We start from the raw sequence: 144,179 nt of genomic DNA, 5'->3' as shown, positions 1-144,179 counted from the left end.
TGGGTAGAGTGAAACGGGGAGGGAAGCGAGCCAACCCAATGGTGTGAGTCTAGTTGGTCGCCACCGTGGGCAATGGGTGCTTGCTGCCATTGGCACTACCCATGGAACCATTTACTGGGTTGGCCAAAAAGTTCACTTGAGTTTTTTGTAACATCCTTCAGCAAAACTCGAATGAACTTTTTTGGCTAACCCCAAAGAAAGAGCCCCAGATCTAACCACCCAAGGGATGAAAAAGAGGGGAATTTTGTTATCCTGCCTCTAGGCACAGACACTTTTAAGACACAGGTGGGAGTCCTGTAGGTCCCACAGGCATCTCACATAGAGGCACCAGAGAAGCCCCACAGCATTAGGTGAAAGACGCTCAAAGCACCTCGTGCTTCACGGTGACCCTGTAAAGGCTGGAGCAGTAGGTAGGCGGAGATGACGGGAGCTGTCTGAAGCAGGTGCATTGTTTCGGCCCCAGGATGGTGAGGGCGCAGGTCAGAGTACTGAAAGCTGATGAAAGGGAGAGATGTCATGTTGCCCTACCCTTCATCGGTAGATCTCACTGTCCTTTTAAAAAGAGCAACAATTCCAGCCTCATAAGAAAGCAAGGTTTCACTCATGGGCTTCAGTAGAATATGCTACTTAAGGAAGCCACTAAAAAGTGTAGAAAGGGGAAAAGACTACCAATTTCCCTTTTAAAAAAACCCTACTAACAAAAAAAAGCTGGACCCATTTGGGTGTCATGGCCCCTCAGTGTCATTACTTAGTCTACAGTAAATTGTAAGTCACTAGTTAATGCATCTCACTTATTTTTCCAATAGTATTCTGTGATACTTGCCATTACACAGAAAAAGCAGCTAAAATAGTTATGTCTGGCACTGACCTCTACTCTGCCTATTGTAAATTAAATGTCTTTGGCTTATACCCACAGTCAGATAAATGTTCCTACCAGATAATGGTCTCTGGGCACTGAATTTCTTCCTTTAGAGAGTTTCTCACACTGAAACATTCCATTTTCCATGCTCCTTCCCCCCTGCTGGTTTTCACAGTTTAGTATTTTTGACATTGTCCTTAAGTTAATAGCAGCAGGCAGTAATGTCATAATTAATAGAGTCAAAACTTTACTGCAGGTTCCAAAACAACGAGATTTGACATGAAAATGAGGATAAAGAAATGTCTTGGTGGGATTTTTCTGTTAATCATTGCACCCTCTTATATTTTTCTAAGCACAAGGATCCATTTAGCTCATGTCACCTCTTTTAAATAATTACAACTTCAGTTATTCTGATTGAAAAAAATTTCCATGCTGAGTACATGAGACAGAAAATTACAAGCAAGCTGTGCTTCTATAATATATTGCTAATGCAGTCATTTTTTTAAACCTGTGCTAATATGGAGATCTTTTAAGTTCAGCTTAATACACTTATTCACACAATGCCTATTAATGACCTGTTATAGGCATTCCCTACTAAGGGCAGGGATTCAAATGTGAGGAAGTCTCTACCTAAAGGCATTCACAGTCTAGTAGGGGAGACCAAAAATAAACAGTGATGCTCCCTGTGGAAAATACTGTAAGATGGAGCACGCATAATGTGTTGGTGGGTCAGAGAGAACCCTAACTTTCTCTGGGTGTATGTGGTGTTGTGATAGGATGGGAGAATATGGGGACGAAGGCTTTGAAGAGGAAGCTGCTTTTGCATTGAATGTTGATGGCTGGGTGAAAAATAATTGGAAGAACAAAGGGGGAAGGGCAAATGGAAAGGTGTGGCTCAGTTGCTTATTTGAAGAGCTGCAAGACAGAGAATCAAGCTGGACTGTAAAGTGCAACTGAAGAAGCATCAAGAGAGAAAAACTGATCGTAAAGGAGTCTGATGAGCTTCAGTTCTACACTTTATTCAGATATTGTGAAGGCATCCTGGGGATTTAAGCCTTAAGAGTGACTTGAACACATTTTAATTTTAGGAAGAAACCTTTAATGTGGAACATGGATGTATTGGCTGGTGCAATACCCTGGCTAGAGGCAGTGAGTGCCAGAGGAAAGCAGGGTGATGGAGTGGAAAAAACAGTGTACTTGAGAAACATCCAGGGTATAAGAATTTCTGGTTCCATAACCAACAGAGGAAGAACATTGCGAGGACAGGTGAGGGTCTGGGTTGACTGTGTTTACTCTTCTTTCTTTGCACAGTGGCACTATTGCTCCTTGTTACAACTGCTGCCTGTTGTCCTGCCAATAATTCTCTCCACAAAAGTGACAGGGTAGAAGTGGTGTCTCATCTGAATGTACTGATTACAGGCTTATCTTCTGGCATTTGACCTTTGATGTAGAAGATGAGCTATTTTTAAATATCTGGGGGAGAATCGTGTTTGCCTTCAAATTTTAAAATAACTAGAATTGATACAACTCTGCAATTCACAAAGCAGTTTTCTATTTGTCATGTCACTTAAGACTCATGTCAGGGCTCTGGTGGGTAAAAGCAAGGGCTATGACCATTCCCATATCACCAATGGGCAACGGTGAGTGAGGGAGGTTAAGTGACTTGCCCAAATCCACATAGCTTCTGAGGAACTGACCCAGGAATTCCATAATATCTTTCTCCATAACTTTATAGTACCCTACATTAGCTGAGTCTTTTGGTTTTTAGTTTGGAATCTCACGTATTGCTTTCTGTTTTCATTTGAATACTTTTTTATCCAACTTGATTATAATTCTCCTAAGGCTAGGAATTAGGTATTAGACTTCTTCCTTCCACACATACTAAGTAGATAATCGTGATTTCTTTTAAAACTAAAAAGATCTAGGAATTTGAGGCAACATTTAAAGGCATTACTTAATTACTTATACTAAGGGAAAGGAGTGTGGTTCAAAGAGTGCATATCAATCAATACTCTAGAGCTGATGAAGATCCCAGAAAGGTAGTATAAGTTGCTAGTTGAAACCATGGGCTTTTTGCCATGCAGATCTACACTCTAGTTAGCTTCAGTATTTATGACCAACTTATTTAACATCTATAGGCCTTGATTTCTCCATCTCAAAGACGGAAAGTGATTAACACCATACAGATTTGTTTCAAGAGAGCATGAGTGATCTCTCAGTCCAAAGTCTGGTACATAGTAAATCTCTCACTAATAATCATTAGTATGTTAGTAACCCAGATGTCAACTCAAGCCACCATCCCATTTCCTCCCCAGAATTTCTGTGCCAACCTTGGACTGTATTTGTGACTCTGAGTTCTTACTCTGCAGAGCTCTCAGTCTCATTGAAATCTTATCTCCACTTCTTCAATTCACAGAACCTTCAATTCACAATACCTTAGAGGTGAAACTAAGGCTGTTTTCCCTTGAATTCCAACCACACCCTCTCCCTTAAAAAATCAATGCATTTTTATGTACAGCAAATTATTACTAATGATTCCAAGGAATGGCAAGAAAGTTACACCACAGATTTCTAAGACAGACAACTTAAAACACAATGCTAGGCTTTCTTTCTTGTTTCACTAACTCTAGCTTCCTACCAGGTTGTTCAGTTGTGTCTCTGCCTCCCTCCTTGGCTGCCACAAACAACTGGAAACAACAATAACCCTGGTTCTTCCTACAGTTGATGGGATGGGAGTGAGCTCTGCAGCTCTCCCGAACTCCAACTCAGTACCAAGCCCCTCATGAATGGCCAAAGACTATGAATGATGGGTCCCTGCTCCAGGTCTCATTCTCCTCTCCCATCCTCCAAAGTTTCCTCCCATCCTCCCTTCTCCTCTGCCATCCTCCCTCCTATATGGGGAGAAAGGATCCACATAGAGATTTTTAGACATTGGGTTCTCCACTGAAATGAATTATGTTACTTCTTCCTTATAAGAGAGAACAACAGGCCACAGTCAGTTTTAGTTTCAGATACAGAGGTTTTTCTCTTAATATTAATAACATTATTCTTGTACATTCTGGTGATGGATGCAACCTGCTTAATAAGAGATTAAAAGATGACAGAGAACAGATTGGGCTTTTTTAAGATACCTCTTCATTTGATCAAGACCTTCACTCCCATCAGGGCTTGCCATCTGCACTGACTATAACATTGCACAACTCCTCAGGTGATAACTTAAAAAGGAGTTGGATTTGCATGAGATGCAAGAAACTGCCTGCAAAGCAATGCCATAATTTTGACTCAGATAAACCACCTCTTAAATAGCTAATTTTTCTTCAGTCTTTGGAATAACAAGGTGTCTTACAATTACATAGTATCTGTAAATTATTGCAATGTTTTCAAGTTACTTCTATTTGAAATAAAGGATGTCTTGTTATTCTGGGATAAGGAACTAATGTGTTTGTCTTTGTGCCAATGAAAATGAAGCAGTCTCAAATTCATGCAGGTCTAGAGATATGGTTCTTAAAAGGGTGAATTCCCGAATTCACAATAAATAAAAAGTTCAGTTAAAAATCTATCTGAAGTATGCCTTTCATTCCATACGAACTCTTTCTGGAATTTTTCCAGTAACTCAGCTCATTCAGTATCTTGTGACTGGAAGATTTTAATACAAGCTGTTTAAGAGAAACTGTTACTTTCCAATACATGAAGCCAACTCCCTAACTAAACTGTTTTTTTCTGACAAGCAGTCAGAAATGTTGATATGAACCCAACCAAGTTATATGATTCTACATCTGAGCTTTATAATTGCCACTTTGATGAAAGATAACAGATAGTTCCACTCAACAATCTTGCTTTGTTAGCTCTAATCAGTCATAATTTTGAGTTGGTAATATACATAATGTCTCTGGTTTCAATTTCATTCCTCTTTCAATTTACATTTGAAGATTAAACATGTGTGAATTCACAAATCTCTTCCGTTTAGAAACAGAATGAGTTTTTGGAATGATTAGACATGAGAGTAAAACCTTAATTCTCAAACTTAACTGGTATATTAAGAAAAAATATTAACTTCAAAATAAATTAATGTTGATTCAGAATTCTTTATTTTGATTTCTGAATATTGATTTCTTTCCCTGCAATACTTGCTATTAATCGACTAAAATTTCAACACAAATTTGTTGTACAACCTAGGCAACTTGGTTTGCCTGCCTAGAATGCTTTCCCTCATCTTCTTAGACAAAGCCCACATTCTCCTTTAGAAGCTACCCTTCCACACTCTCTCTCAGTCTAGGTGACTGAGGTCGGTGAAGGCCGGTGCCAAAGAGAGTATACAGGAGACTTGCCCAATCAGAGCACTGTATCTTCCAAGGATGGGCGGAGCCAAGAGATGGAGAAAGAGCCATAATTAAGTGAGCCTGGATCCAGCTGGGCCAGATTTCGGTCCAACTGGTAGCCCCCGATTAAGTCAGCTTGATTTAGGTTTCCTATTATAAACAATAGACAAAGTCTTCACTATAACAAATAGCCTCAGAATGTATTTGGCAACAGTTCAAGAAAGATTGCCTAGGTTTCCCATGTGACGCAGTGGTAAAGAATCTGCCAGAAAGTGCAGGAGACACAGGTTCAATCCCTAACTCGGAAGGATATCCTGGAGGAGGAAATGGCAACTTGCTCCAGTACTCTTGCCTAGAAAATTCCATGGACAGAGGAGACTGGTGGGATACAGTCCATAAAGTCACAAAGAATTGGACTCAAGTGAGCAATTGAGTGCGTGTGCACGCACGTGTGCGCACGTGCACACACACACACACACACACACACACACACACACACACGAGAAAGATGTCCCTTTAGTTTACCCCTATTTTGCCAATCAGTAAATTCTGAAGCTAGATGTAAGTCGCTTATAGCAGTAATTTCAAATGTAACATAAAAAAGCACATTCAAGGATTTATTGTTTCTGCTTCTGGAATAGTGGGCAGTTTTTACTCACATGTTGCCCTCAGAAAATCTTATACATAAATGAAAGTTCCTATTACCAACACTATTTCTGAAACTTGGGTTTGCATTTCATTTATTTTTTTGTGACTTCGCTTGCTGTTTCTAAACTTTCTATGAATTGCTTCACCATCTCAGGAGAGAGAGAGAGAAACTGGACAGTATTAAATGGGTCTCTTTAGTGGGAGAGTAATGCTTTCAAGAAACCTTCTCCTTCTTCCTGCACCACAATTTACATTTCTATTTTTTCTGTTCTTTTTATCTAAGAATTTACTTTCATCTAAGAACTTCTTTGATTACTAAGACATACCAATTAAGCTGCTATTATGACTCGAATGGCTTAATATAAAAATGTATTATTTTACATAGCAAGAAGCCTAAGTGGAAATGAGTTCATGGCTAGTTAATTCAACAGCCAATTGGTGGCTTCCTTTCTTTCTTTTTATTTTGCCAGCTTCAGTAAAGTGTTCCTCATTCAGCAAGATGGCTATGGCAATGAGGGGCATAATTGCACAGATGATAAAGCCTAGGGAAAGCGGAGCTGTTTCTTCTCTTGTGTCTCTTTTCATCAAAAATGAAATCAGATCTCATTGGCTGGAAGAGTCTCATAAGTCATGCTTAAACCAATTTCTGACAAAGGAAATGGAGATACACTATTGACTTACTCCACTCTCTTGAATTTGAGGATGGGATAAGCTACCCCTACCTAAAAGGATGGTCATGTGAATGCAAAGGAATATCTGAGGATGGCAATTGGGAAGTAACCAAAGAGTTCTGCCCTGGATTGTTATCATGAATGCACATCCTTGACAACAGCACAGAGCCAGCCCTAGACAGACCCTAGTCTTAGTTTAATGCTCTGCTGTCATGAAATTCTTAATGCATTTTGAACAAAGGGCTCTGAAAATTATGTAGCATCCGTGGCAAATTAAGTAACTATGCTAGCAGCTAGGTAGAGTGTCTTCTTCATATTTTTCTTTTCCTTCTCTCCTTGAGGGAATGTGTAATAAAACGTCCCTGTGAAGAGGTAAAACAAAAAGAAGATGGGAGTCAGTAGCTACGAATGTAAGGAGAAAGCCCTCAGTAGAGATGGGAGCCATCAGAAAGAGTAAAGAAGGGACAGCGACTTCCCTGGTGGCTCAGTGGCAAAGAAGCTGCTGCCGGTGCAGGAGACGTGGGTTCCATCCCTGACTCAGGAGACTCTCACATGCCTCAGAGAAACTAAGCCCATGTGCCACACTGCTGAGCCTGTGTGCCAGGATCCAGAAGCTGCAACCACTGAGCCTGTGCTCTAGGATCCAGGAGCTACAACTACTGAGCCCGCATGCCGCTGAAGCCTGTGCACCTAGAGCCCATGCTCCATAAGACAAGCCACCACAATGAGAAGCTTGTGCACTGGGCAACTAGAGAGCAGCCGCGGCTTGGTGTAACTAGAGAGGTCATGCAGCAGTGAAGACCCAGCACAGCCAAAAATAAATAAATGAAATTTTATATATATGGGGACAGAAGATGAAAAGTAGAAAACAAGGAAAAGACAAGAAAGAAATACACCCTGGGGATGTACCAGGACAGGTCAACACAGCTCGTTCTCAGGGGGCTTAATACCAAGGAAGGGTGTCTTCTGCAGGAATTGGTCAAGGCAAGTGCTGTGATTAACTTTATAGCTTTTTAATGATCCTTATATTTGTTTACAGTTATTTTTGTTTGTTTATTTTAAATTGCCCTGTTAACGCTTGCTTTCTTTTTCATGCTGTTTCTTTTTGCTTTTTTTCCTTCCTGTCTCTCATTTTTTTCTTTTTTTTTTTTTTGTTAGAGGGCTGCTTCCCTCACATCAGTTATACTCTCCTCTTTTCAAGAAGAGTTTCTGCTGTTAGGTAAAGAGGGGCCTACCTCACCTACATGTGCAAAGGCCTGGTGAGAACGTGGGACTTGAGCAGAACCCTAATAAAACCCTAGCTCAGTTCAGTTCAGTTCAGTCGCTCAGTCATGTCTGACTCTGTGACCCCATGAATCACAGCACACCAGGCCTCACTGTCCATCACCAACTCCCAGAGTCTACCCAAACCCATGTCCATCGAGTTGGTGATGCCATCCAGCCATCTTATCCTCTGTCGCCCCCTCCGCCTCCTCCTCCTGCCCCCAATCCTTCCCAGCATTATGGTCTTTTCCAATGAGTCAACTCTTTGCACGAGGTGGCCAAAGTATTGGAGTTTCAGCTTCAGCATCAGTCCTTCCAATGAACACCCAGGAATGATCTCCTTTAGGATGGGCTGGTTGGATCTCCTTGGAGTCCAAGCGACTCTCAAGAGTCTTCTGCAATACAACAGTTCAAAAGCATCAATTTTTCGGCACTCAGCTTTATTCACAGTCCAACTCTCACATCCATACATGACCACTGGAAAAACTATAGCCTTGACTAGACTAACCTTTGTTGGCAAAGTAATGTCTCTGCTTTTTAATATGCTGTATAAGTTGGTCATAACTTTCCTTCCAAGGAGTAAGCATCTTTTAATTTCATGGCTGCAATTACCATCTGCAGTGATTTTGGAGCCCCCCAAAAATAAAGTCTGACACTGCTTCCACTGTTTTCCCATCTATTTCCCATGAAGTGATGGGACCAGATGCCAGGATCTTTGTTTTCTGAATGTTGAGCTTTAAGCCAACTTTTTCACTCTCCTCTTTCACTTTCATCAAGAGGCTTTTTAGTTCTTCTTCACTTTCTGCCATAAGGGTGGTGTTATCTGCATATCCGAGGTTATTGATATTTCTCCTGGCAATCTTGATTCCAGCTTGTGCTTCTTCCAGCCCAATGTTTCTCATGATGTACTCTGCATATAAGTGAAATAAGCAGGGTGACAATATACAGCCTTGATGTACTCCTTTTCCTATTTGGAACCAGTCTGTTCCATGTCCAGATCTAACTGTTGCTTCCTGACCTGCATATAGGTTTCTCAAGAGGTGGGTCAGGTAGTCTGGTATTCCCATCTCTTGAAGAATTATCCACAGTTTATTGTAATCCACATAGTCAAAGACTTTGGCATAGTCAATAAAGCAGAAATGGATGTTTTTCCGGAACTCTCTTGCTTTTTCGATGATCCAGCGGATGTTGGCAATTTGAATTCTGGTTCCTCTGCCTTTTCTAAAACCAGCTTGAACATCTGGAAGTTCACGGTTCACATATTGCTGAAGCCTGCCTTGGAGAATTTTTAGCATTACTTTACTATCATGTGAGATGAGTGCAATTGTGCGGTAGTTTGAGCATTCTTTGGGATTGCCTTTCTTTGGGATTAGAATGAAAACAGACATTTTCCAGTCCTGTGGCCACTGCTGAGTTTTCCAAATTTGCTGGCATATTGAGTGCAGCACTTTCACAGCATCATCTTTCAGGATTTGAAATAGCTCAACTGGAATTCCATCACCCCCACTAGCTTTGTTCATAGTGATGCGCTCTAAGGTCCATTTGACTTCACATTCCAGGATGTCTGGCTCTAGATGAGTGATCACACCATTGTGATTATCTAGGTTGTGAAGATCTTTTTTGTACAGTTCTTCTGTGTATTCTTGCCACCTCTTCTTAATATCTTCTGCTTCTGTTAGGTTCATACTATTTCTGTCCTTTATCAAACCATCTTTGCATGAAATGTTCCCTTGGTATCTATAATTTTCTTGAAGAGATCTCTAGTCTTTCCCATTCTGTTGTTATGCTCTATTTCTTTGCATTGATCACTGAGGAAGGCTTTCTTATCTCTCCTGGCTATTCTTTGGAACTCTGCATTCAAATGGGAATATCTTTCCTTTTCTCCTTTGCTTTTCGCTTCTCTTCTTTTCACAGCTATTTGTAAGTCTTCCTCGGACACCCATTCTGCCTTTTTGCATTTCTTTTCCATGGGGATGGTCTTGATCCCTGTCTCCTGGGCAATGTCACGAACCTCCATCCATAGTTCATCAGGCTCTCTGTCTATCAGATCTAGTCCCTTAAATCTATTTCTCACTTCCACTGTATAGTCATAAGGGATTTGATTTAGGTCATACCTGACTGGTCTAGTGGTTTTCCCTTCTTTCTTCAATTTAAGTCTGAATTTGGCAATAAGCAGTTCATGATCTGAGTCACAGTCAGCTCCTGGTCTTGTTTTTGCTGACTGTATAGAGCTTCTCCATCTTTGACTGCAAAGAATATAATCAATCTGATTTCAGTGTTGACCGTCTTGTGATGTCCATGTGTAGAGTCTTCTCTTGTGTTGGTGGAAGAGGATGCTTACTATGACCAGTGCCTTCTCTTGGCAAAACTCTATTAGCCTTTGCCCTGCTTCATTCATACTCCAAGGCCAAATTTGCCTGTTACTCCAGGTGTTTCTTGACTTGCTACTTTTGCATTCCAGTCCCCTATAATGAAAAGGACGTTTTTTGGGGGGTGTTAGTTCTAAAAGGTGTTGTAGGTCTTCACAGAACCATTCAACTTCAGCTTCTTCAGCATTACTGGTTGGGGCATAGGCTTGGATTACTGTGATATCAAATGGTTTGCCTTGGAAACGAACAGATATCATTCTGTCATTTTTGAGATTGCATCCAAGTACTGCATTTCGGACTCTTTTGTTGACCATGATAGCTACTCCATTTCTTCTAAGTGATTCCTGCCCACAGTAGTAGATATAATGGTCATCTGAGTTAAATTCACCCTTTCCAGTCCATTTTAGTTCACTGATTCCTAGAATGTCGACATTCACTCTTGCCATCTCCTGTTTGACCACTTCCAATTTGCCTAGATTCATGGACCTAACATTCCAGGTTCCTATGCAATATTGCTCTTTACAGCATCGAACCTTGCTTCTATCACCAGTCACATCCACAGCTGGATGTTGTTTTTGCTTTGCCTCCATCCCTTCATTCTTTCTGGAGTTATTTCTCCACTGATCTCCAGTAGCATACTGGGCACCTACCGACCTGGGGAGTTTCTCTTTCAGTATCCTATCATTTTGCCTTTTCATACTATTCATGGGGTTCTCAAGGCAAGAGTACTGAAGTGGTTTGCCATTCCCTTCTCCAGTGGACCACATTCTGCCAGAACTCTCCACCATGACCCGTCCGTCTTGGGTGGCCCCACACGGCATGGCTTAGTTTCACTGAGTTAGACAAGACTGTGGTCCTGTGATCAGATTGGCTAGTTTTCTGTGATTATGGTTTCAGTGTGCCTGCCCTTTGATGCCCTCTCGCAACACCTACCGTCTTACTTGGGTTTCTCTTACCTTGGAGGAGGAGTATCTCCTCACAGCTGCCTCTCCTGACCTCGGGCGTGGAGTATTTCCTCTTGGCCGCCACCCCTGACCTCAGATGTGGGGTAGCTCCTCTCGGCCACTCCTGAGCCATCGCAGCCTGGCGCTCTCGGTCGCTGCCCCTGACCTTGGGCGAGGGGTAGCTCCTCACGGCCACGCTTCTGCATGGTCCCTCGCAGCCGGCACACTTCAGCGTGGTCCAATAAAACTCTAAGGCCTAATAAAAGACCTAATACAGGAACGCAGCACATGTATCCATGCAGCTGTTGTTGTGGTTGACCTCCACTCTCAGTCCCACTCTTGGAAGCAGGCCATGGTGTAAACCTGGCCTATAGGTAAAGTCCAGTCCCCTGGACTCAGAGGTTATTTCAGGAATGGACACTTTATTTCGCCACTGCATTAAACAAAATGTAGCTCTAGGATATCTGCTGGAACAATCAGGGAAGAGCTGTTCACTATTTGCTGGAGTTCATGGACTGATAGGATGTAAGTTTACAGCTGCTGGTGACCACTTTTTCTCATGAATTGGTTAGAAACTGGGAGTGAAGTTATTAGCGTAGAGATAAGTAGCACTAAGAAGTGGAAGGAGACAGATTTCTAATGACAGTATTTGAGCATTTCTGTTCAGATGAACTTGAACTCTCACCAAGACTTTCAGTTAGGAGGACCAACAAATTCTCTTTTTGGTTTAAATCAGTTAGGCTTAATCCACTCCTTTTTAATCTAAAGAGATCTGACTGATACATATTGCTTATGTATATACTTGGCTAATGTAAGTGGTTAAGTATTTTCATCCATTTTTAAGGAACAGATGTGTTTTGAAGGAAATTTCATTTGCTATTTTTCCAATTGTTTAATATCTACTTAGAAAAATAAGGGACAGTAAGTGTGACCTGCCTTTGCACACCTACCCTCTGACTGGCCAGGTCCAATGAGGCCTGGTGGATTCAGCCAATCAGCACGGAGCAGGATTTGAGTTTCACTTCTCCAGCACTCTGGCAGAGCAACAAGGCCTTCCACTTGTCAAATCCAGTGAAACCCTTTCAGAATTTAATCATACTAGATTTCTCTGGACCTTCTGATATTGTCAACAATCCTTCCTTCCTAAAGCATTCTTCTCCTTTGGCACTTTTCCCCCTTAGGCCTCTAAGGCACACCTTTTTTGCTTATCTTTCTTTTTCTTACTCCAGCCATTCTTTCCTTTTCATACTCCTCTTCTCATTTCACTGCTCTTCAGGAGTCATCTTATCCATTTCCATGGCTTTGACCTACAACCTACATGCTAATGATGTTCAAACCTTTATCTCTGTCCTGAATTCCAGTCCTTTGTATCTAATGCCTATACTGAAAAACTCTTATCTAGGTATTCATGGATAGCTCCAGGATGTTAAAGACAGAACTCATCCCCTTTACTCCTTAATTTCACTCCACTTCCTACGCAGTCAAGCTACCCTTCATCCTGCATTCCCTGTTTTAGTAAAGGCACCACAATTTATCATGAGTGCAAAACAGGAAACTGAGTCTCACTAAAATCTATGTTCGATCAACTCAACCCCCAAATAACTCTCCATCTCTTCTCCCATGCTTGTTGTTTCTGTTTAGTCTCTAAGTTGTATCTGATTCTTTGCAACCCCATGGGCTGCAGTCCACCAGGCTCCTCTGTCCACGGGATTTCCCAGGCAAGAATACTAGAGTGGGTTAACATTTTCTCCTCCAGGGGATCTTCCTGACCCAGGGATTGAACTTGTGTCTCCTGTATTAGCATGTTGATTCTTTACCACTGCGCCACCTGGGAACACAACATTAGGCTCTCAGTTTTCTTGCCGTAAGTACTGTAATTACTTTGCAGTGGGATTCTCTGTCTCTAGTCACTTGTCCTTCTAATTCTTCACCTGCTGACTCTCAGTGTTATCTTAATAAAACAAAATTTTTATCACATTATTTTCTTCCTGCGGGCCATTTGGTGATACTTTGTCACCCACAAGAAAAAAAAAATATTTTAATAGGAAAGTTCAGCATCATCTTTCTGCCATTTCTTAATAATTTTCTCACTTAGACACAGTTAGTCTTAGAGATTATTTTTCTCTAGTTCTCTTCCTTTACTCAAGACTTTAAGACTACATACCCTAAAAGAAATTAATTTGAGTTTGATTTCCAAATATTGCCACTTCACTTCCTTTCTGTAGATTACTGCAAGCTTCCCTTTGTACATCATTATATGTTATGGCATGCGGAATACAAAGATACCCCACAGATATTTCTAGTATGACCCTGTATCACAACAGTGCTGGTCAGGCAATGCTTAGCATGTAACTTATTTAATACAAGTAATAAAATATAACTATCTTCAGAATTTGGCCCTTCCTACCTATAGAACTTCATCTCCTTTTACTCCTCCCCTTCTCTCTATGCTTTTCTTTTTTTTTTTTCTTTTTATTTATTTATTTTTCCATTTATTTTTATTAGTTGGAGGCTAATTACTTTACAATATTGTAGTGGTTTTTGTCATACATTGACATGAATCAGTCATGGATTTACATGTATTCCCCATCCCGATCCCCCTCCCACCTTCCTCTCCACCCGATTCTTCTGGGTCTTCCCAGTGCACCTCAGAAAAAGAGACGCTGATGTACAGAACAGACTTTTGGACTCGGTGGGAGAAGGCAAGGGTGGGATGTTTCGAGAGAACAGCTCTCTATGCTTTTCAAAAAAAAAAAAAAAATTCACCTGGTTGCTTGTTTTTTTAAGATTTATTTATTTACTGTTGGCTTTGGTGGGTCTTCATTGCTGCACACAGACTTTAATTGTGATTGGGGGAGGGAGTGGGGTGGGCCCTCTTCCTTGCAGTGCACAGGCTTCTATTTGCAGTGGCTTCTCTTGTTGCAGAACACAGGTTGTAGGCATATGGGCTTCAGTAGTTGCAGCTCCTGGGGCTCAGGGATTGTGACTCATGGCCTCCAGAGCACTGGCTCAGGAAGTTGTGCCACTCAGAACTTAGTTCCTCCGTGGCATATGGGAATTTCCCAGACCAGGAATCAAATCCGTCACTTCTGCATTAGGAGGCATATTCTCAACCACTAGACCACCAGGGAAGCCCCCACCTGTTTTTTTTTTTTTTAATGTAAAGACCCTTTAGTATAATTGATTGTGATTTAATTTACAAAAATCTAGTATGTTCATAACTTTTCGGGGAATATTTGCATAAAGTTGAATATACTACACAAATGTGTGTTAACTTTTAGATATTTCTTTGCAAAGGACTATATGTTCTGCAAGCAGCAAGAATATAGAAGCTGTGTGTTTAAAATTAGCCCACTATCAGTCAGTTCAGTCGCTCAGTCATGTCTGACTCTGCGTCACCATGGACTGCAGCACGCCAGGCTTCCTTGTCCATCACGAACTCCTCAAACTCATGTCAATCGAGTTGGTGATGCCATCCAACCATCTCATCCTCTGTCATCCCCTTCTCCTCCTGCCTTCAGTCTTTCCCAGCATCAGGGTCTTTCCCAATGAGTCAGTTCTTCGCATCAGGTGGCCAAACTATTGGAGTTTCAGCTTCAGCATCGCTCCTTCCAATGAACACCCAAGACTGATCTCCTTTAGGATGGACTGGCTGGATCTCCTTGGAGTCCAAGTGACTCTCAAGAGTCTTCCCCAAAACCACACTTCAAAAGCATCAATTCTTTGGCACTCAGCTTTCTTTATAGTCTAGCATTCACATCCATACATGACTACTGGAAAAACCATAGCTTTGATTAGACAGACCATTGTTGTCAAAGTAATGTCTCTGTTTTTTAATATGCTGTTGAGGTTGGTCATAACTTTTCTTCCAAGGAGCAAGTGTCTTTTAATGTCATGGTTGCAGTCACCATCTGCAGTGATTTTGGAGCCCCCCAAAATAAAGTCTGCCACTGTTTCCATTGTTTCCCCACCTATTTGCCATGAAGTGATGGGACCAGATGCCATGATCTTACTTTTCTGAATGTTGAGCTTTAAGCCAACTTTTTCACTCTCCTCTTTCACTTTCATCAAGAGGGTCTTTAGGTAGCCCACTATACTAAAAAAAAAAAAAAGGAGGTCCCCGCGCTGCCCGGGCCTGGCGCCCTGAGGGGAAGAGCGGCCCGGCCCGAGGGCGCTGGGGTGGAGAACTTGACTCCAGTCCCTTCGCTCGCCATGACGGATGGGATCCTAGGGAAGGCAGCCACAGTGGAGATCCCCATCCATGGGAACGGTGAAGCTGGGCAGCTTCCTGAGGATGATGACCTGGAGCAGGTGACCTCCAGCAGGTGATGGTGTCAGGACCCAACCTCAATGAAACCAGCATTGTGTCTGGTGGCTATGGGGGCTCTGGTGATGGACTCATCCCCACAGGGTCTGGCCGCCATCCATCTCACAATGCTACTCCTGCTGGCCCTGGAGATGAGGTGGCTCGGGGCATCGCTGGAGAGAAGTTCGACATCGTCAAGAAATGGGGCATCAATACATATAAGTGCACAAAGCAGCTGTTATCAGAGCGATTTGGCCGAGGCTCCCGGACTGTGGACCTGGAGCTGGAGCTGCAGATCGAGCTGCTGCGTGAGATGAAGCGCAAGTATGAGAGAGTCCTGCAGCTGGGCCGAGCACTGACAGCCCACCTCTACAGCCTGCTGCAGACACAGCATGCACTGGGGGACGCCTTTGCTGACCTCAGCCAGAAGTCCCCAGAGCTCCAGGAGGAATTTGGCTACAATGCAGAGACGCAGAAGCTGCTGTGCAAGAACGGAGAGACATTGCTAGGGGCTGTGAACTTCTTTGTCTCTAGCATCAACACATTGGTAACCAAGACCATGGAAGACACTCTCATGACTGTCAAACAGTATGAGGCTGCCAGGCTGGAATATGATGCCTACCGGACAGACTTAGAGGAGCTGAGCCTAGGCCCCCGGGATGCAGGGACGCGTGGTCGACTCGAGAGTGCCCAGGCCACTTTCCAGGCCCATCGGGACAAATATGAGAAGCTGCGGGGAGATGTGGCCATCAAGCTCAAGTTCCTGGAAGAAAACAAGATCAAGGTGATGCACAAGCAGCTGCTGCTCTTCCACAACGCCGTGTCCGCCTACTTTGCTGGGAACCAGAAACAACTGGAACAGACCCTGCAGCAGTTCAACATCAAGCTGCGGCCTCCAGGCGCTGAGAAGCCCTCCTGGCTAGAGGAGCAGTGAGCCACTCCAGCCCAACCTGGCTATCAAGAAGGACATCGGGAGGGGTAGTCCCAGGGTGGGGGAGATTTGGACATGGGACATCCCTTGCCACCTGCACTCTGGCTTGGGTTCCCTTTCCCTGGCTGGGGCCTGACAGGGGGCCTGCAGGCCCAGCAGCTGCAGCCCTGTCCTTTATCTTCCTGGCCACTGGGCTTCATTCCCAGATCTTTTCCTTTCACTCCACAGCCAAAGCCTATGACAAAACCACTCCCTGGCCAATGGCATCACTCCTCAGGCCTATCCCCAGTTTCTGGGGTGTGCCCCCTGACCAATGGCAGAGCCTCAAAAGGCCCTGTCAGCCAATGGCAGCTCTTCTTGGGCTCCCCTGGGCCAATGATGTTGCCTCCAGTACCCTTTGTCCCTCCTCAATGCGTGCGCATTGCAGAGAAGGGGACTGGGACCAAAAGGGTGGGGATATGGGGAGCCCCATTTTTGGCCGTGCATCTGAATGGGTCTCCCCTCACCTGCCCACCCAGTTTAATTGTGCTTAGAGCCCTGGAAGATTGGGACCTAGCACTAGGAATAAACCTTTCATAAAAGCAAAAAAAAAAAAAAAAAAAAAAATTAGAGCCAATAAAGCTGCCCAGTGGAAAACAACTAAAGAGAGCTTGAGAAGGATTCCATGATGGATGGAATTTCCTGAAGGATGGGATTTCCTGGGCTCTCTTTGCAGAGGAAATCTTGCCATGGATAGTGGAACAGAGACATCTGTATCCAAGTCAGAGAGTAAGGAGCATTTCTTAAGACAAGCCCAATATCACATCTAATATGATCCACATCCTCTGAGACACTGAATGAGGAGAAGACAGAGATGATAGGGAAGTTTTCACCCATTGAACTATAATTCAAGTGGCGTCTCCACCCACAGAGAGGCACTCACACAATCAGACATATTTACAGTTCATTCCATTCCATTCACTGGCACAGAATAGCATGCATAATGCAGTGTTTTTTATCAAAAGTTTCTCATGTAAGAAATTAATGCTGAACACCCCTCAATTCCTGTGAATGGAGTAATGGCTCCATGGAATAAGAAATCACTAGAATTGTAACAAATGGTGAAAGACTGATACATTCTACAAATGAGAACACATGTAAGTTTTAAAAGATACTTGAACTAAGGGATTGTGGTTTTTAAAATTTGAAGAGAAGCATCGTTTGTCCAAACACATACGGAATGTACTGATTTTCCAAGTGATTTTTGGCAATTAAATTGTAAAACCTAGTCTAATTATTCTTTCACTTTTCTTGGATTAAGGTGGGCTTTTAATTTTCTATTTTTTAAAAAGAATGTACTATAGAATAGACTTTGTTTTTTCATATAAAATGGCCTGTTTTTCATTTGTGGGTTATCAGGATTGAATCAAAGCTACTGTTTTAGTGAAAAACTTGAATATATTCATTAATTCATTTTATTTTTTATTTATTTATTTTTTAATTTTATTTTATTAGTTGGAGGCCAATTACTTCACAACATTTCAGTGGGTTTTGACATACATTGACACGAATCGGCCTCATTAATTCATTTTAAATGATATGGCTCAATTTATAGTGCTAAATAGTAAAATACAGAGCTTATATTTTATTGAAAGAAAAAATAACAACAGTAAAAAATAAACAAGGCAATCTTTGAGAGTGGTAAGTGCCCTAAAGGAAATAAATAGGATGATATGAAAATACACAATAATAGCAGCTAACATTTATCGAATTCTTATTATGTGCCTGAATACTACAGTGTTCACATGTAATCCTGTAATACAGGTACTATTTTCCCTATTGTACAGATGAGAAAACTGAAGTTCATGTAGGTTAAATGATTTATCCAAAGTCATACAGATACAAAGTAATAGAATGAGGATTTGAAGTGAAGCAGATTCCTATGTAATGATGGGCTACGATATTTGAATCAACTGTCCTGCTGAAAATAACCAAAATACCTCAAAGAACCTCATCTTAAAATCATTAAAGAGATAAGACAGTTTTTAAAGAGACCAAAATTGAAGGAAAATGAGAGCTCTGGAAGGTAATGGGTACAGAAGGGAAGTGGGCACTGAAACTGTTTTTGACTTGAAGGCATTTCCCCATCTGGGTAAATCAGAAGCTTTGTTTTGATGGCCTTGTTGGACAAGAGAGATGACTCAGTGGAGAATCTAGTGGAAGACCCTCCTTTCAATAAACTGAGAACCCTCCTTCAAAGGGCTATACATTCAGGATAGACATGAATCAGAAGGGAGACAGCCCAGAAGAAAACTTAAAGCCTCTAATTTAATTGCTATCTCAAGACTTAAACTTATAGCTTGGGACGGCAATGTCCCCCAGAAGCCTAGCAAAAACAGAAAAAAAATTATCTCTGGAGTTAAGTACCTTCATCTGTGGGCCTCAAATTATTTTCACAAATAATTTTCAAATATAGAATTCTATACCCAGAGAAAATCAGGAATATAAGGAAACTAGATTTGCAACCCCAAAAGACTTCAGTGGCAGACAGTAAAAGAACTCTGCTGACTTTGTTCAAACAAATACAACATAAGCTTGAAGACATTAGAAAATAGAAAACTATAAAATGGTTGATTTGTAAAGGAGGAATTTAAGAAAGATAATGATTGTTGCTGTTTTAGTCGCCAAGTCGTATCCTACTTTTTGTGACCTCATGGACTGTAGCCCACTAGGTTCCACTGTCCATGGGATTTCCCAGGTAAGAATACTAAATGGTTTGCCATTTCCTTCTCCAGGGCATCTTCCTGACCCAAGGATTTAACCCACACCTCCTGCACTGGCAGGCAGATTTTTTATCACTGAACCACCAGGGAAGCCCGTGGATAAATGATAAAGACAACAATTAAAAAGCTATTGTAATAGTTGCACAAGGAAAATTATTTAAGAACTTCTAAGTATATTAAATTACTTTGCCAACAAAGGTCCATTTAGTCAAGGCTATGGTTTTTTCAGTGGTCATGTATGCATGTGAGAGTTGGACTGTGAAGAAAGCTGAGCGCCGAAAAATTGATGCTTTTGAACTGTGGTGTTGGAGAAGACTCTTGAGAGTTCCTTGGACTGCAAGGATATCCAACCAGTCCATCCTAAAGGTGATCAGTCCTGGGTGTTCATTGGAAGGAGTGATGCTGAAGCTGAAACTCCAATACTTTGGCCACCTCATGCGAAGAGTTGTCTCATTGGAAAAGACCCTGATGCGGGGAGGAGCTGGGGGCAGGAGGAGAAGGGGACGACAGAGGATGAAATGGCTGGATGGCATCACCGACTCGATGGACATGAGTCTGAGTAAACTCCGGGAGTTGGTGATGGACAGGGAGGCCTAGCATGCTGTGGTTCATGGGGTCACAAAGAGTCGGACACGACTGAGCGACTGAACTGAACTGAATGAATAAATAGGTATCAATTATAGAAATGATTAGCCACACCTTAACACTATATTCAAAGTGTAGATAAAGTTATAAAAATGTCTAACAAATCTGTGGATAATGTGCAATTAGGATCAAAGGAAACTATATTAGGTGATAAATTAGTACCAAAGAAGACCTCAACTTCTTGGCGTGAACAAATAAACTGAAATTAAGCAGGGTAAACATAACATAGTAATGATCGGACTTAGTACAGCTCCTATAAGATAAAAACAAAGATTTTCTTGGACAGTGAGTCCAACATGAATGAACAATTTCAACAGTGGGCTCATTAATTACTCTAAATGATAGTGCCCCATTCCTTTGTACTACATAAACCAAACCTTAACGTTCAGGTCATTTATGGGCACCTTGCTAAGACAAAGGGGACAAAAACGATGAAATAGGGCAAAAAAACCACATCATGTTAGGAATTTTGGAAAAACTGGGAATAATTTAAGGTTTATCATGTTTTTAAAAATGGATATAACACCTAGGTAAGATTCAGGACCTGTGAATAAAATATTCAACTTATTAAAGTGAACAGTTTCCTAAAAATGATAATTTCCTTAAGATGGAATGAACTACTTTTTATAGTAGTAACTTTCATGTCACCTGTGCCATTTAAACATAAGTTAGACATACACTTGGCAGAGAGTCACATTAGAATGTAAGGTTGGACTGTGTGCATATACACACTACTATATATAGAAGAGATAACTAAAAAGAACCTACTGTATGGCACAGGGAACTCTCCTCAATGCTCTGCAATGAGTTACATAGGAATAGAATCTAAAAATAAAACTGACTCGACTGCTGTACATCAGAAACTAACACAACACCTTAAATCAACTATACTCCAGTTACAACTGATTTTTTAAAAAGGTTGGACTGTGTGATTTTTAAAAAAGTTCTTCCCAACCTGAGGATTTATTATTTGATGTGTATTAGTTATCCATTACCGACTAACAAATGACTACAAGTATAGTAGCTTAAAACAATACACATTTATTATTTCAGTTTCTGTAAGTCAGGAATCTAGGGATGGTTCAGCTGAGTTCTCTGTTGCAATTAAGCTCTGACCAGGGCCGAGGTCTCAAGTGAAGATTTGAATGGGGAAGGATCTGGTTGTTTCAGTTCTTCAAAGGGTATTGTACTGAGGGCCATAGGTCGCCATAGATCACTCTCATTTTCTTAGCATGTGGGCCTCTCCAATATGGGAACTTGTGTTATCAGTATGTAAGCAGTTTGTTAGCAAGATAGGACTGACTACCTTAACTGTGACTTACTGTGTAACTGATGTGACATTCCAGCATTTTGCCCTATTCTCTTGATAGAAACAAGTCACAGGTCCTTCTCCATTCAAGATGAAGGGATTACAAGAAGGCAGGACCACCAGGAAGTGGGACTCTCTGGAGGCCAGGTCAGAAACTACCCTTGTCACACTATGAATCAATAAAAGAGGTGTGTTTAGAGTCTTGAGGAGATAGGGAAAATTGGGAGGAATCAGAGAGTTGGTTATCTAGTAAAGAGTAAAAGGGATTGAGAAAGGGATGTAAAAATTCAGCCAGAATTTAGCAATCTATGATACAATGTTCTTTAGGACAAAGTCTGTTATGTTAGAAACTTTGCTCTGGCAGAAGAGTTATAACTAATACCAAAATCTAACAAATGTATCACAAGAAAAAGAAAACTACACTTCATTTATAAACATGTGAAGTCTTAATACTAGCAAAGAGATTAATCAGTATAACAACAACAACAAAAATCTATAACTTAATCAAGTATAGTTCTTTCCAGGCAGGCAAAGAAAGTTCAATATTAGAAAATCTATTAAGATCATCAATCCTATGGTTCAAAGAAGAAGAACTCCAATTCATGATCATCTTCACATATGCAAAAAGGAGGGGATAGCATTTAGTAACATGGAATATTTACTCCTGAATAAAAAGTCTTGATAAAATCAGAAATAAAAATATGCTTCTTAAATAAATGATATAAAGTGTTAGAAGAAAACTAGCTAGTATGGTGGACTGGTCGCCTGACAGTCCCCATTAACAGCCTTCAAGAATTCACACCTTTTGAAAGTAACTTTGCCTCTCCCTGCATCAAGAGGTAAAGTCTGCTTCCCACGTCTTAAATTTAAGTTGGTCTTATTACTTGCTTAGGCTAACAGAATAGGGCAGAAGTGAATTTGTGTCAGTGTTAAGCCTGGTCCCCAAGAACCCTTGCTTCTTTCTACTTTCTCTCTTGGACATCTGATTCCATCCTGAGCACTAACTCTGGCTAGCCTTCTGCAGAATGAGAAATCACATAGGGGAGAGTCAAGAGGTGCCAGTCAAGCCTTGGAAGCACAGTTACCTCACCATCAAATGGTTGCATGCAGACACATAAAGGAGCCCAGGTGATACCAGCCTAAATTACCAATTTGACTTGCAATATCATGAACTAAATAAATGGTTGTTTGAAATCATTGTTCTGAGGTTTGTTTGACAATAGCAGCTGATACAGCTAGCAAGTCCATGAAAATCGTGAACTGTATTTTCTTGGTTTTGGAAATGTTAACATTTGGCTACTTCATCGCTCCATTCAAAAGAATGGAAGGAGGAAGGCAAGGAGGAAAGGATGGAGAGAGAAGAAAGGGGTTCAAGTTACATCCAAGTCACTTAATGTTAAGTTTCTGAATGGTGACAAAAGGAAACATAATGGAGTGATGAATCTGTAAGAATAAGAGCTTTCATTATTGATTTTTCGATCAGACTTAGGATAGTGATACTTGGCTCATTGTCTCAAGATGAAATTATTTCTAAGAATGCCTTAATGCATTTAAAGGAAAATTGCCTTGGATGAGAATTTTAGCTGGGTTATGTCTTTTTCCCTTACAGCTTGAAATGCAGATTCATGATAATTACTCAGACTTCTTATTCACTTTTTTGTTTTTGCCAAGATGATTACTGTAAGCTACAACACTTTAAATCACAGTGAAGACATAGAATTTCCAAAGGCAGAATATTACCTTCATGTTTTGGTTCAAAATCCATCTGCTTTTCAACATGTTCTTTTGGCATTTGAGCACTTTCCCTCTTGTTGTGCAATTAAAATAGAATCCTTATATTTCTATTTTCTTTTGGAAAATATTCAGCAAACGATAGAATTGGAAGGGTTGTTTGGGGGATACTATCTCCTTGCTACTTAATGCTTTTCATTTTTATTGCTGTTGTTGTGTAGTTTCTAAGTTGTGTCTGATTCTTTTGTGACCCCATGGACTGTAGCCCGCCAGGCTTCTCTGCCCATGGGATTCTCCAGGCAAGAATATTGGAGTGAGTGGACCCTCTTCCAGAGGATCTTCCTGACCCAGGGATTGAACTCATATCTCTTGCATCTGCATGTGGGTTTTTTACCACTGAGCCACCAGGGAAGCCCTTTCCTTTTTATTACATGTTACTAATTGCTCCACATTAAACACTACTACTTTTCCTTTCTGATGCTCTGCAGGATTGACTACAAAGTAAAATATAACTCAGATATTCAAGATTATCTTTTGAGGATAGCTAGTCATTCAATTATATGCTACAAAAATTAGATCTCTAGACTACACAAAGCAAGGTAAATCTGAGAGACTAAATAGTCTATTAAACATCCAAAGTCCTGATTTAGCGAACACTGTGAGCTCTAGACTCTTCTTGAGGAAGAAACAATGGGCCTTGGGGATTTTTCCTAAGTCCCCATGATGTCCTTGAATCTAACATTATAAAAGGATATGAGTAACTTCAAGTCTGTTTAGAATCTCTAGAACTGAAATTTCCCTCTAAACTTAATCCCAACTCTTAAGTCAAATCCTATAAATGAGTAAACCAAATAGTTTTCAGGACTAAACACCCTTCTCTCTTTATTTTCTTCTCTGAAGGTCTATTATTTGACTGGAAAAGGTCTGTCCTGGCATGAAAGCTTTAGAACTGCATCACTGCTTAGTATTCCTTGTACCTCAGGCCTTCTCTTTTTGCTGCAGTCTTTTCTGCTATTTATCTCAGAGATATTTACCAAGCATCTGGTATGACCATGACATTATGCCCTATGATAAAGAGGCTGCTGTCTTCCCTCAGGGAGAGAGATATTGAAGTCATTCTTTGAAAAACATTCCTTTAAAAGGTATTGTTACCTCCATCATCATCAAGAAAGCTTTTTGGCATCCTTCTCTAGAAAAAAAAAAAAGCATTCATAATTCCTTCTCTTTAATAATAAAGACAAATTAAGCTTTGTTATCAAGTTTCAAGCTCAGTTTTCCTGCTTAGAAAATGCATGCACTCTAGCCAATATACTAGATTCTGAAAACTATGAAAAATACATCCTTAATTGCTTGGCAATCAGAGGTTGAGCTCTGGCAGGTTCAGACAGTGAGTCAGGAGGACAGTGAAGGTGCAAAGGGCTCTAAACACACTTCTCTTTCCATTACCGTCACTGGAATGCACAATTATGCTTGGTCAAAAGCAGTACAACTGTTAACCACATGGGACAGAAAAGTCTGTTTTGGGCAAATTCTTTTCACATGTAGCACTTCATTACTGTTTTTTGTTTGTTTCATTTTGTCACAGATTGCCTGTAAACTGGGAATAATTTCCCTAGCAAAACGGTTATGGGGAAAATGTAACATGGTGTGAAAAACTTATCAACTTCTGGGGCCAGGTTTTGTGAAAAGACCCAGTTCTTCTTAATGATGCAATACTCACAGCCAATCAGATACTGACTCCTGTCAGGCTCACCTCTGTAAATCCTCCCATTTCTCTGCGTCTACAGTCCAGTTCAGTTGCTCAGTCGTGTCTGACTCTTTGAGACCCCATAAACCGAAGCACGCCAGGCCTCCCTGTCCATCACCAACTCCTGAAGTTTACTCAAACCCGTGTCCATTGAGTCGGTGATGCCATCCAACCATCTCATCCTCTGTTGTCCCCTTCTCCTCCTGCCCTCAATCGTTCCTAGCATCAGGGTCTTTTCAAATGAGTCAGCTCTTCACATCAGGTGACCAAAGTATTGAAGTTTTCAGCTTAAAGGTCTGTCGACATCTGTCTACAACCACGGCCCTAATTCACTTCCTTTCCTCTCTTCTTTTGCTTTTGGTTCTAATTGGGTCTCCCCAGTTCCTGTCTTTCTCTTTCCTGTCCATTCTGATTTTAATAATCTTGAGACACACTTCAGTATTGTGTTTAATACTGACATATTTAAAATTCTTTCCTTGTTCTCCATTACCTACCGGGTAAGATTCACATTTCCTCCGAGGCATGCACAACACTCCTCCTTCTTGACACCACTTCTCTTGCCCACTCTCCTCAGCCCTCCCCACTCTCACAGGTACTCTGGCAGAATCAAGTTCATCTCCTCACTCTGTCCTGTACCTACTCTTCTCTTCCCTTCTGCTTTTGCACTTTCAGTTCCCTTTAACTGAAACAGCATCCTTGTCACTTCTAGTGTAAATGCTCTCTCTCCTTCTCGGGTCAAATCTGATGCTGCCTTATTCACAACATCTCCCTAATATCTCCATGTAAATGGGACCAATCTAACCCACTTCCCCAGCCTGAGTGGAAGAACTAGTTCTCATTTCAGCTTAAGTCACTCTGAGGCTCTATTTTACAGAATATCCTTCCTATGGGAGAGCTGCCCCTCCATGGCATCTCCAGCACCCCAGGCGCGCTTTCTCAGGTCCCGTGGGCAGTAGCCATTCCTCTCATCTCCAGGGGTTGTTGCTGTTGTTCAGACACGCAGTCGTGTCCAACTCTGTGCAATTCCATGGACTGCAGCACGCCAGGCATCCCCGTCCTTCTGAGGAGTTCATTTTCAACGTCATATCTTTTTGCCTTTTCACACTGTTCATGGGGTTCTCAAGGCAAGAATGCTGAAGTGGCTTGCTATCCCCTTCTTCAGTAGACCGTCTCCAGGGGAGGGGGCCAGAAAAGCAGAAAATATTTTTATAAGCCAAGAGGCCCTTTCCTTTCTCTCATTATCACACTACACTGTTGGGAAAACACCAAGAGGGTGGTGTCACACCTGTGCCACACTTCATGTCCATTATTTGAGAATCTTTGTCTTCTCGGACACATACTACCATCCTCTGAAGAAATTCCCTTGGAGGCTTCCCTGGTGGTCCAGTGGTTAAGACTCCACGCTTCCACTGCAGTGGGTGTGGGTTCGATCCCTGGTCAGAGAACTAAGATCCTGCATGCCTCACAGGTGGAGTGGGGCCCCCCTCTCAAAAAAAGAAACAAAGAAATATCCTTGGACCACCTAGGATTACACGACTGTTATTCCTCTGCCATCGTTTCCTCCACAGGAGGGACAGAAGGAAAAGCCTCTCTACCTTCAGGCACACACAGCTGCATCTTTCTCCGACCACTCAGAACGTTGCTGGACTTTGGTTACTTGACTCCTCAAGTCTACACCATTGTAGCCCCGGAGCCTTTGCCCAAGGTAACATGGGCAGTGCCAGAATAGCTTGTTGCTGAGGGGTTTCCTTCTCAGTCTCACACTCTAGCTAGAGCCTCCGTCCCATGCAAAGCAGGCAGCCTCCTCTTGCTTCCTGACTTGTGTCTCATTACCACGAACAAAGCTTCACATCACTCTCCATTCAGGTAAATGTGCCCTCAGTAAGCATCCAAGCCTTTAGGAGATATATTGGTTAAAGTGCCCTTAAAGTATCAAAAAACCCCAAAATGAATAAACAAGAAAAACCTCTAACTGGATTAAGCTATAATGAGATTTGCTGATTGACAGCTCTGCAAACTTGAGGTGGGATAGGGTGAAGGATGACTTAATCCTGTAGATAGCCCTGTTTCCTAGTGATTCTTGGTACTGTCTTTCTCTTCCTACTGACTTCCTCCTCAAGCCTGGTGATGGGTATCCTTAGAAGTCTGAGTCTCACACCTACACACAACATCCAGAAAGAGTTTCTGGGTCACTTCTGCAAATGTTACTGGAGAAGTGAGCAAAAAGTTTCCCAGGAGCCCCAGAAAACAGACAAGGAGGGACAAGATAACCAGTCAGGCTCACCCCCTCCATATGCATATTGGTTGTATGGGACACAGGAACATAAGTGGGTTCTGTTAGGAATGACAGTAAAGAATGCTGAGCAGGCATCCTCTAGAGAGAAATTTCATGCATGCCTCTTAATAGCTGTCTTATTTCTGAACTGGTGATACAGAAAACATCTCACATTGATTAAAATCTTAGATACTGAAATATTGCTTATTTCTTTTTAAAAAAGCTTTTAGAATCTTACAAACATAATATTGAGAGAAAGCAGACAGACACAAAAGAAGATATGTACTGTATGATTCCATTTATATAAAGTTCAGGCAACATTCTTTTGTGTTAGAAATCAGAGGGGCAAAGACTGGAAGGGGGTATGAAGAGGAATTCGAGGGATAATGTTCTGTTTCTTGATTTCTGCTAGTTACACAGCATGACTTTAATTTGTGAAAATCCATCCAGCTGTGAATATATGATTTATGTGCTTTCTGAGATGCCTGTTTTACTTCAATTAAAAAGGTAAACATTTAAAAACGAAATTAGAGCATGAAGTGCTATGCAAGTATTACAGATACTGAGGCAAACAAAGCCTACTCGATTCAAGGGCTTCATAGCTGAGTGGAGGATTCATGAGTCCGTGTGTGTGTGTTAGTCCCCCAGTCGTGTCTGACTCTTTGTGAGCCCACCAGGCTCTGCGGTCCATGGAACTCTCCAGGCAAGAATACTGGAGTGGGTTGCTATTTTCTTCTCCAGGGTCATAAGTCCATAGCCCATCATTATACGGTGTTAGGACAGTTTCTATGATATGAGGCATCAAATCCAAGGTTGGGAAAGGCTTTCCAAAAAAGGATGATATGTCAGCCGAAACAAACACAGTGTGTTTGTGGGTATGAATTTGCCTGGTGAGGGATGAAGGGTTACTGTGAATGCAGAGATAACAGACCACTTGAGACTAAGTCAGCATGACCGGATCTGGGCATTTAAGGGAAGAGCACACGTAAATGCTGGAGAGGTCAATGGAAGCCTTTTTGGTTATGTTAAGGAGGTGGCCTTATCCTGAGGGCAAAGGAGCGTCATAGAAGGGAACTGCCCCGATCTGTCATCAGCCAAGAGCACACTCAGCACCCGTCGTGAAGGGAATCCTACTTCTGTGTCTAAGAGACTGGAAGTAACCTCCATGAAGAAACTGACAGGCCTTACAGCTCGGCTGAAAGGAACAGGCGGGAAGCTAAATGGTCTGCAAGTCAGATGATCTAAATTCCTACCCCAGTTTTCTTACAGCCTGATCTGTACCTTTAATCAAGGAGGAACAGGGAAGGGAAAGAGCACTGACTGACTAGATCCACTAATTAGGCTTAAAAACGGAACTTCTCCAGGCAGAAAGAAACACAAGCAAGTTCATTTCTCGAGAGTAGAGGAGCACAGACAAAGGCATTGAGGCATTAGGTGTGGTCAGGCCAAGCGACCAGTGTGGTGAGGGAGGGATGCTGAATGAGTGACAAGGAGCAGGGTGGGAAATGCAAAGGTGACTCTGCCGAGTTCGGTCCTGGCACCATGGCAGACTCAGTTCAGTTCAGTTCAGTTGCTCAGTCATGTCTGACTCTTTGTGACCCCGTGAACCACAGCATGCCAGGCCTCCCTGTCCATCACCAACTCCCAGAGTTTACCCAAACTCATGTCTATTGAGTCGACAATGCCATCCAACCATCTCATCCTCTGTCGTTCCCTTCTCCTTCTGCCTTCAATCTTTCCCAGCATCAGGGTCTTTTCAAATGAGTCAGCTCTTCACATCAGGTGGCCAAAGTATTGGAGTTTCAGCTTCAACATCAGTCCTTCCAATGAACACACAGGACTGATCTCCTCTAGGAAGGACAGGTTGGATCTTCTTGCAGTCCAAGGGACTCTCAAGAGACCTCTCTAGCACCACAGTTCAAAAGCACCAATTCTTTGGCACTCAGCTTTCTTCACAGTCCACCTCTCACACCCATACATGACCACTGGAAAAACCATAGCCTTGACTAGATGGACCTTTGTTGACAAAGTAACGTCTCTGCTTTTTAATATGATGTCTAGGTTGGTCATAACCTTCCTTTCAAGAAGTAAGCGTCTTTTAATTTCATGGCTGCAATCACCATCTGCAGTGATTTTGGAACCCAAAAAACCAAAGTCTGACACTGTTTCCACTGTTTCCCCATCTATTTGCCAGGAAGTGACTGGACCGGATGCCATGATCTTAGTTTTCTGAATGTTGAGCTTTAAGCCAACTTTTTCACTCTCCTCTTTCACTTTCATCAAGAGGTAGTCCTTAGTTCTTCTTCACTTTCTGCCATAAGGGTGGTGTCATCTGCATATCTGAGGTTATTGATATTTCTCCTAGCAATCTTGATTCCAGTTTGTGCTTCTTCCAGCCCAGCGTTTCTCATGATGGACTCTGCATGAGTTAAATAAGCAGGCTGACAATATACAGTCTTGACGTACTCCTTTTCCTATTTGGAACCAGTCTGTCGTTCCATGTCCAGTTCTAACTGTTGCTTCCTGACCTCCATATGGGTTTCTTAAGAGGTAGATCAGGTGGTCTGGTATTCCCATCTCTTTCAGAATTTTCCACAGTTTATTGTGATCCATGTAGTCAAAGGCTTTGGCATAGTCAATAAAGCAGAAATAGATGTTTTTCTGGAACTCTCATGCTTTTTCGATGATCCAGCGGATGTTGGCAATTTGATCTCTGGTTCCTCTGCCTTTTCTAAAACAGCTTGAACATCTGGAAGTTCACGGTTCACGTATTGCTTCAAACCTGGCTTGAAGAATTTTGAGTGTTACTTTACTAGCGTGTGAGATGAGTGCAATTGTGCGGTAGTTTGAGCATTCTTTAGGATTGCCTTTCTTAGGGATTGGAATGAAAACTGACCTTTTCCTGTCCTGTGGCCACTGCTGAGTTTTCCAAATTTACTGATGTATTGAATGCAACACTTTCACAGCATCATCTTTTAGGATTTGAAATAGCTCAACTGGAATTCCATCACCTCCACTAGCTTTGATCGTAGTGATGCTTTCTAAGGCGCACTTGACTTCACATTCCAGGATATTTGGGCTCTAGGTGAGTGATCACACCATCATGGTTATCAGTGTTATGAAGATCTTTTTTGTACAGTTCTTCTGTGTATTCTTGCCACCTCTTCTTAACATCTTCTGCTTCTGTTAGGTCCATACCATTTCTGTCCTTTATTAAGCCCACCTTTGCATGAAATGTTCCCTTGGTATCTCTAATTTTCTTGAAGAGATCTCTAGTCTTTCCCATTCTATTGTTTTCCTCTATTTCTGGAGGAAATACATTTCTGGAGAAAGGAATGGCAAATCATGGCAGACTAGATACTCTGAATGACTCTCTACTATCACACTGCCAATTCCTTAATACATTTTCAGAAGCATACTTTTAAGAGAAATGCTCAACTCATAAGAAATCAAGACAAATAACTTAGGGCCAACTTATCCAAGTAACTGGGAGGGTGATGAAGGGAAGTGCAGGTTTTTAAGGGAGTTGGCTGACTGAGTGACCTCCAGGATGTCACTGGCCCCTTTATATCACATTCTCTTCATGTGCAAAACGAGGGTGCTGAGCAAGCTCTAGTGTTTCCCCCGTAGGGAGTAGGGAGGCGGGGTGCTTTTCCTCCCAAGCCCTTCAATTCTCACTATTGTGTTTACTGCTCTGACCTCTGTGAGGCAGAGTGGACCTTGGAAGGGTCATAGTCTCCTGTTTCTATTCTTTTTGTCCTCTGGAGATTTAAAGCCTAATAAATTATTCAGAACTTCAAAATTTTCAGGTAAAATGTAACATTAAAATATTTAGCTTGGCCAAAAGCAGCAGAAAAAAAGCAATTCTCATTTCCTTTTTTAAAAATCCTACATTTACTTCATATAAAGTTAATAATGCAAACAGTGGGTTGGGAGGGAGGGTAATAAATGGCTTACTCAGAAGAAATTCTATCTCTTTTCCATCAGTACGGAATCAACTATGTAAATCAACTATACTGCTTATCCATCAGTATAAGCAGAATTTCTAGCTTCAGGTATATAAAAATACTCAGTGAATATTATCTTAGGAAAATGATAATGCAGTCACTTAAATGAGCAATTTGTGTGTTTTAACAGGCTTATAGTTGTGCAAGAGTGAGTGCAATGTTCAGAAGTCATCCTTTAGAAATGACTTCTATTTCAGAGAAGCAATGTTCTAGTATTTTGGGGAAGTAGTTATGCAAAAAATTTTACACAAAATACATTACTTGAAAAAAAAGCATTCATTTGGTTATGGTTATTTAAATTCAAATAAATTAATTTTAGGTTTTTAAGAAGCTGTTGAAAAGTTCTCTTTCAAGAAGGAGGCGACTGTTGTTTTTCTCTGGGCTACTATATTTGCTTTGTTCCCAGACAACAGGATTTATAAACTTTTCTATTTGTTAAATCAGTGAGAAAAGCCTCAGTCACTCTTCAGTGGTAGCTATGGAAATCTAACTTCAAACGTGTATGTAAATCATTGTAAGAAAATAAGATGGAAAGAAAGAAGGAGAAATCCATAATGAGGAGGAAAAAAATAAATTTTCACTAGGTAAATATAACTCACAAGTGCTATTGGGAACTATTTATCCCTGCATTTTTCTCACTTACCAGGCATGAAGAAATATCATTAAGACCCTGCTATCATTTTTATTGTATCACTTTTTAAGTTTATCCTATGCTTAAGCCCCCTCTGGGGAAAAATACACACCCTCATGCAGGATTTTGAAAATCACTCTGGAAGGGATTCTGTGAAAATATATATATACATATATAAAATGCAACAGAAAAATGTGACTCAATAGTTACTTGTCTAACTTACCCCATAGGTAACATTTAGGGAAATTTAAACCAATATTTTCCATTATTATAGGTAATAATGCTGATTTTCTTTTGGTACTAAGTAATATATTTCCTTACAGTGGAATTAGCTTATCTGAATGACAATAATTCATTCCCAATCTTTCCCACTGGAAGAGTTAACAAACATGGTTAAATACTGAGGGAGAAAAACAACCAAGGTTAGGGTCCTTATTGGAAATACATTGAGTCCCTCAGTTCAACTCACTTTATTTTCCCACTTCCTGACTAACATGCAGCATCGTGTTTTGGCACTAGCACATTTCTACACACTTCTCACGAACTAGCCTTTGATTAAATGATGAGTTAACTTACTGTACCCTCCCTTCTATAGCCCATAAAATAAATCAAGAGCTCCAGAGTAAATATATATGACTTTTCACAGATATAGAAATCAAATTAATGGTTATCAGGGTATACTGATTCACTTTGCTCTATACCTGAAACTAACACAACATTGTAAATCAACTATACTCTAATAATAATTTTAAAAATTTTTTAATAAACTAAAATTACAACCTGACCTCATCTGATAAAAAATGACTATTTTCCTCATCATCTTCTAATACATTCAGACAATAGAGAAGGCAGAAAGTTTTAAATGCTATATCCAAATTGAAATCTCAGATTAAAAGGTAGAGATTGAAATGACAACTCTACCTTGTAAAGTTCTCACATGTCACTGAGTGACTTGCAGTCAAAGAACTAGGAGGTTTCAGAATTGTGCTTTGCTAAACATCCCTGGAATTGAATTCAAGAAGAGGATTATTCACAAATGATGAGGTCATCAGTGAAGCACAACTGGGTTTATATACAAATAGGAAAGAGAATTGGTTAGATTCATGATGTATCAGATTAAACACAGAGATGTTAAGCAGAGACGTGATTCTTTCTATAGCAATAACTGTCAATATAATTAATCAACTGTGCTTATTCTCCTTCTACTCCTGGCATGACTTGTTATTTAAACCATATTGATTTTTTAACATTAAAAATTTTTATATCCAATCCTTCTAAAACATAGCTGGGAACTCCTCGATAGCCAGAAAAATTATCTTTAAAAAATATCTTCCCATAACGTCTGGCACTAGGTTCGGTATTCAATAAGTACTGGTTTGGATAAGGCTGAGCACCGAAGAATTGATGCTTTTGAACTGTGGTGTTGGAGAAGGCTCCCCTCTGAAATGCAAGGAGATCAAACCAACCAATCATAAAGGAAATCAATCCTGAATATTCATTAGAAGGACTGATGGTGAAGCTGAAACTCTAATACTTTGGCCACCTGATGTGAAGAGCTGACTCATTAGAAAATACCCTGATGCTGGGAAAGATTGAAGGCAAGAGAAGGGGACAACAGAGGATGAGATGGTTGGATGCCATGACCGACTCGATGGGACATGAGTTTGAGCAAACTCTAGGAGATAGTGAAGGACAGGCAAGGCTGGCATGCTGCAGTCCATGAGGTCACAAAGAGCTGGACAGGACTGAGTGACTGAACAACAACAAGGAAATTGAACAAAAATTGATTTTAATTTGAGCAATTCAATTAACTGTTTTTTTCTACTTAGAAATAACACATGGTCATTGGAGAAATTGTGAAAAACACAGAAAAGCTAAAGGAAAATTAAAGAGTCATCACAAATCCTAAACACCCTGTCAATTTTACAAATAAAACCACCAGTTATTTATTTTACCAGCAAAATGAGTTTGGAAATGACAGAGGAATTATAATTCATGACATGCAAACTATGGCAAACTGTAGGCCAGTTCAGACAACAAAGGTGAGGAATGTTTAATTTTATAAGCAAAAGAAAAAAAAGGTGGGGGCAGAGTTGGGAGAGGCTGCTTTGAACTGAAAGTCCATTGGTGGAAATTCAATGGTGGACAGTTCAGGTGGTAACGGTTGCCCATTGGCTGAGTAGTTGCAGTTCTCATTGGCTGGGCTGTTGCTGTGCAAGGAAAAAAAATCCTCCTTTTTCCTGCTAGGGTAGTAAAATAAGCTTCTTCCTGCCCAGGAATGTAGAGTGAGCTCTGAGAGGAGCCTGAGAGCTCCTCGTTCAGGGTTTCCCAACTGCATTTTAAATGCGATTTCACTCTTGATCTTCACAGTCTTTTCCCTACTCCTCTTCTACCCTTAGAAATAACTGAAAATTCTTAGTCTTTTTGCTACGTTGGTTTGTAAGAGAAAAAACTGTATAAAGCGACACATAAAGTTCAATGCCCAACAGTTTTTACTTAATAGTATAGAACTTTTTCCCATCAATAAACATTCTTTTATAATATGACTTTTGTGCCAATATAGTATTCCATTTCATGGGAGTACCTCAATTACTTTGCCAAAATCTTATGGTCTCTCATTTTTCTATTATAAATTATTCTACTGTGATTATCCATGTTCATATCATATCAAATACACACAGCAATTAATAATTAATCAAGTGATTGATTGATAAGGTCTGTAAGGCAGGACATTTAATTTAAAGGAGACAAAGAATGGAATTAAGAAATTAAATGGATTTGTATAATCATGTATTACAGACATTACATTTTCATATAGAAAAATTACCAACCTCTTGAGTTTTGAAGTGTGGCTAAGAAATAAAATATACTAAGATTTTTCAAGAAAAAAAGTATGCCTTGATAAAGTGACTAATTTCTATTTTTAGAGTATAATGTGACTATAGATAATCAAAGCCTTAAATCATTTAACAGTGGAGCAAACAAAAGGCCCTGCATTTATTTTCTGCACAATTTTCTGTATCTTAGTGAGTTACTAAAAAGGAAATATGAGAAGAATTCTAGCTAATTCATGAAAGTTTGAAAACAAATGGATTCTATATAAATTATATAAATGCTGAATGAATTGATAGATGATCATTGCTCAATTTCAGTCTTGTGTCACATGTAAAAACCTATATTGCTTTTTTTAAAGTCTGAAATTCTAGATTATAGTTACATACTTATTTAATTCTCAGTATAATGAGATCATCTATCACAGGCCAACATCAGATTTCTAAAAAATAACTATCATCAATACAGGTGGATGAAAAAAACTCAAAAATATCTCAGAATATGCTATTTAAAGGAATCAGTGCATGGACTATTTGTTTTTACTTCTTTTCATCGGTTAGCCCTGCTGATAGCTGGTGATCTTTTTTTAACCCAAAAATTTCAATAGGAGATAAAACATCAAATTATTTACAAAAAAGGCTTTAAGGGAAAGTATTATTACTAAGATTATCAGTCTTTTATCCAATTTGATCCCTTGCACTTGAAGTCTCTTTATACCTTAAATAAGGACCAATAAGTAAAAGAATAATAAAAGAAAGTATCAAGAGGAAAAGAAACAAAATGGAATTAAGCAATGGGATGAAGATATTCACAAAGAATCTAGGACTAAATAATTCACACTATTCTCAGAATTAAAATTGTAAATCTAGCCTCATAACTACAACCGTTTATTGCTTAATAAGGACATAAAGGCCATCAAAGTTCTGAGAGGAATATGTTTAGATAAAATACATTTACAAAGTGTCTAGACCCACATCATCACTGTCACTCCCATCCCCACCACCATTTTTATCAATTTACATCATTACTTATAACAAAGGAATGTTCTGGTCAAAAATGATTTCCCAGGCATTTATTGAGCAATAGGTTGCTAGAACTCAAGAATGAATAAATATAGTCCTCAAGAGTAACACCTGGAAGGGAGAACGATTTGTAAAAACAGCAGGTTTTGCTGTTGTTCTTTATTTGCTAAGCTGTGCCCAACTCTTTTGCAATCCCAAGAACTGTGGCCCGCCAGGATACTCTTTCCATAGGATTTCCCAGACAAGAATACTGGAGTGCGTGCCATTTCCTTCTCCAGGGGATCTTCCCAACTCAAGGAATGAACCTGCTTCTGTGTTGCAGGTAAATTCTTAACCACTGAACCTTCTAGGTCGCTCATAAATAATGCATATTTAAATTTTATTTATTTATTTTGGTTGTGCTGGGTCTTCGTTGCTGCATGTGGGCTTTCTCTAGTTGCAGTGAGTGGGGGCTACACTCTAGTGATGCACAGGCTCCTCATCGCAGAGACTTGTCTTGTTGCTGAGCAGTGCTCTTGGGCACATGGGCTTCAGTTGTTGCAGCTGCCAGACTCCAGAGCACAGGCTCGATAGATAGTTGTGGCCAACTGGCCCAGCTGTTCACGGCATGTAAGGATCCTCCAAGACCAGGGTTTGAACTCGTGCCTCCTATGCTGGCAGGTGGGTTGTTAACCACTGAGTCACCAGGGAAGTCCCAATAATGCATATTTAAATGTCTATTTTTCATCACCTTATAGACTTAATCCATACAGTTACTCTTCCCCAACATAAGACATAACTCTTCACATATTTCTACTTGCCTCCATCCCCCACTGTCTTCCACACTGTGATGGTCAGATGGCCAAAGAGCCCATTTGATATCCACGGTCTTGATTTAATGTGATTCAATAATTTGGTGAAGGGTGTGTGAGAGACAAGGTTAGAAGTAGAAATGAGCAGAGCTGGTGAGAGAGAAGGGGTGACCTGGAATATGGAGTTTCTTGTGGTGAGCGGCATGAACACTTAGACAAAGGCAGCATGGAGACAGTCCTGGTAGACTCAAGGCAGATAGTGGGGTCATAGGAAGGCTGTGTATGTGAGCAGCAGGCAAAGAAGATCTGCAGTATATTCAGGGCTCATTTATGACCTCAAGAGTTAGAGATAAGGAACCAGAGAAACCCTATTTCCAAGCCTTCTTGACACCTACTGACGAGGCTGTGTGACCTGGGAGATGTGTCTTACTCAATGTGTACTAGACTCACCTTTGACCCCTGCTTGTCAGGACTGCAAATGGGAATTTAATAACTGACTACAGACTCTTTATAGGGGAATTCCACAGTACCTAAGTAAACAAAAAGTGAATATATACTTTGATTCAAAAATTTTAGGAATTTTCCTGCAAAATATTGTCATGTAGCAGTCGACTTAGAAGCAAATTAAATAATCAATGGTAAGTTTAGGACATAATTGAGAAGGAATAGTCCAAGTAGCCATAAGTGTGGGTAGACCCTATCTTAGGGTCTTCCCTGGTGGTTCAGTGGCTAGGACTCCACGCTCAAAATGCAGGGAGCCCAGGTTCGATCCCTGGTCAGGGGAACTAGATTCGACATAGTGTAACCAAGACCCAGAGAAGCACACACACACACAAAATAGATATAAAAAATATAATCCATAGTTAAATTTGTTGTTGTTCAGTCACTCAGTCATGTCTGACTCTTTGTGACCTCATGGATTGCAGCATGCCAGGTTTCCCTGTCTTTCACCATCTCCTGGAGTTTGCTCAAACTCATGTCCATTGAGTTGGTGTTGCCATCCAACCATCTCATCCTCTGTTGCCCCCTTCTCCTCCTGCCCTATGTCTTTCCCAGCATCAGTATATAGTAAATTCATATCATAATATAGGATAGATAGTTAAGCAAAGTTAAAAGCTGCAGAACAGTAAGCATAGTATAACTTCCTTTATGTAATTTTAAAAAATCATAAAAACCGATACCTGTCTAACATACACAGCAAGCACTTTGAAGAGTATACTTCATGCAGGGCACCGTTCTAGGTGCTTTACGTATTAATTCAATCAGCTATGAATTATCATTATTACTATTCTGTAGATAAGGAAACTGAGATACAGACAGTGTATGTAATTTGCACAAGAACCCCAAAATGTTATGGGGTAGAGCCTGAATTTTCTCCTAAATAGCCAGGCTCTATGGTCTGTGTTTTTAAGTACACTAAATTGCCTATCGGGTATATAAATATATAGAAAAAAATTTGAAAAAATATGTCCTTGTCAACCATAGTTATTTCTGAAAAGGTGAAAACTTCTAACAATTAGAATATATTCACTTGTGTAATTTTTTTTACTCTGAAAGGGTGAAAACTTCTAACAATTAGAATATATTCACTTGTGTAATTTTTTTTACTCTCTCAAAAAGAAGTCCCTGTATGGTTCCACCAGGGTTGTGTACAAGTCTGCACCAGATTTTGTGCAAAGTACAGTGGTGGCATTATTTAAAAGGGTAAGCATATGGTTATTAACTTGCCTTGAGGAACAAAACTTCAAGGAGGAGGGGACTTTTGAGTTCTGAAAACTGAAGAGTTTGCCAGGCAGACATTCAAGGAGGGACATATAATTGGTACTAATTAACCTTTCTGAATGGATGTAATCTAGGCAGAGGGGACACATACACAAAGTCTCAAAGTGAGGAGAGTAGAAAATAAGGCCAGAAAGATAGGCAAGGGCCAGATCATCGAGTCTTAAGTGTTAAGTAAAGGACATTATCTGGATTCAATGAGGAGACTTTGAAGGGTTTTAAGTGGTGGACATCTCACTATTCTTTGCTTGAGGGTTTAATTTAAGCTCATCATTCTATTGAGGTTCACCCCACATTAAATACTCCACATTACAAGCTTTTATTATTCCTCCTGAAATCAGCTCATTTGTGGATATTGGGTTTTTCCTGAATTACCTCCAAAGGTGTCTTTGTTGATGTTCTAATGTTTTTTGGCTACACTATGCATAATATATCTAGCCAAGGATAAGCTGATTATCTTTAAATAAGGTGTTATTGATGGCATAGGCCCATCAATGCATTTTTGGTAAGAATCCACCTATGATTCACTAAGCTGGCTTTACATAAAAATTGAAGCCATTTACGGTCTGGGAGCCTGCCATGTTCTTTTGGATGTGTGAGAAGCCTCTCTCTCCTTTGGGATTTCAGAATTTGAAGCTGCTAGCTAAACAGTTGAGCAGAGAAGAGAGTCCACATGAAATAAACAAAACATCCCAAAGAAATGCCTTCTTTTTGTGGTTCAGTAGCTGAGACTAATGTCTAACGTTTATGAGGAACACTTTAGCGTGCAGGAATTGTTACAGATAACAGCTCTTTTGTTATTGTACCTGGACTCTGCAGCAAGTGGCACCTTCACAGGATTGCCAACAAAGCTCCCTTTCCAGGAGAAATCAAATTTAAGCCAAGCTTCAAAGCTTTCATTTTCAATTATATTTTCAATTGATTTTCACTTTCAATTATATTTCTCCTGATCTATGGTCAAACTGAAATCTAGTGTATGCAAAAACTATAATTTGTCTTCTCTTTGGTTTACAATAATGTAGATCCTTACAGAGATCGATCCCTGAATTTGGAAGATCCCCTTGAGTAGGAAATGGCAAACCACTCCAGTATTCTTCCCTGGAAAATTCCATGGACCAAGGAGCCTGGTGGGCTACAGTCCAGGGCATTGCAAAGAGTCAGACACGTCTGAGCGACTAAGCGCACACACACACAGATCCTATAACTGCTCACCATACCCACCTCCAATTCACAATCCTAAGATTCTGATTGGGCTGTATCCAACGCTTACATTTTAAAAGCCCAAACTTCCGATGGAGACTCAGTTGTCCGCATTTGATTTGTACATGTCCAGTTGGACTTCTCTAGTCCTTGCAGGTGGTATCCCAGCAACCCTCATAGGCATCACTTAAAACTCACCCTTTGCACACTTATTCTATTGCAAAGAGATTCAACAACCTTCCTTATAAGGGCAGTTACTCACAGATTTGACTCATTGCGTGCACATGTGCTAAGTTGCTTCCGTCATGTCCGACTCTTTGAGACCCCATGGACTATAGCCCACAAGGCTTCTCTGTCTATGGGATTCTCCAGGCAAGATACTGGAGTGGGTTGCCATTTCCTTCTCCAGGGGATCTTCCTGACTCAGGGATCGAACCCACCTCTCTTATAAGTCTCCTGCATTGGTAGCTGGGTTCTTTACCTCTAGCACCACCTGGGAAACCCTTGATTCATTGATTAAGACATAAACCACATAACCTATCGCATGGAAGGAATGGAAACACAGATGTAGAGAATGGACTTGTGGACATAGAGGGGGAAGGTATGGGTGGGACAAATTGAGAGAGTAGCATTGACATATATACACTATTATGTGTAAAATAGACACACAGTGGGAAGTTGCTATATAACACAGGAAGCCCAGCCTGGTGACCTGTGACAATCTAGAGGGGTGGGATAGGGAGTTGGCAGGGACGCTCATAAGGGAGGGGATATATATATGAAGCCATGATTGATTCACACTGTTGTATAGCAGAAACCAACACAATATTGTAAAGCAATTATCTTCCAATTAAAAATATATTAATTTTTTTAAATGATGTATGCTACACAATTTTCCCCAGCATCTTAAACTCTAAGAAAGGATTTATTGCACTAAAAAAACAAAAAACAAAAAAATCTATTGCTCTACAGAGGTACGTGGATAAAACTACTGACATTATAAAGATATTAATATATATGTTCAAACATTTAGCCAGGACAGCACAGAGGGATTCAAGTATTATAAGGTGATCAGACTAGATGTTCTTTCAGATATATTTCAAATCCATAGTTCATGATTTTTAACACAGTATAATATCCTCCATTTCCTCTATCCCTAAAGTACTTAAAGACATTCTGTTGTTATAATATTATATCAGAGGTATTAATAATTTAGCTATATGTTTTATGTTGCTATGTGACTATCTTGTAATTTTAATTTTTAATCAAAATTTGCATTAAAATGAGTCCACTGAGCATCCCATGAATGTGGATATTTCACATATTTTCAAGATAAATTATTCCAGGTGAATATAAAGAGAAAGAAGTAGAAAACTTTGTAAGTCTTCTCTTCTATTTCTTTTTTTTTTTTTTTTTTTTTATTCTTTTAACTCTTTGCCTGGGCTTCCCAGGTGGCATTGGTGGTAAAGAACCCACTTGCCAATTCAGAAGACCTAAGGGACACGGGTTCAATCCCTGGGTTGGGAAGAGCCTCTGGAGTAGGGCAACCCACTCCAGTTTTCTTGCTTGGAGAATCCCATGGACAGAGGAGACTGGCAGGCCACAGTCCATGGGGCCTCAAAGAGTCGAACATGCCTGAAGCGATCTGGCACACACGCAGGCATGCAATCTTTGCCTAAGTTGAGTTACAAGATAAAGGAGTTACATCTGAAGATGAGGGACAGCTAAATGGGGTAGAGGAGTAAGGGTCTGGCTTAAAGCAAAGGGGAAACATGTCCTTTACACATGCAGAATGTTTAAGAGAGGCCCACTTCCCCTTCCTAAATCCATACCTAGTTAGACCTGAGTAAGTGTCCAAAAGTCAAGTCTCTTCTCACCCCCTGGAGGTAAGTAGATACTTATGCTTTTCAACCAAAGGAAGCAAACTGGTAACAAGGACACTGACAACTTTATCCTAATTCTGTTGCTGAACAATTCAGACCTTAGAATGGGATTGCATTTGCAGCCTGAAAGTGATGTGCATGTAGCACAGAATAAATTAGACATGAAAAAGTATATGACTAAGAAAAGGAAAGAGAATTGCACTTTACTTTTAATCACCATTTTTACTGTATTCTAAGGATCCACCCTGCAAAGAATAATATGAATAAGAAATGACTACTTAGCTCATTTCACTAATGGTGAAAATACTATGATTGGAAAACTTGAACTACCCTATTTTCTCAACCTCCCTATCTGACAGGTGACTTAGACACATTTCTGCCAGTTTCCCATTTGTAAGTGATCAGGACTTTTTTCTTCCCTCAAGGAAGGACAAATATAACTTTGAGGAACATGTCTTTAAATAGGCTTTGAAAGGGGGTGAGCAGGAATCATAAGGATTAGGATGAGGCAGAGTTGTTCTTGCCCATGCCAAATATAGAGGCTGGACAGATTTGATTTCTGCATGTACATGCAGACAGAGGTCAAGGAAGTGAAAGCTAAGTATTCACCTTCACCTCTCCTCAAGTCTCAAACACAACAGCTCTCTAAGCCTTGAGTAGCAGTGTTGGCTGAGTGTTAGGTCACTCCTCAGACTGTCAACACAAAACTATAAGCATTCATCAAGTCTGTATCTTACTAAGTAGAGGGTATTGCTTTCCTTCAGTACTGATTTCACATAAAAAATCATCAGCAAACACTGAAAAATTAATTAATAAGTTAATGCATTTATTCCCATGGGAAAGTTATTCTGACCTCTTTCAGAACCTAATTTACTCTTGGAGATTACTGCTCTGGGGAGGACTGTGGATTTTTTTTTATCTGTAAAATATAATAATTGTCAAGAACTCTGAGCTATTACACTATTTGCAAGCTAACAATTTAGTCAATCACAGTTTCATAGATGCTAGCAGAAGGCACAAAACTCCTGGACCAGAAACAAAGGACAGTTTTTTACTCACAGCAATAACAGTAGCTGGAGCACCAGAATTCGTGCCAGTTTCCAGAGTGTTAACTTCCACAAAGTGACAGGAAGGGGACCAGATGATTCCTGGACATGCAGTGGGTTGCATCACTTGAGAGGAACTCCACACCTGGGCAACCAAATCTTTTATACTAATCAGTAAGCCTGTTTGCCCTTTACCCAGTGAGAGCATCATCTTTATTATACTGGACAGTAGACAAACCTACTCTTTGTCCAGAGAGGGACACTATCTCTGCCTTCCAAAGCTGCTGGCCTTTTACAAACACACTTGCAAAGATATTCCAGAACAAAGGCAGACTCTGTCTCTGCTTGCAAGATGTATAGAAATAGGAGGCATTCATGGAGAATTGTCTTCCAACAATAACACATTTCTGTCCCTATTTTCTCAAGATTGGGGCTATACATAAAGTCTAGGAGGCTTCCCAGGTGGATCAGTGGTAAAGAACCTGCCTGCCAAAGCAGGAGATGCAGGTTCGATCCCTGGGTTGGGAAGATCCCCTGGAGAAGGAAATGGCAGCCTACTCCAATACTCTTGCCTGGAGAAGACCATGGACAGAGGAGTCTGGCAGGATACAGTCCATAGGATCACAAAGTCAGACATGACTTAGCAACTAAACCACCACCACCACCATAAAGTCTTGAGCTGTGCCTCTTAGTCCATTTTCGACTCCTTCCTCAAACTGCTCCCTAGTGACCTCAAATGGTAAAGAATCTGCCTGCAATGCAGGAGACCTGGGTTCAATTCCTGGGTCAGGAGATCCCCTGGAGAAGGGAATGGAAACCCACTCCAGTACTCTTGCCTGGAAAATTCCATGGACAGAGGAACCTGGCAGGCTAACAGTCCATAGGATCACAGAGAGTTGGACACAATCGAGTGACTAACACTTTGACTTCCGTCAAACGTCACCCTTTCTTGAGGGTGTAATGGGAAGATTCTGATGAAAAGGCTTTAGGGGGGCAAATGTAAAATGTCTGGGAATGGTAACTTTAGTAACAGGGAAGATAAAAGTCAGAAACCCTGTAGGAAACTTCCCCCTCCACCAGCTTGCTCCTTGGCAGTTTCTCACCCCTTCCCATCCCTCTAAAAAAGCATATTCCTTTCACTTCACTTTAATACACAGCTAATAGTTCCACTAAATGGATATTCATTGCAATTTTTGAAAAACTTAAATCTCTTGGAGGATTAAAGACTCTCAGATGTTCACACACATTAGCATGAATTTGTATAAGAAACTTTCCATTTAACATCTAGCTGAGATTGGTTGCCCTGAAGCAAGAATAATTTTGACTGGCAGGGGATAGAAGGGCAATTGTAAATCTGGGAGCACTTTTGAGGTATAGCAGGCCAGAGAGATAACATTGTGGGATAATTCAAACCATATAAAACCACTGAGCCCATAGGAGCCAGAGAAGGCAGGCACCATAAAGTTGGAAAATAGGTGAGAGAAGAAAAGACGACGAGGATACCAAAGAGGAATTTTGCCCATTCCCAGTTTTTATTTGAAGTTGGCACTGTGTCCAAAGCAGAGGCCATTCTCTCCCTTCTCCTCCTCACACCTGGATTTTCATTCCATAAATATTTTCTGAATATCTGCTGCCGCAATTGTCACTCTGCTACTATTACTAGTTACCACTTCTTGAACACTTGCTGTTTCCACATTTATGATTACACGGTGTGACAGTGTCAGATAAGACACTGTCTCTGCCTTCAGTAGAGCTCAGCAGTGGGGGAGACAGACAAGTAAGTCAATAGATATGCAATTTAGTAAATGCTATTTATGAAGTACAATTACACAATTTAGTAAATGCTTTTATATAGAGAGGCACTGAAATCAGATGTGGCAGCTCCTTGCCTTAGGATCCAGACTTCAGACTTCTATCCAATAGTGAACTAATAGTAGATAATTCTCACACAATATCTTTTGTGTAAGTTTTTCATGCAATTAACATGAGAACCTTTACAGCATCCCTATAAAATGAGTACTATGATTATATCTTCATTTTACAGAGGAAGAAACTGAAGCTCAGAGAGGTTAGGGAGTTTTCCTAAAGTCACAGAGTAGCAGACATAGGATTGGACTCCAGGCCTCTCTGGCCCAGAGTATATGTTCTTAGATACTTCCCTATACTGTCACTGAAACCAGTTTAAGTTAAGTAAGCATTTGTGAGCTGCTTAAAATACATAACCTTCACTTAAACCTTATATCTATGATAAAGTAAATTTAGAGTTCCAAACTTGTGACCCATGAACAAATTTTCAAAAAGATGTTTTAAGGTAGGAAACTACCTGAGACCTCCTAGGCTACAAGCATTAGTGAAACGCTGTTAAGAGAACACTGCTGATTCTGTGTAAGTCATGAGAGTACCAATCTCCACGTCATACGTTCAGTGATGCTCTTTTTTCAGGTTCAATGATCCTTATATGTAGCATTCCCATATTACAAGTTTATGCTGCTAAGAACAATTAATGACTTACATTTCCTGTAAAAAGCAAAGAATCAAGAGCCTGAAAAGACAAGCCACAGATGGGGAAAAAATACAGTAGTTCCCCCTTATCCTTGAGGGATATGGATGTCTGAAATCGCAAATAGCACCCAACCCTAGGTCTTCTCTTATACATGCATACTTATAGTAAAGTTTAATTTATAAATGAGGCACAGTAAGAGATTACCAACAATAACTAATAAAATAGAACGATTATAACAATATTCTGTGATAAAAGTTATGGAAATGTGGAGCTTATTGTACAATAAGCTCTCTCAAAATAGCTTATTGTACAAATGCAATGCTATTTCCATCCTAAGAGCTTATGCATTGTAGCCATAACCTTTGCAGTTTGAAATGTGACAGCAAAACTAGATTTCTTTTTCCTTCCTCAGAATTTTAGGAAGAGAAGATTCAGTCTTACCGTATGTCTTAGCAAATGTGGCATATGATTCTTTTTCTCATGTCGGAAACTTTCAGTTTTTCACCTCCAAGAAGCACTTTACGGCTTCTCTTTGGCATATTCGAATAGCCAGAGCCACTACTCTTGTATTTTGAGGTGTTTATCAAGTAAAATAAGGATTACTTGAGCTCAAGCACTGTGAGACCACAACAGTGGATCTGATAACTGAGATAGCTATTAATAGACTAACCGAATCAGCGGGATGAAGGAACAGACCATGTCCTGAGTGGGGTCGTGCAAGACTTCATCACGCCACTCAGAAAAGCCTGCGATTTAAAACTTTGCTTTCTGAAATTTTCCATTTAATATTTTCAAATCATGGAAAGTGAAACTGCAAATAGAAAGCTACTCATTTGCAAAAGACATATCTAATAACAGACTGTTATCCATAATATACAAAGAACTCTTAAAATTCAATGATAAGAAAACAAACAATGAGACTAAAAATGGGTCAAAGATCTTAACAGACACCTCACTAAAGAAGATATACAGATGGCAAATAAGCACGTGAAAAGATGTTGCATACTGTACCTCATCAGGGAAATTCAAATGAAAACAACAATGGGCTACCACTACTTACCTATTAGAATGGCCAAAATCCAGGAATTGACAACACCAAACACTGGCAGGGATGTGGAGCAACAGGAACTTTCATTCACTGCTGGTGAAAATGCAAAATGATGTGGTCATTTTGAAAGACAGTTTGGAGGCTTCTTACAAAACTAAACATACTTTTACCATTTTCAGTAATTGCACTGCTTGATATTTACCCAAAGGAGTTGAAAACTTATGTCTATACACAAACCTGCACACACTTGTTTATAGCAGCTTTGTTCATCAATGCCAAAATTCTGAAGCAACCAAGATGCCTTTCAACAGGTGAATGGATAAAGAAACTGTAGTGCATTCAGATAATGAAATATTACTCAGTGCTAAAAAGAAATGAACTTTCAAACCATGAAAGGACATCGTAGAATTTTAATCTAAGTGAAAAAAAAGCCAATCTGAAATGGCTACATACATATACAAAGGTATAATTCCAACTATACAATATTCTGGAAAAGGCAAAACTTACAGAGACAATAAAACAATCAGTGGTTGTTAAGGGTTAGGTGCAAGGGTGGGATGAATATGTAAAGCACAGAGGATTTTTAGGGCAATGAAAGTACTCTGTGTGATGGATATATCAATATGTCATCGTAAATTTGTCCAAGTCTATAGAAAGTACAATACAATACAAAAAGTAAGCTGTAATGCAAACTATGGACTCTGGGTGATAAAAATGTGTGACTGTAGGTTTATCAGTTGTAGCAAATGTAATACTCTGGTGATGAATGTTAATATTGGGGGAGGCTGGGCAAGTGTCAAGGCTTCCCTGGTGGCCCAGATGGTAAAGAATCTGCCTGCAATGCAGGGGTCCTGGGTTCAATCCCTGGGTCAGGAAGATCCCCTGGAGGAGGAAATGGTTACCCACTCCAGTACTCTTGCCTGGAAAATTCCATGGACAGAGGAGACTGGTGGGCTACAGTCCATGGGGTTGCAGAGTCAGACACAACTAAGCAACTAACACAGAAAGATGCCAGTGTCAGGGTGGGAGGTATAAGATAACTTTTTGTACTTTGCATTCCTTCTTGCGGTGAATCTAAAACTTCTCTAAAAAATAAAAAGTCTATTTTTCTTTAAAGCAAAGTCCACTTAGAACGTCTATTCTTAAGGAGGGAAAAAATGTGCACTGTTTGGAATATTATAACTATGTCCACGCTCTTCCTCCCTTGAGAAAATTGCTAAGTCTAACCTTAATCCCAAGATACAATAATTACCGCTCAACAGTGCCTTCTTATTAGGTCTGTTACAGACAATCCTGGAAGAAGACTGGGGGAGAGAGAGGAGACAGAGGACCGAGAACAAAGCCTTCCACCGAGTGTGAAACAGATTTTATAGAAGGTATAGCATTTCTTAGCTTCTTCTCTGCCTTCGTGACCATCTCTACTTGAAAATAACCTGCCTCAACAGTTGATTTCCTGAATATTGAATACTGATTTTGTTATTGCTGTTTTCCAAAGGAGTAATGGATTTTGAATGTACGTTAGGTAAACACTGATTTCATGAGTATACAGACAGTCAACAACTTATATACAGTGGGAGATCCTCTTTTACAGAAGAAGAGAATGAAAAAGACAAAGCTGGTTTATGCCAAGGAGGTCCATATTTTTTCTCTTCTGAGAACCTACCTTCTTTTAGATTTCCCTTCCCCTGGGTTTTCATTAATCTCATGAATGTACTTCTTAAGAATAAAAATGTCGGCAGACTCTGGATGGAACAATTCCCTCAGCCCAGGAGAGATGATTTGTCTTATGTGCTGACTTGTGTCCCCGTCCCTCATTTATATGTTGAAATCCTAACTACTATACCTCAGAGTGTGACTATAATTGATTACAAGTTTTTCAAGAGGTAACTAAGCTAAAAATAAGTCATTACAATGGGCCCTAATTCAGTCTGACTTGTGTCCTTTTAAGAAGAGGAGATCAGGACACCGATAAAGTAAGTCCAAGTGAAGACTCGGGGAGAAGACAACCAAGGAGAGAGGTCTCGGAAGAAACCAACGCTGTCAACAACTTGATCTCAGACTTCCAGGTTACAGAACTGTCAGAAAACACATTTCTGTTGTTTAAGCCACTCTGACAGTCTGTGACACTTTCTTATGGCAGCCCTGGCAAACGAATACCATACATAAGAGTAACCTTTGTGACTCCAGCACTCGCACAGTGCTTTGATCCAGAGCCTCTTAAAAGCAGTTCAGACACTTGCTAACATAATTATAAAGAACCCACAGACTTCCTGAATTCATTCAACAAACATTTATTGAGCTTGTTCTGTGCATCAGGTACTGAGCTAAATGCAAGGAAAAAACAGGAACACTCAAGAAGCTCAAGGGTAAATAAGACCCCAAACCATCCTCCAGAATTCACAGTCTTAAAAGTAGCCAGGCATATAAGGAGTTAATTTCAATGTGCGGTCACTGTTGGTAAGATTGTAGTATGCACAGCGTGCCACAGGCGAGGACCAAGGGCTATGGGAACTTCACGGGGAGGCAGGAGGGGTATCAAATAGGATGCCATACCTGGTCTAAGTCTTTAGTAAAAAGTAAAAGTGTGCTAAGGAGATGAGGGCAGAGAGACATGTCAATGACAGGAGTACCACAGACAAAGGTAGGAAATAGGAAAGTGTCTAGAATGTCAGGTGATGAATGAGAAGGTCAGGATAATTGGAGTTAGGATGATATGAGGGAGGCTGGGAGGAGGGACTGAAAGATTAGGGTCAGACCACAAAGAGTTGGGTATGCCAAATTTGGATTTTAACCTGAAAGCAGTGGGAAGCCACCAGAGATTTTTACAGTGAAAAGTCATGATCAGACTTGCTCTGAGCATGATCTCTCTGGTAGCCTGGAGAATGAAATGGTTTGGGGAAAAGGTGGGCTGCAGAAAGACTGGATGGCAGGGAGGATGATAAAGCCTTAACTGAAGCAGTGGTCTGGGGGTGCAGAAAGCAATCCTGCTTTAGAAATACTGCAGGAGTCTGGAAACTTGCTCTATGAGGATTTTAACACTTCGACTTCAATGTGTGCTAGTATGGGAAAGGTGTTTCCAACTGTAAGATACTAGATAGTATTTATTTTTTCTGTACCAGATGTATAAATAAATATAAATATCATTGCTTCCTTAAACATACAGACATTATCATCTTAATAAAACACACAATATATTATTTACTTTTTAAGACTATAATTCAAAAGAGCTAAATTTCCTTGTGTTTTGTTTAAATTTGAGGATAATCGCTCTTTAAAAACATATAGTGTAACTGGATACAGGTAAAAATGAGTATCTTATTTCATCATAGCATATCTGGTACATTTGTGATTCTTCTAAGTTGAACTTGCTGGAAAGTGTTTATTTGAGGCACTAGAAAGCTTTGGAAAATACACTTGCCTAGCTCTGAGTTTTCTATTACCTATTTTGAGTAGTTTTCTCAGTCTCACTAGGGCTCAGTTTTCTTATTTCTAAAATAATACTCTTCTATATTATTCTAATAATATTAATTCTATATAATAATAATTTAATAATGTTAAAAGTATATAATTCTAATAATATTCTAAAGTAATATTTATTTCTAAAGAGACAAATTTCTTGATCCTTAAAATTCTTTCTGTCTAAAATCCCACGAGGCTTTTTCTCCCAGAAGAAATACTGCTCTTGAATCTTTAAAGGCAATTTTTACGTTTTAAAAAGGATACTTTAAATTTTGCCAGAAAATAGTTCTTGTAAAGTATATAAATCTTGTTAGATGTTTTGAAATTCATTAAAAAAAAATCTACCTGAAGCATTCTGCACGATTAAAACATTACCATTCTTGGCACTCAGGGGAATGTACTTAAACCTCAGTAGGTTCAACTAAGTTTTAGAGTGAGTAACACAACGAACAAGTGTGCCTCTTGAAAGAAATATAAAGCTGAATATGGTAAATACAACTGCAGGAAAATTAACAAGCCAGACGATTTCCTTTTCCCCTTCCTTGGGAAACCTGTATCTCTAAAGGGAAAAGGGCTCTTCTGGAAGAGAAAGGAGAAATTGGGGAGGGAAGTTTCTCTGATTTCTTTATGCCCTGGCTGCTGATCTGTCTGCTTTCCTCTCCAGCTCTCGCTGTCTGATAAGGAATTGATTCTTCCCCTCCTCTCCCTCCCTCCCTCCCTCCCTCTCTCTTCCTTCGCCCTCAGTCACGGTACTGTCCTAGCAAGTGATGCTGTCGGAGACAGGAGCCGCGCAAGGAGGAGCCGCCGCCGCCGCCGCCGCGGGGCGGGAGAGCGTTCCCCAGCACCCGCGCCCCGCTCGGCCCGGAGCTCCCTCCTCGCGGCCACCGGCGCGGCCGCTGCCCCCGCGGTTTGAAGGTGGACGCTGGCGACCCGGCTTTGGCTCCCGCCTCTAACTGCTCGGTCTCCGGCTGCGCGGGTCTCTCTTCCTGCCTCCCCGCCCGGGGCCGCCCGGGGCCCGCTGGAGGTGGGGAAAGGGCGCCGCGGGGAGAACGCGCCTCGCCGGCGGTGGAGACCGAGGCCGGCGGCCGGCATCCCCGCGCTCGGACCGCGGCCGGCGCGATGTCCAGCAAGGTCAGGAAGTGCAAGGAGCAAGCGAGGGTGACCTTCCCCGCGCCGGAGGAGGAGGAGGAGCAGGAGGGCGAGGACGAAGGCGCGGAGCCGCAGCGCCGCCGGCGGGGCTGGAGGGGCGTCAACGGGGGGCTCGAGCCGCGCTCGGCGCCCCCGCAGCGGGGACCGCGCGCCTACTGCCCGCCGCCCTTCTCCCCGGGGCCCGACATGTGAGTATCCGGCTGGCCCGCGGCCCGCGCCTCGGGCGGGGGGCGGGCAGGCGCGCCCCTGGCCGCCCCGCGCTGTGCCCCGGACCCCCAAAGTCCACCCTCCGCGGCAGTCCTATTCGGGGCAACTCGGGTGGGCGGTAGACCTAGGCCGGGGTCTCGCGCCTCTCGGTCCTGCTCTGTGGAGGGACTCCGGGGACGCCCGAAGGCGTGGCCGGGGTCTCCGTCCCGGCTGGAGCGCACGGACCAGCCCCGCGGACAGAAACAGCGGGCGCCAGACACGCTGCCCAGGAAGCAGACGCCCGCTCTCCTACAACCGGGGATGCGCGCACCGCCGCCGGTGGTCTGGGCGCCTCGCGGAAAGGGTTCCCCGGGGTCCTCGAACTGCCCCCGGGAGGTCAGAGAAGGGGACGGTGTGCCTAGGCCCCGGCGTTCAGCGTGGAGACACCCCGGGAACCGGAGTCCCTTCCGACGCTCCCGGCCGTCGGGAGTGGGGAGAAGGGAGCGGACGGTGTGTGGGTGGAAGGTCTGTCTGCCCGGGCGCGGCTTTTCCCTTCCGTCCATTCACAGCTGGGGCTAACCTGGAGCGGAAGCCCAGCGGGTCTCCCCAGGGAGAGTGAGCGCGGGCCACCGCGGGAACCGCCGTAGAGCTACTTGGTTGGCGTTCCCAGGCGGCTCAGGTTCAGTAGCTGTTCCTTTTATAAAGGAAGGTAGAGGTCCGCGCTTTAATGAGTGAGTAAGAACAACTTTTCTTCATTTCCAAATCTTGGAAACAACCTCTCTGAGACGCAGAGAGGATGAAGAAGAAAGTGGTTCGTTTTATAGGGTGCATACTCTCTTTTGTCACGTACCTTGGACGTGTCGCGGGGTTACCGTCTTTTTAGGAAGAACGCACAGATAGGTAGAGACCTCGGGGCCGGTCTTTGCGGGCGGCGCTAACCGCTTGGGCCGGGGAAGGGGTTCTCCCGGGAAGGGACGGAGGTTCCGCAGCGCCCCCTGCTGCCCGCGAGCTGCACACAGCTAGGGTGTGAAGCCTCTGCAGCGACCTCGACCCGGCAGGATAGTGCAAGGCTGAGCTGGTCTGGGTCCGCTCCTAACTCGGCTGGACCGGCCTAAGTAAAAAGAGAACTCAGTGGCTGGGAAAGGTTTCTGATTTTAAATGAGCGACGCATCCCAACGTGGCTCAGTTATTGCTGAAGATTACCTGGAGTGGAAATGGCCCAGGGAATGGACGGAAGGTAGGTCCTTTGAGATTAAAACCCCGGTCAGCTCGCTTCCTCGCCTCCCTTACGGTTTTAAGACATTGTCCATATTCCCTTTTGCCAGTTTGGTTTTTAGAACCCAACTCAATTTCTTGATTCTTAAATTTTTTTTTTCTTTTGTCTTAAATCCACACTAAATGGGACACCAGAGAGCGCTTATATGAGAAAGTAGGGCGAAGCAGAGATTACACTCTTTGCTTTTTGAAGCTTGAGGTCAATCACACAAAGCGCTGGGACAAATTCTAATGTAGACTTGCTGTCTAACTGGTAATGGAATATCTTTCCTGGCTGTCTGCTGACTTTACATAACTCAACAGGTAAATGTTGTCGTATATTTACTTTGTAAAGCGGCTGAAAAGACTGTCATGTGAAGGAGATACGCATTAATAAACGTTCTTTCTGAAGGCAGAGCCGCAAGCTCTTCATGTTTTTTCCAGGCCTGTCACTTGGTAATAGCAGAGACTAACTTGATATTTGTAGCAGAGATTAGCTGTTTATTCCAACTTTGAATGGAATATGGCCACAGTTTAATAACTCAGAGAGTGAACACAGCCCCAGGATGAAATTGGAGAAGGATACCCAGTCTATCAAAGCCCCAGGGTCATTTTCAGTAGGCAGAATAGAACAGCCGAATTTAACAGTCTGAGGGATGCTGAGGGTAGAATCCCTCTTTTACCTAAAAGATTCCTTGACATAACACTTTTGCTCATTTCACTGCTCCATGCTCCAGTATTTCATTTGGGAATTTTAAATAGACCGACTCAGGGGGAATAATGTCATCTGCTGTATCACTAGCAAGAGGTTTTTTTTTTTTTTTTTAATTACCCTTTGATAAAATTCTTTGATGTAGCCATTGATTCAAGCCAAGACTTCCCTTTTCCCAATTGTTTGCAAACCTAGGAACAAGTAGTATACCGTTTGCATGATTAATTCAGCCTCAAAGCTTTTAAAAATATTTAATGAACTCCAAAGCATTTGAAGTCAGTTCTTGTGAGTTTTAATCTGAAGACATTCCTTAAACATTTACATGTGCAAAGTTCAGACTAGGTACAGCAAGCCACAAAGATGAGTACGGCAACTTTACTGCACTCAAGGAGTTTCAAATCTCGTAAGGGAGAGGTGGAAATGAAGCTGGGCGTAAATAATTATGCTATTAGAGTAGAATGAGTGCATAAATACATACATACGAGGAGAGAGCTCTGCAGAGTCAAGTGCCAAGAGGAAATGGATAACGTAAGATTGTGGAGAAATCAAGAAAACCTTTTATGAGCCTGAAAAGGTAAATAAGATCGGAGGCAGAAAGAGAATGGGCAGTTAATTCAAGCACCCCACCTCACTTCGTCCCCTATTCCAAAGTGCCTGGCATATCCAGGGAATGTTAAGGGAATATTAAGTTTTATTGGAATGTAGATTATGTGTAAGAGAGCAGTGAGATTTAGCTGGATGTATTAGTTTGGGGCATTAATGTATAGGATCTTCTATATCAAGGAGAGGCAATAGGGAGTCATTGATTTTTTCAGAGCAGCAAAGGTTTGATCCAAGTCATTCTGAGAAGGGGATGGATTGAAGTGGCAATTGGCAGAATATGAGTAAATAACTTAGAAAAATACTGTGGCTTTCCAGGCTGAGATTAGGATCTGTGATAGTGTAGGACTGGTGGGATGGAATAGGGAGAAATAGGAAGGGGGGATACACAGAAAGAATCTATGGGAATTTGCCTATCCATGAGGGGTTTAAAGAGAAAGCAGGGTCAGAGGTGATTTCGTGATTTTGATGTAGATGACTAAGATCATGGTGTCCTTGTTGAAAAAAAAGAAACTAAATCATCTGACTTTTCAGATAATTTTCAAATACATGTCAAACAGGGAGAAAGGAATGTAAGTTAAAAGCTTGAGAGAATTTGAGAGTCTGCTGTCTGATGGGAATTGTTTTTAAGTTGTGTAAATTCATGATATTACACAAGGAAGGAGTGTGAAGAGAGAAACAAAGGAAGCCTGAGTTAGTTTTCTGAGGGAAATTTCTTTGTTTAGAGGGGCAAAAAGAAAGAGTAGCAAGCAAAAGACACAGAAAAAGATGAAGCAGCAGGTAAAGGTTAGAGGCTGCCTAGAGAGAAGAATTTCAAGAAAAGGGAAGAATAGTAAGGCTAAGTCCCTTTGTGGTCCACCTGAAACTATCACAGCAATTGTTAATCAGCTATATGCCAACAGAAAATAAAAAGTTTAAAAATAAAATGAAAAGGGAAAAATTGACCCGCAGTTGGCAAACACTTGGTAAATCAAGAGAGGAACTTGGTGGGAATTACCTAGTGGCCCAGCGGTTAGGATTTACTGTCAAGGGCCCGTGTTCGGTACCTGGTTGGGGAACAAGCTGAATAGCTTGGCCAAAAAAAAAAAAAAAAGAAAGAGAGAGAGAGAAACTTTCTGAGTCTACTTTTAGTCTACTCATCCCTTACACTGTAGCGTACATGCACAAAACCATTAGATTTCTCAGCAGTGTTATCTTGAAGAGAGAAGGCTTCTGCAAGAGAGGATTCTGGGGAATTCCCTGGTAGTCCAGTGGTTAGGACTCAGTGCTTTAGCTGCTGTGGCCCTAGTTAAATTCCTGGTCTGAGAACTAAGATCTTACAAGCAGCTAGGCCAAAAAAAAAAAAAAAAAAAAAAAAAGCAATGAACATACTTTAAAAAAAAAAGAAGAAGAAAAGATTCTGTTTAGTTTTTCTTGGAAGACATGCTGTCAAGAATTTGTCATAATAAAAGCTGTAATTTGTATTTATGTAATACCTCATGCTGTTATTTATATGAATTAACTTGAATCACACCTCTTTAAAGCAGGTTTTATCATTTGGTAAATGAGGAAACTGATACATAGTGAAGTCAAGTCAGTTTCTAAAGATTAATTAGTAAATCAATAACAGAGCTTCTGTATTCTATAGAATATTAGTAACTATAGTCCCCATACTCTACTTAAGATCTCTAGGCTTATTCATCCTACATAACTGAAACTTTGTACACTTTGACCAACATCTCCCCAGTTTTCCCACCTTCCAGACCTTGGTAACCATGGTTTTACTCTCTGCTTCTATGTATTTGACTTTTTAAGATTCCACATATAAGTGAAATCACGCAGTTTTGTTTTTTTTTTCCCCTGTGCCTGGCTTATTTCACTTAGCCTAATGTCTTCCAGATTCATCCATGTCACAAATTGCAGTATCTCCTTTGTTGAGGTGAAATAATACTGCATTGCATACGTATATACCACAGTTTCTTTTTCCATTCATAGTTTATGACACTCTGTGTCTGTATTTTGGCTGTTTGCTAAGAGGGTAGATTTCAGGGTTTCTCATTAATACACACCCCAAAGATAACTGTGTGAGGAGCTAGATATGTTAATTACCTTGCCTGTAGTAATCACTTCTCTATTGTACAGTTGACGCTTGAATAACACAGAGGTTAAGAGCACCAACACGCCCCACAGTCTAAAATCCACATATAACTTTTGACTCCCCCTGAAACTTACTGTAGTCTACTCTTGACCAGAGCCTTGCAGATAACAAAGACATTGTTTATGTGTACAAAATACACATATTTTATATGTTTTTTTATTATACAGTTGTATTCTTCAATAGGTGCTGCAGTGGTAAAGAATCTGCCTGACAATGCAGGAGATGCGAGTTCGATCCCTGGGTCAGGAAGGTCCCCTGGAGAAGGAAATGGCTAACCCACTCTAGATTTCTTGCCTGACAAATTCCATGGACAGAGGAGTCTGGAGGGCTTCAGTCCACGGGGTCACCAAAGTTGGACATAAGTGAGTCACTGAGCACACACAGGCACTCATTCTTCAGGAGAATGAGTTAGAGCAAGAAGATGTTATCAAGAAAGAGCCTATTATGCCGAGTGAAATAAATCAGAGAGAGACTAATATTGTATGTTAATGCTCATATATGGAATCTGTTCATAGAAAGATGGTACCGATAAACCTCCTTGCAGGGCAGCAATGGAGACACAGACATGGAGAACAGACTTGTGGACACAGGCGGGGAAGGACGGGTGGGGCGAATCGAGAGGGTAGCATTGAAACATATACGTTACCATGTGGAAAATTAGATAGTCAGTGGAAATGTACTGTTTGATCCAGGGAGCTCAAATCTGATGCTTTGTGGCAGCCTAGAGAGTTGAGATGGGGTTGGAGGTGGGAGGGGGGTTCAAGAGGAAGAGGACATATGTATATCTATGGCTGATTCATGTTGTTATGTGGCAGAAACAAATGCAAAATTATAAAGCAATTATACTTAATTAAAAATAAGTTAATTTTTTAAAAAAATCATAAGAAAAATTTACATTTACAGTATTGCACTATATGTATTCACACCATGCTTATGTTGTCTGTTTGCAAAATTAACCATCTATCAGTACCTACAAGTGTTGTCTTATACAAAATACTGTAGATGTTCTATGTATTACTAACACTGGATATCAAAAATGAAAAAATAATGTGAAAAAAATTCATGTTTATTTGCAGGTATAATGATTCCTGCATTGATAACAAAGAAGCAGCAATGTGATTGCTTTTAGGGTAGCCTGATATAATTGATACGGCTGCTTCACAGTAGCTCAGCCTATTGGCTAAAGAATGAACCATTGCAAACTTTTTATGGCATACAATATTACTGTGACATCTTCATGATACAGTATTGGAAACATGATTTGTTTTTTTATTTTTTTTTATTTGTTTTTTTTAAAACCACTTAACTGTGATGATAGGCTGCTGCAGTTTCTCCAACTGGAAGAGACGAAAGGAGAGAGACAGGAGCATACTATATGATAATGTAATTCTTTGAAAGCAGAGTTATAAAGCAGTAACAAAACTAACATTATTTTTATTAAATATATTTAAAGTATATAATTATTTAAGCATATGATAATTAAATGTCACTCACCTTATGCCTACTTAAGGGATAGACTAGTATTTACATACATCGTATGCGTTCATGACATACCTAACTTTTTCTTAGTGTTTTCAGTATTTCCAAGCTACAGAGTTCAGAAGTTTTTTTTTTTTTCCAAATTGTCACAAATCTCCAAATCGTTTTCCAATATACTTAAAAAAAAATATGTGTACAAATGGACCTGCACAGTTCAAACCTCTGTTGTTCAAGGGTCCACTGTGTATGTATATCAAATCCTATTATTATACTCCATAAATATATGCAATTTTTATTTTGAAAATTATATAAAATAAAGCTGCAGAGTGATTAGAAGATTTAAAAAATGCCAGAGTGTCTGATGCTCAGCTTTGATAGGAGATCTGAAGATGATCACACAATGCCTGTAGCTCAGATTATCTACTTGAATGTTAGTTTCTGTGGTGCTGGCCCGTGACACTCTTTCAACCTCGGCTTAGCTTGGTTGTCACTGGAGAATCTCCAGAGGAATTCCAGAGGAATTTGGACTTTAAGGACCAAAGTCAGACTAGCATTGTTAAGGAAGAGGCAGGTTTCTTTTTAGTTATAATTGTCAAGAATAGCACAGCACGGCATTAGATTTGTTCAGTCGCTCAGTCATGTCCGACTCTTGTGACCCCATGGGCTGCAGCACGCCAGGCTTCCCTGTCCTTCATCATCTCCTGGAGCTTGCTCAGACTCATGTCCATTGAGTCAGTGATGCCATCCAACCATCTCAGATTCTCCGTGGTCCCCATCTCCTGCCTTTAATCTTTCCCAGCATCAGCGTCTTTTCCGGGGAGTTGGCTCTTTGCATCAGATAGCCCAAGTACTGGAGCTTCAGCTTCAAGCATCAGTCCATCCAATGAATGTTAGACTTGAAACCTTTAATAATCTGACATTTTGAGTTGTATTTTTAGTTTATCCCACAGAGCAGTAATTTCACTATGTACAATATAGAGTCATTTTGCTGGTTTGTTGTAAATTATTTTTGCTTGCTTGCTTACTTCGCTTCAGACGTATCAGACTCTTTGCGACCCTATGGTCTGCCAGCCAGGCTCCTCTGTACATGGGATTCTGCAGGCAAAAAAACTGGAGTGGTTGCCATTTCCTTCTCTAGGGTATCTTCCTGACCCAGGGATTAAACTCCCCTCTCTTGTATCTCCACTAGATACACCTGGGAAGTCCAAAATTATTTTTGTATAATATCAAAGTAATGCATGAATATAGTTTTAAAACTTAATGCTTAAAAAAAAAGACTTGTAAGATCAACAGCAAGCCCATGACAGTTCCCTGTTTTTCTCCCTTTTTTCTTCCTGCCCCCTCCATTTCATTACACTTACAACTCCTTTAAGTATTGCATTCCGGTTATTCATGTGTTTTAGATAGCATCAGTATTCTCAGGTGAACATTTCACTCACTTGTAACTTTTATTCTCCCCCATCCTCCCATCACATGATTTATCACAATCTGTGGTTAATAATTCATTATGATGATCATGTAATTATTATTCACTGCAGAATCAAGTAGTATAGTATAATTGCATTTCTTTTCTTTTATAATTAGTTGTTTTTCTTGGCATATTTTTTCTGTCTTGTTCTTTCCACTTCAGCTAAATCCTTTAGTCTCTGTGTGTTTTTTCTGGAGATATCCCTTCTAAAACCCTCTGACTTGGTTTGTCATTTTTAATTCTTTTTTTATTCTTCAGGAAGCTTTTAGATTGAGCTCTTCGTTAGTGTTGTTCTGAAATGTCTAAACGATGCCTTGATACGAGTCTTTTTTAATTCAGTGAATGCTTCATTGATAAACCCTTTCAGTATTTGGATATTATACCCTTTGGTTTGGAGAGGTTTTCTTGTATTATTCGTTTTATTATTCCTATGCACTATTTTCATATTTCTTCCTTCTTTCTGGAATTTCTGTTATTTGGATTTTGGATCTCTTGGACTGATCCCCTAGTTTTTGTATCTCTTCTATGATGTTTTCCAGCGATTGTCTTTTCTGTTCTTTCTGAGATATTTCCTTGACTATATTTCCCAACTTTCACTGAGTTTTTTCCCCCATTTTATCTACTATATTTTTAATCTCTAAGAGCTTTTTTTGTCTAATGAGTATTTCTTTGTTATAGCTTTCTGTCTTATTTCAGAGATGAAATATTTCTTTTTTTTAATTTCTCAAGGGAAAAAGGATTGGGAGGTAATAAACCTGGCTGTTAATATTCTAGAACTGGCCGGGGATCTCCCTGTTCTTAGGTTCCTAGCCTCCCCTGGGCCTGGTATCTCCACATTTAGAGAATCTCTGTTACTATTTCTTCAGCGATTTGGTATCTTATATTTCTTATAGGGATGGGGGAGGACTGTCACTTGATCATATCAGTTGGAGGTCAGCGATCTAGGGGGAGGGTTACTACATATCACTTACACAAGATTTTAGCTCATTCCTCCATTTTAGGCTCCTGCCTTGTCTCTTGTGGGATTTCTTTTGCCTTTAATTTCCTAGTCTTTTCTGGTATTGGGTGGACCGGCTTGCTTTTTGTTACAAGCACTCTGGTTGCACCTTCCTTCTCTCTGTCAAATCACTCACCATTTTTCTGACTTATCTCTTTTTCATATATTGTAGTACTTCTGATTCATGGAAGATGAAATTTGTGTTTTTTGTTCTCTGTGTTGTTTAGGGGGGTAATTTTCAAGAGGTGAAGGGGTGAAGAAGGCCTTTATTCCATCATCTTGAAAGCAAACATCCCTACAGTTGTGTTTTAGGTATTCATTTTAAGTCTAAGTGAAGACAGAATTATTAACAGGACCAAGATTGAAGAAGGAAGATTAATTAATTTTTAAGACTAATTATGACTGATCTTGTTAGACTAATGGAGTAAACAGTAATCTTTATAGTGTGATCTGTCAGTCATCTGAAGTGCCCCACCTGAAATCATCTTAGAACCACACTTCCCAGATTTAACTGATGTACAGTGTTTTGAAGGAGAAAAGAATGTCTGAGTCGAAAAGGACTTCATCTAGTTGGGCATCTTCTTAAACAAGTTGAAAAACTGAAACTGGAGGTCATCATTGAATTCACGGCAGTCCCAGGCCTTCTGAAATCTCCAGTTCCCTTCACTGTATTGTTTACACTGTGGACTTGGGTTAAGCATTTCTGTCTTCCTCAGAGAAATTTGAGAGGCATTTACTCCTAGGAGGAGCAGCACAGGAAATTAAGTGTTAACTCATTTATGAGATTCAATTAATTCATCATTTCAATTTGACTACTGATGGCAGACCAACTGGAGAAAGTTTGTAAGCTCAGTAGGAGAATTTAGAACAGGGCAGGAACAGAGAGAGAGGAGATAAGAATGTCTCAAGGAACAGTTGACCCCCTGCCAAATATCATTGATAGGGTTCTCTTTTCTTAATATCTAGGAGGTGAAAGGATCCTGGACATCATCTGAAGACTAGGTTAGAACTTCAGGAGTTTTTCATTACTGTGCTAGGGTAGCAGGTGTCTGTCTGTTCATGTTTTCTCCTTGTAAAACTTCACAGGAAATGTAATGGGAGGAAAACTGCTTTTGCAGAGCTCTCCGCTCTCCATAGGAAGGAATACTTTCAACTTCCTGGCTCAGGGGTGAGATTGCCCTCATCAGGCAGTCAACACCACAGCGTCAGTCTGGCAGAGGAGCCAGATGAATGGCCTATGGAGGGTGTACAAAGAGGAATCTGGCCCCAGACAAAAGGTCCGGAGTTGGCAACTAGGGCTGCCAACTTCACACTTATTTATAAGGGGCTCAGAAGTGACTTTATGAGATTAATTAGGATTGTTATAGCATTTTTTTTTAAAATTTAGCATCTAGGTTGGGGATATTTGTCTACACTTATCTAGTCAAAAAAAGTCCCTGTTCAAAAGAAAACTCCCTTTCTTTTCACTATTCAAATAATAGGTGACAGTATGAATTTAGTCCTAGAATAGACCTTTTTAAAAAAATGAGAATTACATGTCCACAGGTACACAACCTGTTAAGGAAAGAGCTTGACAGTACTAAATATTCTACACCAGTTTTGCATTTCTGTATACATTTTGTCAAATAGGACTGATGTATATGGATTTTCTGTTGAAAACTAGATCTCAGGGTGATGAGATGGGAGCAAAAATCTAAAAACCTCAGACTTTTGACTTCGGATATGGATGATAATGGTAGAAAACAAGATCTTTTTGCTTTTAATAACATTAGAGGTTTATATATATATAATCGATAGTGACTAATATAAATAGACAAATATGAGCTTCTCTTAGGTCAGTAGAGGTTTTTTATTTTATTATTGAGTTCATTATTGTCTCAATTCTTGTTCAGTTATAGACTGAATTTGTATTTCACGTCTAATTTCATTGTCACTGATCTTCCTGAAATAATAAAAATTTGTCTTCGAAAATATTGAGTTTTATGAATGAGTTTGGTTTTGAAGATAAGCTTAATTATTAACTATAAGAGCTCACTAATTCTAAGATGTATCCTCTGTTTGCCCTCAGATTATCCTGACAAAACAACTTTATGTAAGATTGAAATCAAGAGCTATAAGATTCATCAGTTACATTTTGCAGTGTAATTAAGAATTAAGTGTGATTAAGCAGTAATCTGCTTTTAAAGAAGAATGATTGTTTATGTTACTTTAATTCCTGATAATTAGTTTATGTTAAAGTTTTCGCAGTGTTCTTTTTTATAGAAGAATTACTCCAAATTCCCCTCCACCGCTGCTTCCATACATTATTTCACGTGACCAAGGGTATTCTTTAATCTGAAGAGTGTCTGTTTTCAAAGCCTTCAGTCTTAAATACTGATTTAAGCACACATATATGTATGTCTCCAACAGATAAATATTCATTAGTCATGTACTAACAGCCAGGCCTACAGAAATACAGGGACTTTTTCTCCTGAAGCATTAACATGTTACAGTTATTGTTGAGGAGACTGGCATGAAAGCAGACAATCATAAAGCAACTCAATAGTCAGTTCAGTGGAGTTACACACAAAATGTAGTTCCTGGAAACAGAAACATCTAAGTTCTAGAAGGCATTTACTTGAATGTTTTGGGGGGCACATATGTTTAAGAAGAGTCTCCAAGAAGTCTTGCAGGCAGTGGTTAGGGGTCCTTACCTCTGCTCCCAGCAGACCATCGGAGGGAACAGTACACTCTTAAATGGTTTTTTGCTTTTCTGGTCTCAGCTGCTCAAGGGTCAGTGACCCTTGAGAGGACAGGGAGCTTTCCTGAGAGGACAGAGAAAGTGATGAAGAGCAGAGATGGGAGCTTCCCTCCAACAAAGCTTCTTGTCTCCGACTTAGCCCCTAGGACATGTACGAAAATTAGCAGATGTCTAATAGATTTATTAAAATGATTCATGGAGAATTCTGAAGATAACACTGGCCAACAGAAACTCTCAGGGATTAATTACGGTGGAGACTCAAATATCTCCCCCGACCTGTAAGTGCGGAATCTCTGCATGTTAGCTGTTTTCTGGGGTGGGAACCCTTAGACTTGGAAGCGATGCTTCCCTGTTTCTGAAATGGAGTGCCTCATCTTGCTTCCGGGACGACGCGCTGCTGAGCCGCCCTGGAGGCGGTGGATGCAGGCTGAGCAGGAGCTGGCTGGACGCGGCGGCAGCCGCAGCGCTGTCCCCCGCACGGGACGGTGGAGCCGATTGGGCCCCTTCCCTCCAGCCTTGCGCGCTGATGCTCTTGGGGCTTCTCAAGTTCAGAGCATCCCCCCCACTCTACTTCTTCGCCTCCTCAATACACAGAGTAAGAGATTTTCCAAACGTTTTGTTTTTGATGACATTATCGAGGCTGTCAGATGCCCTCTCCTTTTCCCAGACACACTCACGTGTAGGCACAGAGTGTGGCTCTCAGGTGTCTCCGGGGGCAGCTGCGTTCACCGACAGGTGCCATGTGCCAGGGGGGCTGTGCCGTGTGTCTGCAATTTTAACTTTTCATCTCTGACTGTCTTGTCCTTTATTAGGGCCTGCTGCTTCCCATGTTCATTACTCCTTCCAATTATCACCATCCCCAATATGAGAACTAACATGGTGGTTGCTCTCTAACACCTGTCCCCCCTCCTCTGTGCTTTTCTCACTACTTATCTTCCAAGGCTCCTTCTACTTTTTTTTTTTTCCCTTCACAGAAGGACAGACTGGAACCTAGCCGGTGGGCACCTTCTGCTTCTTCAGTGTGGTGAACGAAATAGTTAAAGCAATTTGACTGTTATTCTTAGTGCTTTAGCTCACACTGGTGATGGTGTTTACTTTGCTAGATGGATTGACTAGTTGGTTGATTCTTAACATCATTTAAATAAAAGATTTGAGGTGACTTCTTTACTAGTGTTCATTTGTTGCTGAGTGCTAAAGAATTTGTGATTCAATCCGAAGAGCCATTTTAGAAACTGTTTTCATAGAACCAAAGTTTTCCAACACACCAGCTAAGCATATATTTTTCTAAGAATTTTTTTGGGGGAGATGTAGAGAAGGCAATGGCACCCCACTCCAGTACTCTTGCCTTGGAAAATACTATGGATGGAGAAGCCTAGTAGGCTGCAGTCCAGGGGGTCGCTAAGAGTCGGACATGACTGAGCGACTTCACTTTCACTTTTCACTTTCATGCATCGGAGAAGGAAATGGCAACCCACTCCAGTGTTCTTGCCTGGAGAATCCCAGGGACAGGGGAGCCTTGGTGGGCTGCCGTCTATGGGGTCGCACAGAGTCGGACACGACTGAAGCGACTTACCAGCAGCAGCAGCAGACCGTTTTTAAAATCTTTATTGAATATGTTACATTATTGTTTCTGGTTTTTATGGGTTTGGGGGGTGCAGAGGGTTAGGCCACAAGGCATGTGGGATCTTAACTCCATGACCAGAGATCAAACCCACACCCCTTGCTTTGGAAGGCAAAGTCTTAACCACTGGACCACCGGGGAAGTTCCTAAGCATGCATTTTAATAGTGTTATTTTGATTTGCAACTTGTTATTCATTTTTCTTGTTCCCTAGAGACAGTATGGTAAAGTAGAGAAACACTACTGAGAGAGCCTCTGAACTCTCACTTCTCTTTCTTTCAGTAACCTTAAGGAAGCTAATGTTCTGAGTGAGTCACTTTATCTGTAGAATTAGCATCAGCTGACGAGTATTTTTGAACATATAATGCGCTATATCAGGCACTATAGAGGTGGCTAAGAAGTGTGAAAAATTAAGTAGGAAGTATAGGGCATTTATTCTCAATCAAACTTAGGGGACATGAATATCACAGGAGACAAAATCAAGGAGTGGGGGAGGGGGAAGTATAGGTTTATGGGCAGATTAGCAGTAATACAAAAGGTCAGACTGAAATGGTCCATAATAGTTTCAGAAAGGTTCCAGAGTGAACAGAACCATGCAGGTCTTCTAGTTATTAATCCTGTGAAGTTTTACCCTCTGTTTTCAGAGGTGTGATGCAAGCTGGACCACAGAAGGTAGGAGGGATTTGAATTGATGAAGGGCCAAAATAAGAGTATGCCCAGGTTGGAAACAAAAGGAACACCCCAGAGGCAAGTGTATAGCAGGAACAAGAGAGTGGAATGAGTTGGATGGGCATGTAGTGACATGTAGCTTGCAGAACAGGCCTTTCCCCTGAGCATCCCACCTGCTGACGAGGGGAGAAAGAAGGTGACCAGATGTTCAATCTATGGGTTAAATTAGTTTTTCAAATTCTGTTTTGTTTTTTGCTTGCTAACAGACATGTATTCTCATTCAACAAGTGAATGAAACAATCAGTAAATTAAGCAGTTAATTAAGCAATTATGTAAGTTAATAAGAAGGGAGGGCATGCCCTACATTATCACAGGGATGTAGTCAACTAGGACAGTGTCTTCCTGGGCCGTGAGCTGGTGTCTAAGGGACCTTTGCTTATGGATTCCTCCCTGCGGTCTCCTTGCGGTCTCTTTCTGGTCCGCATGACCATCCCTGCTTCAGGGCACTCAGGAGAGATGCTGTGAGGCCAGTTTCATTCATCTTAGTTTGATTCTATAAGTTTGTTTACTTGGGTAAGATTGCTCATGTTCTTGGTAGAAGCGTTACCGCCTGAGCTACCGGAGAAGCCTTTGCTCACGTTCTTGGAAAGTCGCTCCTTCCCCTGCTCTTCTCAGTAGCATCTGGCCTTTGGGGGAGGGGAGTTTATGTGTCCCTTGGAGGGGCGATAGGGGGATTCTCTGACTCTTTTGGTCTCTAGGCATTGTTCATTATCTCTTCGGGTGCTGCTTTATCAGTGGCAGTGCCTCGATCTTGGCTGACTTGCCTTTGCCACCCGGATGTGCTCTCTGGCGTGTGTGGTTTCAGCTCAGCTCCTGGGGCTACAGAGCTCTCCGAACAGCTGCAACATCGTCTCATGACCAGCGGTCATCTCTAGTCTGGGGGCAGGCTCCCTGGCTCTCAGTGCAGCGTCCACACTACATGGGAGCTGAGGGTGGCTCGAGAAAGCCCAAACCATGCCCTTCGTAACCAGGCAGGACTGTTCTGATCTCCAGATCAAACCATCGGGTCAAGAATCCGCCCCCCCACCCTCAGGGGTTCCTCACTTATTGGATCCACACCTTGGCTCTGACTTCCTTTCTGTTATTTCTTTCTCTCCCAGGAGAGTAAGCATCATGGCTTTACTGTTAAAAGTGGGAGAACTACCCTGTCTACATGATGAGAGCAGTCAGGGATCAGGTTCTGTCAGAATTCATTAGAGACTTAAAGGAACTAAACAAATCCTTGCTCAAGACAATTTCCCCTTTCCCAGATTCTGCTTGCAAAATCCCATTTTTCTTGCAAAACCCCCCCAAAACTTAAACATAACCTTACTCTCTCTATGTGCACTCCTCCTCTAAAGTTTATCTTATTTTCCCCTAAACCCACCCAACTCTATACTCCACCTTTTACCTCCAAGGTTGAAGCAAGACGTCCCAAGTTAACCAGGGCCAAGATCTTGTAAAAAGATCTTGCAAAAGAGAAAAGCACCTTGCTAATTTTTCAAAAAATATCCTTGATGGTATAGGAATACCATTGATAGAACCAAAATAAGTAGAATAATATGCTTACTACCCTTGATAGTACAGAAATAAGCAATATAATATGTTTGTAGGACAGTGAGGAATGAATCTGAGGAGCAAGGAAAAGAAGGTCGGTTAGGAAGAGTGGGGCAGGCTGTCAACATCCTGGAAAAACCAGGTGGAGGACCTCGTTTGTTTTTATGTTTTGTTTTTAAGAGAAGTGTGATGGTAAAAGCAGAAATGAAGCAGCACCAGCTGCTGGGGGTGGCTGTGGGGTACAAAGAGGAAATCAGAAGCAGCAGGAGAGAGAGAACAGGAGTCAGACAGGCCCTAGGTTGGATCCCAGTCTTGGATTTTACTCTCTGTATTACCTTGGCCAATTTCTTTTGAACCCAATTCCTTTTGAACTGTTTAATAAGTTTTCTTATTTATGAAACAGGGAAAAATAATACCTGCTTCATAGCAATGTTCGGAGAAGTAAAGATGATAGTGCATGAAAAGCATGCACATACACCAGATATTCAGTAAAGTTTAGTCGGCTTCTCTCATGCCATCTCAGCTGGAAAGCTGTTGTAATTAACCAACCATGATGCGTTTAAGATCTAGAGGCTAGTGTTGGCAATGAGAACTGGAAGGAAGGATCTGGTACAGGAAGAGCAGGTTTTAAGTGGTAATAAAGGATAGAGAATCTAAATGAACGGAAGGCAAATATTGTCCCTTACCTGGCATGCTCAAACATGTTACTACAACTTGGCTTTTGGTGGGACTAGTGTGACAAGTGTTTACAGGCCTCCTCGTCTGGGGTCACTGATCCAGGATAGCTCTGTTGTTTTTATACTGGAAGTTTCCAACCTTCAGTGTGTATAGGAATCGCAAAGGATGCTCATTTAATATACATATTTCAACCTCCCCCCATATTGCAGGGCCCCAGCCCTGAGAGATTCTGATTTAGTTCATCTTGAATGGGATCCAGAAATCTGAATTTTAATAGGTACTCCAAGTAATCTTAGGCAGGTGGGCTTCCCGTCCCACCATTATAAATCAGGGGAGTGGATGACAAAGTTATGAAAACTGAGTGTTGCTTGTACTTTTGCCGCTGAATAGAATGGAGCAAAAGATTGCCTTTGGGTGTGGAAAAATATTCCTTAGGAAGAACTTTTTATCTGCTTGAGTGTTTGGACAATTACTAAGAACCCAAAGTTTGTTTCATAAACCATGAAAAAAAATCTTTTTGCCTTAAGATGCATGGTCAGTGTCTTACTCAGCTTAGGCAGTCATAACTAAGTACCACAGACTGGGTGGCTTAAACAACACTAACGCATTTTCTCACAGTGCTGGAAGCCAGAAGTCCGAGATCATGGTACCAGTATGGTCAGGTTCTTACAGATGGCTGCCATCTCACTGTGTCCTCACAAGGAGAGGGTGAAGCCGGAAGCAAACTCTCTATTTCCTTAGGGCACTGATTCCGCCATGAGGGTTCTATGTTCATAGCCTTATCTAACCCCAATCACCTCCCAAAGACCTAATCTCCAGATACCATATTGGGGGTTTTGTTGTTTAGTCACTAAGTCGTGTCCAACTCTTTGCAACCCCATGGACTGTAGCCCGCCAGGCTCCTCTGTCCATGGGATTTCCCAGGCAAGAATACTGGAGTGGGTTGCCATTTCCTTCTCCAGGGGATCTTCTCAACTCAGGAATCGAATCTGCATCTCCTGCGTTGGCAGGCAGGTTCAGACATTGAGCCACCGGGAAGCCTGCATTGGGGGTTACAGCTTCAACATACAGATGTGTGGGGGCACACAGTTCAGTTCAGAGTAATCTAATGTTACCAGCCGTCTGTATCAGCTCTGAAGGAGCTGGTGCTTGTAGGGCAATTGATTTAGGTCAGTGGTTCTCCAATGCTCTTACCAAAAGGAATGCCCTGTCTGATTTACCCTTGTGGTGCTAGATGAGTTGATCCATTGCACGGGGATTTAAAGGTAAACACATGTTTGGCAAAATGATTTTATTGTTAGCACTACTAAAGTTAGACATCCTCTCCCGTTCACCCTTACCCCTTCTTTACTTCTCATCCTGGAGGAGATGCTTTGTCAAGACCATCTGAGATTTGGGCCACGTTTATGCATTATGGGGGAATTGATTGGACTCATACCATTTTATCAGTCTGGATTAATGAAGCCTATCTTAATACTGTAAGGAAAGGTTTAAAGAAAAGACACTTCTTATGTGGATTCACAAATGAAAACAAGTAACATTCACAGTACTTTTATTTTGAAAGAGCAGTAAAATTTGTTCCAGCTGAAAAATCTTACTTCACACTTAACTCAGTGTTAGAATCTTTTAAAGACAAAATCAAAATGACTCATGTGACTTGTGTTGTATAGTATTAAAACCCCACACTTTGGCTTAAATGCACAAAACAGAGGTATAGGTTCCAAAAGAAGAAGAGATACTAAGAAAAAAAACTTTACTAAGAAATGCAAAGAAAAAAATTTTGAAAGAGTCATTTTCTGATATTTTCAGATCACTGTCTTTGGAGAGAAAAGGTAGGGTTTTATGAGTGATTATCTTTGTGGGTAGCAATCATTAGGTAAAAAACCCCATTCTAGTCAGATGTGACACTTTAATAATGAGTTTATTTCCCCCAAAGATAACCCATCTGGGATAGATTGGAATTCCACAGACTTAACACATTCTGCATATATATTCTGTAGTCATGAATAATGTCAATATATTATCAATAGTAAGCACAAAATTCATCATTTATACAAGATGGAAATTCTAGCCATTTGAAGAGTGCCAGTTTAATAGTAAAATATTGATCTAATGAAGTCAGTACCACTAATGTAATAAGTGAGTATGTCAGCTTTTTATAGTGACAATGTTTTTAAGATTAAAAAAAAAAAACCCTCTTCATAGAGTTTGGTCTTGAAACAAATGTCTCTTCTATGCAGTTCAGTGAATGCTATTTTCCAGTTCTTGTCCATATGAAAATTATCATTATACAAAGGCACACACACACAGCACAGAAACCACACGCAAACACAGGCCTCCTCAAGCCAGCCTTGAACCTCCTGGTTTCCCACACACAGCACATAGTTTACACACCTCACTCCATTATTCTTACACATCACACCTACTAATAATGGTCAAACATATAGCATTTGGGCTATCCTCATGGCTCAGTGGTAAAGAGCCCATCTGCCAATGCAGGAGATGTGGGTTCGATCCCTAGGTCAGGAAGATCCCCTGGAGAAGGAAATGTCAACCCACTCCAGTATTCTTGCCTGAGAGATCCCATGGACAGGGGAGCCTGGTGTGCTGCAGCCCATGGGGTCGCAGAGTCAGACACTGTCGACTTAGGGACTGAACAACAAAAACATATGGCGTTTATTTAGCTTCAGAAGCATTATGATATAATGATTGCTGGTATGTACTTATATTTTTAAAAATTTTGTCAACTAAGGGATGAAGATTTTTTTTTAATTTAAGCATAAATTTTATTTTTAATAAAAATATTCAACTATGGTTAAAACTATTGAAAATGTGTAAGAGGGTACAAATTTAAAGTAAACTCTCCCTTCCCCTGTGGCTCCTTAGTTCTACTCCCCAGAGCCCCAGGTATAAATACAACGAAAGGCTTCTTGTATTGCTTTCTAGAAACTCCCATGAACAGGTATGTGTATGGGTACGTGTGTGTGTGTGTGTGTGTGTGTGTGTGTGTGTGTGTGTGTATGACTGTGTATGTGTTTAGTTTTCTAAAGTTAACCACCTGATACTAGTTGAGCAGTTAGAACGAGGGGTCAGTCACAGCACCCCCCTACCCTTGGGCAAGTTTACAAGCTTGTCCAGGAACATCTTTGGTTTCCTTACTTCTGTAGGTTTGCCTGGCCACATTTCCTTGGTCTCTATCTGGGAAATCTCTGCCAGTAACTTCAGTGCTCCTTTCTTAGTTTGAGGCCCACAGAGCTAAGAACTGAGTGAATGCTGGTGCCCACGTCTGAATTCACAGCTAGAGATGCTCCTTAACGTCCATTTCCAGACCCCGAGAGAGGCCAGTGTCTTCTCAAGTTAGTTTTCAACCCCTGACTATGTGAATGCTAATGGGTAGAAGGTATTTCTGGAATATATATTATAGAAGGAAAGCATTTTTTCCCCAGATGTTCACTTTTAACTTGTAACTCTTATTTGTTCTTATTCAAAGGTCAGTAATGTGAAAGAGTTTAACTGGTACCTTTAATTCATACAAAAGATAAAAATCACAGATTTTTTAAAACGAAGTTACCTTAATCATTTCCATCAGTAAGAAAGTTAGAACTGGGTTAAGGTGTAGACATGTATTTATAATAATAGCCATTGAAATATTAAAAAATAATCACAGTGTTAAAAATTATATTGCTTGTTTAGCATCATTTTTAGAGACTCAGAACTTCCAAAAATGCTTTTTATTCTTGAGCCCTTGAGGAAAATCAGGAGCCTTTTATAAATTTCCATTTTACATCTAGGGTAAGGGAGCCCAAGGAAATGAAATTATTTACCCAGCATCACAGAAATTTAAAAATGAACTCAAATTGCTGCACACATCAATTAATGACATGACTTTTATAATGCAGCTAAATCTTAACTAACATGGTAGGTGTTAGGATCTCAGTACATGTTGTTCTGGATACACAATTGGTGCCCTGTTGCTTTATTCCTGGTCGCTCAGATGGTAAAGAATCTGCCTGCAATGCAGGAGACCCAGGTTCTATCCCTGGGTTGGGGAAGATCCCCTGGAGAAAGGAATGGCTACCCACTCCAGTATTCTTGCCTAGAGAATTTCATGGACAGAGGAGTCTGATGGGCTACATCCATGGGGTTGCTAAGAGTTGGATACAACTGAGTGACTAACACTGCCTTATTCATAAAGCACTACTTGTGATTTTTTTAAACCATAAATCATACTATATATCCTTTTAGTTCAAAGAGACCTACATAATAGAGGTCATTAAACAACTCCTATTACAAAGGCACAATTATTTTCAAAAGTAAATCTAGACTGAGTTCTCATTTTATAATTGCTAAATCTTGTCTGTATCACTAAAAAAAAAAAAAAAAAAAAGAATTTTGTAAGTTTTTTGGAGGGTGGGGAGTGTGTGGGGATACCCGTAATAGAAAAGATAGAAAATCTAAGATCCTGAAAGATAGTACTTGGCCTAAATACTGGACTTTGCGTGTGTGTCAATGATCTTATTTAGTTAAAAATATGCAATGACTTGAGAGGATTGTTCTGGCCTAATTCTTGAAAAATTTAATATCTTTAGCCTTCAAGCCTAGTGCTTTGGTGCCAAGTACCTGTTTGTCCCTATTTTCAAGACTTTTTAAAGCAGCAGTAAGTTTATTCCCACAGGTATAATGAGTTCCTGTCTTTATCAGGGTCACAAAGGGAGACCTGGAAATCGTTTATGTTATTATTCCTTATGAATGTCATTCTCTATGGCAAGGGTCCCCAACCTCGGGTCAGATCAGCCAGGGCATTAGATGAGCAATAAAGTGCACAATAGATGTAATGTGCTTGAATCATCTGGAAACCATCCCCTCCACCCTGGGGGAAAAATTGCCTCCCACAAAACAGGTCCCTGGTGCCAAAAAGGTTGGTGATGGCTGCTCTGCGGAACAAGAACTCTTGTTCTGAAGGGTTTCTGCTCGCTGGGTTCTAGCAGCCCTTATTGGGTGCAGGTGTAAACTTCAGGCAAGTCTTAGCATCTGACCTGGCTGTCCCCAGGCCACAGATCTGCCGTGTGTGTGTGTGACCTGTACTGCAGAAATGGCACGATATGTGGGAAGAAGCAATATGCCCTAATATTCAACAGCTGGGGTTTTGTTGTTTTTGCTGCTGCTGATTAGGTCAATGGAGGAGAGCCCGTCACTGAGGCGCAAGACGGCGATGCGGGAGAAGGGCCGGCGCCAAGCCGTCCGGGGACCGGCCTTCATGTTCAACGACCGGGGTACCAGCCTCACTGCAGAGGAGGAGCGCTTCCTCGACGCGGCTGAGTATGGCAACATCCCCGTGGTGCGCAAGATGCTGGAGGAGTCCAAGACGCTGAACGTCAACTGCGTGGACTACATGGGCCAGAACGCGCTGCAGCTGGCCGTGGGCAATGAGCACCTGGAGGTGACCGAGCTGCTGCTCAAGAAGGAGAACTTGGCACGCATCGGCGACGCCCTGCTGCTCGCCATCAGTAAGGGCTACGTGCGCATCGTGGAGGCCATCCTCAACCACCCCGGGTTCGCGGCCAGCAAGCGCCTAACCCTGAGCCCCTGCGAGCAGGAGCTGCAGGACGACGACTTCTACGCCTACGACGAGGACGGCACGCGCTTCTCCCCGGATATCACCCCCATCATCCTGGCGGCGCACTGCCAGAAGTACGAGGTGGTTCATATGCTGCTGATGAAGGGCGCCAGGATCGAGCGGCCGCACGACTATTTCTGCAAGTGCGGGGACTGCACGGAGAAGCAGAGACACGACTCTTTCAGCCACTCGCGCTCAAGGATCAACGCCTACAAGGGGCTGGCCAGTCCAGCTTATCTGTCCCTGTCTAGCGAGGACCCTGTGCTCACTGCCCTGGAGCTCAGCAACGAGCTGGCCAAGCTGGCCAACATAGAGAAGGAGTTCAAGGTAAGCTCTGCGCTCCACCGCGGCTGCTCCGCGCCCTCTTCCACTTCCCGGCGAGGCGCCTTCTGCAGTCTGCTCCCGAATCAGTTTTGTCCAGTGGATCTAAAATCTCAAGGGATCGGGAGCGTCGTTCAGAAGTGATCTGATGATTTTTCTCTTCTCAGCCTGGTGCTGTGATAAATTTGTTTCAGGGATGGGTATATACTGGATCAGAGAGCTGTAATGATGGTGCTGCTCTGTGTTCTGGTTAGGTGTTAAGTAGTACACGAGACTTCTCTTTTGTCGAAGGAGGGATTTGGTTATGGTCTTCCTCCTCTTTTGTAGTTAGTTGTATGGTGGCCCCCAATATAAAAATAGTTTTGTATGCACTTTTTATTGACCAAGCATTTGTATATCCCTTTAGTTAAAAGTCAAAAGACTAGTATAAAATTTTAAATGAATGACTAAAATCATTTTATTTATGATAAAAGTGGCTGCAACTGAAATCCACGATTGAAATCCACAATATTCAGAATGGTGAGCTGTGGACATCACGTCAACCCAGAAATGTAAAGAAAGAAATGTGGTTTGCTTTAGTAGGTTTTTTTATGAGTGAACTTTTTTCTGGTCATCATCTCCAGTCAACAGTATTATTTATTTTTACTAACTATACATTAATAGTGGAACATTGTTTAATTGTTACATTTTCCTATGCATTTCAGATGGTTCTGCTATTAAATCTAGGGCAGAAGGAGACTTTGTAGATCTGGTGAAAGTCAGACTGTTTTCTAGCAGCTCTTGATTCCCATTATCCACCTAAGAGGATGATTCTAGGCATCAGTTCCTTGAATTATTTTTTGGATGCTGAGTTAATCTTTTTGGTGTTGTGGTGTCAGATCACAGAAAAAGTGAATATTCTGTTTTTTAGGTTTTGTTGCAGTTTTTCGTACTTATTGAGAGACATATGCAACTAGCAATATAATTCAAGTTAACTGTTGAAAGAAAATTGTAGGAAATTTTTTTGGGGGTTTTCCCTTCCATATATACCAGATTTCCTCAACATCCATCAACACTCATCTTGTGCTGGTGGAGATCTGGTCTTAGTATGATTTTATTTGTTATTCCATTAAATTCTTTCTAATATGAAGGCTGTGCATATTTATTGTAAAAATTTGGAAAATGTGGGAAAATACAGAGAAGAAAATAAGTATCACCTATATCTATCTACTCCCTTTGAAAAGATTCCTTATGTGGTATTTGAAAAGATTTATTTCCTTGTACCTAAAATGAATTATTATTGTTATTATTATTATTTTTTACAGAGCTAAGGTAGAGCAAATTCCTAACTTCAAATTCTGTTTGAAAAGAATAGAAGTGCATTCATATAAAAGCCTAAATGTCACTTTATTTCATCATGGTAATAAAAAGTATGGGCTTCCCTGGTGGCTCAGATGGTAAAGAATTCGCTTGAAACACAGGACACCCGGCTTTGATCCCTGGGTTGGGAAGATCCCCTGGAGAAGGGGATGGCTACCCACTCCGGTATTCTTGCCTGGAGAATCCCATGATTAGAGGAAGCTGGTGAGCTACAGCCCATGCGGTTGCAAACAGTCAGACAGGACTAAGTAACTAACACTTTCACTTTTCATAAAAAGTATAATTCTAAATTTATTATTTTACGATTCCAAGGATCACTCAAAGCTTGTTTTTATGCATTTTGCTTGGTATGTACTGAAAGTCTATATAAGAAATTCTGCAAATATTTTCCTAGATTATGTTTTAATAATTAACAGAAGATGGTGACATAGGTAATTCTGCCCAGAGAAGTAGTCTCAGTGAAGTAATGTTAAGAAAATTTATTATTCATAGTTCTCCCCTTGATGCCAACTAAACCCCTATTGATAATACATGGAATCTCCTTTACCCTGACATAAAGAGTCACCTCTGATAACCTTTCAAAGATGAGAAATGATTACAAATGAAGAGGCAAAAAGAGGAGAAAACACAACTGAGTCTAAGAAGGCATCCATAAAGCTGCCAGCTATCTAAGGGTATGCAAAACTCATTGAAATCTCACGGTTCCTTTTTTCTGAATTATAGGGAAGGTGTTTTTGTAGTGTAACCATTTCAAAGGCAAAATACAGACAGTTCTTTGTAAGTTATGGTCTCCCAGGACTACAGGTCTCTCTCTCCTGACTAAATGTTTCTTTTCTTTCCCATATTCACTTGTTCTTGTTATCCTTTTCTTATTTTGTTATCCTTTTCTTTTCTTATCTGTCTGCTTTTCATCGCTTTGCCTTCTCATCCCACACTCATGTCCATTTGTCAGGGCTTTAGACAGAAAAAATGTGCTTTCAGCACTGACCCAGAGACTGCCTCCCCTGAAAGGGCAGGAAGTAAAGCTTATTTCTGAGTCAGGGTCACTTAATCTGCCCTATTCCATGGTGTTCATTTTATTCTTTGCATAAAGACTTTGAGCTTAAAGTGCTAGCCTTGAAATAAAAAAAAGAAATAACACGTTCCCTAGTGAAAAAGACATGACTTTTTTTCCATTTCAAATGCATATGAGTATTCATCTTATCAGTGGCCCATAAGACCCAGTATCTCATCCCTCAGACTGCCGTCACTTAGGTGCTTCAGAGAAGGTTCTCAGCCATCGTGCAGTCTTCAAAGATCCTTGAAGAGTACAAGCAGCATGGTGCCAAAAACATATGAAGGTCATTATCCCAAGAGTTGGACATTCTAGGATATAGATTTAGAATGATGAGTGGAGGACAGCTTGGTGACAGGTTATTAAAGAAGCATTTTCAATGTGCAAATGCTGTCTGAAGCTGTTCTGAGAAATGGAGTATTGGAGAGGCTAAGCTCCATGTCTCATCTTCCAAATGTCAGTGGCGAGGAAGCTAGCCATTTATTAAGCTGAAATTTCCTAATTCTGAATCAATGATGCACTTTAAAAAAAGGCATTGTGCTTTCCCTGTGCCTCAGATTTTCCCTTTGTCAAGTAGAAAAACAATTTCAAGTTATATCACAGTAGGACAGTAAGGAAGAGGAAAATGAATGTAGTCCAAAGGCAAGGTAGCATTTGATAGCAGGAAAATACTCTAGGAATCATCCGCCTATACAGACCTCTCGCTTTACAAGTGGGAAAACAAAGACAGTAGCCAACGTACCATCTGCGAAGCCTAGGTCTGGGTGCCCTGAGTCCCAGTTCTAGCTCTTCTATGTGACATGCTGTACCTGGTAACGTGGAAGCAGTTCTGTAGTTGGCGTGGACCAAGCCCACTCAGAGCATTTAATCCTCATGGCCGCAGTAGTTTGCTGTGCTGTGCTCAGTCGCTCAGTCGTGTCTGACTCTTTGAGACCCCACATTCTGCAGCCCGCCAGGCTCCTCTGTCCATGGGATATCTTACGCAAGAATACTGGAGTGGGTTGCCATGCCCTGCTCTAGAGGATCTAACCCACCCAGGGACTGAACCCAGGTCTCCCACACTGCAGGCAGAGTCTTCATCTGAGCCCCTAGGGAAGCCCAACAGCAATAACAGATAGGCTTATTCTCATCAGAGAGTTCTCACCTTCTCTAAGGTCACACAGCTAGGAAGTGGTGGAACCAGCATTCAAATCCAGGAAGTCTGGTTTCAGATTTATCCTTTTAACCACTACACTGTCCTTCCTTTTTTATTATTAGGGATGGGATCGGACAGGAGCAAACCTGCTTAGAGTTGAATTTCAGTTTTCCTGTTAAGAATTAAAAGGGATTAAACCATGAACGTTAAAAACCTCCTTAAACCTGCAGACAGGTTGTGACGAGGCCCAGGCTTCATTGTTCTTCCTCTGGCTTGAGCAGGCCTTCCAGGTTTTGAGTTTCTGCTCTGTAAAGTGGGCTGCAGACCCATCTGGTAAATTTGTGGAGGACCATGGTGATGGAAAAGTCACACAAGAAAGATAACCAAGCAAAACTAAATTTAGAGAAAATCATTAGAAAATTTGGACCAGACGAAAGGTCTGAGTTGTGAAGTAGTGGGAGATAGGACCTCATGGTAGAACTGATGGAGTCAGCTGCCAGAGTTCCCTGGGAGCTCTGCATATACTGGCGAAATGGTATTCTGTAAGCCCAATAGAAGAAATCGCCATTACCTCCATCTCTGATTATTTTCTGTACTTGGATAGCAGATTTCTTCCAGGAGGAAATGATTAAATTGTTACAAAAACAAAGTGTTGTCCTTGCAACTTACTTATTTGTTTCTTGCTTCCTGACTCATCTTTTAGTGGATGTGAAGAAGAAACACAAAGTTTTCTTTAATATCAGATAATTTACAGGTTATAATTTTAAAGATTATGAGCTAGTATTTGGGTATTACTGCAGAAGTTGTTTCTATGTTTTATTTGAGAAGAGAAAAGTCTTTTTTTACTTCTGATCAATGGAGAATCGGCCATCCTGTGTCGTATCAAATCTTATAGAACAGTCTGAACTGACGAGTAACAGGAGGAAATTTCATTTAAAAAATGTACTAAGAGGGGAGCTTTATATGGAAACAGACATGGATTTAATACTTATTCTGGATGCTATAATAAAATATTTCATTAGTCTTCCAGGAATGGAAGGCAGATGGATATTTAACTGACACTCTGCATAGAAACCAGAGATTGAACATTTTATTAATTTTATCAGTTGCATGGTACCAAACTTGAGTGGAAACCAAAGACTGAAGTTTTTATTCATTTTATTTGTTCCCTTATGAGGGGAAAAGGATTAACTGCAACTCTTCTTTATCTGAATTTCTGATATCTGAAATGGAAACTATTCTAGTCTGTGTAGGCTTTAAACAGTCTTTCCTCTTCTTGTTTATTTTAGTTGGTGCAGTGATTTTTGCACATCAAATCAAGTTAATTATTTAAGGGGAAAAATGGAAATTTTTCATGTTGCATGAAGATGATTTAAATATTTTAAGTATGATATTTGGCAACTTGAGAAATTCTGCCATCCTAAATGTTACCCAGTTATTAGACATATATAGTATCTCAGGACATGTTGAAATGAGGAATTCTGTTTTCCTCAAGTGAACCAAACTAGATTATCATCTGATAATATTATCATTATTATTATTAATTCTCCTGATTTTAGTGAAAGTTGTAGAAGTGGAGCTGGGGGTTGCAGAAGGAAGACATTTTCCTGAGAGATGGTCATTAACACCTGGATTGGAACCAGTGGGCTGGAAATAGAGCTCCATTCAGAAGGTAGCAGGGAATGCTGACAAATGCCTTCTACCAGTCCATGGCACTACATAAATATGCTAATGAAATTAAAGATTCACAGATTATTTTTAGCAAGGTGTTAGTTCCAGTGGCCTGAAAAATTTTCTCTCAGGTATTGATATTCTGCAACCCTTGAGAATTCAATTATATATAATCAGACATTTCTCTCCTTCTGGTTCTATAGGACATGATAATGTGCCCTTCAGACAAACAAGAAAAAAATACCCTCTGTGTTGGTACCTGTCCTCCTCTTTGCTTTCACTGTAAACCGTCATTCTCAACCACAAGCGTGTGTCAGAAACACTGGGAGAGTTTGTGTTAACACGTTGCTGCCCCTCATCATCAGTTTCTAATCAGGATGTCTTGGGTGGAGTCTGAGAATTTATGTTTCTAGCACATGTCCAGGTGCTAGTGAGGCTGCTGGCCTGAGGACTACGGTTTGAAAAGCGCTGTCTCCAATAAGGCAATGGATAGTAAACCAGAAGGTTATATTCGTGTATAGTCAGTTTTCTATGTCAGATCACCACTTAAGGAATTTTCATCATAGACATGGCTTTATTTTGGCTTTAAGAAAACTACTGTTTATCTGTACAAGAGAGATGCAATTTGGTACTTGTTTGATACTTTGGCCTTTCAGCATTAAGCATTTATCCAGTCTTTCTTACTGAAAACCAGTTACTTACTTGCACACCATTTTCAGAACTGTCTTATATGTATTAGGTCCTGGGTAAGGAGGGAGGTGGAAGCAAATCCAGCTGGTATCTAACTCAACAAACCTTGCATCTACCTGGGGGCTAAAACTTCCTGCCCAGAGTTAGGCAGACTTTTTCTAATTTACAAAACCCCTGAACACTTTCCGCTGAACTAAAGCACATTCTCTGCATTAAACTCTAACCATCTTGTTCTTAGAATGACTATCGGAAGCTCTCTATGCAATGCAAAGACTTCGTGGTGGGGGTGCTGGATCTTTGCAGAGACTCAGAAGAGGTAGAAGCCATTCTGAATGGAGACCTGGAGTCCGCAGATCCTCTGGAGATGCACAGGCACAAAGCTTCACTGAGTCGGGTCAAACTTGCCATTAAGTATGAAGTCAAGAAGGTGAGTGGCCTACCTTCATCCGGCTCCATATTGAAATAAACATGTAATATCAACTATGCCGTAATCCCAGGAGAGGTTTTTAAATAATAAAAACAGATATTATTGACAAAGAAATGTTTTCCTTTATGAAATAGATTAAATGGTATCATGGTGAAGTTTTGAGTCAAGTACCTAGCTCCAATCTTTTCCACTTTTTATCCATTGTCGGATCTTGGATAAATCGTAAAACTTCTTTAAATTTCATTTTCCTCATATAAAAGGAGAATAATACCTCTTACCTATATCAGAGTTTTGGTGGGATTTCAGTGGATTAAGATATGCAAAAGAACTTTGTAAACTGCTCATAGCAATGTGGTTAATGATAATAAAATCTATTACTTGTATACATTTTTGTAAGGCACTGTTACATATGTACTCATGTTAACTCACGTTAACCTTGGGACAAGCCTTTGTTATTGTCCATCTCATCTATAAAATAGGTGTTTGGTGATGAGATTCTTACTCTATAAGGGCACTTGAGGTTCACCAGACTTAAATGACATGTCTAAGATCATAGAGCTATGGAATTTTATGCAGTTGCCAAAAAAATAAAAATTATGATTACTTTTTTACTCTGGGTATTGCAGATAGAACTGTTACGTGTATGAAGTTGCTACTTGTGTGGGGCTTTAAATAATTCATATCAATTGTAGTTATGTTGTTCCACTTATAATAAAAATCTCAGCTATTCAGAATCTAATCATTTATGCATATTTTACATAACTTAAATTTTTATACTTTAAATCATGAAAACGTAAGCTATTGTCAGGAGTAGATCTGGGTTCATGAGCTGGTCAATCTGTGTATAGTGGAATCTTCTCTTGTTCCTGCAGTGTGGTGTGGTGTTTAAGAGGGCAGACCCTGGAGCTAACTTGCAAGGGTTCAAGTCCTGACTTGTCTTCTCTGTGCGGCAGGGCAGACCTCTTGATCAATCTAAACCTCGTTCTGCTTATTGGTGGTGGAGACAACTACTATTTCAGTTGTTTTAAGGATTACATGAGCTAATGCAAGTAAAAGTAATTAGCACTGCCATAGTGTTAATACCTGGTGATTGCTCAGTAATTATTAGCTAATCACATTTCTGCATTTGAAAATTCATTCTCAGACTGATGACTCTTGAGACTTCCCTGATGGTACGTACAGTGGCTAAAACTTTGTGCTCCCAATTCAGGGGACCCGAGTTCGATCCCTGGTTGTGGAACTAGATCCACAACCTAAACCTGTCACAGTCAAAATAAATAAATAAGAATGATGATACTCAAGTTCAGTTCTTAGTCACCAAAGTCATTTCATGTTTATTGTGCTGGTTTGGTCCTTAGTGGTAGGTTATAGCCAATTTAAACAGAAAAGAATTGAGTAAGAAATATTAGCTGGCTCACAGAGGTGGAAGAGCAAGATTATCTAAGCTGTGCTTGCAGAAACCTTGCCCAGAGCCAGACCCAGAACTAACCTGGTAAGGAGGTTTCTGTGACCCAAACAGAACAATTCTGCCTCTGCTGCAGAGGGTCAGTTCCCCTCCAACAGAAAGGACTTCCTGAGTCCTGCCTGTTGTAAAAGGCTCCTTCCAAATCAGAGGTATGCACACATGCCTCTGACCAGGGGAACCTAGGACAGTGTTTGCACCCTAGCAGCAGGTGAGCATAGGGGAATCTGTGTGTGTGTGTGTGTGTGTGTGTGTGTGTGTGTGTGTATACACACAGTTCTACCACAATGTAGAGAACTTCCACATTGTGGTCTTCACAAAATTATAGTTAGCAATTAATGACAGATCTCCCCTCTACTTAATAAGAAGTGAAATATGAAGATTCTCATTAAATGTTGGTGTAAAATAACTTCAAGAAATTGTCAGTAACAAGGTAATTGAATTGGCTCAACTGGTCCCTCTCAGAGCAGGCATACTAGTTGACATTTTGCTGTACTGGAAGAAAAAGATAGCTTTGAATAAGATTGATATTAAACTGTTTTTAGAAAACTAGACATTTATTCACAGACCTTGCAATAGGCATCTCTTGCCTTTAGCTCCTGAGAGGAGAGAATTGATTTCAGTTGTCACTGGTTCTTTGTCATTGCTTTCAAAGTGTCATATTAGCAGAGACAGCTCATCTACAGATGTGCTTCTGTTAACCAAACTGTCTTCCAGAGTGAATATCTTCTTGCATGTTACTTTTAAATGAATTGATGTGTAGGGTTACAATGTATGAGGTGTCAGTTAATAATAAATTTCCTGTCAGTCAACCACCAGAAAACAACAGCAAAATGTATCTGGAACTGAAAGGAGATTTAGGACTTTGCACGTACTTCTGGTTTTGTCTATTTTATGCTATAAAATAAGTATTAGTTAATAAGTTAAAATTAATAAGTTAAAATCTTTGATTTGGAATCTTCACCCAATAAATGTATATAAGAAGTTTATTCTGTAATGTCCCCAAAGCCCCAGATCCTCTTTCTTTCTTTCTCTCCAAATCTTCCTTCATTCTTCACTCAACACTCACCCGTCTCCATCTAGCAAGGAGCAAAAATTCTTCCACCCACTTCTGCTACTTCCTTTTCCCATCATCTCCCTTCTAGTCCCCAAGTAAAATAACCTCTTGGGTTGTAATATTCATGAACCCTACAGACTGTGGCACTGAAATTGAGCATAGCTACATGCATGACATTGGGATTTAAAGATACTTTGTTGTGAAATTTTTCCCCTTGTAATTTAATAAACATATTTATTCAAATCAGTCCATAATTCCACCAAGGAAACCAGTTTTATATAATGTTAAATTATTTAGGTCCCCTAAGAAACTCAAGATGTCTTTTCTGCCATCTTTCCAGTATCTGCTTCCAATTGCGATTCTGGGTCTATTGAGTTCTTTCTAAGCTCAGAGCTCCCAGGGCTTAGGTCTTCCCTAGAAATCACTATGAGTTCACCCCAGGCCTTAGAGACTCAATGACAGTTAATCAAGAAAATGAAAACACAAAAGAAATCTGAATTGAAGTCTGAACATGAGTTTAACGTTTATGTGGGAAAAGATTTTTTCAGTATAAAAGCAGTAGAAAAAATAGAAAACAAAAATATAAATTATTTGACCACATGTAACTTAAAACTCTGTACATCAAAAAGATCATAAAAAGGTGAAGGGCAAACTAGGGGAATTTTTTTTCTATACTATAACTTAGAGAGACAGAGGATTTATATTCTTTTTTTTTTTTTTTTTTTAAACAGGTCATTCCTTTCCCTTTAAAAAATTATGTATTTATTTTTGGCCACACTGGGTCTTCATTGCTACATGTAGGCTTTCTCTAGCTGCCACAAGCAGGGGCTACTCTCTAGCTGCAGTGCTGGGGCCTCTCTTCTTGCAGAGCACCAGCTCTGGGATGTGTGAGTTCAGTAGTTGTGGCATGTTGGATTAGTTGCTCTGAGGCATGGGGGATCTTCCCAGGCCAAGGACTGAACTCGTGTCCCCTGCGTTGGCAGGCAGATTCTTAACCAGTGGACCACCAGGGAAGTCCCAGGAATGATACTCTTGATAACCAAAGTGCACAAGCAAATTTAGAGGGAAAATTTCCAGAGGTCTATAGAAAAATAAGCAAAAAACTTCTATAGGTAGGTAATTCGCAGAAAAGAAAATTCAAATGGCTAACAAATGTATTTAAAAATTTCAAACCCTCTAGTAATATGAGATGCATATTATTATATAAATACCATCTGCCCTCACTCAAATTATTAAAAAATTAAAAATTATAAAAAATTACAATTCTCAGTGCTTTTAGTGAAATGAGCAATCATACAGTACTGGTGGGGGATGAACAACAAGGCGTTCTCTATGAGGGAGTGGATGTTGAAGATTATTCATCTGAGTTACTTCTGAGGGGTCTCTAAGGTAAATCATACAACTAAAAGATAGTAAATGTTGTTACTGTTTGTAGTTACACACATTATTCTACAAAAGAGAATGGAAGAGTGGAGGGTGAAATTTGGTGTTTTGAAAATAAGTACAAGAAAAGTAACTTTTAGGCAAAACCATTCGTTATTTTCCAATTAGAGTAATGGATTATTTGCTACCCCCCCCAAAAGTCCCGAGCTCTAATTATGACTGTACCTCTATCCTCTGACTTGTGGATTAATATCAATCCATACCCACACATAGAAATAACAGGAGTCCTACCTACCTCAAATGAGCCTTGTGTATTTTAAGGAAGCCTGTGACAAAGATAAAAGATACCAGAACTTGATGGACCATTGAATCTGGAAAACCAAGCTGTTGAGAAAGAGGAGAACTTTCCTGAGTTCTTCCTCCTTGCTCTATTTCCTCCAACAGTGAGATTAGGTTTAACTATAGAAAGATCATCTAGAAAAGAGATATGCAGCCATATAGACACCTAAAATTATCCACTGTATTTGCAGAAAATGTGCAAAGAAAGTCCAGAAGTTGAGCAATGCAACGAAAGAGTGGTAAATCCACTGCAGAGACTTTGGGCTGAATATGCCGGCCAGAGCGGGAATGGGTTCTGCATGTCAGACCTCTGCCAGGTGTGTGCCCGGCACGGAGCGGTAACAGCGGGCTAGCTCCTGGAAGCAGCATTTTGCACTCAGTAGGTTTAAAATACAGAAAACATGTACAGTATAAATTTTCAGAATTTTTATATTTTTGAAGCATGATTGATTTACAGTATTGTGCCAATCTCAACTGTATAGCAGAGTTCTTCACAATTCAAAGAACTTTAAAAAGATGAATGACCTAGTTTCTGTTCACGAGAATATTTGCTTTTAAATGTTATAAACTGTGACTCCAGCAATAAAAACAAAAACAGATTGTTCCTACCATGTTTCTGTACAACAGTATTCCCGTGAATATAGTTCTTGGAAAAGCTAATTTGGTAAAGAAGACAGTGTAATGTGAATTTTATTTAAGTTGAAATTTATCAGCTGCCCCTATTGGTGGCTCAGTTTATAATCTATCAGTTATTTGACAGGGAATAAAGGTTGTTCTCTATGTTCCGGTAGTTTTATTCCACTGAAAGACTGAGATTTTTCTTGTATGTCAAGCATTTTCCCTTTAAATCAGAAAACCTCAAGTAAGGGTATTATTTCTGTAGTGGTTTCAATTTATTGGTCCACTGAAGTTAGGAAACTGCATACAAATTTTATTCAGCTTGCTATGACTGGTATGGAGGCACAAAGAGATTTTTTAGGAGGTAAAACAGTTTTAGGAGATAAAGGTTACTGCCCTATTTTGAAAGTCATTGAAAACAGCAAAACTCATCTCCTAAAGGGATTAGCTTCTTTGTCCTCATTTACTACTATTATATTGGTTTTATTTTCTTTTAAAAACTGTTCCTTCTGTGCTTGTATTAGGATTTTAAATTGTCACAGGAAACTATCTATTTGTGTTTTCTTTCCGTGGATTAAAAGGAATCAACAGCTGCCATATGGTGCTGTATTATGATCTCAATCACTGGTGTAGAAAACAAGATTATGGTTAGCAGGGCTAGGAGCGGGAAGGGATAAATTGGGAGATTGGGACTGACATATATATTAAATAGATGTTAATAACTAATAAGAAACTGCTGCACAGGGAACTGTACTCAGCACTCTGTAATGGTCTATATGGGAGACGAACCTAAGAATGGGCTTCCCTGGGGCTCCGTGGTAAAGAATCTGCCTGCCAATGCAGGAGGCATGGGTTCCATTCCTGGTCTGGAAGATCCCCCAGGATGCAGAGCAACTAAGTCTGTGTGCCACAACTCAGGAGCCTGTGTTCTGGAGCCCAGGAGCCACATCTCATGAGCCTGAAGTCCTGGAGCCCATGCTCCACAGCAAGAGAAGCCACATCCCATGAGAAACCCATGCATTGCAACTAAAGAGTACCCCTACTCACCACAACTAGTAGAAAGCCCGCATAGCAAGAAAGACCCAGCACAGCCAAAAAATAAATAACTAAATAAAATTATTTTTTGAAAGGATCTAAAAGAAAAAATGGGTATATGTATAACTGATTAACTTTGCTGTATAGCTGAAATATATACAGCATTTTAAGTCAACTATACTCCAATACAATTTTTTAAAAAGAAATAAAAAGGTAGAATTAATACTATGAGGTACACCTGAATTAAGCTGAATTTTATTTTATTTTTTTAAGCTGAATTTTAAAGTATAACAAATGAAGTACAAACATCATGATTTTTGCTAGCATTTAACATATGTTAAGTGTTTGCATTGTATTGTACAAGCCACACCAGGTCAAAGGTTGATCTTTACATAAGGCCATGTGTAAAGGATTGATTTCCACCAAGTCTTTAGAGCTTTGTAAACCCTGCACAGTGTAATTAATGTCATAGAGCATTTACAGATTTAAATGTAAAGATTAGCTCAAGGATGGAGAGCAAGAAGAGGGAGCCATGCTACAACGTTAATATTTTGTACTCAGGAGTTTGAAACCTAGGAAAGAAGAGCTGGACACTCACCAAAGGGGAATGTGTCCATCAGTTTCATACGAACACATGTCCAAGTGCCTTTTAACTTCACGTGGATTTTCTGTTTTACAGAAACCTTGACCTATTTAAAAAAAAAAAAAAAGTGCATGTTGACTTCCCAAGTGTTAATCTGGTTTGATGACATTGTATTCTCCACCTGTAGATTTCTCTGAATGCACCATCCCATTCCTAAGCTGAGCCTGGCTGGAGTCACAGGACGGCCTTTTATTTACATCTATCCCACTTGGGATCATCTAGACCCCAAGACATTTGGACCAACATTCAAAATTAAGACTGTTTTAAATGCTGATTGTTTATCTTGGCAAGTACATGGACTCCAAGTCTCTGTTCTAATAACTTTTTCACATTTATGTAGAGCTTACTGTGTACCCCTAGAGTAGGGACCATTTATGACTTACTGAAACACTGAAGCTCCCTTTTCATCTTCTTGTACCAAATACTGAACACCTGCCTGGCATCTATGAAGGGTTTATGACATTGTAAAGAATAAAATGAATTAATGAATGAGACAGGCATTTAAGAACTATGGAGGAGATGAGGATTTTTAACACAGAAGGAGGGGTGAAGCAGGAACACAAGGATCCAGTAGAGTACAGAGCAGAAGTGGAAATTTGGAGAAATTCTCAGTAAGAATCCTAGGAAATTGTTACACAGACTCCCAGGAAGCCTTCAACTTTGATTATATTTCATCACGAGTTTAAATAATGGCTGCACTGGTCTTGAAATACTGTTTTCAAAAATAAGAACTTTGAAAGAGTGACAGAATCTTGAATTTGGAAAGAAGACCTAATATATGCTTAGAAGCTGGCAATAACCTGTGAGCCTCTGGACCTGGGATGTCTATAACTGAATTGAAAGGAACTTACAAGATAAAATACTCCCCTTTGCATTGAACTCATCAAGCTATAAAAAAAAAAAAAAAATTCACCTTATCCTTAGTACTTTCACTCTCCCCAATCCCACTAGTCTGTGTTAATGGGGAAAAAATTCAATTAAAAATGTCAAACCTAATATTTGTAAATTCGTCCTCACCACCTCTGTCAATGGATTGTCAAGTTTGCCTCTGCACAATGTTGGCACCTGTCATAGCAAAGTCAATGGATCTCCCAAAGGGCGGGTGCACACTGGGAGAAAGAGTGGAGATTTGGGGAAAATTGTACTTTTCCCGCCCACCCTAGGGGAAGAGGTTTTATTTATCTGTTTATTTTTTCTCTGCTTGTTTTAAAATTAGAACAGCTGATTGGAAACTATACACCACTGAGTGAAGACCTGTTTATTTCCTTGTAGGTTTGCTATTGATAAATATCCAAGTAACTAGAAGAATTGCCTAGAGTTACTAAAAACCATTCAGATAATTTCCTGGAACTTGATTAGAGTTGAATGCTATGCCTAGGAAGAACTGCAGCTGCTTTCTTTGCATCTCAGAATTTGCAAAAACATTTCACATTTTACGAGTATTTCCTAACAGGTTCTTTGTTGTTTATTGCATTTATATAGAAGATAGTGATTCCTTGATTTTTGTCTTGCTAAGCACTCTTTTTTAAAACTATATCAACACTCATATTTGAATTGTGAGTGACCCTGAATAATTCCCAAGTTTGGGCAAAGTACACCTGGCCTTTCAAAGAAAGGCATGTCCAACAAATGGGCACCTTTTGACATAGGGACCTTTTACAGATACATTCTGCTCCCCGAATAAAGACAAGGCCTTAATGAAATCCCAGTCCTTCTAAATTGATGCCCACAGATGACTTACCAAAATCAGATGGCAAAAATAAAATAATAAAACAAAATAATAAAATAGCAGGGCTTTAATTTGCTCATTTTTTTTCCTGATTAAAGCTGTAGTTATAAAGGAACTGATGGAGATAAATGTTTGTGTGGGTTTTTTTTGACCTCTGATAGAGGAAGCCACAGAAAGAGTAGAGATTACTAAAATAGGAAGAAGTGATATTTGATGCCAGTTCCTGGAAGCACAGCAAATGTGGGTTAAGCGTAATATTTGGAAATTCATTGAGTTTTTGCAGATCTCTTGCATATTTGCTATGGTAAAACATACATACACATAGGACACATCATGTATACATTTTTCATAGATGTAGCAGTTTAGGAGTTGCTCAGGAAACAATAAATCCAGCTTCCCAGGAGGCACAGTGGTAAAGAACCTGCCTGGCAATGCAGGAGATGCAGGAGACAAAAGTTCCATCTCTGGGTGGGAAGACCCCCTAGAGGAGGAGATGGCAACCCACTTCAGTATTCTTGCCTGGAAAATCACATGGACAGAGGAGCCTGGCAGGCTACAATCCATGGGGTCGCAAAGAGTCAGACAGAACTGAGCGTGCACATGTGCACGCAGAAAACAAAAACATTTCTTGTTTAGCCATAGGGTCCAATAAACCAAATAACTATTTTCTTCTCCATTTTGAACTGAATACAAGTCAGCTGGCAGACAGCAAGATGGGACATGTTTCCACAAAGAAAAGCATATGTCACCCATATTCCAGAGAGAAGTCTGTGAATATGGAGAGTTTCGATCAGAAGGAATTATGATGAAGAACAACATCATCATTTGTGTTTCCACTTTAGTTCATGTGATAGTTCTGAAGCAAGTTTGAAAAATAGGGGGAAGGTAAAGAATATTTCCAGAACCTTCCGATGCCCATATTCTGGAAAGGTATGCATTGGTATCTCTAGGATGCTCCTGCTTTAGAGTCGCTGGGCTGTCGACAATGGCGTGGTAACCTGCCTCTCTCTCTCCCTCTCTCCCTGTCCGACCACCAGTTCGTGGCTCACCCCAATTGCCAGCAGCAGCTGTTGACGATCTGGTACGAGAACCTCTCGGGCCTGCGGGAACAGACGGTAGCTATCAAGTGTCTGGTGGTGCTGGTCGTGGCCTTGGGCCTTCCGTTTCTTGCCGTCGGCTACTGGATCGCCCCTTGCAGCAGGGTACCGGCTTTTCCACCCCGTTTCCTCTGTGGTTGATGTGCCGTGTCCTTTGAGGATGAGAAAAGGAAAAAGCTTCCTGCTTAAGGCTCTTATCAGTTTTACAGCTGAATGTTAATTGACTCAAGAGCATCAAGTCTGCCTTTTAATGACCGGATTAGTTCTAATAAGGGATGAAAAAGGATTTGGTCCTGGTGGGATAGGTCCTATGCACAGGCATATAACACTTAGGCTTTTAAGATAAAATCTCCCCCCACAATGATAGGGAGGAGGAAAAGCCGTGAAGAGGCAGTCGTGTCCTATTGCCGGCTTACTGAATAGTCCACCAGGCTGGCCTGAGGAAGAGGAACAGCGCTTACTGCGGTGGTTCCAAGAGACAGCTAACTTGAAAATTGGAAGGGCAGCTTGGTTGAGCCTGTGAAAAAGATCTGAGACTGAGTGTGTGAAACATGGTTGTGAACAGTGGTATCCTCCAAAGTCTTCAAGAGAGCGCATACCAGGTTCCCCAAGCCCTTTGTTCCTCTAGGAGATTGAAAAAAATGTAGAATTGGGGTCTGGGGGGGGCGCTTTTGGATTTTTTTAGATTCTTTATCTTCTTAGTTTTGTTTGAATCATTTTTGTTCACGACCTTTATCCCCCCTCTCAACTTGGCCAGTATACAGTCCATTTAATTGAGCCTAAGAGAGCCCTTAGATAAGATGTGGACAGGAATAGGAGTCACGCTAACAGAATCCGTGTTCAGTTAATGAAGAGCACTACCACGGAGAGGCAGCAGTTCTGAGATCCTTTAATCCTGTTTTTATATTCCCAAATCTGGTTTTGTTTAAATGGAGGCAGTTTCAGGCCAAATGAATCAAGGCCACTCAAAAGTGACCCTGGAAATCTGTCATCTCTCGGTCTCCCCCCATAGAGTCCTGCTTCAGGCCCGTAAATGTGAAAATACTCATCCATCTCACTTCATCGTTGAGCTGCCCCTGTACTTTAAGGCAGAAAGGTTGTCATTTTGATCAGTTTTGATGATTCAACTAAATTCCTTTGTTTTGAATCATGATTCTGATAATACAAAAACATGAAAGACTAAAAACTGTATAGATAAGGAGAGAGCGTGCATTTAAAGCAAAAATCATATCTCACTCAAATAATTTCCCCTTTCTGGGGGAAATGAATTGGAAAGGTTGGGTTTATATGTATGTGTCTCTTAGGGCCGCTCACTCAGTTAAAACGTATTGGGTTTGAAGTAGGCATCTTGAAGTCCATTCTTTTTTCTCTTAGCGCAGCTGAGGATGTGGTGGACTCTGCCCAGCAGAGAAGGGAAAGGAGGGAATTAAGTTGTTTCTGGAGCCTGCATTTATACCTGCCATACACCACTTATCCTGTGGTGAAAAGATGGTATAGTCTCCACATGTATCCCATTTTTAAGATAGGCAGACTGCTGTTTTTTTCATGTTACTTAACATTTTCAAAGATCAGCCTTTAAAAGAAGGAGACTTGGCAGCTCCCTGCAAATCACTTTGTGCTATGGATAAACTACCCGGACGTGCCGTCTCTGCAGCTGTGGAACAGCACAGTGATATGTAAATGTGTGGTTTATTTTTCTATGTCTAATATGGAAAATGTGACATTTGTCTGTGTGCATTCATGTCTAACCCCAGAAATGCTTGACATTCTTTGGTTATTTGTTGACATCAAATTAAGGTTCTGGATACACAAAAACATTTGTTTGAAGTTACAGTCTTTTAAATGTGAACCTTGGTGCTTTTTAAGGTCACACGCTGAGTTGGAAAGTAGGGTCTGAGAATAGAGAACTTATTTGATGAGTCTACCAAATGTACCTAATTCTTAGACTGCAGAAACCCTTGGAACAGAGGAATTGTTTTTCGCTTCCACTAGAACACAGAGCTCTTAAAGACATTATATCACCGGGGATTTTAAAAGAGTTACCTTAAAATCATTATAAACTGAGCTTTAAGAATGCTTTTTAACTGGTTATATGATTTTCCAAAACCAGGGATGACTTTTAATGAAGTTAACCTACTTAGAGGTTTTAATTACTGGGTATCTCTCTGTTTTATTGGATAGTAACAGATAAGGTATTTATGTTGGTTATAATATTTTTTGCCTTTTTATATTGTACAGAGTACAAATTGATTTTGGAATATTTAGAAGTGAGAACAAAAATTTACTTCTGTGGTAGTAAGTATTTTTTTTAATCTTCAAAGGGTTTGTAATGTGCTACAAACACATCATAACATTTCAATTATAAATGAATGAGTCAGCAAGCTCATCATAACATTTCAGTTATAAAAAAATATACATTACAAATTTGGAGCTTCTTTTCCTAGATTCTAAAAACCTTGACACTGCATAGTCTTTCACATAAAAATAAGAATAACAAGTATATGCCTTGTAATTTACAGAAATGCATCTGTGAATGAAGTACATCCTAAGACAAATTGGATATTTAGAAACAATGAAGTTTGAAGGTTTCTTAAATTATTCTTAAAGGAAACACCCCCTAAAAGGAGTAATTTTCACAATGTGTAGCTCTTCAGAACAAAAGCAGAATTTTGAGTGTTCTCACTTCACTTTTTTTTTTTTTATCCTGTGTATATAGTAGTTTTCATAAGTGGAAGCCAGATTTTCTAAAGTTAAAGGTTTTGGATTGTTTTGTTTTTTTGCCTCATTACAGCTGGGGAAAATTCTGCGAAGTCCTTTTATGAAGTTTGTAGCACACGCTGCTTCTTTCATCATCTTCCTGGGCCTGCTTGTTTTCAATGCTTCAGACAGATTTGAAGGAATCACCACATTGCCAAACATCACTGTTATCGACTATCCCAAACAGATCTTCAGGGTGAAAACCACACAGTTCACTTGGACTGAAATGCTCATTATGGTCTGGGTTCTTGGTAAGCCTTTTATTTTGAGTATTCTAATTTCTACCAAAAATAGCATCTATATCATGATTGCCATTTTCTATTTAAAATTCTGTGGTATGTTATATGGTGACAACATCACCGTTGTAAGATAAACAGAAGAGCAGGTAATGGGATAATTTGGCAGCTTGATGATGCCGACAGATATTCCTTACCACTAAATACAAATTTTTGAGTAACATGAGCTTAATTATAAATGCATTAATATTAATATCATGTTTCAGAAATCTAACTTCAATTATTGAATAAAATGCAATTTTTAAAATGTGACTCACTGTGATGATCAAACATTTAATTGAAATAGTTCTGCAATAACCTAGTGACCATTAACTGATGATTAAAGAACATTTATTGCTTTATTTTCAGAGGTTTTTTTAAGGAGAGTTTCCATTTTAGGAATGTTTGTTACTTCATCTCACAATAGCCCATTTGGGGATTTTTTTTTCTTTCATTTTTTTGTTAGCTGAGCTGTGAGGCATGTGGGATCTTACTTCCCTGACCAGAGATCAAAGCTGTGCCCCCAGTATTGAAAGAACAGAATCTTAACCACTGTGCCTCCAGAGAAGTCCCACAATAGCCTGTTTTGAACAGCAGCTGTGTTAAAGTAAACATTTTAAGCAATATGATATAAAAAAATGGAGATTGAAACCATATTATTGATTGATCACTAATCCAAGTCAATTTTGTGTATTATTTCACCCAGCATGTTTCTTGGTATCATCTCAATTCCTGAATTAATGGATTGCTTCTCCTCTCATTAACTCCTATGGTGTTCACCTGGGTCAAGTAATTGTTTTATGAATTTTATTTTGAGCCACTACATTTCTTTTAAAAACTCTACAGTATTTTCCCCTTACATAGTCAGGCATGTGTGTGTGCTAAATTGCTTCAGTTATGTCTGGCTCTGTGTGACCCTATGGACTGCCAGGCTTCTCTGTCCATGGGATTCTCCAGGCAAGAATACTGGAGTGGGTTTCCATACCTTTCTCCAGGGGATCTTCCTGACCCACGGATCAAACCCTCATCTCTTACGCCTCCTGCATTGGTAGGCAGGTTCTTTACCACTGGTGCCACCTGAAAACAGTTGTTAAATTGAAATATTTTGTCCTCTTCCCCAGAACATTTTCTGCTTTCAGTTTCTTCATAATGCCCTAGGGCCGCCTCCTTAATTTTCCATTAATTCCTCACCTTTTCAGCATGAAGCTGAGATGAGATGAGAGGGTAGGGGAATGAGGGAAGTGTTCCCGGATGATTGGAAAACTGTTCTTGTTAAAAGTGCATAGTAGGTTTCTCAATTAAGGGCTTCTTTCTCCAGTAATCACCATTATTTGATTATTAACCATTGTCATTTTATAAAGATGAATTTTCTCCTTTCCTCCATGTGTTTCATGGGGCAAAATCATTTGCCTTGAAGAGCCTTCCTTATTTCCCTCCCTCCCTCCTTCCTTACCCCCATAAGAGTAGCGCCATTTCTGGTGTCACATTTAGAACTATATTTCACCAAAATCTAACTTGGGGGAGTGAATCATTCCTTTAGTCAAGCTTCTCTCGTGTAACTCCGCCCAGCCCTTCTGTGGGCTATATCAGGTCAGTGCTGTATGGTACACAGTGGCATGCTTTACACACGGGGCATTAAATATGGGGGCTGATGGGCCAAATCATGGCTTCTCAATCCAAGATATAAACTCCTGTCTGTAACACGTGTGTCTTGTGACAGGGATGATGTGGTCTGAGTGCAAGGAGCTCTGGCTGGAAGGACCCAGGGAGTACATTTTGCAGTTGTGGAACGTCCTAGACTTTGGCATGCTGTCTATCTTCATCGCGGCTTTCACAGCCAGATTCCTGGCTTTCCTACAGGCGACCAAAGCACAGCGGTATGTGGACAGTTATGTTCAAGAGAGCGACCTCAGTGAAGTTACACTACCGCCAGAGATACAGTATTTCACTTACGGTGAGTTACCAGGTGCAGAGTCCCCTTATGCCTCAGAAGGTATTGGAATCACATTTTGGAAGGAAATGCCCCTGAAGGGTATGTTTAATATGAAATGCGTGTTGAAAGTATAGAGAGAATGGAGACAGCCTGAACTTTCGAGCTGTATAAAACTGGATTCATATCAAGACCCTGACCCTCCTTTGCTGTGTGACCTTGTTCAAATTAATTTACTTCTCTCTGCCTCAATTTTCCCATCTAGAAAAAGATATTTCAAGGTGGGAGAAAATCACCTTTAAGCCAAAGAACATAGTTACTCTTAAATATTCTTAGGACATGAGATTGTCGTAATGAGGGGGAGAAAATAGCTTGATAAACTGCTTAATGTGAAAGATGAGTCCCTTAGAGCTTGGGTTAGAGGAGATAAAATAATAACTAAAAACTGCTGTAACAGAAGTGAGCAAAAATTCAGCAGAGGCAGGGAATAGGAGCTATAGCGATGATGAGCCCGTAGAGCTTCGCAGAACCGGCAGAAATGGTGGGGAGGATGTTGTGCTTCTCACTACACCATGGGCTGGAGTTCCTGCCAGTCTTCTTTAGGCCACGAGAGCAGGGAGGTACCCAGGGACCTTTGGTGTGCACACACACTGATGCCATCCCTGCCCACTGCACACCGATATGAAACAGTGTTGGCCTTCCTTCCCTTAAGGCCTAACTGGGGAGCCGCGATGAGCTAATGTTCATATAGCTGCAAAATCTTAAACCTGGAAAAGACTTTAGCAGTTATTATGTAAGCCTCATTTTACAGATAAGGACATGTAGGCGCAGAGTTTAAATGCATTCTGACTGTGAGGAATGACTCTTTCTAAGTGCATCGTGATGCATACCAATGCATGTTAACATTGTTGAAGACCGGGTGCCTGCTCTAAAATGAAGGTGTGTGCACGACCAGCAAGGACATTCGGTATAGCACAGGCAACTCTGTTCAATGTTATGGGGCAGCCTAGAGGGGAGGGGAGTTTGGGGGAGAATGGATGCATGTAGATGGATGACTGCGTCCCTTTGCTGTCCTCCTGAAACTATCACAACACTGTTGATTGGCTATACTCCAGTATAAAATTAAAAGTTTTTCAATATATAAATAAATAAAATGAAGATATTAATGTTTTACAGATTGTGAAATTGAAACACATTACCTCTTCTTGTCACCAAGCAAAAGTTTTTATATACCAGTGAGGCCAGAACAAATGAGTAAATGAATACCGTTTATAATTAAGGAATTACCTTGGATTGTATTTATGTGTAACAGATATCATAACTATTTCAGTACCTCTTTATTTAAATTTACCCCTTGGTGGACCTATGGGGTGGGTCTATGGGGTCGCACTGAGTCGGACACGACTGAAGTGACAGCAGCAGCAGCAGCACGTGTGTTTATGACTGTGAAGGGGAATTTGTGAATTAGGCTTCACTCCTATTATGATTTTGATCCAGTTTTTAACCTAAGTCTTGATTTCTACATCTTTAAGAAGAGAGTGACTACCTCAAATCCATAAGATCATTGAAAGCATAGTGTCTGCTATGTATTAAACATCCAATAAATGCTCATTTTTGTTGTTGTCGGAAATATATGCAATGCACCATCCTTCTGGGAGTGACCCAGTTTGCACAGAATTAACCACACAATGTTTAAGTGATCTTCCAGAGAAATGAGTATCCAGTTGTCTGCTGTGAACTTACTGAAGTGACCTTGAAAGGAGTGTTGGGGGTCCTCATTTAGAATCTGTCTCCAAGATTTTTGCACTTCAGTAGCATTTTATGCTTTCCTGGGACCAGCTATGTTGCTCAGACATCATGCTGACAGCCCTATTGTGATTCAGCGACATTCTCACTTTTTGTGATATGACATTTTACTTGCATAAGCTGTTAAATAAACTAGTTTCCCCATGAAATATGGAAAAGAACATGTGTGCCAACTGAGCCCATAGCCTGATAAAATGGCTAGTCGATAAACCTGGTAACTGAGGGGACAAACCAATCAAATCAGTTGTTCTGTCGTCATGGACACAGTCTGAACTTAATGAAGCATTTTCAGCTCTTTTTTTTCATCTTTTGTACTTCATTCTATTTTTGCTCAATGTGAAGTCTGATAGTATTTCCTCCATTAAAAGAAACCACATGAATGTAGAATTCATGTGTTTCTAGTTTAATATGAAAAATAGTGTCTGGACAGTTAATTAAATGTGGAGTAGTTTCAACTGAGATAAAAACCACCTACCTACAAGTCAGATCCTATTTAAGGTATTTTGTGTAGTTAGCCATGAATAGAAAGTTCCATTTTTAATCTCTCTCTCTCTCCTTGTAGCCAGAGATAAATGGCTCCCTTCTGACCCTCAGATCATATCGGAAGGCCTCTACGCCATAGCTGTTGTGCTCAGCTTTTCTCGAATCGCCTACATCCTCCCGGCAAATGAGAGCTTCGGCCCCTTGCAGATCTCCCTGGGAAGGACTGTGAAGGACATATTCAAGTTCATGGTCCTCTTTATTATGGTGTTTCTTGCCTTTATGATTGGCATGTTCATACTGTATTCTTACTACCTTGGGGCTAAAGTTAATGCTGCTTTTACCACGTAAGTAAAACATTTTACTAAAAAAAGTATAATTAACAGAAATACTAACAAGTTTAGATGAAGTAAAAAAAAATTATTTTCAATAATTGTAATAAAGATGCTTTTAAGAGCAGGAAAAGTCCATTAAAAATGGTTAGTGCCTCAAATAGCAAATGCTGGCCAGTATATGGAATAAAGGGAACCCTTGTGCACTGTTGATGGGAATGTAAATTGGTGTAGCCACTGTGGAAAACAGTATAGAGGTTTCTTTAAAAAAGTGGAATTGCCATATGACTCAGCAGTGCCACTCCTGGGTAGATATCTGAAAAAAACACAAACACTAATTCAGAAAGATACATGCACCCCAATGTTCATAGAATCATTGTTTACAATTCCCAAGATACAGAAGCAACCTAAGTTTCCATCCACAGATGAATGGATAGAGAAGTTTGTGTGTGTGTGTGTGTGTGTGTGTGTGTGTGTAAAATAAAATACTACTCAGGCATAAGAAAGAATGAAATTTTGTCATTTGCAACAATATGGGTGGACTTGGAATTACTACGTAAAATAAGTCAGACAGAGAAAGACAAACTGTATGATATCACTTATATGTGGAAAATGAAAAATAGAGCAAACTAGTGAATATAACAACAACAAAAAAGGTCACTCAGAGATATAGAAAACAAACTAGTAGTTACCGGTTGGGGGGCAATGTGGGGTGAGGGAGTAGGAAGTCCTAACTGCTGGGAGTAAGATAGGCTTAAGGATGTACTGAACAACACAGAGATCACAGCCAGTATTCCATCACAACTACAAATGGGACATATCCTTTAAAAATCATGAATCACTGTGCCCTACACCTGAAACGTACGTAATATTGTGCATCAACTCTACCTCAAAAAAAAAAAAAAAAGAAAAAAATAAAGGGATAGATAAAACAAACAAAACCCCCCCCCAAAAAACCCAAAACCAGAAACAGTACTTGTGTGAGATTACATTCTTTTGAGTTTAGTGTTTGATTACAGAATGGATCAAAATTTGGTCAAATCCTAGGTGAAACTAGCTATTTTAAGAGAATTGGGTAGCAAATGTGTAATACTGGATATTTCTTACATTATAAATTTAGTTTCATCATTTTGTACCCATTACTGTTATTTCAAAAAAAAAGGAGCGTTGGCTTTTACTTTCATGTATCATTAATCAGTGCAGGGAGCTGAGGAGGAAGAAATTACAGCTGATGTGCAGTGGCACACCTCCTTCCCTTGGTCCTAGTGGCGTCTGCACTGCAGGCTCACCTTTCCCACGAAGTCACCCTGCGCTCACTTCTCTTAGCTACTGTCCCTGTATGTTCCCTCCACATTGCCAGTTGCTGTTGCCGTTCGGTGGTCAGGAAGGCAGGCCGTCTGTCTGTCTGTACTGTGGTCCTTCCAGGTGAGGAGAGCGGAAATCTCCCCTGCCTGCCTCTGCACCCTCCATCCCCTGGAGCGCCACAGCTGGAAACAAACTAGATCTTCAGCGAGTTCCCTGTAAACTAAGAGAGACTATCAAGCCCTTCCAGGCATCTAAATTGTCCTGGAATTAATTTTTCCAAGTAGTTATTATAGAGCCGATAATAGGGGTGAAAGAGGACTGAAACTCACTTTGTTGTAATGAAAAGCAAGTTCCGTTTGGACCCAGAGAGGAAGGGACCAGAGGAGTCCCGCACAGGTGGCATCCCTCATCCCTCATTCAGGAAGGACTCATTCTGGACCCTACACGGCATCACTGCTGTGTGAGGACTGGCCTCACGGTAGAGTGCAGAGAACACGGGCTGGAAGTCAGGCAGACCTGGATGTGAATGCAACGTCTGCTCTTTTCTAGCTGTGGTCTTTTGATTAATTATCTTCACATTTCTCAGTGTTAGTTCCCTTGTTTTTAAAAGAAGCACAGTAAGGTTTGAATTGGGCTGTTGGGAGGACATGGAAGATAATTTATATAAAGTCTCTTGCCCACAGCAGGAGCCGGGAGCTGCTCATGTCCTCTCCTTTTCACTCGCCCCCTCTCCCTTCTCACGCTCCCCTCTCTCCCCACATGTATGGATTCTTGGAAATCTATATTCCCAGCGTCAGAGGCCAGAAGGTTTGCAAAGGGCCAAGAGGAAGGGGTGGGGGCATTTTGTGATGCTGTTAAATTCATGGCAGGGAAAGAGACTATAGTTTTTCTTAGTTTTCACCATCAAATGTTTCATAATCGAGATTAACTCTACATGAATAGGAACCTTTCTAGTCAAACCTCTGTCGCTAGGGTCTAATACAACGACTGAAACATATGAGGTGCTCCATCAATGTTTGTTGAATGAATGAATCAATAAGCTAACATTAAAACCCACAAAACTATAAAATTGTTGTTTAGACTCTAACAAATTTTAAAAGTACTACTTCCATACATATTTCTTCAAAAAAAAAAGGGGGACTTACTCTTGAACTCTCCTTTTTAATAGAATTCTACATGTATAATTGTTTAAGGATGATTCTTATAGTTCACGGATCAGTGATTACTGCTTGGTTATATGACAAAACCAGCCAAATTCAGGCAAGGTTCATTTCAGGAATCCAAGCATGTAATTAGTCTGTGAGGGCTTACTTGCTAATTGCTGTGTTGGAAGAATCAGGAAGTAGATTATATAAATTAAGAGAAAAGAATCAGAGCTCTTAATTTTGTTCCCGTCTCTTCACTTCTACTGAAGTATAGTTTTTAGGTAGATGATATGTTCTTGTGGTGAAAAATCTATGTAGAGCAATATCTACAGTCTGTTCCCTTCCTCAGCCTTGGATCCCAGTCTCTTGGTTCTACTTAGGTCCAGAGGGGTCATTGGTGGCTCAGATGGTAAAGAATCTACCTGCAATGCGGGAGACCCAGGTTTGATCGCTGGGTCAGGAAGATCCACTGGAGAAGGAAATGGCAACCCACTCCAGTATTCTTGCCTGGAGAAATCCATGGACAGAGGAGCCTGGTGAGCTGCAGTCCGTGGGGTTGCAAAGAATCGGACACAACTGAGCGACTAACACTTTCACTTTAGGTCCAGAGGCAATGGTTTCTTTTGAATGCTTTCAGAGATATTTTTTACGTAAACAAGAATATAAGTATTTGTATACCCCTCTTTTTATTTAAATGGTGTACTATTTCAGACTTACTGCATCTCATTTTTTCACTAATAATATATCTTGGACATCATTTTATATAAACACATGAAGCTAGATCTGTTTTTTCCCCAGTGGCTGCATAGCTGTTTGTAGATGTACCAGAATTATTTATCCACTTTCCTATTGATGGATATTTTGGTAGTTTTCATTCTTCCCTGCTGCCATGCTGCAAAGAATAAGTTTGTGCATAATTTTTTTGAAGAGGATATATAATTTTAATCCCTATTTTGTTCTGTTCCAGAAAACCTGATTTAAAATTCTAAACCACCTGCAAAATCAAGCCCCAAACTTCCATCCTTTTAGGAGAAAGGAATGGTATCAGGAGAAAGGGTATCAGGACATTACTTCAGTTTTCACCTGCCACGCTCAGGAAATTTTCACTTGATGATAACTCCTGGAAATACTAGGCACAAGCACCATTTAATCACCAGTTTCTAAGAAGCTGAGAGAAAATTTTCTATTAAATATCATAATAAAATAATTGTGTTATTGTTCAGACACTAAGTCATGTTCGACTCTTTTGTGACCCCATGGACTGTAGCCCACCAGGCTCCTCTGTCCATGGGATTTTCCAGGCAAGAATACTGGAGTGGGTTGCCATTTCCTTCTCCAGGGGATCTTCCTGACCCAGGGATCAGACTCGTGTCTTCTGCATTGGCAGGCGAATTCTTTACCACTGAGCCACCAAGGAAGCCCAAAATAATTATACTTGGGGTATTATGATATTTGACAATAGCGTTTTCTATCTGTGCAATATTCAGACCAAAACTTGTTTTTACTTTTGACTTTTTCACGCTGAAAACTGTTCATTTATTTACTGTGTACCTTATTCTTTCAACAGTGTAGAAGAAAGTTTCAAGACTTTGTTTTGGTCAATATTTGGACTGTCTGAAGTCACTTCTGTCGTGCTCAAGTATGATCACAAATTCATAGAGAATATAGGATATGTTCTATATGGAATATATAATGTAACAATGGTCGTTGTCTTACTCAACATGCTCATTGCTATGATTAATAGCTCATATCAAGAGATTGAGGTAAGCCTGCTTTCTACCCACAGTGTCTGTCCTTACCGTTTCATTCTACTAGCACACCACGTCTGCTTCTGTGTCCCATGGCGGACATCCTGTCCTTGTCTACAAAGAGGCTTAACGCCAAGCAGGACCCTCTTCTGTGCTTTCCATCTGGATAGGTGGTAATGCGCCTTCCAGTGTCTTCAGGAGCACAGTGGAGTTCCCATGAATTTACCATTATGCTGCCTTCTCTCAGAACCATCTGAAAGATCCTGGTAGAGGACTTACTAGACATCTCTCAAACGTTAATGATGTTCTTTATGCAGTCAGACTTTTTAGTATTCTAGAAGTCTATTTTTGCTTTGGATTGAGCTTGATTTGGTACCTTTCTTCATCACGGTGTATGTTTTCTTATCTCCTCCAGTCTAGTGTCCTGGATCTTTTTAGTACTTTGCTGTTTGTTAAGTTCACTGAGTTTCTGTGTTTCAAAAATATGTAAGGTAGTGTTCTCAAAGAAGTTAGATACTCCAGAGATGAAAACTGTGGTGCTCTGAACACCTGCTTCAGTGTGGTAATGGTAGACCCTGGGCAGGATGAAGTGACTAAGCCAACTTCTTCCACCCATGGACCAGCTCTTCATTTCTTCTCTCCGTCTACCAGTTAGATTGGTTGTTCCCACCACCAGGGGGCAGCACTGGGAATGGAAGGCGCTCTAAGACAGGAACAGGCCTCTGAGGGCCTTATGTGACCTTTGAAGACACGTAAACTTCAAAGTGCAATTCATTTGAATCCTGCCATTTTGCCCCTTCGCTCTTGGAGTGCAGTATGCTATATCTACAGTCCGACTTGGATGGGTGTGGATGAGGAAGGAAAGTGGGGAAATATTGTTGAATGTGCAGAATTGCGGGGTGGGGGGGGGGTGGAGAAAAAATTAATCTTTTCATCCTTCCTTGACCCTCAAGTTTTCTCCTGCTTTTTGCTTTATTTCTGGATGGGGGACAGGAAATTCTGGTTAAATTTTAGTGGGTACAGACAGGAATATGGGAGAGAAAACTGAAAAAAAAAAATGAGTATCATGAGAATGATGCTTGGAATATTATATAGCCCAATAGAGATTAATATGCAGATAAATGTACATATAATACTTTTTCTATTTCAAAGCATAATGTAGGTTCATTATAAGGCCCTCCTGGAATAAATTACTAGAATCTTTAGTTTTTAAAATCAGTTGTCGTATTTTTTCTATCTTTGTGACAGGATGACAGTGATGTAGAATGGAAGTTTGCTCGCTCGAAACTTTGGTTATCTTACTTTGATGATGGAAAAACATTACCTCCACCCTTCAGTCTAGTTCCTAGTCCAAAGTCATTTGTTTATTTCATCATGCGGATCATTAACTTTTCCAAATGCAGAAGGAGAAGACTACAGAAGGATATAGAAATGGGAATTGGTAACTCAAAGTCCAGGGTAGGTATCAAAAGCTTGCTGAGACCTGAAGATAAGTGCTTTGTCTTTCTCCTTGTCTTTTGATGTTTGTTCAGTGTGTGACCTTAGAAGATGTTGAAAGTAACTGTCCATTCCGTAGTCCTTCATAGACTAATACTTAAAATATTCATAATGTTTCAAGAAGTCACTTAGTCTATGCTTTGTTCTCAGTCAGAATTTCATGTAAACTACCAACATAAAAACAAACAAAAAACTTCTTTAACTTGTTAAAAGTCACTGTCAGAAAATACTTTGTGTGTTTTCCATGCTTCTCAACTGTTATTCTAAGTTACATATTTCTCATCTTAAATTTTTCTGTTGATTGTATATATAGTTCACCACCACCATATTCTTATTTGTAGAAATCCATTATTGAGCTAAATAATCTTTCTTTCCTTTAATGTCATAAAATTTATGCAGGCTTAAGAACACTCCCAGATATTAACCATTAGAACTCCCTTTTATAAATAATCAGGAATGGCTTGTATTTGGGTTGTCCTGACTGAGTCATACTTTAATTTTAACAAAGATGAGTTTCATGCTAGCACTTTATTATCATGAACTTTATTTTCAAAGACAGAATTGGCATAGGAGACAGAGGATATGGGCAGAACCTCAAATAATATGTTGTGAAACAGGAGCAAATGTATGGTGTTAAAGAACAATTTTTCCTGAAAGTTGTGAAAATGGTCTGTAGTTGTAATAGCCTGGGAGCCCATGAGATAGCAGTGTTACCTCCGTAAAGTGCATATTTTTTCTCAGTTGATGCTGAGGGTAAAGATGGGATTAGCACAATTTAATTTCTTACTTTTTCAAAGCGATGTGCATCTCCGAGATTTGTAATACCCTGCATCTTACTCTTTAAGAAGGCAGCCTTTTAAACCTTCTTTGTTTGACGTGAATATGGGCTCTTAAGGATATTAAGTTGCATGACAGTGATTGGCTGTGACTTCAAATAATACCTCATTATATACAGTGAAAAGCAGCATAGTGTAAGGAAGAGAGCCTTGGCACTAGACCTGGGTTTGAATTCTGGCTTATTAGAAACTCACATGGACAACTCATTTCATCACTCTGAACCATAATGGTCTCGCCTGAAAGAGAGAAAACTTCATAGCATTACTGTGAGGATGCTATGAGATGGACAGAATTCCAGCCTCAACAAATATCAGTGCCCTTCCTCATTCACAGTTTACAAAGTGCTTTGCCGTACGTTTGAACCTCATGCAGCGCTGTAAGGTAGGTATTATTATTACTCCCATTTTATAGATAAGACAACTGAAGTCATTATAATAACTCACTCATGCAAGGTCACAGGGGCTCGCCAGTGTGGGGCAGTTATGCAGGTCATGTTTTCCAGCATCAGAGTCTAGCACTTTCTGCTGGACCTGGCTACCTCCTGCTCAGAAGCTGAGGCTCTGGCTGGGTTTCTGCCCCTCTTCCTCCCCACAGGCCGTGCCTTCGGCTGCAGCCTAGCTGGTCTCTTAAAGGTGTTGGGCTCTAATTGCCAGCCTGGGTGACTCCTGCTACTGCTGAGATGGACTTTGTTACTCTGGGGATTTGATTATTATTCTCTGAGACTTAATTATTTGAAAAGGAAGTTACTCGAGCATGGGAACTCAGCTCAAGCATGTCACACCTTCAAGTTTTCTTTCTGTAGGCAACTGATTTCACTGACTTCTGACTTCATTCCTAATATTGTCATAACGCAGAAGGGGAGAAACACGAAGAGGCTGAAGAGAGCATGTTCGGATGGCATGTGGCCACCTAGACCCCTGTTCGTTCGTTTTAAAGCAGCTCGATTGCAGGGATGTGAGGAGAGCAGGTGATTTTCTCTGTTCAGGGTGTGCCTGCATGGTACCACTCTCCTGCCTGCATGGTACCACTGGCAGGAAGAATAGTTTTCCTCAGGGCAGTTGCTGGAGACAGGAGGAAGATTGAGCACAGATTTCTCAGGAGCCATGCTGCCCAGCCTCCCCATCTCCCCATAGCAGGTTATAAACTGCCATTTTGATTTTATTTTTTAAGTTGTGCATGGAGCTGCTTTTGTCTCTTTAATCTTATTAATCACATAGATAATCTCTGTGTCCAGAGTTTAGTTTAAAAAAAAATTGGAGAAATTATACGTTTCTGTTTTTCTTTTTTAGAAGACAGGGAAGACACTCAAGAAATCAATCTTTTACAGCTAAGCCCAGTCAACAGTCAGAGACTGACCTCTAGTGGCAGAATAGGAGAATTAGCACCAGGGAAGCCCTGCTAGTCAACAGAGACTGACCTCTAGCGGCAAATTAGGAGAATTAACTTTGTTCCCCGAAGTTTTTTCCTGCCACTATTGAAAAGAGGACAAAATCAAGAGGATCATTGCCTGTTAGTGCCATTTCCTATCCCCTAGTATCCCACCTCTTCCTGAGTTATGATGGTGGAAAGGCAGATGGTGGAGTGAGTACATATTTTTGAATAAAGGGACCTGCCTTTGAATCACACCTTATAGGTAGTAGTGTATCTGCAAGTAAAATGCAGGCCTCGTTCACGTACATGAAGGGGACACAGTAAGGAGCTTCTCTTGTTTTCTGTTCTTACCCAAAAGTTAAACCTTAAAAAAGAAAAAGAGAAAAGAAAACCAAATACTTGAGTCCAATTCTGTTCAAACTGGTGAAGCTGACACAGTCTAAGACCAAGACACTTGGTAAGACATGTTGTTTTGGTCCTGTTTTTGGATTACAAAATGCCAGATGATACCATCTGAACACGTAGTGTATTTCTGTTCAAGTGTAGGAGAGGAACCAGACTCAAGCAGATGGAGTTGGTTCGTGTAACTTCTTCCCAAATCCATGAAGGCATTTTGACAAGTATACAAGGACCCCAAGAACAATTGTTTAACACCAGCCAACTTAAGAAAAAATTTTTTTTCAAGAAAAAATTTTTTTAAATGTATTTTTTTCAATAGTTTTATTGCAGGAGATTCTGCCAACATTTTGATAAATGTGAGCACGTTACTCACATTAATTTTTGCCTTTGGAAATCAAGTCACTTGTAAAACTCAGCTTCCACAAAACGTCCCACGGAAATGCTGACTCCAGAAATGTTATCAAGGAGAATAAAATGGATTGTATTTATGATTTCCAAATAAATGTATTCTAATTTACTAGGTTAATTGTATTTTTTCCTAGTTAAACCTGTTCACTCAGTCTAACTCAAGAGCTTTTGAATCACACAGTTTTAACAGCATTCTCAATCAGCCAACACGTTATCAGGTAAGCATTCACAGACATTTATCTTTATCTGAATGTAGTTCCTCACGTGTCTCTGTGCTGCTGTCTGTGTGTGTGTTTGCATGTGCTTGTGTGTGTGTGTGAATAGTGAGTAGAATTATGTACACTTCCTATGTACTGTGAGGTCAAAACGGAACAGAGAAAATGGCATGTTATTTGGAGAGCACTTTAGAAATCAGAGTCCAAGTTCTTCTTCTTTCTTTTCTTTAGAAGAAGAGTACCTTTGTGATACTGATAGCAAAGTGTTGCCACAATTTTCCAAAGGTCATTTTCATGTACCTTGAGCTGGAGAAAGCAGTGGGAGATTTGGCATATATGGAAAATAATGTTCTCACAGTACAAAAACCTGGTACATTTCTGCACATAATCTGTTTTTCAAATGGAATCTTAGGTTACACTGTTGCATCAGTACTACTTAATAAAGTATCTATTGCACTGTGATATTGAATGTGACATTTCAGCACTGTTTGCTAACTCAGAAGAGGGTATAGTCCTTCTCATCTGGTTTTGACTACCAAAGCTTTAGACTGCTGCTGAGTACAAGATCACAAGAATGAGGATCAAAGAATTTATAATGAATGATAACATCAATTAATGGGTATGGTCCCCTTCATAACATTTTCTTGGAAGCAGCATATTCTACAGAATTGCTTAGCACACTGATTGTCAAAGCCGTACTTGGTTATATGGTGGTGGTTTAGTGCTAAGTTGTCTCCGACTCCTGCGACGCTATGGACTGTAGCCTGCCAGGTTCCTGTCTGTGGGATTCTCCAGGCAAGAATACTGGAGTGGGTTGCCATTTCCTTCTCCAGGGAATCTTCCCCACCCTGGAATCGAACCTGGGTCTCCTGCATTGCAGGCAGATTCTACTGACTGAGCTACAAGGGAAGCCCTTTGTAATGGTTACAATGTATTCCATTATATGGATGTATTTAACTTATCAGCTTTCTATTGATAGAAATGTCTGCTCTATTTCTATCATGCTGTCAGTATTTGCTCTGATTCTATCAGTAGAAGACTGATAAATTAAATACACCCATTTAATGGAATATAATGTAACCATTACAAGCTATTACAAGCAATGCTGTAATAAGTAATCGCCCCATTTTTTTTGTGTGTGTCTTTTTAGTACAAATATATATATATATATATATATATATTTTTTTTTTTCCCCCAGCTTTTGAAAATTGTGTGTGGTCAACTTTACAAAATTTTTATGACTTCAGATTTTGTGTCCTGTTTCAAATGCTCCTCTCCCATATGAGGATATCTAATAATATTTTTACCTATATTTTCCTTGGTACACTCATGTTTCAGTTTTAAATGATAACATTTAACCTGTATAGAATACATTTTTATGCAATGTGTTGGTGGGGACCCCAATATATTTTTTTTTCCAGATGAACATACAGCTGGGTGTGTTGAATAATCTGTATTTTCTGTTGATTTGAAATATCACTTTAATCATTTACTAAATTCCCTTATCTACTTAGATTTCTCAGTTTTCAATATTCTATAGGACCACACTGTTTTAATTATTATAATTTAAAACAGAATCAAACAGAATATAAACACATACATATGTCCTTACTTTAAGATTCTTATTTTGCATAATTTTCCTGATTATTCTTTCTCGTTTATTTTTTCTATTTAAACTTTAGAGTCGACTTGTCTAGTTTGCAAAATATTCTGTCGATATTTTTATTGGGATGGTGTTCACTTAAGAAGAATTGACTCCTTTATAATGTTGTGTCTTACTTCTTAAGAATATTTTTACTTTTCCATTTGTTCAGATTTTCATTCCTGTGCCCAGTATCATTTTAAAGTACTCCTCCGAGTGTTATATTAGTTAGGATTAACTGGTGCAAATCACACAAAACCGCCAAATACCAACCACTGCGTAAGCTAAAAGAACATAGAAATGTGTTTCTCTCTTCTATCCAAGAACTCTGGAGGTGGCCCTTCCAGGGCCGTTATGTATCTGCCACTGTCACAGACCCAGGCTGTTTCTGTCATATTACCCTGTCATGATTGGCTTTCATCTGAACATGATCTCATGGTCCAAGAAAGCTCCCAGAGCTCTGGCTGTTATTTCTGCATTTCAAAATATAGTCAGACAATGATAGAGAAGAAAGATGCCTCATTTCTCTAAGGAGCTTCTGTAAAGAGTTACACAAACAACATATCTGCAGTAGAAGCTGGGAAATGAGTCTTAATTCGTAGTCTCCATGTACTGAGCTAAAAATCAAAGGAAGAGAATTGGCAGTCTCTGCTGAAATGGATTATATTATTTGTCTTGGTACTGTGCGCATACCTGTATCTGTTACTTGATTTATAACTTTCAAGCTAAAATACGAAAAAATCAGTGTATTTATCTTTCGCCATTCCCCCCCCTCCTCCTCCCCAGCTTTTGCTAGTTAAATATTAGAATTGCAGGGATAGGGCATATAAAATCTTTCCTCTCCCCATTAGGTTCAGTAGCTGGGGCCTGTGAATTAAACTGACAAAAGGCAGGTTTACAGGAGAAAAACAAATAGTTTTATTTATGCGTGCAAAATGCAAACACATGGGAGGACTCAGTGCTGAATAACTCAAAGGGGTAGTTAGAATCTGGGACTTAGATACCATCCTAAAAGCGGCAATGAATTTGTGGAGTAGTGACAAAAAGAAGAGATTTGTGCTCCCAGGGGTAGTAAATTGTGGGAAGGTAAATATGTGGGGAGATTATGGAAGATTAGAGTTACTGTAGTGAGGTTCGTGTTTGTGCAGACACATCTTTCAGCTATCTTTCTGCTTCTAGTGATGATTCTCTTCCTCTTGGTATGGGACAGAGGTGGGAGGGGGAAGACATTCGTGGAGGGAAATTTATGTCCTGCTCTTTGGCAACCCACTCCAGTATTCTTGCCTGGAGAATCCCAGGGACAGAGGAGCCTGGTGGGATGCCGTCTATGGGGTCACATAGAGTCAGACACGACTGAAGCGCCTTAGCCGCAGCAGCCACAAAAAGTTCTTATGTCCCAGTGGTATACTTGGCGCGGGGCGGGGGTATATCTTCTGATCCTTTTCACTACCTTGTAGGATTATAATCCACATTTGCCTTAGTTTTAGTCCTTTAGTTAAACAGATTTCAGCACTCACCACTAGTCTTTTTGCCTTAATTTTCTGTTCATCTCTTTATCAGGTCGTTTGTCTCCCACCAGTTTCTTCAAAAAGAGTTCATGGGAACTATGTTCTCTCTGAGTTATTTCATGTCCTAAACTATTTTCTACTTTCTGTATATTCATAGTGACCAGCTGTGAAGTTCTTTGATAATGACTTTATTTTCTTGATGTATTTATCAACGTTGCTTTGCTGCTCCAAGAATGGAATGTTGGTGTAGACAAGTTTGAAGTCAACCTGATTGTTTATCTCATATGCTTCTTCCTTTGACCTGAGATTTTGATATGAATGCCCACATTTTCTTTACCTTTTAAGTCCAACAACTTGATTGTTTTGAAGATTGGATCTGTATGCATTTTTTCTGGCATAGAGTATGTCTTTTCAGTCTGTACATTCAAGTACATGCCTTTTTTTCCTGAATAATTTCTTTGAACTATATTTTGAAATTTTTTTTTCCATTTCATTATTTGGAGTCTCTTCAAAGACACCAATCAGAAGTCTGTGGCGTCTTTTTCCCTCTCTTCCTTTTGAATTTCTTTTATCCATTTCCCCCTTTGGCTCCTCTTTTCTTATCCTGTCTTTTATTCCTGTCTATCTTCATATGGGCTGCTTCAAATATATCTTTTATTTCTGTGATGATTTTGATGTTTTCTTCCTCTTCTTCCTGAGATTTTCAAACTTAAATATCATTTCCTCGTTTGACTTACCGTATTTTCCTTGTGCTCTTGGTTCAAGACAGGATCAGCTCCTATTTTTAAAAGATTATGTATCAGTAACGACATTATGTGTTTTCATCTCTTCTTTTGTATTTTTCTAAACGTGTTCTTTATTTGCTCTTTGTTTTATCCTTTTTCTTGGACTATCTTAGTACAGATGTTCTATAGATTTCTTACTGACTATTACTCAGTCTTGAATGAAGTAAGTTCCTCCCAGACCAACTGCTTTCAGGAAGTTGGAGTGGGGTCAGAGAATTCCAGGGCCCCATCCCAGGCTAATAGGAGTTTGCCTTTAGGTATAGGATCGTGTGGGGCTTCCTAGGTGGTGCTGGTGGTGGAGAACTCACCTGCCAATGCAGGTAGACATAAGAGATGCCGGTCGGATCCCTGGATCAGGGGGATCCCCTGGAGGAGGGCATGGCAACCCACTTCAATATTCTTGCCTAGAGAATCCCATGGACAGAGGAGTCTGATGGGCTACAGTTCATGGGGTTGCAAAGAGTTAGATACGACTTATCACACATGGACACACAGGGTTGTGTATGTGAGTTCAATTTATTCTTTATTTTCCCTTGTTGAGAATAGCACTGAATGATTGTTCACATGGCAGACTCTCCCTCTCCACCTCACTGACAAAGTACTTCTAGCAAATACAACTTTTCTTTACAGTTTTCCTTTTAGCCCTGTATTCTAAGCTTCTGAAAGACTTGGTATCAAAGGTCAAGGGAAGTCCTTAGCCATGAATGTCTGCTCTTGGCATGCTTCCACATCCCCATTTGACCTTTTCATAACCTTTCTAAAAAAAAAAAAAAAAGGGCTCCTCTAAGTCTCATTAATGAAGGAGTTAGTGTTTCTGTTTCCTGTTCTCCTTATAGCTTTTGAGTGATTTAGAAGTAGAGAAATGTCTGAGTTTATTGTCACATTGAAAATTGCTGTGCTTTTAGAGGAAATGGTCCTTGCTAAATGCCTAGAGACTCCAGAATCCTGTACCTTTTGTGTTTTCTAAGGAGACAAATTCCCTCTGCCTGTGGTATAATCTTCTGTAGCTCTCCAAAAGTGATAGTAGCAAAAAGAGAAACTGAGGGAAGAGATCTCAGCTATATACACACCAAACTTCATATAAGTGTCTTGGTTATATTTAGAATAAAGTCTACCTGTTAAGAACTCCTTGAGCGATAACAACTGGTGTATTTGTTAGGAGTTTTTATTTCATGTAGTGTGATTATATGACTTACCTTAAGGAAATTTCATATCTTAATCTACTAAATGGGGAGTTTTCCTTCAAAGGGGTGACTTTCAGAATACACTAATTCTAGTCATTCTATTACAGATCAGAATATTTTTGAAATACCTCTAAAAATTACTTTTATTTTTAGTTTATAAGACACACAAAAATGCCTTGTTACTTTCTCATTACTGAACTCAGCCTTATTAACAAGGCTTAGTGCCATCTGACTTCACATTTTTTCGAGACCCATGCCCCTAGGGCTGTGCTTCATAACAAGAGAAGCCAGTGCAACGAGAAGCCCATGAACCACAACGCTAGAAGACTAGCGCCCACTCCCCAGAAGTAGAGAAGGCCTGCGGGCAGCAGCAAAGACTGAGTGTAACCAAAAATAAATAAATAAAAATAGTCACAGCTGCCCTCAACAAAACACGTGACCATCACCAGTCAGGTCATCACCTTACATGTTTTACAGTCAAATGAATGTTTCTTCTCCAAGACAATCACTTCAAAAACGCATTCACATTCAGATGTGTCTCAAAGGGCAGCAAAGGAAATGTTTAAAAATGCCCTGATCAAGGGCAGTATTATTTATATTACCATTAATTATTAATAGCATGCTGGAATTTTTTATGTATATAAAGAATTTTTCTTGAAACTGGGAATGATTTTTCTGGAGCGCATACAGATTTGGAGGGCTTGTTGTTCAGTCGGTAAGTTGTGTCCAATTCCTTGCGACCCCATGGACTGCAGCACGCCAGGCTTCCCTGTCCTTCACCAAACTCACGTCCATTGAGTCAGTGGTGTCATCCAACCATCTCACCCTCTGTTGCCCCCTTCTCCTCCTGCCTTCAATCTTTCCTAGCATCAGGGTCTTTTCCGATGAGTTGGCTCTTCACATCAGGTGGCCCAAATATTGGAGCTTCAACTTCAGCTCCAGAACATAAAGACTTAGAGGGATGGCTATGATTAAATTCTTCTCATGAATACCTGTGCTATTCAAGTTAAAAGTACTTAGATATTCTAATTTGACTTTGAGAAATGAGAGTATATTTTAAGACTCCTCCACAAAAGCTGGGCTCTCGGTTCTTGTGACATCTCTCTCCACCCTCTTCTGTGGCAGTTCTGCTTTCCCAGCCTTCTTTGGCTTGGGAACAACATTGGCCCAGAGAGTGTTAGATTGTTGTTAGTCCCCATGCTGATCTCTGATCTGATCCATGAAGGCTTGATTTTACTGGAAGCACAAGGCATAAAGAGGCACTAAATTTAAGCTTCATGGCACTTTCAAGATATACTCTGTCATGCATGGTCCTAAATTGTAAGACTACAGAAATCTGGTCCATGGCTTCAAGGATCTCTCCACTGGAATGGAAGGGCAGCACAGAGATGGAGAGGAAGGGAAGGAAAGGAAAAAGTAGGTGGACCTTCACACAGCCCTGGGATATGGCTCCGTGGTGTAGGTGAGATGTAAATAAGATGGTATGGGGACCCAGGGAAACGCAGAGGAGGCGAAAGCTGATCAGGCAGAAGAAGCAGCAGATCTGCTCTCCATTTCTCCAAAGAACAAAACTTGGACCAGTAGTTAAGAAAGTACAGTGAAGCAGACTTTTGGCTCAATACAAAGGAATTTTTTAACAGCTACAGTTGTCCCAAAATAGACTAAACCAGCTGTCTGGAAAAAGTAGCAGGGTCTGAATCACAGATCCTGTGATTTATTCAGAAGCTGCACAATGGTATGTCAGGATATGTCACAATAAGTGAGGTCCCTTCCCTCCCCTAAATGCTGCTTTCTACTTCCAAGTTCGTTGTGTTTGTCCAAACCTATCTTGTTACTTTATATTCATACTTTATAGATGTACGAATCTACACATACATACATGCATGTATGTATGTCAAATCAGTTTTGACTGATGTCAGTCAACTTTGGCTTCTCTCTAGGAGTAAATAAGAAGGTGAATGTAAAAATGTCTGATAGAGTACTTAACAATTGTTAGTTGAATTTTTAAATATTTTTTTTATCTGGCTGCATCAGGTCTCAGTTTCAGCACACGGGGTCTTTCGTTGTGGCACACAGACTCTCTAGGTGCAACACATGGACTTAGGTGCTCCAAGGCGTGTGGGATCTTAGTTCCCCAACCAGGGAATCAGACCCATGTCCCAGCATTGCAAAGTGAATTCTTAACCACTGGACCACCAGGGAAGTCCCACCAATTGTTAATTGAATTAGTAAAAAATAAGCAAAAAAAAAGAAAACCTTTGATGCCTTTTGGAAAGGCAGAGCATAGCAAATATCCAGCCATGCAAATCTCATTCCTTCTTCCAGTCTTAATGGAGGACTGAGAAATGAACTTAAATTTGTTTGCAAGACATAATGTTTGAGGTAACTACCACCAAGCTTTCCATACCCTGGACAGAGAATAGCATAGTCCACTGAATAAAGTTACAATATCTCCCTGAAAGAGTGACTCACAGGCTCATACAGAGATATATGGGCAATTCCAGGGCCTGTGGAATGTGGAAGTTAACTTATAGTCTTCCCTTGCATTAGTTAGCAATTTAACCAAAAGGGAAAGAAGATGATTCTGGTAATGACCAATTTAATTTTTGATACTGGCTTTGATTAAAGACTCCATTGGAAATCTAGTAGAGATAATATTTTAAATGATACTTTTACTTATTGCTCAGAAGTTTCATGATCCTTGCCTGCAGTCCCAGCATTATTTATTGGTTAATAAAGACTTTGCTTTGTAGAAGAAGCATGAATGCTAATAAGGAATAATAGTTACATGAATTGAGCACCTTCTATGTAATTTACTTTTATTGCCTTTTACAAGATATATTCTAAAATTTCCACTACACAGATTGTCAGCAAGATTCTGTAGCTTGTAAATAATTCAAACACATTCAAATCCAGGCAAGTTGGTAGGTTTAGAACTGGTCTAGAGATTCTCAGTAAGCTCTGAGGGGAGGTAGCTGGCTCCAACTGCAGGTGGCAACATGGTCTTAGACCATGGGGTACTTATCATCCTTTGTCATCAGTTTCGAGTTTATCAGCAATTCTAGGACAATAGGAAAAATCCCATTTGACATAAGATTGCATGTTATCTGGTATCCTTCCTTGTATGAAAGTTATAAACTGTCTTGATGTGGTTAGATTTATCAACCTTTTCCTTATGGTTTATCCTTTTAACTTCCTTGTAAGGATGATCTATTATCCCAGAGCTATTTGCTGAGTAGTCTTTTCTTTCTTACTGATTTGTATTACTGCCTTTGAAGCTGCTTTAAACTGATAAACTTTTGTTTTTTCTTTTATAAGAATATGCCTACATTGTCCCCTAAACTTAATCACATCCTGATATGTTGATGTGTCATAGTGAATTCTTCTGGTGAAGTTTCATCGGAGCAGTGATCGTGTTCCCCGTTGCACCCGCAGTGTCTAGTATGGTACCTGACACGGTTCAGTTCAGTCACTCAGTCGTGTCTGACTCTTTGTGACCCCATGGAATGCAGCATGCCAGGCTTCCCTGTCCATCACCAACTCCTGGACCTTGCTCAAACTCACCTCCATCGAGTAGTGATGCCATCCAACCATCTCATCCTCTGTCATCCCCTTCTCCTGCCTTCAATCTTTCCCAGCATTAGGGTCTTTCCAATGAGTCAGTTCTTTGCATCAGGTGGCCAAAATATTGGAGTTTCAGCTTCAACATCAGTCCTTCCAGTGAATATTCAGGACTGATTTCCTTTAGGGTGGACTGGTTGGATCTCCTTACAGTCCAAGGGATTCTCAAGAGTCTTCAACACCATAGTTCAAAAGCATCAATTCTTCAGTGCTCAGCTTTCTTTATAGTCCAACTCTCACATCCATACATAACTACTGGAAAAACTATACTTTGATTAGATGGACCTTTGTTGTCAAAGTAATGTCTCTTGCTTTTTAATATGCTGTCTAGGTTGGTCATAGTGTTTCTTCAAAGGAGCAAGTGTCTTTTCATTTCATGGCTGCAGTCACCATCTGCAGTGGTTTTGGAGCCCAAAGAAATAAAGTCTGTCACTGTTTCCATTGTTTCCCAATCTATTTGCCATGAAGTGATGGGACTGAATGCCATGATCTTCATTTTCTAAATGTTGAGTTTTAAGCCAACTTTTTCACTCTCCTCTTTCACTTTCATCAAGAGGCTTTTTACTTTCTTTCAAGTACTTCTTCACTTTCTGCCATAAGGGTGGTGTCATCTGCATATCTCAGGTTATTGATATTTTTCCTGGCAATCTTGATTTCACCTTGTGCTTCATCCAGCCTGACATTTCGCATGATGTACTCTGCATATAAGTTACATAAGCAGGGTGACAACATACAGCCTTGACGTACTCCTTTCCGATTTGGAACCAGTTCTCATTGTTGCTTCTAGACCTGCACACAGACTTCTCAGGAGGCAGATCAGGTGGTCTGCTTTCCCATTTCTTTAAGAATTTCCCACAGTTTGTTGTGATACACGCAGTGAAAGGCTTTGGCGTAGTCAATAAAGCAGAAGTAGATGTTTTTCTGGAACTCTCTTGCTTTTTCGATGATGCAACGGATGGTCGCAATTTAATCTCTGGTTCCTCTGCCTTTTCTAAATCCTGATTGAAATCTGGAAGTTTATGGTTCATGTACTGTTGAAGCCTGGCTTGGAGAATTTTGAGCATTGCTTTGCTAGCGTGTGAGATGAGTGCAATTGTGCAGTTGTTTGAACATTCTTTGGCATTGCCTTTCTTTGGGACTGGAATGAAAACTGACCTTGTGCAGTCCTATGGCCACTGCTGAGTTTTCCAAATTTGCTGGCATATTGAGTGCGGCACTTTGACAGCGTCATCTTTTAAGATTTGAAATGTCTCAACTGGAATTCCATCACCTCCACTAGCTTTGTTTGTAGTGATGTACAAAGGCCCAGTTGACTTCACACTCCAGGATGGAATGTCTGGCTCTGGGTGAGTGTGATCACACCATCGTAGTTATGTGGGTCATAATGAGCCTTTTTTGTACAGTTCTGTGTATTCTTGCCACCTGGTACCTGGCACAGAGCTAAATATTTTGTGAATGAATGTATGAGTCCTGGCTAAGATCCACCCAACCGTGCGTCTGTCCTGAGGTTCCAATTCCACACAACCCAACGCATTTAATATATAAATACATATATAAAATATGTATATCTATATATATATATTTTATGACTGATAAAATGGGCTCTTCCTTCTTGATAGCATGAATTCCTTCTCAATTTATCTTTATTCTCTGAGGCAGACATTTTGAATTGTCCAGCATTTCTCCTTTTTACATGACCTTGGCATCTAGTGGGTCACTTCAATTCACAATTTTTACTGTCTTAAAACTGAGGTATATTTTCCACCCTCACTATATCTGCATTTCAGTTCAGACTGTTTTCCTTTATTATCTTTTTAATGCGATGTATGATATATGCAGAAGAATGTGTGCAACACATAATCAATTATGATATATAACTATGTGCATACCTAGGAAGCTACCGCCTCCCAGAGAGAGATAACCGAGTCTGTTCATTGCCTCTGCTTGGCTTCTCCTCCTGAGGCCACACCCTTGCCTCCACCTAAGGGGTAATCAGTATCCTGAAATTTGGATTTCTCACCTTCTTGCTTTGGTTTTCTTTTCAAATATAGGCTTATTGCATATATATTGTTTAGTCACTAAGTTATGTCTGATTCCGTGTGACCCCATGGACTGTAGCCGCCAGGCTCCCCTGTCCATGGGATTTTCCAGGCAGGAATACTGGAGTGGGTTGCTATTTCCTTCTCCAGGGGATCTTCGTGACCCAGTGATTGAACTTGAGTCTCTGCATTAGCAGGTGAATTCTTTACCTCTTTGCAACTGAGCCACCAGGGAAACCCTATTACATATATAGACAATCTGAAAAATGCATTATGTAGATTTGTTATTAACTTTATGAAAATAATTTCATGCTTAATGAAGTCTGCAACTTGAATTTTTTATTCAACATTTATGCTTCTAAGATTCATCCATACTGTATGTGGCTCTGGTTCATTAATTTCACTAATGAATTTCATTGGTGAGCACAATGACATTACATTGTGTAATACACCATGATTTGTCTATTTGGTATTTGTTTGGATTGTTTCCAGGTTATTTGCGTCTCAGACAAGGTTTCTATAAACCTTGTCTACGTCTGTCTCTTGTTCCACGTGTGCAGAGTTTCTCCTGTACCAAGGAGTGGACTTTCTGGGTGAAAGGATATGCAAGTGTTCATTTTTAAAAGATAATAACAAATCAATAGGGAATTAAGAGGTGCAAACTATTATGTATAAAATAAGCTGCAAAGATATATTGTATGGCACAGGGAAAGAGAGCCATTTTTTAATAACTGATATTAAATCACTTTATTGTACACCTGGAGCTAGTAGAATATTGTACATCAACCGTATTTAAAAAAAAAAAGATAATGCCGAATTGTTTTTCAAAATTATCTACTTATACTCATACCTTTCTTTCTTTCTATAGTTTCTTTTGGAGAAGGAAATGGCAACCCACTCCAGTACCCTTGGCTGGAGAACCCCATGGACGGAGGGGCCTGGTGGGCTGCGGTCTATGGGGTTGCTAAGAGTCGGACACGACTGAGCGACTAACTCACACACACATACTCCTGACGGTAAAGTACAAGAGTCCCATTGATCCACAGCCTTTCCAACACTTGGCATTGTAAGATCTATTAATTTTTCCCTTTTTAGAAATAAAATTATGTTACATTTTTCCTTTTTCCAGCTTTATTGAGATATAATTGACGTACAGCTCTGTATAAGGTTAAGGTGTACAGCATAATGATTTGACTTATGTACATAATCAAATGATTAGCACAGTAAGTTCAGTGAACATTCATGATCTCATATAGATACAAAATTAAAGAAATAGAAAAAAAAATAGTTTTCTTGGGACAAGAACTCTTCGGATTTACTCCCTTACCAACTTTCATATGGAACATACTGCACATTAATTGGATTTATTATGATGTGCATCACATTATATTACTTATCTTATAACTGGAAGTTTGTACCATTTGACTGCCTTCATCCAATTCTTCTTTCCCCCATGCCCCTGTATCTCTTTTAATTGTAATTTGTATTTCCCTAAAGAAAACATTTTGAGATTGTTTCATCTGCTTGTTGACCATTCACAATTCCATTTCAGTGAAGTGCCTGTTTTTTTTTTTTGCCCATTTTCCTGTTGGATTATTTGAATTTTTCTTATTAAAGCTCTTCATATATCTTGGATCCAAATTCTTTACAGGTTGTAGGTATCATCAGTGTTTTCTCCCAGTGTGTAACTTGCTTTCTTTCTGGTATCTTTATAAACAGAAGTTTTAATTGTAATGAAGTTGAGTTTATCAATCTTTTCTACTATATTAGAATTTTTAATCTTGTTTGGAAAACATCCAGTTGTGCACTGAATTTATAAATATGTTTTCTTCTATGCTTTCTTTTAAATGATTTAGAAGCTTTGCCTTTCATATTTAGGATGCATATGGGATTCACTTTTGTGTGCTTCTGTGAAGTAGGGCTCCAATTTAATTTTTTCTGTATGAATAAACAATTATCTTGTAAGAGCATTTATTTAATTTGAAATATGTTCACAGTATATATTGCTGTGAAAGAAAAACATAATATAACAATATGTGGTATTTAGAAAACATAATACATATAGTATTTAGTTTATATACAAAATTTAAAAAAAGATGTTGGAAAAACAAGCACTAAAATAACAACAATGATTATCTTTGGATGGTGGAATAATTGATGAGGTTTGTTTATTTTTTGTTCTCTTTACTCTCCAAATTCTGTGTATTGAGCATATGATTATAGATGTTTTAAAAAATATAGTGGTGTCTATAGATGATAATATAGTATAGAGAAATCATTAGATGAAAGAAAATCATGAATTGAAGTCTTTCAGCTCAACTTTTCTTGTAAAGCTTCTTGCATTCCTGGAATAGGGTGGCTGGTGGTGAGAGGGTGGAGGTGAAGGGTGGGGCAAGGGAATGCTGTGGATTATGCATAAAAACTGAGGACAGGTGAAAAGAGATTAAATTCTGAAATCTGAGTGAGTCTCCCATTAGTTTCTCTTCCATGAGTTCTTTACTGGTATGTAAAGCTCTTTGGAAATAAGATTCAGATCACTTATATGTATCATTGGTGATATAATGTTTTTTTGGCCCAACAGCAAATAATGAAAAGACTTATAAAGCGATATGTTTTGAAAGCACAAGTAGACAAAGAAAATGATGAAGTTAATGAAGGTAAGCATCTTCAACTTAAAAAACATCCTTTTACAACTAATTTAATGAACGGTGGAGAACTTCATATTGAAGGATACTTTTAAAAATACAGTCTCGGTTAACTGAGTTCTTCCAGAATTGACAGGAAAATCTTAAGTTACATTTCTAAAGCTCTGTCTTTTAAAATAAACAGTTATTTAAAATGTCAGTCAGAGACAGTTTATCACTACAGAGTGCTCTAACTGATTCTTAGAGTGTAAAGTGATTCTTAGAGTGTCATCTTTCTGGGAGCTTTTATTCCCTGTAACATAAGTAGTCTGTAGTTTCAGTTCTGTTTCAGCGAGTTGAGTATTAACATTTTTCCAGTGATGTAGGTAAAGTAAGAATTAGCTCAAACATTTTTGCAGAAAAATTTTTACTTGTTGTCCAGAAAGAAATCTGTAACCCATTTTTGTCTTATGATGTTTCTCTTTTGCTTTTCACTTTTCTTCTTGGCACCTTACTGGAACGTACCTATTTTCCAGGCATATTCTAGGCAGCGCATCTGTCTGGACTATAAAACCTTTCATCAAGCGCTGAGATGTAAGCCAAAGCACAGGTCCATGGTTGGAAAGAAATCAGTCAGGGGAAATAAGTTGCCCTAAAAACGGCAACTACAGGGAATTCCCTGGCGGTTCCGTGGTTGGGACTTCTTGCTTCCACTGCAGGGGGCAAGTGTTCCAATCCTAGTTGAGGAACTAAGATCTTGCATGCCTTCCAGCACAGCCAAAAATTAAAAAAAAAAAAAAAAAAAGAAAACTACAGCTTTCAACACCAATGAGATGCTATTAGATCTATCTACACTTTTAAGAAAGGGCTAAACTAAACTGTTGATGAACTCTGAAGCCATTACTTGATTAATGCAAGAAATCCGTTGCAAATCTGAGTCAATGCCACATGTGTTTGTAGCACAGAAATCTAAGAATGTATGTTTGGGCATCAGCAAAAAATCAAATCATGGTCACCAGAAGCAATCTCAGAGGCAGAATTGAAATTGAGTTTTAGTTTAGAAAGCAGAAACCTTATCAGTTGTGCCATAACCTCCCTGAAGACAAAAAAAAAAAAAAAATTAAGTGAAGTGGGGAATTGGGCCACCATGACAATGTCAGAAAAAAGGAGCCATCTTCGAAGTCCTTTTACACAAAAGAGGAAAATGAATTAATGAGAATTAATGACCTAAAGAGAATTTAGAGTTTTGGACAAAGTTCCAACTAAAAGAGTATATCATACAATGTAACGTCCTCATTTAATAAATATGTTTCTGTATTGGTAAATACATCACTTGGTATGTTAGGCTTCCCATAACTCAAAAACAAGGAAGAAGGATATGGTAGTCGGGAGGCAAGAGGAAGCTTGCTGGCTTATGGCCCAAATATGATAGTAGATGGTATGAGAGTCCATTTCTTCCGAGGAAGCCTTTTGATTTCAAATTTGATCAGTTAATTTCCACTCTGTTGCCTTATGTGGAAAGAAAAGCACCTCTACTTTTTTTTTGCCATGAAAAGAACAACTTTTGTGTATATTCTTGAAGAAGAGTTAGGATTCCTTAAAATGAGAGGTTCTGTCTTTTAAATATAATCAAAGAGCATGGATTATACTTTAAAACATCATAAAGATACCAGGAAATATCATGAAAGATATATTTTACATGTGATTCTATTATAAAATGCTGTTAAAGTGCCAGTGATTTGAAGAATCATTTCTTGGATTCTTGATAAGTTCATGCCCCAAAGGTTACCTTTCAAGGTCAATGACTTATCTACATTTCAGTTCTTTGCAAGAGAATCCAGTTTTTAATTGTAATCTACACATTCTCAAAATATTGCCAAGTTAAATTATGGGAATAGTTGTGTTTTAATAGCCAGAAGTTTCCTATAGTCTTCTGTGTATGTAAACCTTGCCAGTGGTATCACATCTAAGCGTCTTAATTTCACCATTGCTTATTTCCTTGTATTAAATACATCATTGCCTGTGCCACACAAACTGTTTGTGTCCTTAACTCCATGGTCATTACCATTGGCTTCCCTAAGAAAGAAAAACCCTTACTCTTTTTCCTTCCTTTCCTTTTCTTCAAACTTGACCTCAAATATACTGCTTCCACGTGAGTTTTTGCCTATTAAGTTGATTGATGCATTTTTAGTAATGTTCCACTTTAATAGGATTCCATTCTAGCCTAGCAGTGGGAGGTGATCTATAAAAGGTGTCAACTCTTATGGCTCAGGGAACCAGAGGAACTCCCTGAAGGCAGAAAGGAGATACCCTGATTATAGATTACTAGTTAACAGATAAATCTGCTACCTGGGAAGTCCCAGAGATAAATCATCCTGTGTTAAAAATTGGTTGAGCCAGGACAATACTTTAGTTGACTTTTACTTTTAAAACACAGTTGGACTACTGTTATAGCTTTTTCCAGAGTCAGTACATTTTTAAAGGCAAAGCATTTCTTAAACATTTTAAAGGAAAAAAATCCAAAATAACTATGTCGGAGACATTATGAGACGAATGTATTCATGTTGTATGAATTTCACTCTTCGTTTTTTTTCTAAATCCAAAGAGCAAATGACCAATCATATGTTTTTTTAATACAAACACTATAGGTGAATTAAAGGAAATCAAGCAAGATATCTCCAGCCTTCGTTATGAACTTTTGGAGGACAAGAGCCAAGCAACTGAGGAATTAGCCATTCTGATTCATAAGCTCAGTGAGAAACTGAGCCCCAGCATGCTGAGATGTGAATGAGTCAGTAACCTGGAATTGCGGCTTTGACTATAGCACAACTGTGGGCAATAATATTTCTTAGTACGAAATACTTGAAAACTATGGTGTAAATTTTTAGTATTAACTACCTTTATCATGTGAATCTTTAAAAGTTAGGTCTTAATGATTTTACTGTTTTATCACATGAAAATGGTCTTCATTTTAATTGTTTGCCTTGACATTACAAACAATGATATGCCCTTGTATTTAAAGGCCCCAAATTAACTACATTACTGACATTTTTTGTCCGTTTTAGAATAAACTCTGTCTTTGCACTACCTGTTTGCCTCCAAGAGACTGTAAGCTCCTTGGGGACAGGGACCATGTCTTATTTATCTACATGTCTCCAGCATCTAGTACAGTGCCTGGTACATAGTAGGTGCTCAATAAATGTTGTCAAAACCAACTGAACTGCCAACAAAGTACAAATAAAAGTTGAAAGGCCATCACTATGTAGCATACCTTCTCTTGTCCAAATGCTGAAGCAATTTTTTTTTTAAAGAAACTGAAAAAATTTTACAAATAGCTATGACTTGGTCAGATTTTCTTAGATTTTTGGCATCACTGATACTCCTAGAACCTTTGAACCTTGAATGAAGAATTTCATAATGAAATGGGTTAATAGAAAATATACTTGCATTACATATTTGTTTCACAGAATTGTTCAAAGCAACATATTAAAGTTTTTCTAAGGTATCTACTACACTGTTTGCTTACTGTCTTAGATTTTCATTTGTTGTTTTTCAGTAATGTGAATTTAGTCAGCAGAGTGGTGAATTTTTTTAAAAGCTGGGGGTTATACAGGGCTGTTAGTTATAACCTCCTAATTCCTGGCTCTGATGATGTAATGCTAAATAAGTTATCAACAACTGACTTCGTATCTTGCCTGTTAGCTCGACTGTGAGTTTTGGAGGGTATGCTACGGGAAGAAATGGAGAGATGGCCATGCCCCTGAAACGGAGTGGCCAGGAATCACCAGGGGTGTTGTGTTTCCTTTGAGGCATCTCTTGCCATTATTGCTTACGCTGATTGACATCTTTTTTTTTTTAATCGAAGTATTTCAATTACACTTGCTACGCTGAATAGATTGTGTTATATCTGTATCTGACTTACTATATAAGTGGGCTGAACACTGGTAGTATTGAGGGCTCTTGACTACTAGCGAAGGGAATACAGGCTGGTAAGCTCCCTCATCTCTTCATAGACAGTAAAATACACGGAGTATTTTTTTTTTAACCAGCTAGGTTTAAATCTCTCATTACTGTCCTGATTCTCTTCCATCTGTTCCTATCAAATCATACCAGAATACAGATTATGGTCATAGTTCAAATATTGTTTTATGGGTTCTAAAAGCCAAATAAATATGTAGTATTTTAACAGTCACTACATCACACAGGAAGGCTTTCTAGATGTGAAGACAAAAATGAATGTTAAATGGAACTACATAAAGCTCTTTAAAAATTATTTTTTAATTTCTACTTTTAAAGACTTACTTAAATTAAGAAAAGAACTTTATACATTTTTGCTACCATTGTAGGATATTTCATTAACTTCTGTGCTATGCTAGTAGTATTTTGTCTTAAACATTTAAAAAACTTTATGTATTTTATGTTATGCCTCAGAACTGAATAAAACACTGAATTTTTTCATTGCTATATGTTACTATACTTTATATGAAAACAGTAAAGATATCAAGTTTCTATTGTAGGCAACACTTTCAGTCTTACATATAGAATTGTTTAGAATTCCAAGTGTGAATATTTTTGACTACAGTTATAGAATAGAATATTAAGTAATGTTTTTTACTGAGGGTAGAAAGATGTTGAATGTAAAAATGTCAAATTCAGCTAGTTTAGGATTCTTAGAGTCTTGAGTGAAGATAAAACTCATGTCATCTGTGCCACGTGAGTCCATACATCTAATATTTTAGCACATGCCTTTTGCAATTCTAGAACTCTCAACATAGGTTGTTTTTCCTGTATTTACTGTGTTTGTGTAAAACTAGCATTTTTTCAGTGTTTAGGAATTTATTTATTCAGTCAGTATTTATTGCATGTAAATAGGTATTTAATAATGTTTAAGGGGAGAAAAAGTGTAAGTAGCAGACAAAAATCCCCATCCTCCTGGAGCTTATATTATAGATTAATCATAGTCTAACATGAAAATAATATGTAACAAACATTTGTGTCACACAGAAGCAAAATTGTCCATGTTGGTGATCTGTTACCTTTGGGTCTCTTCTTGGGTCATCTTCCCAGGGGCTCAGGTTCCAGCATCGTGTGTAAAATTTATGTTATTGATTCGTGTGTAAAATTTATGTTATTGATATTTCACATTTTTCCTCTCTTTATACTTTCTTGGTGAGAGTCAAGAGAAGGATGTGATGCCAAGGTGCGGTAGATGTTATTAGTACTATGGATGCCCTGCCCAGATCCCTTTGAATGGACCAGCGCATGTGTCTCTGAGATCCTGCCTGTCAGCTCCTTAATAATACCCAACTATTCTGTTCCCCAGGGAATTGCCATCAGCTGAAAGAAAGCAGCCTTGTCCTAGTCTGGTGGTAACCAACCAACTTCTGTGAAGGCATGAAAAGCTGTTTTCTTGTGTCAAGGTGGGGCCAACACTTTTGGTGTGAGTTGTGCTTCAGAACTCTGGAAAGCATTAGCCTACAGCTAGATTCCAGCAGGGCTTCCCTGGTGGCTCAGATGGTAAAGAATCCACCTGCGATGCGGGAGACCTGGGTTCGGTCCCTGGGTTGGGAAGATCCTCTGGAGGAGGGCATGGCAACCCACTTCAGGTTTCTTGCCTGGAGAATCCCCAAGGACAGAGGTGTCTGGCGGGCTCCAGTCCATGGAGTCACAAAGAGAACAATATTCAGCACCGCGCAGACTCCAGCTGAGACCAAATCTTTGTTTACCTTCTTCCCTGTTACCATTTTCTTTCCTGCTTCTTCCCTGTTATCTCTTTCAATGGCTGCATGATGGCCTACAAAGCAGGTGCACTATTTCCCTATTAGTGGATAGTTAAGTTTCTGTTTTAAATAATGCCTTGAGTATGGCTTCTAACCTATTTTTTGCTGTTTTCATAGACTAAATATCCAAAATTGGGGTTATGAGTTAAAAAAATATAGTCACACAATTTATAGATTTGGATACGTACTACTAAGTTGCTTTTGAAAATAGTTTTATAACTAGTTTAAAGCATCATAGTTGAGCTCATCCTCTCTCTGCAGCATATAGTGGTATCATTTAAATGTTTTTCTCATTTGAAAGGCAAAAAAAGAGCTTACTTTAATATTATTGATTACAAGTGAAAGTAACAAATTTTTACATGGTTGTTCAACTGCCACCTTCTTTGTGAATTTTCTGTTCATGTTTTTCTTATTGGAAATATTGTATTTCTTTTTAAAATATTTGTATGAATTGTTTATAAGGATACTAACGTCACACATTTATCCCATTTTTTTATATTTAAAAATTTTGTGACACTGAAATGTCTAATCTTTATTTTCCATATCTGTTTTTTCCTTTGTGGCTTCTTCTATTCATTTTGTTGTTTTTTCTTTGACATCTGGTGGTTGCCCTCCAACCTCCAGAGCCCCTGCTTCCCCCCCCACCCCCTTCTCCCACATGTCCTCTGAGAGGCAACCATTGAACTCCCACAGCCCACCCTCTGCGGGCTGGGGGGCATTCTGTTCCTTTTAAGATGAGACAGATTTCTTTCTGTTATGGGCTGAATTGTGTCCCCCATCTGCCTGCCCCGCTCCCCGACCCCCTCCTTATCTCCAAATCCATCTGTTGAAGTCCTAACCCCTAGTACTTCAAAATGTGACTGTTTTTGGAGAAAGGACCTTTAAAGAGAAAATTAAGTTAAAATTAGGTCACAAGGTTGAGTCTTTATCCTTCATGACTGGTGTCCTTATTGGAGGAGGAGATTAGAACACAGAGGAAGACATGGGGAAGACGCCAGGGTGCTGCACCAGGGAGACGCGCCTCCAAGGACTGGTTTGGCTCCCTGCTGGAACCTTGATTTTGCACTCCTAGCCTGTGAGATCTTATAGGAAAATAAGTTTCTGTTCTGTAAGCCACTTCGTTTGCTCTTATTTTCTAACTCCTTTAGATGGAAAGTTAGGTTGTTTACTTGAGATGTTCCTCATTTCTTGGTGTAATCCTGTATTTCTGTAAACTTAATTAGAACAGAATAGCTTGCCTGAGAATAGCTTCTTTTAGAATAGCTTTTTCTGTGCGCCATAGATTTTGTGATTAAAAAAAATGATATAGAGACTAAAAACATAATTGAAAAGATAAACAAAACTAAGGCTTTTTTTTTTTTTCAAAAAGGAAACAAAAATTGATGAACCTTTAACAAGACTCATAAGGAAAAGAGAGGACCCAAATAAATAAAATTAGAAATAAAATAGAAGTTACAGCTGAAACCACATAAGTGTAATTAAAAAAAAAAACCCTGCTATAAAGAGTTATAAACCAACAAATTGGAAAATACAGAAGAAATGGATGAATTGTTAGAAACATACAATCTTCCATGACTGAATGAGTGAGAAATAGAAAATCTTAACAAACCAATTACTGGGAATGAAATAGAATCAGAAAAATATAAAACAAACTGCCCCCAAAATAAAAGTTCAAACCCAGATGGCTACATAGTTGAAATGTTTGTTGCTGTTTCATTGCTAATTCATGTCCAACTATTTGTGACCCATGAACTATAGAACACGAGGCTCCTTTGTCCTCCACTATCACTTGGAATTTGCTCAAATTCATACCCATTGATTCAGTGATGCCATCTAGTCATCCCATCATCTGTCACCCTCTTCTCCTTTTTCCCTTCAATATTTTCCAGGATCAGGATCTTTTCCAATGAATCAGCTCTTTGCATCTGGAGGCCAAAATATTAAAGCTTCAGCTTCAGCAACAGTCCTTCCAATGAATATTCTGAGTTTATTTGCTTTAGGGTTGACTGATTTGATCACCTTGCAGTCTCAGGGACTCTCAAGAGACTTCTCCAGTGCAAGAATTTGGAAGCATTGATTCTTTGGCATTCAGCCTTCTTTATGGACCGACTTTCACATCAGTGCATGACTAAAGAAAAAACCAGAGTTTTGACCATATAGACATTTGTCAGCAAAGTGATATTTCTGCTTTTTCATATGCTACCTAGGTTGGTCATTGCTTTCTTTCCAAGGAGTAAGCTTCTTTTAATTTCATGGCTACAGTCATCATCCACAGTGATTTCAGAGTGCAAGAAAATAAATCTGTCACTGTTTCCACTTTTTCCCCTTCTATTTACCATGAAGTGATGGGACTGGACACCAAAATCTCTCTCTTTTTTTTTAAATGTTGAGTTTCAAGCCAGTTTTTCCCTCTCCTCTTTCTCCTTCATCAAGATGCTCTTTGGTTCCACTTCACTTTCTGCTAGTAGAGTGGTATCATCTGCATATCTGAGGTTGTTGATATTTCTTCCAGCAATCTTGTTTCCAGCTTATGATTCATCCAGCCCATCATTTTGCATGATATACTCTGCATATAAGTTAAATAAGCAGGGTGACTATATACGGTCTTGTACTCCTTTCTCAATTTTGAACCAGTGAATTATTCTATGTCCAGTCCTAACTATTGCTTCTTGACCTGTGTACAGGTTTCTCAGGAGACAGGTAAGGTGGTCTGGTACCTTTAAAAATTTTCTACAGTTTGCTGTGATCCACATAGTCAAAGGCTTTAGCATAGTCAATGAAGTTGAAGTTGATGTTTTCCTGGAATTCCCGTGATTTCTCCACGATTCATTGAATGTTGGCAATTAAACTCTGGTTCCTCTGGCTCTATGAAACCCAGCTTGTACATCTGGAAGTTCTTGGTTCATGTACTACTGAAGCTTTGCTTGAAGGATTTTGAGCATAACCTTGCTAACACGTGAAATGAGTGCAATTGTACGGTAGTTTGAACATCCTTTGGCATTGCTCTTCTTTGGGATTGAAGTGAAAATTGACTTTCCCTAGTCTTATGGCCACTACTGAGTTTCTCAAATTTGCTGGCATATTGAGTGCAGCACTTTAACAGATCATCTTTTAGGATTTTAAGTAGCTCAGCTAGAATTCTGTCACCTTCACTACCTTTGTTGGTACTAATGCTTTCCTATGATCCTCTTGATCTCACCCTCCAGGATGTCCAGCTCTCGGTGAGTGACCACACCATTGTGATTATCTTGGTTGTTAAGATTGTTATTGTCTAGTTCTTCTGAGTATTCTTGCCGTCACTTCTTAATCCTTTCTCCTTCTTTTAGTTCTTATCCTTTCTGTCCTTGATGATGCTTATTCGTGCATGAAGTGTTGCCTTGACATCTCCAATTTTCTTGAAGAGATCCCTAGTCTTTCTCATTCTATTGTTTTCCTCCATTTCTTTACATTGTTAAAGAAGGGCTTCTTATCTCTTTTTGATGTTCTCTGGAACCCTGGGTTCAGTTGGGTATATCATTCCCTTTCCCCCTTGCCTTTCACTTACCTTCTTTCCTCAGCTATTTGTAAAGCCTCCTCAGATAACCTCTTCCCCTTCTTGTATTTCTTTTTCTTTGAGACAATTTTGGTCACTGCCTCCTGTACAATGTTACAAACATCCATCCATAGTTCTTCAGGTAATCTATTAGATCTAATCCCTTGACTGTATCCATTACCTCCACTGTATTATCATAAGGGATTTTTTTTTTTTTTTTAGGTCATACCTGAATGGCCCAGTGGTTTTTCCTACTTTCTTTTTTCCCCCCCTACCTTCCTCAATTTAAGCCTAAATTTTACAATAAGGAGCTCATTATCTGAGTCACAGGCAACTCCAGGTCTTGTTTTTACTGGCTGTATAGTGCTTCTCCTGCTCTGGCTGCAAAGAACATAATTATTATTATTATTATTTTTTTGTCATGACCACCTGTTGATGTCCATGTGTAGAGTCATCTCTATTTGTTGGAAAAGGGTGTTTGCTATGACCAGCATCAAAGTTCACAACCAGATGGCTTCATAGGTGAAGTATGCAGAACATTTAAAGAAGAGCTAATATTTTTACTTCCTAAAGGATTCTAAAAAAAATGAAGAGGGAGCACTTCAAACTCATTCTATAAGACCACCATCACCCTGATACAAAAACTAGACAAAGATATTACCAAAAAAAATTACTGGTTAATATTCCTGATGAACATGGATGCAAAAATTCTCAACAAAATTTTAGCAAACTGAAGTCAATAATGCTTTAGAAGGATCATATTCCCTGGTCAATAGAATTTTTTCCAGGAATGCAAGGATCAACATCAGAAAATCAATGTGATACTCCACATTAACAAAATGAAGGATAAAAATCATAGGATCATCTTAATAGATGCAGAAGAAGCATCTGATGAGCCTACACTCATCATAGTAATTCTCAGCAAAGAGGTGATAGAGGAAATATACCTCAACATAATAATCACTCATGATAAACTCATAGCTATGTTTTCTATACCTGAGAGTATGCTTCTGTTTTGTAAATAAATTCATTTGCATTATTGTTTAGATTTACATATAAGTAATATCATATGATATTTGTCATTCTCTGTTTTACTTCACTTAGTATGATATTCTCGAAAATGGCAATATTTCATTTTATAGTTGCATAATCTTCCTGCATGTCCTATCTAAAACATGGAACCACTTGTTTGGGGGGAAATTATAGATTTTAGTACTAGTTTTGGTGACCCAGAATAAGACCTTTATACTTGATATTACAAACTGTACATAGTCTACCTTTTAATTTTCTGTCTTTGATTCCTAAATTTAACCAGGTGATGTGCACTGCCTGCATACATGGAGTCTTATTTTATATTCCTTCTTAAAAATGAGTCAGATTCAGGAAATGGATCTACTTAACACCTAGGAAATCAGTTAATTTCTTTCATCTCAAATATTTAGTTTAGTTTGAAACTGAGCAGGACCCTGAATGATATTCCCAAAGACAGAACCCCCTCTTCTGCCCTCCCTCACCCCCACCCCCGCTTGTTTGTACTAATAGAAAAGTTTTAGCCTCCTAGACCTTCCCTAAATTTCAAAGAAAAAATTTAATCAGAGAAGTGAGAAACTGCAGAAACAATGGAAAACAGTCAAGCAAGACAAAATAATAATAGTTAAACCATAAAATAGTGAAGAACTTTCAGTCCCTCTTTCAGGGCTGTAGATAATGTCCTGAGTCATATCTTAGAGTTACTTGAAAAAGGCACAACTCCCACAAGATGGAAGAAGCTAAATGCATGCTTCCCACCAGCATGTAGACCCTAGACTAGTTAGAATCAGAAGGTTGATGATTGAGATTTCTTTTTTTTTTTTTTTTTTTTTTTTTTTTTAATATTATTTTATTAGTTGGAGGCCAATCACTTTACAACATTTCAGTGGGTTTTGTCATACATTGACATGAATCAGCCATATAGTTACATGTATTCCCCATCCCGATCCCCCCTCCCACCTCCCTCCCCACCCGACTCCTCAGGGTCCTCCCAGTGCACCAGGCCCGAGCACCTGACTCATGTATCCCACCTGGGCTGGTGGTCCGTTTCACCATAGATAATATACATGCTGTTCTTTCAAAACATCCCACCCTCACGTTCTCCCCCAGAGTTCAAAAGTCTGTTCTGTATTTCTGTGTCTCTTTTTCTGTTTTGCATATAGGGTTATCGCCACCATCTATCTAAATTCTGTATATATGTGTTAGTATACTGTAATGTTCTTTATCTTTCTGACTTACTTCACTCTGTATAATGGGCTCCAGTTTCGTCCATCTCATTAGAACTGATTCAAATGAATTCTTTTTAACGGCTGAGTAATATTCCATGGTGTATATGTACCACAGCTTCCTTATCCATTCATCTGTTGATGGGCATCTGGGTTGCTTCCATGTCCTGGCTATTATAAACAGTGCTGCGATGAACATTGGGGTGCACGTGTCTCTTTCAGATCTGGATTCCTCAGTGTGTATGCCCAGAAGTGGTATTGCTGGGTCATATGGCAGTTCTATTTCCAGTTTTTTAAGAAATCTCCACACTGTTTTCCATAGTGGCTGTACTAGTTTGCATTCCCACCAACAGTGTAAGAGGGTTCCCTTTTCTCCACACCCTCTCCAGCATTTATTGCTTGTAGACTTTTGGATAGCAGCCATCCTGACTGGCGTGTAATGGTACCTCATTGTGGTTTTGATTTGCATTTCTCTGATGATGAGTGATGTTGAGCATCTTTTCATGTGTTTGTTAGCCATCTGTATGTCTTCTTTGGAGAAATGTCTGTTTAGTTCTTTGGCCCATTTTTTGATTGGGTCGTTTATTTTTCTGGAATTGAGCTTCAGGAGTTGCTTGTATATTTTTGAGATTAATCCTTTGTCTGTTTCCTCATTTGTTATTATTTTCTCCCAATCTGAGGGCTGTCTTTTCACCTTACTTATAGTTTCCTTTGTTGTGCAAAAGCTTTTAATTTTCATTAAGTCCCATTTGTTTATTTTTGCTTTTATTTCCAATATTCTGGGAGGTGGGTCATAGAAGATCTTGCTGTGATTTATGTCGGAGAGTGTTTTGCCTATGTTCTCCTCTAGGAGTTTTATAGTTTCTGGTCTTACATTTAGATCTTTAATCCATTTTGAGTTTATTTTTGTGTATGGTGTTAGGAAGTGTTCTAGTTTCATTCTTTTACAAGTGGTTAACCAGTTTTCCCAGCACCACTTGTTAAAGAGATTGTCTTTTTTCCATTGTATATCCTTGCCTCCTTTGTCAAAGATAAGCTGTCCATAGGTTCGTGGATTTATCTCTGGGCTTTCTATTCTGTTCCATTGATCTATATTTCTGTCTTTGTGCCAGTACCATACTGTCTTGATGACTGTGGCTTTGTAGTAGAGTCTGAAGTCAGGCAGGTTGATTCCTCCAGTTCCATTCTTCTTTCTCAAGATTACTTTGGCTATTCGAGGTTTTTTGTATTTCCATACAAATTGTGAAATTATTTGTTCTAATTCTGTGAAAAATACCGTTGGTAGCTTGATAGGGATTGCATTGAATCTATAGATTGCTTTGGGTAGAATAGCCATTTTGACAATATTGATTCTTCCAATCCATGAACACGGTATGTTTCTCCAACTGTTTGTGTCCTCTTTGATTTCTTTCATCAGTGTTTTATAGTTTTCTATGTATAGGTCTTTTGTTTCTTTAGGTAGATATACTCCTAAGTATTTTATTCTTTTTGTTGCAATGGTGAATGGTATTGTTTCCTTAATTTCTCTTTCTGTTTTTTCATTGTTAGTGTATAGGAATGCAAGGGATTTCTGTGTGTTAATTTTATAACCTGCAACTTTACTATATTCATTAATTAGCTCTAGTAATTTTCTGGTAGAGTCTTTAGGGTTTTCTATGTAGAGGATCATGTCATCTGCAAACAGCGAGAGTTTCACTTCTTCTTTTCCTATCTGGATTCCTTTTATGTCTTTTTCTGCTCTGATTGCTGTGGCCAAAACTTCCAACACTATGTTGAATAGTAGTGGTGAGAGTGGGCATCCTTGTCTTGTTCCTGATTTCAGAGGAAATGCTTTCAATTTTTCACCATTGAGGGTGATGCTTGCTGTGGGTTTGTCATATATAGCTTTTATTATGTTGAGGTATGTTCCTTCTATTCCTGCTTTCTGGAGAGTTTTAATCATAAATGAGTGTTGAATTTTGTCAAAGGCTTTCTCTGCATCTATTGAGATAATCATATGTTTTTTATCTTTCAATTTGTTAATGTGGTGTATTACGTTGATCGATTTGCGGATATTAAAGAATCCTTGCATTCCTGGGATAAAGCCCACTTGGTCATGGTGTATGATTTTTTTAATATGTTGTTGGATTCTGTTTGCTAGAATTTTGTTAAGGATTTTTGCATCTATGTTCATCAGTGATATTGGCCTGTAGTTTTCTTTTTTTGTGGCATCTTTGTCTGGTTTTGGAACTAGGGTGATGGTGGCCTCATAGAATGAGTTTGGAAGTTTACCTTCTTCTGCAATTTTCTGGAAGAGTTTGAGTAAGATAGGTGTTAGCTCTTCTCTAAATTTTTGGTAGAATTCAGCTGTGAAGCCATCTGGTCCTGGGCTTTTGTTTGCTGGAAGATTTCTGATTACAGTTTCGATTTCCTTGCTTGTGATGGCTCTGTTAAGATCTTCTATTTCTTCCTGGTTCAGTTTTGGAAAGTTATACTTTTCTAAGAATTTGTCCATTTCATCCAGGTTGTCCATTTTATTGGCATAGAGCTGCTGGTAGTAGTCTCTTATGATCCTTTGTATTTCAGTGTTGTCTGTTGTGATCTCACCCTTTTCATTTCTTATTTTGTTAATTTGGTTCTTCTCTCTTTGTTTCTTAATGAGTCTTGCTAATGGTTTGTCAATTTTGTTTATTTTTTCAAAAAACCAGCTTTTAGCTTTGTTGATTTTTGCTATGGTCTCTTTAGTTTCTTTTGCATTTATTTCTGCCCTAATTTTTAAGATTTCTTTCCTTCTGCTAACCCTGGGGTTCTTCATTTCTTCCTTCTCTAATTGTTTTAGGTGTAGAGTTAGGTTATTTATTTGGCTTTTTTCTTGTTTCTTGATGTGTGCCTGTAATGCTATGAACCTTCCCCTTAGCACTGCTTTTACAGTGTCCCATAGGTTTTGGGTTGTTGTGTTTTCATTTTCATTTATTTCTATACATACTTTGATTTCTTTTTTGATTTCTTCTATGATTTGTTGGTTATTCAGAAGCGTGTTATTTAGCCTCCATATGTTGGAATTTTTAACAATTTTTTTCCTGTAATTGAGATCTAATCTTACTGCACTGTGGTCAGAAAAGATGACTGGAATGATTTCAATTTTTTTGAATTTTCCAAGACCAGATTTATGGCCCAGGATGTGATCTATTCTGGAGAAGGTTCCGTGTGCACTTGAGAAAAAGGTGAAGTTGATTGTTTTGGGGTGAAATGTCCTATAGATATCAATTAGGTCTAGCTGGTCCATTGTATCATTTAAGGTTTGTGTTTCCTTGTTGATTTTCTGTTTAGTTGATCTATCCATGGTTGTGAGTGGGGTATTAAAGTCTCCCACTATTATTGTGTTACTATTAATTTCCTCTTTCATACTCGTTAGTGTTTGCCGTACATATTGCGGTGCTCCTATGTTGGGTGCATATATATTTATAATTGTTATATCTTCTTCTTGGATTGATCCTTTGATCATTATGTAGTGACCTTCTTTGTCTCTTTTCACATCCTTTATTTGAAAGTCTATTTTATCTGATATGAGTATTGCGACTCCTGCTTTCTTTTGGTCTCTGTTTGCGTGAAATATTTTTTTTCAGCCCTTCACTTTGAGTCTGTATGTGTCCCTTGTTTTGAGGTGGGTCTCTTGTAGACAGCATATATAGGGGTCTTGTTTTTGTATCCATTCAGCCAATCTTTGTCTTTTGGTTGGGGCATTCAACCCATTTACATTTAAGGTAATTATTGATAGGTGTGGTCCCGTTGTCATTTACTTTGTTGTTTTGGGTTCACGTTTATACAACCTTTCTGCATTTCCTGTCTAGAGAAGATCCTTTAGCATTTGTTGAAGAGCTGGTTTGGTGGTGCTGAATTCTCTCAGCTTTTGCTTGTCTGTAAAGCTTTTGAATTCTCCTTCATATCTGAATGAGATCCTTGCTGGGTACAGTAATCTAGGTTGTAGGTTATTCTCTTTCATTACTTTCAGTATGTCCTGCCATTCCCTTCTGGCCTGGAGGGTTTCTATTGATAGATCAGCTGTTATCCTTATAGGAATCCCTTTGTGTGTTATTTGTTGTTTCTCCCTTGCTGCTTTTAGTATTTGTTCTTTGTGTTTGATCTTTGTTAATTTGATTAATATGTGTCTTGGGGTGTTTCGCCTTGGGTTTATCCTGTTTGGGACTCTCTGGGTTTCTTGGACTTGGGTGGCTATTTCCTTCCCCATTTTAGGGAAGTTTTCAGCTATTATCTCCTCGAGTATTTTCTCATGGCCTTTCTTTTTGTCTTCTTCTTCTGGAACTCCTATGATTCGAATGTTGGGGCGTTTCACATTGTCCCAGAGGTCCCTGAGGTTGTCCTCATTTCTTTTGATCCTTTTTTCTTTTTTCCTCTCTGCTTCATTTATTTCCACCATTTTATCTTCTACCTCACTTATTCTATCTTCTGTCTCCGTTATTCTACTCTTGGTTCCCTCCAGAGTGTTTTTGATCTCATTCATTGCATTATTCATTTTCAATTGACTCTTTTTTATTTCTTCTAGATCTTTATTAAACATTTCTTGCATCTTTTCAATCTTTGTCTCCAGGCTATTTATCTGTACCTCCATTTTGCTTTCAAGATTTTGGATCATTTTTATTATCATTATTCTAAATTCTTTTTCAGGTAGATTCCCTATCTCCTCCTCTTTTGTTTGACTTGGTGGGCCCTTTTCATGTTCCTTTACCTGTTGGGTATTTCTCTGCCTTTTCATCTTGTTTAGATTGCTGTGTCTGGAGTGGGCTTTCTGTATTCTGGAGGTCTGTGGTTCCTTTTTATTGTGGAGGTTTTACCCAGTGGGTGGGGTTAGACGATTGGCTTGTCAAGGTTTCCTGATTAGCGAAGCTTGCGTCAGTGTTCTGGTGTGCGGATCTTGATTTCTTCTCTTTGGATAGCAATGGAGTGCCCAGTAATGAGTTTTGAGATGGGTCTATGTGTTAGGTGTGACCTTGGGCAGTCTGTATGTTGACGTTCAGGGCAATGTTCCTGCGTTGCTGGAGAATTTGCGTGGTATGTCGTGCTCTAGAACTTATTGGCTCTTGGGTGGTGGTTGGTTTCGTTGCAGGTATGGAGGCTTTTGTAGGGTCACTTATTACTTAAAGATTCATGTAGTCAGGAGTTTTCTGGTGTTCTCAGGTTTTGGGCTTAAGTCTCCTGCTTCTGGATTTCAGTTTTATTCTTCCTATAGTCTCAGGACTTCTCCAACTATACAGCACTGATAATAAAAATTCTATGTTAATGGTGGAAAGTTTCTCCCCCGTTAGGGATACCCAGAGAGGTTCACCGAGTTACATGGAGAAGAGGAGAGGGAGGAGGGAGATAGAGATGGGCAGGAGGAGAAAGAGGGGGACTCAAGAGGAGAGAGACAGATCTACGAAGTTGTCTGATCCCAGAGTGTTCTCCGTAGCCCAGACACCCACAAAGATTCACAGAATTGGATTGGGAAGAGAAGGGGGAAGGAGGAAATAGAGGTGTTCTGAGGTAGAAAACAGAGTCAAGATTGGGAGAGAATAATCAACACACTCGTGAATAAAAATGGGAGCTGAATATTGGATTCTTAAATGTTCACAATTTATATCATATACTGAAAAACAAAAATTAAAAATCTAGAGTAGAGGTTAGACTCTTAAAAATACTATATTAAAAACAAAAACCAAAACACACAAAAGAAATTTTAGAAATATATATGAAGTTTGGTATAAAAATAGGGCTTCTCTTCTTTTTTTTTTTTTTTTTCCTCCCTTTCTCTTTCTTCTGTAAGGTTATAGTGGATTGAAAATGAAAATTAAGGCGTAGTAAAAGGAGTGCTAGAGGGCTTTAAAAGAAATAAGAGAAAAAGAAAAAGAAAATAGAAGAGAAGAAAAAAGAAAAGAAAAAAAGAAGAAAAAAAAAGAAAAAAGAATGAGAAAAAAAAATTGTTTTGCGTAATTAAAAAAAATCGTAAAAATCTATGAAAATGAAAGTTAAGGAGTAATGGGGGAGTAATAAGGAATTTTTAAAGGAAAATAAAAGAGAACCAAGAAAAAAGAAAGAAAAAAAAAATTTTTTTTTTCCTTACTTAAAAAAAAAAAAAAAAGAAAAAAAGAAAAAAAAAAAAAGAAAAAGAAAAAATATATCTAGGAGTTTCCCTGGAGCTGTTGCGGTCAGTGTGGGTTCGGCTCAGCTTCAGATAGCTCCTCGTTCCAGCTTACACTTCTCGATATCTACAGGCCCTTCCGGTGTAGTCAGTCGGTGTTTTCTTCAGGGATTTTAATCTGTTGCACCGGTCCCTTCTGAAGCGGTTCCCTTTGTTTATTTGGGTTCTGTTGCCGGTCTCTTCCGCGCCTAATTTCCGCCCTGACACAGGGGGCGGAGGTGGATTCTTATTCAGGTAGCTAGTTCCGTCGCGCTGCGTGGAGGGGCTGTGCGGGGAGGGACCGGCGCTCCCGGGAGAGGCTTGCGCTCTTTTCTCGATCTGCGCTGCTCAGGCTCCGGGCTGCTCCGTCTGAAGCGCGCGCCACGCTGCGCGCGGCTCCAGCCCTCGGGCGATTCACAAAAGCGCGGCACACAAAGCCGGGCCCGCGCTCCGTCCCCACGCCGCCCGAGCGGCCCAGGCAGCCAGGCGCTTGACGGGCGCTCTCTCCCCGGGTGCGGCGCGTCCTCTGCCCCGCGCGGTCCCAGTCTCAGTCCCCGCCGGCGCCAGTCGGGAGCGCGCGCCCTCTGCCCTCCGTGTCCCCAGCCGCAGTTCCCGCCCGCGCCGGTCGGGCGCCCGCGCCCTCCGTCTCGCCACGACCCTCCCGGCGGGCTTCGGCCGCCCAGAATCTCGGTCCCTTTGTTCTGCGAACGGCCGGCAGTGTGTTCGGGCCGGTTAATTTTCTGTCTCTTTTGCTGTCCCACAGTTCAAGTTGGCAACTCACAAAAGCTCCCTCTGATTGTCCTCAGGGTGCTCAGGCCCGGATCCAGCCCCAAGTAATGCCGCCCGCTCCTCTCCGTTCCGTCCCCACTTGCTGGTGGCGGATGCGGGCGTCTGGGGTACTTTTCTGCTGGGAGTTGCTTTTAGGCTCTTAATCTGTGGGTTTTATTTATTGTATCCCTCCCAGTCAGATTCAAACTCTTGAGATTCCAACACTTCCCCCAGGCCCGCCAGTGCGAGGGTTTCCCGGTGTCTGGGAACGTCCTCTATTAAGTCCCTTCCCGGGACGGATCTCCGTCCTTAGCTCTTTTGTTTCGCTTTTTATCTTTTATATTTTGTCCTACCTCCTTTCGAAGACAATGGGCTGCTTTTCTGGGCGCCTGATGACCTCAGCTAGCGATCAGAAGTTGTTTTGTGAAGTTTGCTCTGCGTTCAGTTATTTTTTTGATGAATTTCTAGGAGAGAAAGTGGTCTCTCCCTCCTACTCCTCCGCCATCTTGGCTCCTCCGATGATTGAGATTTCTGAAACATCACCCTCAACATCAACCAGAGAACTGAGCAGTAGCTGATCATACACCCCATCACACTCTCCCTCACACTAAAACCCCTTCCCTGAAAGCCATCTTGGAGTTTGGGTCTTTTGAGCATGAGCTGCCTATACTCCTTGCTTGTCAAGAAATGCCGCGGTAAATGCTGCACTTCCCTTCGCAGCCAGCTGGTGTCAGTAGACTGCTTTGCTGTGCATCTGGCAAATGACTCGAGTTTGGTTTGGTAACAAGTTTAAAACTGAATAAGCCAAAAGGAATAGAAGAGAAAGACAAAGTTAAAAAGTTGAGGAATTAAACCTAGAGGTATTAATGTTAATTAATTAATTAATATTAATAATATCACTACTGGAGGTAGCAGTATTATTCAGGAGTTTAGATTTTTAACTTTCATAAAGAGAATGACCGTGTCATATTGTACTAACATATCCTGAGGTCCCAGAAAAATGTCTGGGCAATTGCAGTCACTACAAAGATATTGCTTAATGAATAAATAAAGACAGTAGAATAGGAAATTAAATTCCATATTTTTATCAAAGAGATTTAAATGATTATTCAGCCCCAAATGATAGAGAATTGAGTATCTAGAGAACAAGGAAGAAATTGAGATAATTTTAAAGAGACCATCAGTGGAAAGGATGTATATGACATTATAAGGGGTCTACAAAACATAAATAAAAGAACAAGAAAGAGGACATATCAAAAAGTGTAAGACTAATTTTAAACTAAAGGAAAGTTTAATGATTATCTACTAAAGGTCCCAAAAAGGGCAACAGAAAAAATGGAGTGGGAAAAAGAATCAAAGTTACAGTGCTGTCAAATTGTCAGAGCCAAGGAAAATATAAATTGTCAGTAAAAGCCTCAACCAGTGATAAACTAGAATAATCACAATTACAGGTATACTTGTGAGTTTTCAGGTCACCAATGTCAGCCTTAGAAATTATCTAAAGGAGGAAACTGAAAATAAATATTGACAGAAGAATGCAACCATCAATGAAGAAGTATCAGACTTTTTGTTAGCAGCATGACATGGTAGAGGGCAATAAACCATTCAGTTTCATTTTTTTGTCAAATATGGATCATCCATTAAAGACATTCACTTTTCCAATTGACGAGTAATACTGCACATGCCAAATACCACACTGCAAGTGTGCATGTGAGTTCTGATCTGGGCTATTTGCTATGTCTCAATGACCTAATTTTTAAATCATTGTACAAATAACTCTGTGAATTCCTCACAGTGTCTAAGTTATAATAATTTTCATGTTTTGATGTTTGGTTTATCAATTTTCTACCTTGTTTTTCTTTATAACTCCCTTGGCTATCCTAAGCAATTATACACACACACAAACACACACACACACACACACACACAGACATACACATGTATATGGAGTTTCCCTGGTAGCAGGGATAGGCTACCCACTCCAGTATTCATGGGCTTTCCTGGTGGCTCAGATGATAGACAGCAAAGAATCCGCCTGCAATGCAGGAGACCTGGGCTCAGTCCCTGGGTCAGGAAGATCCCCTGGAGGAGGGCATGGAAACCCACTCCAGCATTGTTACTGGAGAATTCCATGGCAGATAAGCCTGGCGGCTACAGTTTCCATGGGGTCAGAAAGAGTTGGACACAACTGAGTGATTAAGCATAGCACTGCACATACATAAATGTGTGTGCATATATATATGCACATATTTTATAATCTGGGTCTCTGAAAAACACTTGGTAATATTCATTGGAAATGAATTTAAATTATGAAATATTTGAAAGGAGTACTGCTTTTCAGGGATACAGAATATTTCTGTATGACTGTGATATAGGTTTCCATTTAATTACACTTCCTTATGTTGTATGATTTTTGTTATGTAAGTATTTCACAGCTTTTTCAGAGGGATGTTTACATGGGACATTTTTGGTTGCTTTTTAAAATTGTATTTTGTAAAATTCTAGATGCTCTTTTTGCTGACATTTTGAAAGGCAGTAGATTTTGTGTATATTGATCTTAAATTTAGAAAACTTGCTGTACTCTCTCTAATTGTAACAATTTGCTTGCATTTTCCATTTCATAATTATAAAAATCATGCATAGCTTTTCTATTTTTAAAATTTGTTTTTCTTTTATGTATTTGAAATTCTTAAAACTTTTTGATCAATTAGTTATTGTATTTCACTAGAAAGGCGGTTTCTTAAATAAGTTTCTCTATGTTAACTTACAATGTCTTTAACTCTAATTTACTTGCATAGATTTTATATCTCCCTGGTAGCCATCTATGTATTGTGTCTCAACTCCAATTCGCCCTTCATCGTCTGCTCTATGAAAATGGACTTGACTAGGCATTTCCTCCATAGAGTGAGCCTGATGCTAGGCTGCGTCCAGTAGAGGGCGCTGAAAGGACATTGCAGGTGAAAGTGTTTCTGCCTTCAATCCCTACGTTTTGTCCTCCCTTCGTCCTGCTGCCCAAGTCCATGAGCAGAGCACGTGTGGGACACAGCGGCGGTGTGTGTGCAGGCTCTTGGTGATGTTACATTTCTGCCTAATTACAATGGCCGTGTTTCCAGCAACAGTGCCAGTTACAATTACTTGTCAATTATAATGACCACTTCCAGTTCAGATGCCTTGTAATACAGGCCTGTGTTACAGCATTCTGATAATCTCCTTTAGCCCTACCATATTTTGTAACATCTGTCTATCTTTTCAGTTAGTTTCCTATTCTACAGATGAATAATTATTTATATTAAACTTTCTCTGTTTAAACTACTCAGTGGCTGTATAACCTGGTTGAATCCAGATTTATAACTCCCATTTTTTCTTTAGAAAATGGAGTTTGCAAGATTTTATTCAATAATGTAAAACCCAGCAGCTTTAGATAATAAATATGCTTATGAATAATAAATAAATGCCTTTATTAATGTTGTCCATGATGTCTTTGTTAAAGTAGATAAATTCCCCCCAAAGACTGAGCCTTTTCAAATCTGTGGGTGTTTCTATAAATTGTTAGAAAGCTATACTGACATTAGTGATAATAACATTTGTGGTAGTTGATACACTAGTGAAGAAAGGTATAATAATGCTTGTCATGTCAACAACTAGGAATAAGATCACTATGGCTGAAAAGATAACCATTCCACCTCTTGGGTTCTCTTCTCTACACAGAAATCAGACTTTTCAATGACAAACTTCGACCCATGACTGATTGTAGACTGGTCTGGCAAGTAGACTGTTTCAAGTGGATGTTTTTCCAGTACCCTAAGAAGATGATGCTTCATTAAGAATCTAAATTAATATCACTCTTTCTAGAGATACAAGTTACCACTAGTGGAACAAATCTTTAATGATATTAATTTTGTTAATGAGAGTGGTCATTTAGAACGTGTCCATCTCTTGGCTGGCATAGTGAACAGCATGGCCCAAGTTTTAGGGCAGCACAAACCATTTGAATTTATTAATTAAAGTTGCTGTGAACAATAGATTCTTCTTGGATTTTCATTCTTTTGTTCAAAGGAGAGTCTGTGCTACTGGTAATAATTCATGTGAACCAGTAATGTGAAATAGGCTACATGTCAGTTTAGAGAAATGGAAACCCAGTTATATTAGACAGGATGCCTTTGGGTCTTGCTTTCTGTTAGGCAAGGGAAGTCTTGGGTCATAGTCCCAGAATCTTTGATTATTTTCTTATAATTCTATTAAGGTTGCCTTAGAGCTCTTTGAAATTTGTTGTCCAGAATCTTAAATGCTTCTGGGCATTTTATCAATAGATAATTCAAAAAGTAACCCATGTGGGAACAGAATCTGAATATATATATATAACTAAAACACATTGTTGTACACCTAAAACTAGCACAACATTGTGAATAAATTATACTCCAAAATAAAAATAAAATTTAAAAAGTGATTTAAAGAAAAAATTGGAATGAAATCATGCTGACTAATGATCAAACTGTAAAACATTTGTCAGCAGTTGTTGAAGCCTCCTTTTAACAATAGTAGTGAAGTCATGGGCAATCCTTGCTGGTCTCTCCTTTGACTTTGGCTGTGCAAAACTGAAAAAAGAAACTGAGAATTAACTATTACCACAGCCCTAAGGAAAGACTAATTATTCTGTAACTATTTATCAAGCAGTCACCCATATTGGAATTTAATCCAACTGATGACAAGGTTTTTTTTTTTTTTTTACAAGCAAACCAATCAGTGACAGCCTTTTACTTCAAACAGTCCAATAATTACAAATTGACCCACTCCCATAACACACCTTCAAAGTTCCAGCCCAGCAGCAATCTTATCAGAATTTGACACCTAACGTCATCTCACCCAAGTTTTTGAAAGACCATCAATTTTTGACCTTCCATGCTTCCAAAAATTCCTACCTAACGGCAGCAGCTTGTTCTCTGAGAGAGGATGTGCCTGTTCATCATACTAGTCTCTTGGTGGTGGTTTCCTCAGCATTTGATGCATCATTTTTCCCATGGCAGAATGGATGGTAATATACCTAATTCTGGAATTCCTTTTAGATCCACCTTCCTCTTAATCCAAGAAATACTTTTTCAGTATTCAAGATTAAGTGGAAATCAAACTCAGAAACACTTTGATTGATTGATTTTCGCTTAGTCGTGTCCGACTCTGCGACCCCGTGGACTGTAGCCTACCAGGCTCCTCCGTCCATGGGATTCTCCAGGCAAGAATGCTAGAGTGGGTTGCCATTTCCTTCTCCAGGGGATCTTCCTGACCCAGGGATCGAACCCTGGTCTCTCGCCTTGCAGGCAGATGCTTTAACTTCTGAGCCACCAGGGCAGCCCCCAGAAACAATTTAGTAGAATTTATATTACTGTTTTCCCCCTAAGCATATCATTGTAGCTTCAACACAATGAAGAAACTTTATCCCACCAGTCAGTCCTAAAAGAAATCAGCCCTGAATATTCACTAGAAGGACTGATGTTGAAGCTAAAGCTCCAATACTTTGGCAACTAGATAAGAAGAACTGACTCACTGGAAAAGACCTTGATGCTGGGAAAGATTGAAGGCAGGAGAAGGGGTCAAGATGGTTGGATGGCATCACTTACTCAATAGTCATGAGTTTGAGCAAGCTCCAGGAGATGGTGAAGGACACAGAAGCTTGGCGTGCTTCAGTCCATGGGGTCGCAACGTGTCTGAGATGACTGAGGGATTGAACAATGGCAATCCCACAGACAATATAACAACTTATAACACTTAGGGCTTTATTCACTCAGAAAAGGTGATTGGAAAACAAAGTTTAAAAGTGACGTTGCAGTAATCATTGCTTTTCTTCTCAATATAAGAAGGAGCTTGATTTTTACTTTTTTTTTTACATAACATGGATATGATTTCATTTGTCTTCATCTGTGTATAAATATATTAACAATAAAAGGTGCACAAGTGAAAGTATGCTTGTGGAAAATCAGGTTTCAGGGAAAATTGCCTATGTTTTGCTTTTCAAGGAATCATTGAACCTTGAAAATTTTCTCCTGTGATAGAAAAATGTTGTCCAATTAAAATGAAAACAAACTTAAATCAGTGATGACTTAAAGAAATATGGAATTGAATTAGATTGCCAATATTGATTATTTGTGGCACTTCTCCGTTCTCATTGCTTTAGTTTCTAGACCACTTGTTATGAAGGTTATGACTATTTTCTGCTTGTGAATGAGAATTTATACTTGTGAAAACACAATATGGGTGATATCAGTATTGGATATATTAAAATGTGTCAGTGCCTGGAAAATTCTGGTTTTCTTACTGAGGAGAATTGCTGTTTTTTTGAGTATGTTCAGCTGTGGAACAAGAAAATATTATGCTTCTAATTTAATAAAAGAATAAATATGGTTATTTTTTAAACTCTGAATTTAGATTAAATCCCATGTTTATAAAATATTATATGTGACCTCACTGTACTATCTTTTATTAAATTTGTGGCCATATATTCAGAATCTTAAGCTTTAAAAAATTATGTGTAAACATGTATTGGTGATTCATCCAGTACACACTTTCTGAATGTTTGCATATATATTTAGTGTTATACACAAAAGAGAACTGTAACTCAACTTTGAAATTCAGAGCAAGTCTTTTTGAGTGGGTGACTTTTAAGCTGAGTCTTTAATGCATTTTCAATGGTAAAAAAAAAAAAAGGGAAAGGTTACTAGATTCAGCAAGTAACAATACACGATGCCCTGTTAAATTAGAATTTCAGAAAAAATACAAATAAAATTTTAGAATGTATTTATGTGAAATATGGCATGGAACATTTTTATACTAATATATTTGTTTGAAATTCAAATGTAACTGAGGTCCTACTAAGATCTGGAAATCTTAGGAAAAGGGAGACTAGGATAGGATTTTTCAGACAGAGGGAGAATCTAATTCTCCTTTAGCTAAGATCTGAAGATAAGAGATATTGGGGCAACATTTGGAGAATAGAAAGAAAATTATTAGTTCTTAAAAATTAGATGTATGGGCAAGGACTAGAATTGGGATTAAAACTAGAGAATAATTGCATTATATATTCCACTGAATAGGTACCTATACCTCAGGTCTATGTGTTAAACTTATTTAGGAGCAGTTGCATTTATTATATTCATACAGTTGCAGGATTCTGTCAGTGGTAAATACTGATTTTTAATTTCAGATAATTCATTTATGAACATTGGCCTCCTAAATAATAAAAATATATATATTTTAAAACCTCAGGGACTGAAAAAGAAGACAAGGGAAATTCTGGGGGGCTGATGCAATGTTTTAAAATCTTTCCTTAAAAGCTGATGGAATTACTAAGGTGGTGAAACTAAAACTTTATGGACATGCACAGTAAAGATAAGTAATATGGTTTCACAGAACCTCCAAAGTGAAGGCAAATTACTGAGAGCTACAAGATTTGCATAATATAAAAATCCATTTGGAAGAAAGCTGAGATAAGGAACAAGGAATCTGAAAACAGTAAAGCTAAAACATAGCCAACAAGCTTTCACTGGAATTGTGGGAAGACAATCTGTCTGTAGACTCTAAAAGAGGGAGGAGTTTGCACACATGAATTCACAGGTCGGTAGGAGGTTCTGATTATGTTCTGAAGAGTGTCGAGAAGCCTTCACCACATGCTGCTGTTTGGTTGCTAAGTCATGTCCGACTCTTTGTGACCCCATGGACTGTAGCCTGCCAGTCCCCTCTGTCGGTGGGGTTTCCCAGACAAGAATACTAGAATGGGTTGCTGTTTCCTGCTCCAGGGGATCTTCCCAACCCAGGGGTTCAACCACATCTGCTTGAACCACCTGGGAAGCCCTTTCATCACATGACCTCTTGCAACAAACCATCAGAGGCCTT

At 39.7% G+C, this 144,179-nt stretch overlaps 1 protein-coding gene and 1 pseudogene across 2 annotated transcripts; both read left to right on the top strand.

Annotated features, from left to right (window-relative positions):
* The first annotated feature begins 15,191 nt into the window (after positions 1–15,191).
* Positions 15,192–16,888, top strand: LOC136145725 (arfaptin-2 pseudogene; annotated as a pseudogene).
* Positions 16,889–50,099: 33,211 nt separating this feature from the next.
* Positions 50,100–121,245, top strand: TRPC3 (transient receptor potential cation channel subfamily C member 3). Of its 2 annotated transcripts, XM_065904248.1 has the most exons (12): positions 50,100–50,317; positions 71,437–72,208; positions 78,350–78,538; positions 87,842–88,006; positions 90,693–90,909; positions 92,654–92,887; positions 95,232–95,496; positions 99,499–99,694; positions 100,928–101,137; positions 104,326–104,409; positions 117,767–117,842; positions 120,458–121,245. In XM_065904248.1, exons 1-12 carry the CDS (start codon positions 50,100–50,102, stop codon positions 120,598–120,600), a joined length of 2,769 nt encoding a protein of 922 aa, XP_065760320.1. In that variant the 3' UTR covers positions 120,601–121,245. The 2 variants fall into 2 exon arrangements, with proteins under 2 accessions (XP_065760320.1, XP_065760321.1); XM_065904249.1 differs by lacking the exon at positions 87,842–88,006 and having other exon boundaries at positions 50,248–50,317.
* The last annotated feature ends 22,934 nt before the right edge of the window (positions 121,246–144,179 follow it).

The sequence above is a fragment of the Muntiacus reevesi genome, chromosome 13, assembly GCF_963930625.1.
Source record: "Muntiacus reevesi chromosome 13, mMunRee1.1, whole genome shotgun sequence".
Lineage (NCBI taxonomy): Eukaryota > Metazoa > Chordata > Mammalia > Artiodactyla > Cervidae > Muntiacus > Muntiacus reevesi.
Note: the sequence above shows the minus strand (reverse complement) of the source record. Positions and strands in the feature narration are given on the sequence as shown.

What these genes read in the sequence shown, in the direction of transcription:
- TRPC3 (XM_065904248.1), top strand. Translation starts at nt 50,100, where the DNA reads ATGTCCAGCAAGGTCAGGAAGTGCAAGGAGCAAGCGAGGGTGACCTTC. An exon ending in GATACAGTATTTCACTTACG is followed by an intron (nt 92,888 to 95,231) that starts GTGAGTTACCAG and finishes CTCTCCTTGTAG; the next exon opens with CCAGAGATAAATGGCTCCCT. An exon ending in AAATGATGAAGTTAATGAAG is followed by an intron (nt 117,843 to 120,457) that starts GTAAGCATCTTC and finishes CAAACACTATAG; the next exon opens with GTGAATTAAAGGAAATCAAG.